The following is a 117,502-nucleotide window of genomic DNA, read 5'->3' on the forward strand; positions in this document are numbered from 1 at the left end:
TGAGTCTAATGGAGTATTTTAACTATTTACTACTACATATAAATAATTAAAGTATAATGTATGTGTATTAGAGTCACAAGAAAAAAAATGATACCTATCGGCCCATCCCTGAGTCGATTGCTAGTCCCACCAGGAGTATTTGCCTCATAATTTGAAGCAAATCGGGCAATTCTAGCTACCGGACCAACGTGCCTGAAGTTTGTATGGGATTTTTCGACAATTTACATGGAGAAAACCCACTAGCTCGCATTTTCGCCGCTAGGTGGCACTATATGCATTGTATTATCACTGTAAGTCAAAATAAGAAAGATAATTTAATTGTCTACAACTTTGTCGAAGACTGCCAGTCAATCTGGCTTTGTTGAAAGAAGAACATTTTAGTTCCAGATGTTGCCTCATAGAGGGCGCCAACACTAACTTTTCAACGGAAAGAGATAGAAATTAGGTGTCTTCAACAAAGTTGTAGAACAGACTTTTTTCAGTAATTCTTCCGAACATTTCAATATTCTATCTCTATTCTATCAAAAGTTAGTGTTGGCGCCCTCTATGCGGTCACAGGTGAAATTAAAATGTTCTAATTAAAAGATAACTTGTATCATGTATTACAATTCCTCTGAACATACTATTCAGCTAAATCTAACCTTTATTTCACAAAAATGTATAGTTCGTTGAAATCGAGTACTAATACACAACCATGCACTGCTACGCCTCATGCAAAACTGACTCAGACATCACTTCGTTAAAAGTTTATTAACTTCTTTCAACAAAGCCGGATTGACTGGCAGTCTACGACAAAGTTGTAGACAATTAAATTATCTTTCTTATTTTGACGTACAGTGATAATACGACGCATATAGTGCCACCTAGCGGCAAAAATGCGAGCTAGTGGGTTTTCTCCTTGTAAATTGTCGAAAAATTCCATATAAACTTCAGGCACGTTGGTCCGGTAGCTAGAATTGCCCGATTAGCTTCAAATTTGGAGCACATACTCCTGGTGGGACTAGGAATCGACTCAGGGGCGGGCCAATTGAGTTTTCAAAAATTCATTATTTTTCTGGGCCGTCTAATGTGTATTCATCCAATTCTTCGCACGCAATTGACTAGTTTGAGAGGAGAGTCTTTTTCGGGGCGGTTGAACATTTTCAGCATCGCTTAATAACGCCTGGTTCAGTCCGTTTTCTTGGTTGTCGTTTTTATCCATACTGTCATTACTGTTGTTCGATTACTGCTCTTGCAGATTGTTAATATGGTTAAAATTAATGTAGAATAAATTTACCACCTTTCTTTTAAGTAAATTTAATACGATGGTCCATTCGCTAATGTTTCATAGCATACGATTGCAAACAACTTAGACGAAGACGCAAAGTTTTTCTCTTTAATACTTCTAACTGCACTGTTATAGGTTATATATTATATATGGTGGATGATCTCTCAATAGCCAGTTAAATTTTTTAGGGGTAATCCAAATGAAGGCTTAGGTCATGGTTCTCGGCAGGGCTTTGTCAGGATCACTCACTATCATTGCAGACGAGACGGGAAATATCACCCACTCAAACACTGATTATGGCCAACTGCAGTGACTGTGGTTCTAATGATTAATTTTGAGTGTACGCTTTGCGATCGCGTTTAAAAATTCGGATCTTCCGGGTGCGGTATATTTATGGTCGCATTGGAACATTGTTCGCGCTTGAGACAGCGTTTATAAATTCGTAAGTGCTAATACATCGACTTGACTACCGGGACGTTTTGTGTTTGTGTGATCTTGGGCGTAGGTATGCGTGGATGATCGCAATAGTATGTTCGCGTTTGTGACCAGGTTTGAAGAGTGTACTGAATTAACTTGCATCACAAGAATAAGTTTGTCGAAATTGATTCATTCAACCTATATTTTTTTAAATTTTCAGGAAATAATATAGACCATAGGTATTATTAAACTTTTTCCATGGCCGTTATATTCAATTCCATATAAAGCCATATAAAAATGTACCTCACTCTTAACACTGCTAATAAAGCTTGTGCAGCGTTTGGGTTAGCTTGTTTTTGGGTGTTAATTATTTTTCCCTATTTCTGCTTCCGCTTTCACTTTCGTAGGATGCTTTTGGAGTGCCTGCTTTATGATGGCCTCGTATTTTTCTATTGACCGCTATTCTGGTGCGATTTAGGGATTAAGATCCCTTGACATGAAATTGACTTCCTTAGTCTTGTAACGCACCAGAACATCGTTCGAGTAATGACACGAAGCTAAATCTGGACAGAAAAGCGTAGGACCGTCGTGAGACCTCAGAAGTGAAAGTAGACCCTTTGAGGGATTCCATGAGAAACCGGCCGACCACAAAATATGACCATCGTCGATTCGAACGAAACTTTGAAGTTGTGTTCTATGTATGAATCTCTTTGATTTTCTCTGACAATTGCAATATTTTGATACAAAAGCAATTTCTCAAAAAGGCGTAAGCATTTCTACGTGCCCTAATTTCAAAAAAAAAGTTCGATTACTCTATTTCATACAGCATAACTTTCTGAGAACAAGTTTCAGGGAATAAATATTTATGTACGAAAAAATATACACTGAAAAAAATGTTGTGCCATTTTTCACAAAAACAGAAATTTGTGTTAAAAATCGAAATTTCGGAACAAACCCAAAGAGAAAAGAAGAATTTTGAATGTGATTGTATGATGGAAAACTTATCGGTAAAAAAGTTATCTTGTGTCGTTTAGCTCCTGTTTCTCTGCGCTACTTATCTCCTAGCTATATCGCAGTCTACTCTAATAGTACCTGGCGATTGGGCTAATTTACTCAGTAGGCACACCAGTAGGTCTGGATAGAGCGAGCTACCACTGGCCCTTCGACGCGACCTACCGGATTCAGTCCCCGGCGGTGGATCTAGCCTGCTCCACAGAGCGAACGAAGGGTTATTCAAACTGTCAGCTGCACTAGTATCTGCGCGACAACTGTGCTGACTGTGTTCCACGTCCTTTTGACGCTGCATATCTCTTCTACGACATTCCCAGAGCTTAAAGTCAGCATCTCGTTTCGCCTTTCCTCGAAACAGGAACAGTCGAAGAGGGATTCCATGAGAAACCGGCCGACCACAAAATAGGATCATCGCCCATTCGAACGAAACTTTTCAGTTGTGTTCGGTTTATGAGTCTCTATGATTTTCTCCGGCAATTGCAATATTTTCCAAAAGTGCGTAGACGTTTCTGTGTGCATTAGTTTTAGAATGTTTTTGTTCCATTACTGTATTTTAAACAGCAAAAGTATCTGAGAACGAGCTACCAGGAATTAATATTTCTGGAAGAAAAAAATACACACAAAAAAAATTGCGTTCAAAATTTTATTTGCAAAAAAACCATGTTTCTCAACCATTTTGTCAAAAATAGATACAAAGAAAGGAAACATTTTGAATGATTGAATGATGGAGAACTTATCGATAAAAAAGTTTTTCTAACGATAATTTCATACAAGTTTTTAAATTTCATATTAGTATGACATACGAAATTGTAATATTATTATTCTAAATACACTGAAACCTCCATTTACGAACCAAACCGGGGGTTCGTAAATTGAATTAGTTCGTAAAAAAAGTGTTCGTTATTTGGGGTTTAGCTCGTAAAAAAACACACACTTCACATTCTTATTAATATTCGTTGGTTGAGCAATATTCTCGATAACCCTGAGAATATGGGTATTTTTGGAACGGGCTTGAAAAGTAGATACTGAAAATGGACAATTGGAACCTTTTCGAAATCCAAGATGGCGACTTCCGGTTGAGCAATATTCTCGATAATCCTAACAATATGGGTATTTTTAGAATGGGCTTGCCAAGTAGATGCTGAAAATGGACAATTGGAAACTTTTCCAAGTTCAATATGACGATTGCCGGTTGAGCATTATTTTTGATAACGAACAATATGGGTTCTATTTCCGTCATGCTCTCGTCAACCCTATCCCGAAAGTACCCATATTGTTGAGGTTATAGAGAATTGGATTCCAAAATAGTTCAATACATCGATTTCCGTTTTGCACTCGTCAACCCCATTCCTAAAATACCCATGTTGCTGAGGTTATAGAGAATTTATCTAAACCGGAAGTCGCCATCTTGGATTTCAAAATGGCTCAAGACATCGATTTCCGTCATGAACTTGTCCACTCCATTCCTAAAATACCCATATTGTTGAGGTTGTAGAGAATTTATCTAAACCGGAAGTCGCCATCTTGGATTCCAAAATGACTCAAGACATGGATTTCCGTCATACACTCGTCAACCCCATTCCTAAAATACCCATTTTGTTGAGTTTATAGAGAATTTATCTAAACCGGAAGTCGCCATCTTGGATTCCAAAATGGCTCAAAATGGCTTCGTAAATGGAGGTTTCAGTGTATCATTTCAAATAAAAATGCATTTAACAGAAATCTTCTAGAATGCAATGGTTTTCGAGATATTTGGAATTTTGCTCCAACAAAAAACAATTAATTCGTGCACTTTTTAAAAGTCATTCGAGTTTTTTATCACAAAATGTCAACAATATAATATTTATCATTTTAAATACGTAAAAAAACTTGATTATCGAACAGCTTTCAATAATAAACTTTTCCTAACATTGTTGTTTTGACATTTATAATATTTCATACTATTTGCAGTCAAAAATACAATTTTTTTTATTGAATATTATTCTAAACGCCATTTCAAATCAAAATGCTCTTAACCAAAATTTTCTGAGATGTGGTAGCTCTCGAGATATTTTAGATTTTATCTTAACAACACAATTATTTTGTTTTATTACGACCTCTTCTTAAGTTCTTCGTGTTTCCCCATAAACAACAATAAGTTTTTCAAAATGCGCATAAAATTTCCTTTCCCTTTGACATCAGTACAATATTGTAAACCATATGAAAGTTACATGTAAACAACCATAGGCCCTGATGATTAAACTATACAGTGGAATCATGTTTTGGTTGTTTACATGTAGCTTTCAAATGGTTTACGATATTGCCTTGATGTTAAAGGAAAAGTTACAGGAAATTTTATGGGTCTTTTGAAAAACCTTGTTGTTGATGGAGAAACGCGAATAACTTGTGAAAAAGTCGTCATAAAACAAAATAATTATTTTGTTAAAAAAATTTCATTTCAGAAATTTTTTGTTTCGAACCTTTTGATAGTAAATGACGTTTAGAATCATACACAAAAAGAAAATTGTATTTTTAACTGGTAATACTATGTATTATATAGGGGAACCCGGGGCTATTCGGACCTACTTAAGCAAATCGCCCTTTTAGGCGGATAGATGTGAGAAAATTTACCGGTCAAAGGTCTTAATTGTTATTTTAAAACCTCAGTTACATTTTGGTGCCATAAAATGTTCATTTACACCACTCAATGGCAGCGCTAGGCGACGATTTGCAAACCTCTACGTTTTTCCATCCTTTTACAATGTATGGGTAATTCGGACCTCTCTATGGGGCAATTCAGACCGTCATTTTTCTTTAATTTTTTACAATGGAATTATGGTTACCTATGAAATATTTATAAGGGACACTTCTTAAGAAGCAAAAAAAATAAATTGCTTTACAAAAACTTAATCTGGTAAGTCACAGCTGTCGATTGGCAGCCCATGTATTTTCTTTGCTGTGGCGTGTGCAATGATGTGCGCAGCCGCAAGCCGCTGAACGGTGGTTGACGGAATAGGGGGTCCGAATAGCCCCGCACGCTCATATCGCACAAAAGTGGTGAGCGTCTCGAAAATATCTGTGTTTTCACCCGAACAAAAATCATTCCATAAAATAGGAGCCTCAAGCTTCCTAAAACACTTACCTTGTATTTTTTCACTTTTATTTGTTGATTTAATCACGGTTTTTCATTATAATGATTTTTGCTTTGGCAAAAAAAACGAAACACGTTGTATCTTTCTACAAAAAACAATGAATCAAATGCAGCTCTCAAAATTAATGTTTCAGAATAGCGGTTCCACGAATATGTACGATAGTCAGAAAGTTTTGGTATTTTCTGAGAAATCGAGGGAGTTCGAATTACCCCCACTGTCTTAATAGCCCCGGGTTCCCCCAAATATTTTTAAAGTTCATGCTAGGAATTTTTCTATTGAAAGTTTCTCCATGATCTAATTACATTTAAAAAGTTTTGCTGACATCTCTAAAATGACAATCTTTTGATTATTGATAGTTTATGACGGAAAAAAGTAAATAACTCTAAAAAAGTGAATAATTTCACGAATTAGTTATTATTTGGACCGAATTCTTAAATATCTCTACAACTATCGCATTTTGGAAGATTTTTGTTAAATTCAGTTTGATTTGAAATGATACTTAGAATCATATTCTGTAATGAAATTACAATTTTGTTTTTCAATTAGTCTGAAATTTAAAACACTTATAAAGCTATCGTTAGGAAAACTTTTTATCGATAATTTCTCCATCATGCAATCACATTCAAAATGTTTCCTTTCTCTTTAGGTTTTTGTCGACTAAATATAAAAAGTTAAGAAATGTTCTTTTAGCTATTTATATTTTTAAATTTTTAACATAATTTTTTGTTTTTGTGAAAAATTACGCAACATTATTTTCAGTATATATTTTTTTTCGCACAGAAGTATTCATTCCCTGTAACTCGTTCTCAGATAGTTTTGCTGTATAAAATACGGTAATCCAACAATTTTTTTTCGAAAATTTTTCCTATAGAAACTTTCACGCCCTTTTAAAAAATTGCTCTTGAGTCAAAATAATCCTTATGACTGTGACAAATGTTTAGTCTCTCATGCTGGTGAAACGTGTAGTATTTCATCGGAATCTAAAATGGTTGGTCACGATTTCAACGATTTTCGGATGGATCTTCGTGGGATTCCTCAGCAGCGTCATTGTATATGGTGGTAGAAGTTCGTACTAATACATTCAATTTGTTTCCTCATAGACTATGGTGCATTGGTATAATGCCGAAGCTATATTTGGTCTACAATGCGAAGAAGGCATGATTCTAATTCAGACTATGCATGATGCATGGTTTCGCGCTGGAAGGTGTAATAAGAAGAGCAGGGATCGACACGAGTGGTACGATTTTCACAAAGTCCGTTCAGCTACTTGGCTTCGCCGATGACGTTGATATTATTGCACGAAACTTTGAGAAGATGGAGGAAGCCTACATCAGACTGAAAAGAGAAGCCAAGCGCGTCGGACTTGCCATCAACACGTCGAAGACAAAGTACATGATAGGAAGAGGTTCACGAGAAGAGAATGAGAACCGCCCGCTTCGAGTTTGCATCGGTGGTGACGAAATCGAGGTGGTTGAAGAGTTCGTGTACTTGGGCTCACTGGTGACTGCCGACAATGATACCAGCAGAGAGATTCGTAGACGCATCGTGGCAAGAAATCGTGCTTACTTTGGCCTCCGCAAGACACTTCGGTCGAACAGAATTCGCCGTCGTACGAAGTTGACCATCTACAAGACGCTGATTAGACCGGTAGTTCTCTACGGGCACGAGACCTGGACCATGCTCGTGGAGGACCAACGCGCACTTGGTGTCTTCGAACGGAAAGTGCTGCGTACCATCTACGGTGGAGTGCAGATGGAAGACGGCACATGGAGACGGCGAATGAACCATGAGTTGCATCAGCTGTTGGGGGAGCCGCCCATCTGTCATACCGCGAAAATAGGACGACTACGGTGGACCGGGCACGTAGCCAGAATGTCGGACAATAGCCCGGTGAAAACGGTTCTCAATTGCAATCCGACCGGTACAAGAAGACGTGGCGCGCAGCGAGCACGATGGATCGACCAGGTGGAAGACGATTTGCGGACCCTTCGCAGACTGCGTGGCTGGCGACGCGCGGCCATGGACCGAGTGGAATGGAGGAATCTTTTGTATACGGCACAGGCCACTTCGGCCTTAATCTGTTAATAAATTAAAAAAATGATGCATGGTGATGTAATTGGGTGTAGCTATATGCAATTGTAAATTAATTTTATAGTTTTTTGCAGACTTATCTTATAAAATAAGCGTACATGTGTAACGCGACAGATAAAATACTTGGCCATATATAAGCGCACGACTAACACGAACCTGACGCTGACACACTTGAAACAATATAGTATATAATATATAATTAGTTCATTCAGCATGAGTTCAATGTTGCCTTCATGTTAACAAATTAAGGAATGCGGTTTCGGAAGGACGGAGGGTTAATCCAAAGGCCTTAGCATAAAGGTACGCAAAGAGTGTGCAGAAAGTGAAGCCGAAAAAAGTCTACCTATCGAGCAAAATTAGAATCCAACTTTGCTGCAGAGGTATCAGAGATGGATTCCAATTGTGCTCGATAGGTTGGCTTTTTTGACTTCACTCTTTGCACAACTGTTCTCTATAGACTGTGGGTTAATCCTCTAACGGTGTGCGGGGTTGATGAAGGGACTGCGGATGCGAGGGTGATCTAAGGAAGTGGGAGGATGGTGATGGAGGGGTTTGAGAGGAAGGGGGGGGGGATGGTATGCAACTCCGGAACCTGAGGTATAATCAACTAAAAATTCAATAGCAGATTATGGGAGCACTATGCCGTTCATTTGAAACTAAGTTTGTGCAAATCAGTTCAGTCGTCTCTGAGAAAAATGAGTGCCATTATAAATTACATACGCACACACAAACACAGACATGTTACAATTTCGTTGAACTGAGATGAATGGTATAATCGTATATGGGACTCGGCCCCGTGGGTCTCCGTTGACGAGTGATTGCATATCCTTTTTTAATGAGAAAAAACAAAAGCCTTTTAACAATTTCATGTGTGACCACACTCCTTAACTCATGACTCCGGAACCATAACTCTGATCCAAATCAAATTTGACAGTTGATAGGAATACTATACCGTTCGTTGCAAGCTATGTTTGGAAAACCGATTAAGCCGCTCCAGAGAAAAAGGTATGTATCTAAATGGTGACCTTTGTCACTTTCTCGAGGCTTCCATTTTCATCGTACGTGGCCAAAATAGTCAAAAATAAAATGGTTTTATTGGACGTCAGTGAGCAAAAATCACAAATCCAAACAATCTAGGAAAAAATATTAATTTTTTCGTCATTTAAATAGCAATGTGATACTGGTTTATAAGAGAATTTGATGTGCGACCACCCACTTCAATCCGTATCTCCAGAACTAGATCTCTGATCCAAATAAAATTCAATATTAATCTTTGGCGATATTACACCTTTCATTTGAATATAATATTTTTGAAATTTGCCAAGCCATAAATGGGTGAGATTATTTAATACATACACACACACATACATACATACATACGCACTGACGATCTCAAATGACTGAATCGAATGGTAGAGATTCGGCCCTATGGCCCTATGTTGAAAAAAATTAATTGCGAGTTATTTTTATATGAGAAAGGTAAAAGGTATAAACCACACGAAGGAAAATATTTGAGGCAACAATAAGTGTTAAAACAAAAATACAATTTTAGTTTCAACAATAACATTTCAAGTTACAATATTTTCATTTGATTCTAATAAAATGGTTCTTAAAATATAATATGGTAATTTGCATTATTAATTCCCAAAAAGGAAAATTTGGTTAAACTAATGTGCGCATTAAGGGCACAAAACCTAATCTAAATTAAGTTTGATTTTTGTGTGTTTCTAATTCATCTCGTCAGTAACTAGCACCAACTGGGTGTCTAGTTAGACGATAGTTATCTAATCTAGTACCCAAATTAACACTAGTTAGACACAATTCCAAACAATTCACACGACGTATGTGAACGTCTAAATCAATTGATTTGCGCCAAGTGATGTCCAGTGCTAGTTACTGACGAGATGAATTCGAAACAGAACAAATCAAACCTAATTTAAATATGGTAATATTTTCACTGAAACAATGTATAAATTTTAATGTCTACCAATTCATAATTTTATTTATTCAATTTACCTCATTATTTTGTTGAATATGAAAATCCTTAGTCTGCGTGTATAATAGAATAAAAACGTCAATCCAAGTAAGCAGGGGCAAAAATTGTTCAAATTTTGTCTAATTTGGTATTCGGGTTTACTTTAGAAGTAGTTAATATATCATGTGGACAAAACATTTTTGACTCCCTCCTCCCCCTCCGAAAATAAGCGTGAACACATACTTTTACCTCCTTTATCAGAATATTCACTCGGATTTTCCCATTTTGTTTTGTGATTATTTTATCCAGGGTTTCCAATTCCATAAAAAATAGGAATTTTCCCCGATGTTTTAGATTGTTTTGAAGCTTGGTATCATCTGAATGACAGGAAGAAAATCACCGATATTTACAATTTTTTATAAAAATTTCTATTTTCTGGATATAACAACGAACTTGTGAAATTTGTGGGTCGCTATTTTCCATTCATCATAATACCAAGAATTTAAGGAAACCTATGCATTTTTTTAGTTTAATCGGCTCATCCAGCCTTAAAATCTAAAAAAGTGGGGTTTGCAACGTAACAAATATTTTTGGAATCAAATTTAGTTCAGTATTTTGTTCGCATAACTTCCACCGGTTTTGCGATGACTGTTGCGAAAGAAGTTGTTATGAGCTCTTCAGCTGGATTCTTCCGTACTCTTCTATCGTCCCATAGATTGCCAACGTGGTATATGGATAGCTTCTTAACATTTGTCTTCAATGTTGACAAATGTTAGAGGCCGTCCATATACCACGCAGAAGGGAATTGGATTCTGTTTCGGTTCCCAAATGTGTACCGACCTTCCCTCAGCTAGTTAATCTTAAACTTTACTCCAATCTTTCGTAAGCTATGGTAGTCGTATACACTTCAGAACTTATTATTTGTGAGAGAGTTCTTCGATAATTGTGTCAGTGATGTTTCCAATCACTTCTGTACAAACTAAGTCTAGATATTTAACTTTCTCTTAAAATAATACGAAACACGTTTTAAAATAATACGAAATGTCGGACCAACACTATTGTTCCTTCTGCAATCTATGTCCGAATTTACAGAGGTGGCAAAAGCTCCCATGTCATGTTGTTACGACCAATACAAAACTGGTGACGGTATTGACCAATAAACATACCGAAACTGCCAAAAGTAGGGAGCAATGATTGTCAACTTTCAGGTTATCAGTAGTCTCTGAGGTAGGTCTATTAATCTTTAAGCTGCGGCCTTATTAGAGAGCAATCTGTCCACTGATATAGTCTAGTCTAGATTAAAAGAATTAAATAATTTAACCCGCTCTCCTAGAAACACAACACTGTCATGAAATTGTTTAATTTTTCTATGTGGCTTTCCTAAAAAAAGCTTTTCACCTGTTTGACAATTGCTGCTATTGCCCGGTGAAAGAGGTTGAACCCGCATGTGTAGGAGGTCATAGTGCAGTTGGTAAATTCAAAACTCCGCGTATAGGGTTAGAGATTTTTTAAACCCGAAAAGCCGAGGTGAATGACCCAAAGATTAACTCCTCTATAATCGAAATAATAAAGAAACCGCATAGGGATCATCCATAAATGACGTAGCATTATATGGGGGAGGGGGGAGTATTGTATTTTGTGATGATGTGTGACGACAGGGGGTAGGGGGTCATGTCATGCTACGTAGCTTTTTAAAAGAGGAATAACTAACATCGTTTTTTTATATTTTTCGGGAACAAGGGGGGGGGGGGGAGAATTACCGTCAAGCTACGTAATAACCAGGGGTTTGTGACGAAATGCTACGATGGGGGAGGGGGGTGTTAAAAATCACCCAAACAATGCTACGTCATTTATGGATCGTCCCATATATAATAAAAGAGTTAGGGTTAAAACGATGAAAGACCGGGGGAGGGAGTAGGGGTAGGTCTAAAAGAGCTGGAAAATCCGAAAAAATGACTTCGTGTATGAATTAAATTTGCAACCACTGTGCGATTTGAATTTGTTTTATCTTAAATGTGCTTTAGAATCTTGAAAATAATATACTCAAAAATGAAAGGCTACAATAATAGTTAAATCTACAAATTTTCAATCATGCCGCATCGCCTCTTATGTATACCCCGAGCAAATTGAAAAGTTAAAACGCGTTTTTCTCGAAACCACTTGTTTCGAGCTGACTGGAAACGTAAATCGAACAAATGATTTTAGATCATTCTGAAAATTTTACAGTGTATTCAGAATCGAAATCAATCCATCGAAAAAATCTTACGTGCGTCGCTTTCTACTAAAATAAGGAATCGAAAAACTTTTGTTTTGAGGCCTATGCAAAAATACGGGAGAAAGGTCATTTACCCTTTCAAAAAAAACGTGCTAGTATTATAAATTCCATTTTACAAAATATCAATTCACCTCTTTATTACGTCGGGAAAAATCCCAGACATATGTTTATTTTCGTGTTCTAAAGTGGCTATTTTGTGTACACAAATACATTTTAAAACATGGTTAAATAGAAGGTGATTTATGTAACTCCCTTCTTGTTGTCACCTTACATTCAGCGAGACATAGTTTTCAATTTTCTTTTCTCATACATGTAAGGTCTTATTACTGTAGAATGAAATACGATCTCTGCTTTCCCAGGAATTTAGCTACTATCTTGTATTAATCATGCAATCAGCATTTAGCAAGAGCGATGAATTTTATTAAATATGTTTGACAATTTTATGAAATATTTGGACACGTTCAATAAATACCAGAAGTTAAGATAGATTAAAATCAAGCGCTTGTTCTCAGCTAACTTTGATGAATGTAGCCGACACGGCTGCAACATTAACGGCACAATGATTCAACTTGTAGCAAGACCAATCGACGTCACATCACGATTCTACTCGACAAGCGCGCAACAAAACAAAATCTCTGCGCAGCCGCTAAACATGCGTAACCACTGACCGCGCCAAATGCTCTCGGTGCTGCATGCTGCCGTTCATCGTCGCGCAGCTGAGTCGCACCAGAATGGTTGATGAAAATTTTATTAAAAGAGACGACGAGCAGAAAGCCGCGCACAGACATAGTAACGAACCCGTACCCTGCGGACATCTCCCTCTCGATCGGAAGGTAAATTTGTGCAGTTAGTGAAGCTCCCTCCGGACCGGAAGATCCAATCAGCGTAGTTTGGGTTTGCGACTAGTAAACAAAATTAAGTGCGGTCTGGCTGTGCCCTTTCGAAAGCAAAAGTGTCCACAAATCGGTTTCGGTGCGTCCGTGTGTACTTTTTGGTGAGTGAACTGTCATTTACCGGTGGTCGTGTTGTTGAAATTGAAGCAAGTCTGTTGCGCAAGGTTCTATCCATTTCGACTGTGATTACGGTACGAGATCGGACTTCCGCGAGTACCGCTCAGTGAGTACGTGATAACGGCCGAATAGTTTGGCTAGACGTAATCGGTGTTTTTTGTGTAATTCTCCAATCGAATCGGGTGTTTGGTGTACGAAAGCAACAACAGCAAAAGCAGCCATACCATGTGGAAGTCCATTGTCAGCGTGCTTATGCTAACCGTGCTGGTTGCGGCGCAGGATGGTCGTAAGTAAAGTTTATAGGATTTTTTTTTTTGGTTCCGTTTTCCGATTTTCCGGTTATTGTATCATTGGTTGCAATGTAGTTCAAGGCGGTCAGGTAGTGAAGGTTAATGGCAGGAATTGTGCTCGAATGCCGGTTGCTGCTACTGGCTGACACCCATTACTCCAAATAAGGAAGTGAGGAAGTATTGAATCGATTTGTGAAGTTGTAAATGTGACCATCGAGTGATAATCAAGGGCTTGTTGTAGTGATTGTAGATCGACAGGAGCTATTATGGTATATTATTAGGTCGTTCAGTGGATTCAGTAGTTTCTATTACTAGTTCATTTCGCATCCCACAACTGCAAAGCGCTTGCCATATAAGGTATTACAATAAGTATTTCGATATTTTCTTATTTTTGAAACTATTATTCACATTGATCTTAACATTCTCTAATGTAAACTACTGTCCTGATATTTGTTGAATGTCAACTTGCCGCATATATGATTTTTGAAGGGAGTTTACAAAAAAATTTCATCCATCTCCATTCCACTCATTTTCATTTTGGCCGCAACTAAACACACAATTATTAAATTCAGCTAATCTAAATATACACTTGAAAGAGAACTGGGCAAAATATAGTTAATTTCTTGTCAGTGAGAAAATAGGTACAGTTAATTATAAATGTTGCCAAAATTTCGTGTTCATCGACATTTTGTTAGATACTTATTCATTGCCTATGTATTGATCGTTTACTTTTCACATTTTAACAGCTAAAATGGCATTGATTATTTGCACTACATAATAACCTCTTTCTTTAGCGTTGGCGTAATCTCAGCAGTAGCATTTTTATGTTGTCGCTGAAGAGTTTATACAGAGTATGATCCAGGTACTCTTTTAATTCGATAGATAGTCGTCTACTATTACTTCTTGTGACATGAATATAAAGATAAAGAAAACAAAATGTGCAGAGTTCTTTCCGTCAATTGTCAAAGCAAGAGCTACGTTTCGTATGTGATACTGAAATTAAAAAGGCCGCAACGTTTATCGTGTCTGGAAATGCAAAATTCGAAATCGTTCTCGGTATTACTATTTCAGATCCCTCAGAAGTTTGTTAGTGAAATGAATCTGGAGGTCTGAGAGATGAAGTAGTAACCACGCACATTTTGTGAGTTGTAATAAGTGTGATTATTTAATAAAGCAGAACTAAGTTTTATATTTCTGTGAGTCATGTAGGAATTTTGGTAAACATACGAACTCATTCAAGTTTTTACGGAGAATCAGAATTTTTTTTAAGAAATTCTATGAACCGAAATCTGTTGTCGTAGTCTATTTTGATTAAATAGAATTGGATTTCGCGTTTTGAGTTCATCTCTTCAGTAACTGGTGCCGTTTGGACTTTATCCCTTTAGGGAGAATTTTCGCATAATATTTTAATTTATTTTCAAAAAAATTGCAAATTGTATCTAAGAATTGACAAACCCATTTTATTGCGAGCAGTTAAAATAGTGTTCAATCAGTGAGTTTATCTCCAAAATTGTTTGTAAACGGTTTTGAATATTCCTAATTATATAAATGAAAATAAATACGATTGTTTTTGAATACAAATCTTATAAATATTTTGCTATGACATTATGTGGTACTTTATGATGATATGTAGAAATAACACGATAATGATGTTTTTCATTTGATTCTAACTAGTCAGAATTTTCTAAGTATTTAAATATTTTAAATTCTTGCTTTAAAAATTGGTGGACGGGGGCCTGCATATAATAAAGGGCATGTTCTTAGTAAGAGTTTCACCGCTTCGTAATACATTGTTTTTGGATTTATTTCGGTTTAGCATTCATTCGGTATCCAACGTTTCGGTTCTAAATTGTACCATCTTCAAGGAGAAATAACACAGTACGTTCACAATTTTTAAACTTTCCTAATATTAACTTGTCGTTAGGATTCAACAAATAGTTTTTCATTAAAATTTGTCATTTCTGTGTATGACAATAATCTGTGCTGAAAAATAGTGAATGAGCCGAAAAGTCCGAAATAAACCCAAAAGTGAAAATAAGGAAGATGGCAATGTATAGTATATAGTTTTTGCCTAATTGAATAGTAAAATTTTATGGATACAGTCTCGTATTTAAGTTATGAGCTTTTAAAGTGAAGGAAAGCACATATTTTTTTCGTTGAAAAGCAAATAACTTAAGTTTAGCTTTTAATTTTGAAGGCCTTCAAGATGAATGTGAGAACAATTTCCTCTTCCAGCAAATTTAGCTAAGACTCGGTGTCTGCGGCAAAGTTGTTAGCGCTTCTATTCTCATCAATCATTTGCTGAAGACGTGAAAGTTTGATATTTAGATACCGAAAATAAAATATTTGCAATAGGCCCTTAAATTTTTTTCGCCTCTGTCTTTGTTGAGAATACCGCCTCCAACTTAGAAGCTGAAGCTGCTTCGATGGATGTTCCTGAAAACTTTGTGGATTTGAGCACATTTTTTATCACTCCCGACATGATTGTTGCCGCTGCGAACAGGTTGAAAAAATCGTACTCTGCGGGACCGGATGGCATACCAGCTGTCGTTTATGGTCGTTGTGCTACTGCCTTAGCCGAGCCTTTATGCAGTATTTTCAACAAATCGTTTGAGCAAGGAACTTTTCCAGTGATTTGGAAGGAATCGTTTATGATCCCGGTTTACAAAAGCGGTGACCGTCGAAATGTAAGGAACTACCGTGGTATAACTAGCTTATCAGCAGCATCCAAGATATTTGAAATAGTTGTGAGCACCGTTGTACTTTCGCGCTCCAAAAGCTACATCTCTACCGACCAACATGGATTTATGCCAGGACGATCCGTAAGTACCAACCTTTTGGACTTCACGTCAACTTACATTTTGCAGATGGAGGAAAAGGCACAAATTGATGCAGTATACACCGACTTAAAAGCAGCATTTGACCGAATCGACCATCGAATACTTTTAAAGAAAATGTCCCGGTTGGATGCGTCGCGCAATTTCGTTAAATGGCTGAGTTCTTACTTGCTTGATAGAGTTCTACGTGTGCAGCTTGGCTATTGTGTCTCTTCTCAGTTTACGAACAAATCTGGGGTCCCACAGGGCAGCAACATGGGGCCACTACTGTTTGTGCTATTCTTCAACGACGTAACTTTGCTTGTTGGTTTTGGATGCAAATTGGTTTACGCTGATGACCTGAAGTTGTACCTCGTAGTCCGCAATATCGACGAATGCGTTCGGCTTCAAGAGCTCCTGGATACATTCGTCGGCTGGTGTCGTAGAAATTGGCTCATTGTTAACATCGCTAAATGTCAGATAATAACTTTCCACCGGGGGTGGGCGTGGCGTAGTTGGTAAATCGATTGCCTTGTACGCAGCGCACCTGGGTTCGAGACCCGACCCCGCACATAGGGTTAGAAATTTTTCCTAAGAGATTTTTCTAACCCGAAGAGGCGAATGACCTTAATGTTAAAACCTCTATAATTGAAATAAAAAAAAAAAAAAAAAAAAACTTTCCACCGCATAGTCAATCCAATACTTTACAACTACCAGATCGAGGGGCAAAGGCTCAATAGAGTTGATCACGTCAGCGACCTTGGTGTCTTATTGGATGCTAAGCTAACCTTCAATCTGCACCGCTCAGCTTTAATCTCGACTCAACAACTCGGGTTTATTTCCAAAATCGGCCGGGACTTTAAGGATCCGCACTGCTTGAAGGCGTTATACTGTTCGTTGGTTCACCCACTATTCGAAAATGCCACTCTGATTGGGAGTTCTCATCAGCTTGTTTGGAATCTACGAATTGAACGTGTGCAGAAAAGATTTGTTCGGCTCGCTCTACGAGACCTTCCTTGGCGTAGTCTTTTGGATCTACTACCGTACCCAGATCGATGCCGCCTGATCGGACTCGACCCATTAGAGCGACGCAGGAAAATTCAACAAGCAGTGTTTGTGGCGAAGGTGATCAACGCCGAATTCGACTCTCCAAAGATTCTATCCCTTATTAACTTCCGCACTTCGCTACGACCTGTACGCTACACTTGCTTGCTTTAACCAAGGTTTCATCGCACGGTGTTTGGATTCCACGAACCTATATCAGCATGTACGAAATTTCGCCACAGTTGAGGATCTGTTCGCCTTTGGAGAACCGTCGCACAAATTCGCGCAGAAATATCGCGATCTTCGTTATTATAATTAGATTTTCGTTTATTCATTAAGATTGTGTTGTCAGATGAATTAATTAAATAAATAAATAAATAAATCAATAAAAACTAATAAGCTACTTATTCTAACAATACTCTATATTTTGAAACTCATTTCACACTCGGCCAAGTTGTTAAATACATACCGATTGCAGGATCCAATTTTTGGTAATTCTAATTAGATTACTTAGACGCATATCTTCGATAAACAAGTTTTAAACATGTTTGCAAGAAGTTAAATTCAATTTTAGAACACAGAGTTTGATTAGTTTACATATTTTTATCGATTCCTAGATGTTCTGCATGACAACACAAACTCGCGGTTATATTCTTAGAAATATTATGGACAATAATCTCATATAACTCATTTATGAAGGGACTTGTTGGCTTCGTCAAAAAAGTCGAATTTAAATATCTTTCTTGAAGGCATGCAAGATATTTAGGTCGGTTTTCAGGAGTATCATAACTTATCTTAAAAACCTGTTAATTACACCTAGTGGTGCTAGTATGCCTTTCTCATTGTTCAATAAAGTTGGGGAAATGTCTATTTCATTATTAGTACGCTTTGCACCTATAAACAATGGCTTGTCTGCCTTGAAATGGATGAGCTATGTGTCGATGCTGAATCACTTGAAACACAAAATATATTATCTTATTTTTTCCCTTTTTTATTTCGATTAATATGTTGTCACATTTGCTTTTTCACTTTTAAACGATATTCAATGAGCTAGAGGTTTTTTTTGTTTATTTGACGAGTTAGTATCACTAGCCGTGGGTTTTAAAAAAAAAATTCAATATGTAGAAATTAAAATAAACTCTCAACTGTCCATAGGGTCTTGTTGACGCATCTTGCTGCTGCATGTACTGAATGCACCCCTTGGGGGTCATTCAGTGTTATTAGACCGGTTCCAATTTGAAACTAATGCAATGAAGTTAGTACATGTTCTGCTAAGTTTTATTTTATATAGATGTTTCAATGTTTAACTAGAACTGAAACAATTTCATTCCCAGTATAGCGGTTTGTTTTACAATTTTAAACAGTTTTATTTTAAAACTGAAATTAGTATACTCCACTGTTCTATTTGTTGCTTAAAGCGTTGCTAAAGCGAAGAACAGATGCTCAGACTGGATAAAGTGGAGAAGCAAAATTTTAAGCCCAGCATCACTTAAGACATGGCATGAATTTTAAACATGAATTTTAAACTAAAAAACCAATCTGTGCTTTCTCTTGGGCAGATGGCATTACTTTTGGGCTGACTACCAAGAATCGCGATAGATTATCTCACAACTTTTTAAAATAAATCAAAAGTAAAACTGCTCCAACTCCTCCTTGCTTATTGCTTTGAAAATTAGATTTTTGATGCACTTCGCTATCACACTTTTTTTCACGGTTGCCAAATGAAATGAATCGACAAAAAATTAACTTTTTCCACCAAATTTATTGTAAAAACCGGGATACTGGCAGCCATGCCAACTTTCTAGCTACTAAAAGTAAGAAGAACTTTGTTTTTGACACTTTTCTATGCCAATAATTTGTCAGGTCGAAGGAGTTGCACTTTTGATCACACTTTTGATTCATCACACTTTCATACTGTGCAGTTCGATTTGGTGGGAACTATGCAATAACTCAGTCCCTTCGCCCAGCATAATCTCCAACTAACCCCCGAACTTATGTAGGCGCAAATCCAGCTGAGTCTACCCGTGCTTTTGAAATAACTACAGAAGCATGTAGTCAGATGGCTTAGAGATAAAAATCGAAACACATATATGAGGAATTCCATGAAGATCCGTCCGATAATATTTAAAATCGTGACCGACCATCTTAGATTCTTTTGAAACTTTACACGTTTCATCGGCATGGAAGACTAACCATTTTCCACAATCAGTAAGCAGAGCTTGGAGAACGAATCAGCTGAAAAAGAACGAACACTCTTCATTTGTTCTTCGCTTCACGAATATACCACCCATTGAACCATTCGCTGCGGAGTTGACGGCTTTGGTTCACCACCACCGAGGCTGGTGAACCATTACTGTTCTATAGTGTAGGTATATGAGCATAGTGTAATAATACCCGTTGCTCATTCTCTCTCCCATTCGAAGAGATATCAACCGCTGAGCACCATTCGTTCTCCATAACAAACTGTACATAGGCACCCAGATTCTCTTTGCTTGCTGGGTGCGAATGTAGGTGCGAAAAATGATGCCGCCCAGCTGCCTCGGACAGCAACGCTCATAACGAGAATGTGTTTGTTGTGTTTAAATTATTTTTATTCGTGGTAGGTACATGTTCTGTACGCTTTTCATATGCCCTACTTTTTAGTTTTGTCTTCAACCTATTGAATCTGTCGAATTGTGAAAATACAAGCAGGGTTAGGGGAACATGGGGAGACTTGACCAAGCATAACCTGACATATACGAGCATCATATATGTTTTAGATTTAATTTTAATTTCACATGACGATGAATTTCGTAAATCATGTTTGATTTATATGTCGATGAATGCAATTGGTAAATTGTGTCAAGTTTTTATTAACCAGTTGACAAATTTTGAATGATAGGTTAGCAATGTTGATGGAATAGAAAAAAAATTGTGTGATTTTTTCCATTTAGCAAAATTTGAAAACATTTTTGGTTGCATGGTTGCAAAAAAATCTCGACTAACTTAGAATAAAGGCATTAAAGTCAACTGTCAAGATTCATTTGGAGGATATTATTCGCCAAGCTCAAAATAATTGCAGCGAACTAATTTGTCCAGATCATTAAAGCATTAAAGCGGGATACTAATTTCTTCCCAAAAATTGAAAGGCATGTGTAATTAATTTTACTATTCCTGATCAATTTTAGACAAAGTTTGAAGTAATTTTCTGATTAATAAATATTCCACAATATGCCGTACATTTTAAACACTCCGTTAGCAGGTATTATCAAATTTAATCAGGAGTCATAAATCTTGTTCATCAAATTTGTGGTTAACATTTAACCAATCTGCACAATATTTAGGAAAAGAATGTAGTACATCATAGTTTGAAACATATATTGTCCTTGTTAAATGCGAATAACTTATAACCAAGCTTATAACGACTACATAGTAGATGTACAATGTTAGAAAAAACTTAACCTATATGTTTTGGGCTGAATCATCTGAGGAACCAACATCTAAAAAACTGATAAAATGCATATCGATGTTTGAATATCCACGATTTCCCTAAATTTATAAAGCATCGTGAACGCATGTTCAAATTTTTTCCCCTCAAACCTGAACAGAATCAAATTAGCGGTATCTGTTGCCTAATTCTGCTCCAGAAACCATATGTTCTTAACTGACGTAGTGAAATAGGCTGAAAACCGCTAATATGGCTAGATGAATGTTTTATTCAGATTCAGCATTACACAATGAATCTGAATGATTCAACAGCTTGTATGTTCGTGAACCAAATCCACCAAATAATCAACCAAGCAACAAGGGACCAATATTCAAGAGAGAAGAGAATACTGATATACTCTCTCAATGATAATCGCAACTGTTCATCATTATAATGATACGTGCTTATGCAAGCATGTGTGGATATATTCGTTCCTGGTTCTGTTTCCTCATGTTATTGCTTCGGTATCCATAGCAGCAATTCGTTCGGCTGGGGTGAAGGCAAGCGTTTTACTGAACTGTATTGTGGTTCGTTCGAGTTGAATTTGAATGAATGGTGAAAGCTCTGTCAGTAAGATTATTTTGACTCAAGAGCATTTTTTTAAAAGGGCGTAAACATTTCTACGTGCATTAATTTTAACATTTTTTTGTTCAATTACTGTATTTTATACAGCAAAACTTTCGGGGAACGAGTTTTAGGGAATGAATTTTTATGTACGAAAAAAAATGTACTCTGAAAAAAATGTTGTGTCATTTTTCACAAAAACAAAAATGTGTGTTAAAAATTTAAATTGCAAAAAACCCATTTTTCTATTTTTTTATATTTTGTCGACAAAAACCTAAACGGAAAAGAAACATTTTGAATATAATCGTATGATGGAGAACTTATCGGTAAAAAAGTTTTTCTAACAATAACTTTATACATGTTTTAAAATTTAATACTAATTGACATACAAAACTGTATTTTTTTATTGAATGTAATTCTAAGTATCATTTTAAATCAAAATGCATTTAACAAAAATCTTCCAAAATGCGATAGTTTTCGAGATATTTGGAATTTTGTTCCAGCGAAACGGTTAATTCGTGTGATTATACACTTATTATAAGTTATTCGCGTTACCCCATCATAAAATATCAAAAATCAATTTTTTTATCGTTTTATAGACGTAAAATAAACTATTTCAGTGTTTTGGATTATGGAGAAACTTTCTATAAAAAGTTTTCTTAACAACAACTTTTGACATATTTTTATAATTCGTACTATTTGCAGTCAAAAACACAATTTTCTTTTTGAATATGAATCTAAACGCCATTTTAAATCAAAATGTCAATTACAAAAATTTTCTGAATTGCAGTGGTTCTCGAGATATTTTAAATTGTTTCAACAACACAATTCTTTTGTTCTATTATGACCTTTTCAGAAGGTATTCGCGTTTCTCCATCAACAACAATAGGTTTTTCAAAACGCCCATAACATTTACTGAAACTTTTTTTTTATTTCGTTTATTTGACACGGCTCATAGCGGTAGCTTAACGGAGCCGTGGATCTTTTATTTCTGTACAATATGTAAAAAGTAAAAATAAAAACAAATATTATTGTTTGTCCGTTGGATCTCGTGCGCGCAACTTTTTATTGCGAGCGGAGACCTTCTTTCGCGGTTCGCCTACTGCGTCATGGGGACTGTTTAATTTTCTCCTGTCCTCCGTATCAAGGTCATCATCGTTAAAAGTGCCTTGGTGCTCGCGACCAGATGTTCTTTCCTGCTTCTTGCACTTACGGGTGACCAATGTAAATCCGTCGTCATTCTTATTATCTTCATCACCGATGTTACTTACAGTTGTTTCAGGGGTACTGGATGCTGCTTTGGCAGTTGTCAATATGGACTGAACAGCTGCCACAAATTTGGCAACCGTTTGTGGTTCAGGTATTGGTATTGAAAATTCTTTTTTGGGTTGGTTTTCTGTGGATTCGTTGGCAATCGGTAGCGATACATTCTCCTCTGTATCTTCCGCGCAAGGTTTTCCGTGGTGTGCTGTCTGATTACAATACTTGCACGTAGGAGTTTGCCCCTCATGGGTGCATAACGTAGTTTGATGAATAGTAGCTTCGTGGGTTTTAAGTTTTATAGTCAAGTGGGAGGGGATAGGTCTTTCGATCCGCATCCTCACCACAAGAACACCGTTAGGTGTACCCGGGAAGAAATTTCTCCACATATCACGTGTAACGGATTCTACTTCTCCGTATTGCGACATGTATTTTGCGATTAGATCAGGAGGGGTACGTGGTGATAGGTCATGTAATTTTACATCTACATAGTCTTTTTCTATATATGTACACGGGAATCTTAATTCCAACTTTATCACTTTTAGCCACGTGCTTCAAGTTGTTCTGCAAAACGAAACGTTCGGCTTGTGCTAACGTGTTGAATGATATGAGCACTACATTGCGAAGATGATGATACTGTAGATATATAACCTCCTTGAGCATTAGCTGCATCTTCACCTTCAGCAGGTATTCCACTTCACGAAAACTCAATCTTATTGAACAGAATTTAAAGTCAACGACCGCTGTGTTGGGTCGGAGCAGAGATTTTTCGTCAACTTTACTCATAATGGCAAGAATAAATTAAAAGTTTCCTTTGTTCTCAAGACAATGCACACTAGATCGAGAGGTTGCTAGTTGTTGTTCACTTGGTTCGATTGTACGTCTGACTTGGGCAGAAGTAGAAAGTAGACTGAAACTTCTCTTTTGATATCAAGGCGATATTATAACCCATTTGAAAGCTACATGAAAACAACCAAAATATGATCGAACTATTTAGTTTAATCATAAGACCCTATGGTTGAATAGTATTTTGATTGTTTTCTTATTGGCATATTTACGCAAAACAAAATATATAGGGGGCGCTACATCCTTGAAAATACCTCTCCATGTCTAAGATGAGGACATGCTTGTAAAGTTTTTCCAAAGAATGGTGTTCTCCAAGTTTGTTTAGGATGGATTCCACACGCGCGTTCAGAGCTGCTAATTTTTGAGAGGTGGGAACTTGAATGAGGGACAAATCATGCCCTACTGTGTTCACACTGCAGTTGTTAGTTACATCATTCATTAAAATATCCCAGCCTCTCAATCTTCATTCATTTTCAATTGCATTGGCTCAGTGAATATCTCTCTATTAGGTCACTGGCTATGTATTCAAGTCAAACCATTCATTTTGAAATGTAGGCGTTCGGTTTTGCAATGAAAATCCCGCCATCTTGAAAATGAATGATTTTTCTTCTACTTCTTAGTTATGATTATTTTCCGTCGGCCTATTTCCACTACGAGGCCAAACACCGACGCCAGAGAGGTGACGACTCCCACTATCTGGACTAGATATCGACCCATCAACTCATCGACCGGGGACCAACGGCTTTACTTCCCTTCCGAAGGAAGACGTGACCTCAGATTTTTTTGATCTCAGCGACCTCGACTTTGGAAACGAAGAATTTTAACAGTACATAAAAGAGAGCAAACGAAAGCCAAATACACAGCACATTGGAACCATCACAAAAACGTACGTACGTCGTAAATATTTGTGAAGAACTTACCTCCGATACAGTCCTTATCAATCATAATCTGAAACAGAAATATTATTTCAATTTAATGCTAACATCAAAATATAATTTCAATTTGCTATAATTTTGATGTTTGACTTTGCTCGGGAAGGCAGCCAATGACCGACCAAATGGCTTAGAACTGCACATATCACGTTAGCTTATATTAAAGAACGACTGAACGAGACTACAAAATGATCGGGGACAAATAATGTGAATCTAAAGATTCGAGGCACGTTCCTAAACTTCCCAACCAGACTCTGATTAACAATCGGCGCGGGCATCGATGGGTAATGACAAGTGTAACAATATCAATGCAAAAGAAGGGGGTGAGGAATGTATGTGGACTGAGTATTAAGTTTTTTTTTATTCGAGTGCTCCAATACATCATTTACGTCATTGATTCGGGTTAAGCACGTCGCCTGAACTTCAGCTAGAGAAATAAGAAAACGTGAACTGGATGACAGACTGTCTTAAAAATATTCCATTGGGTAGATTCCAAATTCTTTTTGCTGCTGCTTCGACATTTATGCAGCACTCTGTACTCTCTGAAATTGCCTATTTTTCATATATAGTGAGCTAATTGAACAGCTCATAACCCACAGTTTCCCACCACGTTTTATACTTCTTTTAAATTTAGCTTACTTTCCATACAAAGAACTCCTTCGTCGTGCACGAGCTATTGTAATAGAAGCCAACTAGGCTTTTCTCCTTATTGCATTATACCGACGCTCTGGTGCCGCTCGTGTCGTTAAGGTACTGCCACCTTTTTGCCCTTTTCTGCGGAAACAATAAATAGCGTATGGAAAACATTTTTCGCTTCCAAGCCTCCATCAGTGGCTATAATGGCGGTACGTCCTATCTGTAGCTAAAGGTTCAAGTGAATTAACCCTGCACAAGACTAGACATTACGGGGTGAGAAATCACAACTCTTTTACCTTATTTTTGTACTAGATACTTCCACGTTGAAGTATATTGCATAATGTTTTCCATATTTGAATTGTGGCAAGGGTCCAGAAATCAATGACTCGTATCGCGATGAGACCTTTAGCTGTAGGGAAAATATTTCTTAAACTAACTACGAGTTGTGATCAAATTAACTGATTGAAACAGATGGGGATTCCAATATTGGAAATCAGCAAACATGTGTGGAATGAATCAATAATAATGGTCGCAATAGTACTAGATGTCAATTACCATAATAATAATAAGTTTACATACAATTGCCCAGGCAAATCGATCCTACATCCATCAATTACAGGTCAACTATCGTTGTTAACGATAATTGTGTAGCTAGTTCAGATGAAACTGTATTTATCGACTTGAGTCCGGCATGTGACTAGGATGTACAACGGTTTGGGGATTTACTATCAGTGATTCAGGAATCGTACTAATCAATTCAGAGCAGTGAGAGACATCGACCGAACACTCCGGCCGATAGGGGAAACTGGCTAGCTGAGACAGGGAGAAGCGCTTTTTATCATATAGCAACTATAAAGTGTATTAGCAGCAGTTTTGTTTGTATGTAGCTTATAAATATATAAAAATTTTGTGTCGTTTTATTACAAGAGGAAATTTTATTGTAAAAGTATTTACTTTTCGAAGATTTTTATACCCATTTTGAAAAAGTGTGCACCATTAACAACATTAGGTTTTTTCTGCCTCAGAAAAAACTTATATATTTTTACGAATCTTAATGTACTAATATTTTATTAAAATTGTGAAAATACTTTTAATCATTATAATAAAGTTTCGTATAATTTAGCTTTTCCATTATCTCTAAAGTTCATCAATACTAAAACGTGTCCTACCATTACCCAGTCTCCCCTAAATTTCATTATTTATAATTGGAATTGCAAATCACTTCTCGCGGAACAACTGATATATTCAATGGTGCTTTTTAGTACTGATCAGCTGAGCAACAGAGCACCAATATCAATTTTCTACTTAGCGTAGCGTACTAATGAGAGAACAATGGTGAGAACAATTCTAGGTGACCCAGACGACTACAGCAAATGCGGTTATGGCACCGACGCATTATTCACGCCGTTTCACTACGTCGGAGAGATCCGGTGTAAAGTGTGCCACTGGCCTAACATGCTCATTAATTGTATGTTCGGACGGTTGGGGAAATCGAACTTAGATTTGAATAAAAAGAAGCTTCAACAAGTAGGTTTTTTTTAAAACTTCAACGATTTCACTGATCACATATGTCAGCTAGATAATAATTAACCCACTATTTATTTAGTTGCACTATTGAAACTTTGAACAGTGGTGGTATCGTTACCAATGAGGTACAACCGAGGTACGATTATTGCTAGTTGGAAACTAGTTGCATTATTGAAGGAATTACATACCTTAACACTAAGTAAATTGTAGTGTAGTGTTCCGCATGATTTTTGAACTATATTGTAAAAATCTTTATTCTAAGAAATAACTTCTGTAGAAATCAGACCAAATGGATATTTCACCGTTACCGCATATAAAATGGAGCTATTGCGTCAATTTTCATTAGCTTCAGATGATTTTTCTTTAATAGGCACACGAAAACATGTTTTACTGCATATATTACTAGGCTGATTGAAAATTTATCTATGTACACTGCTGGTCAATAAAATAGGTGTGAGATAAAAATACATGAAATTTTGAGTTTTTTCTAAAAATATTTTTATATTCAAATATTTTATAGTTAGGCACAGTCATGATAATGAAAAAGAACACTTTTATTTGTAAATTAAATGTTATGCTTTATCGTAACTCTTTCTTTTCCATGAAATCCAAAAAAGTACCTGGTCAATGAAATAGGTGTATTGTAATCCATTGCAATAAAATTTTTCCAATCCAATGATTTTTAGACTTCAACATTTTTAACAACTAGTAACCTGTGTAAACTCCCTTATTCAACCAAATTTTATCCATTTGTCTTGGCATTGAGTCATTCAAACGCTGATAAGTTTCCATTGGTATAGGGTAGCATTCCTTTTAAGCTACTTCCTACAAACGATCCCTATTTGTGAAATTTCGATCGAATAACTTCTTTTTAAGTACATTCCGTAAATTTTCTACGGGATTGATGACAGGAGATTGGCATGGTCCGAAATTATAGTCACTTTACTATCCCGAAATCATTCCTTTACACACTTCGATGTGTGTTTTTGGTCAATATCTTGCTGAAACTGTCATGTAAAGGCACGTTATCTTTGGCATAGGGCTGCATGACATCCTTTAGGATGTCCATACTTTAGCCTTGCATTCGAATCTTGTCATTATAGTGGCGTTGCGAAGAATAGGACCTGCGCAATTCCACGAGAAGCAAGCTCCAAACCTCATTGTTCTCGCCTCCGTGCTTTACCATATTTTGCGTGTGTCGCAGATCAAACTGTTTGCACTTTTTACGTTTAACGTTTCGTTGTGCATCGGAGGAAAACAGGTTTACCTTTGATTCGTCCCTCCGAAGGATATGTCGCCATTTTATCATTCCTTCTGAACCAGGCCCATTAACGCTGTTGAAAAGCAAATTGCATTTTTCTTCAAAGGCTTTGGCTTCGAAATAGTGGAACCTTCTTAGCAATTCTTTCTGGAAGATTGGAATTTTACGGCCTACAGCGAACTGTTCTCGGACCTGCCACTTTTCCAATTTGTGCTGAATTGGTTTTGGATGACGCGAATGGATCAGATTTCGCTAAAATTGCAATACGATGGTCAGCTGCTGTAGATGTTTTCTTGGGTTTTTTTTCGTGTTTCCTTTTGTCAAAGGTTTTAAGGCCTTTGTAACGAAGTTTTCGGAACGCCGCAGTGTATTCGCGATTTATTTATACGTCTTATCTTCTTGAACAAAATTTCTTAGCAAAACTCGTTCCACTTTAGTACAGTGAGATGCTCGACCCATTCTATAACAAATCTTTGACTTATTCAACATTTGAATACATTTATTAACACACAGAATTCAAACTTCACCAAATAAAACGTATAATGGAATTATGCAAAGTAATAACACGTTAATATATTTCACACACCTATTATATTGACCACACGAAAAAGCCTGCGGTAGTCTTGTTTTGCATCTTGACAAAGATTGCAAATATAATCTGTGCCAACAACCCACTAGTAACTTGACAGATCCCAAGGCTTCTGTGTGCGGTAGGTGTGATTGAGACTGCTGCAACTTGGTATGCGTAATTGAGAGAAAAACAAAATAATCTACCACACACCTATTTTATTGGCCAGCAGTGTATCACGAAAATGCATCAAATATTTCAAGGCTATCCAAACGATATAGAAATTTACCTATTTTAATAACGTGTGTTACTAAAAAATGTTAACATATTAAATTTAAGAAATCGTGTAGAATGTTTTGCACTATTAATCAAAATTAGCTATGATCATTGCTTGGGATGCACTTCACCCCTGCCCTCTCTTTACGGGGTTAATCACTACAGAACTCAATTTGAATTCTTCCTAATCGCAACGCAGTATTGCGTAATGGTTATTAGTTGCATTATACTTTAGTATAATGTTATGGTTCTAGTTCTGGTCAGACGCGGAACTATGCGTCATCGGCGAATGCCTTACATTGTAGTAGTAAACAATTGATTGATTGATTGGAATTATCGATAGTGGTATTATTGTAACCGATTATTCGACGATTAGGAAATGAATAGCCAACATAGTGCGGAAAAGCTGGCTGACATGTGATATAACCAGCCATTCTGTCGGTGTTTAACTAGAATAGAATCTAGTGGCGTAGCCAGGGGGGTTTTGGGGGTCAACCCCCCCCCCCCCCCCCCAAAACAAAATAATTGAATTGAAAAAAAAAGATTGGTGGTGACCAATTTAATATAAAAAATATTTAATTTTTTATTTTTAAATAATAATTTCGGAAGTACTACGATGGGATGCATATGAAAGACGGAATGCGGAGACGGCGTATGAACAACGAATTGCAACAGTAGCTTGGAGAACCACCCATTGTTCGCTCAGCGAAATTTGGGCGGCTGCATGTTTTCAGAATGATGGCTCTAGAAACTAATCGTTCTCAACACGTTGCATTCAAAATCACTAAGTACGCGTTGATCTCCCGCCAGCATGCTCCAGGTTTCTTGACCGTAGAAGACGACCGGTCCAATGAGCGATTTGTAGAAGATTAACTTCATTCGGTGTCGTACCTTCGTCGATCGAAGGGTTTTTCGAAGCCCAAAATAACAACGTTCACCTGCTAGAATACTTTTCTAAATTTCTTTGTTGGTGTCATTATTGGCGGTCATTAGTGAGTCCAAATATACGAGTTCACCCAGCAAACGAAATGGCAACTAAAAAAACATGCCGACGAGTGGTAGGCTATTGAAACATTGTTCTAGGCTACGCGCTGTAACTCGCCAACAATCTGCCCTAATCGTGTGGGTATCAACCAACTCGATTTCATCGTCATCACTTCAACCGTCACACAGAGGAGTAACTAGAACAAATTCTTGGCCTATAACCAAAATATTTTTTTTTTCGATTTTTTTGTTTCGTTATATTTTTTACATGCCTAAGAACCTATTGTATAACGTGGCAAAATTAGGAGTATATCAAAAATTGTTAAAGAATTTTTGCATGTATGCCCAATGGTGATATTTTAATCGTTTTCGTTATATATTCAGCAAAATCTAGTGATGATGGCTGTATTAAATAAGACAATATTATTTCAAACGTATTTCAATACAACCGTTTGTTTAACTTCAGCTTAAAACTAACTAAAAAAAGTAGACTTGCTGTGTATTGCACCAACTTTAAAAAATACCTTTTTTTTAAACATTTTATTCCAAATTTGAATGTCCCTTATCTTCTCCCTTACCCACTGATCAAATGTTTGTGCAACAGGAAAAACAAATGTATTCACAAAGATCACCTAGAAATTACTAGTATTCGAGAGGATATAGAAAATTGGCCTTTGCACTGGTAGGTGGGTAGATGCCAAATTGTTCCAAAAACTAGTAATTGTCTATTTTTAGTTCTTATTAAGGCATAATAACAACAATTGCAGCAGCAAATAAATTTGGCCAGGATTCGACCCCAATTACTCCTCTGTGCGTCAGTCGGATGTACACGGTAAAAAATCCTCACGTTGATGGAAAGTGATTTGCAGTTGATTTCGCACTACTTGCCCAACATTTCAATGCGATGTGTCAATCTGTTGAAATGGACCATTTCAAAGCACTACGAAATCAACAGCAAATCACTTCCATTTGAAATGTGTTGCACATCGCTTCTAATAGATCTTGCATTTAACTATATACGTATTCCTTACGGTATATCCCATTATGAATTACCTGAGAACAAATAATTACAAAATAAATTAACCACAAGTAAAATATACAATACTCACGTTCTACATTACTTTGGAAATGCAAGTTTTCCATTTTTGCTCCTATTTCCGAGCATACGTTTGTAGTCGATTAAAGACTTTAGTGTTTTGACACTTTTGACACTTGTAATTAATGATGGAACCACTCAAATTCAATAGATTAGTACAGTGGTGCGAATTCAACGGATATTCATTTCAATTTAAATATCATTTCTATTAAATAGATTTCAAAGACCAGGTCATTCTGATACGAGTTATAAATCCTTAGAAAATCAATGCTAAATCACTTCAATTGTTAGTGATGCATGATAAACTGATTCAAGTGCAACATCATTTGAATTTGACGTGACAATTTTTTACCGTGTACGTTCCCACCATCGTCTCAAGATTGTGTGGCACAATGTTGACGTTACCGGCGAAGCTAAAAAGCTGAGCAGTCTTCCGGAAAACCGTGTCAATCTTAGCTCTCATTATCACACCTTACCGTAGCCCTTTCCGAGTTTCAAAAGAACTCAAAAGTATTTCTAATACTCATTACATATCATTCGATCTATTTTCGCTGGTCCGGAATTCCGCATTTGGGCGTTATATGCTAGTTTTCTAAACGATCTCGCTTGCTAACGGTGATTCAGCAATAACTTTTTGCAGCAAACCCGCTTAACACCCTTTTCAAAGATGGGACATACTATTTCCTCCATCCAATCTTCCAGTAAAATCTGTTTCTCCCAGATCTTTAAAACCACCCAGTGAAGTGCTCTACACAACGCCTCTCTTCCGTGTTTTAGTAGCTCACATGGCAGTTGATCATTGCCAGCGGCTTTATCAGTCCTCAACCCGCCGATCACCTCATGAATCTTCGGTAGATCTGGGAATCTGTCGTCGGTTGCGTGTGTCCCCAGACTGATTCTTGCGATGCTCTCGTCGTCTGCTGCTATTTCGATGTTTGTCATAATACACTTATCGATCAGCTCGCACTCGGTCGTGAGAAGGTCTCCATTAGTACCTCTTCATATGTCAGCCTGTGGCACATAGCCTTTGCTTGAGCGATTTACCTACTCGTAGAATTTTCATAACTCTATACAGATGCTCCATCGCCTATCTTCCTGTAAGCGATTTCGAATCTATATTCGCACTGTGAAAGGTGCGCACATTTGTGATATTGGAGAAAAATTTTCCGTTCATTAGAACGTGGTCGATTTGGTTCTAAATTTGTTAATCAGGTGATCTCAGGGGTGAGGTTCATGTCGCTGATGAGGAGCTTCACATTCTACCGCGGGCTCCAAATGCGCGTAAAAGGTATCTTTCTCGTTCTCGGGTTACGCTTCGTGAGGGCAGTGCACGTTAACGATGCTGTAGTTGTAGAAAAGGCCTTTGATCCACACACCTCCTTTCTCTGATCGTCTGGTACTTGATTACGTGTTGGTGCATCTTGCCCAACACTACAAAGCTGATTCCCTACTTGTTTGTTGTGCCGTCGCTCTAGTAGAATGTAACCGCGTGATGCCCGCTTTTCCACACATTCTGTCCTACCAAGCAAAGTTCCTTTTTGTCTTTCTCAATAGAAAGGTATTGCAATTGCTCTGAAAACCGACTTTTTAACGGAGGCCCGGAGGGCCGAGTGACATATACCATTCGATTCAGTTCGTCGAGTTCGGCAAATGTCTGTGTGTGTATGTATGTGTGTATGTATGTATGTGTGTATGTGACCAAAAATGTCACTCATTTTTCTCAGAGATGGCTGAACCGATTTTGACAAACTTAGTCTCAAATGAAAGGTGCAACGTTCCCATAGGCTGCTATTGAATTTCTAATGGATCCGACTTCCGGTTCCGGAATTACAGGGTGATAAGTACGAACACGCAGAAAATGTCGATTTTAATAAATTCTGCAATGAATGTATAAAGGTGAAAATTTTTCCAAAATATGACCACAACTGCTTCGATTTGTAGTATTAGGTCATTAACATCCATTCAAAGTCTATTTGGCCACATCGGCCACCATCCTCGGTTCCGGAAGCCCCGGCGGAAGTATCTAAATTCAGAATAACAGTCACATCGGTTTCTCGGAGATGGCTAGACCGATTCGACTATACTTGGCCTCAAATGAAAGGTATTGCGTCCCCGTAAATGGCTATTTAATTTCATCCCGATCCGACTTCCGCTTCCAGAGTTACAGGTTGTGGCGTGCGATCACATAGCAAATTGTGATTCAAACCGATACTCCGATGAAAGCAAAAAAGGTAAAAATTTCGCTAAAATGTCTCTCAAACAACTTAAATTTGCTGTTCTAGGTCACCGACGGCCAACCAAACTTTCGTTGACTACATTGACCACCATAGACGGTTCCGGAAGTGACCGGGAAAAGCGGCCATCTTTCAAAATTTACGAACTCACATCAGTTTCCCGGAAATGGTTGGGCCGATTTTCACAAACTTAGTCCCAAATGATAGCTATAATATCCCCATAGATGTCTATAAAATTTCGTACGGATCGCTTATATGGTTCCGGAAATATAGACAAAACCGTCCGGTCACATATGAAATACCCATATAAGCCGGAACTCACATTTTTTTTTCAAAGGGCATGAAACGTCGAGATTTTATGTTATCTCGAAAAAATTTTTTTTATAAAAATTGACTTTTTGGGACTTTGCCGATGTTGCACCTTTTTTCAGTTCAATATTACCGTGGCTGTTTTTTCATTTTCAAAATTTTAGAACTCGAATAATGATTTATTTTCCTGTATATAGTTGTCATGTGATGTATAATAATAAAATGTAATATATGCATTTAAAAGCTTTTAATGAATATAAAGAACGCACACATTCTCGTGATTCATGATTGAGAAAGGCACAATTGCACCGCTAGGTGGATTAAAATGGTTTTTTTGGTCGTCTTTGAAGTTGCGAGTTTTCAGCTCATTGTGTAGGATTCGTTCGAATCCATGGAAGCAAAAAGACTTACAGTTCGATGTGCCAAGTTTCCAATCGCAGTCCTTTTTTCGTTAAGTGGGCTTTGATCGATTATGCCGATCCGCCGTCCTCCTGATTCTTCGTAACGTGGTGTTTTCCGGGTTTGACACAACCTCCTGTCTCCTCGGACAGCCGCGCGGGGTTTCTTTGCCACCTCACGTATTCAGTTCTGTCTACGGTAGGGTTATAGCGCACATGCCCACTCGCACCTTCTCATTTCGCTTCTACTGCATAAGACGGTAGTACCCAGTCGATGCCGGAATACAAATTAAATGTCATCAAAAGACGCATGAAATAGAGCATGAAATAGTAGCTTGTGAACACTGGGAAGTATTCACCATTTGATGACCAACCTTCGAAGTTTCTATTTCGAAATTTTGTGATGTTAACCGTAAGATATATTCCATTTTAAAACTCTATGAAGATATTGAAGATATTCTTTATTTTTTTCTTATTTTTAGAATGGAATGGTAACCGCTGAACTGTTTTTGTTTGTGAACTTTCAAGATTTTATCAAATTTACATTATATTGAAGCATTTTCGAAAAATCAACAATTTTCATCAAACCCCCCCCCCCCCCCAAACCAAAATTCCTGGCTACGCCACTGATTGAATCATATATACATTAGGGTGAGACAAAAAATAGATTCCAGCTCCGAGCAACTTTTTGGGTACCATTTGGGTCCTAGAACATCTGGGCAAATTTTTAGCTTGATCCCCGAAACTATATTTTTGCGCCCGTCGTTTAAAGTTTACATGGGATTTTATATGGAAAATTAACTTTCACAAAAAAATTCCTCCAGGAGTCGCCCATTGCATCCTAAAAATAAACCGTTATGTGGCTTTTGTAGGAAATTTAACAAAGAAACAAAGTCTCGAAAACTACGAAACGATCTGACGCTTGAGAAAAAAGTTATTAAGCTGAAACCAATTGATGGTCTGACGATTGATAAAATATTCATTTTTTCTAGCACCACTGTTGTTGGTTGTCCAATTATATGCAATTTTGTTTTGGTCTTCTCTTAATGTGTCTAAATCAATTATCTATACTGTTTGGCCACTTCGTAAGGGTTTTGAGGGATAAATTGAGGCTTTTTTGTATATAATTAGAAAAAGTAAAAAACTTTGTATATAATTCGATAGTCAGCAGCAGTGATGCTATGAAAAGTGAAATTTTCATCAATCATCAGGGCATCAATCGGTTTTTCTTAATAACTTTTTCCACAAGCATCAGATCGTTTCATGGTCTTCTAGACATTATTTCCTTGACAAAATTCCTATAAAAATCAGACATCTATTTATTTTTAGGAGGTAACGGGCGACTCTTGGAAGAATTAATTTGCAAAAGACGTTTTCCCCATACGAAATCCCATATAAACTTTAAACCGTGGGCGCAAAAATATAGTTTCACCGATCGAACTAAAAATTTGCAGAGTTGTTCTGGGAGCTAAATGGGACCCAAAAAGTTACTCGGAGCGAAATTTAATTTTTTTCATATAACCATGTCCCACTCTAATATACATACTTCTGCGTTCCAGATATTTTTGACAGGTAGGGTAGACACTTCCTAATCTATCTCCGTCGCTCATTTTATGATGACTTAAAGCTACTAGTAGAATCATCTAATCTTCAGATTGAAATATGTCACTGGCAAGACATGCTAATATAGGAATAAGTGGAGTCACCCAAACGTCGATGCGACTTTTTAAAAGTTGTGGAGAAAATCCGCCGTGTCCAGGATTGAAAGGCGATTTAAACCAAGAAGAAGCTCAGCTATTAATCGTTTCATCAACATCAATAGCGCCCAGATTTTGGTCCACGTCCAGAACCGGGTCGATTTGTTTCCGTTCAGATCAGAATGAATCAAACGAAGAATTATTTTTGCCTTGGAAGAGAAAAACCAGGACAAATCATCAAGCATTTCCCTCCTAGGACCAGGACACCAGGACAGTCTATCAAAAACCAGGACATGTCCTGGGAAACCAAGACGTCAAGTCATCCTATGCTTGGGGCAGGATAGGTGAGCCGTTTGGGGGCACTATACTGCCCATGTAAGCATAAGAGTCCCATATGGATTTTTATCGAAAATGAGATATCTCTTGGATTGTATACTGTAACACCACTGAATCATAATTCACGAATAAGATTACCAGGTTTGTTCAGAAAATATCGATAAAAATACCACAACATGGTTGTCCCATCCATAAGGCTCAATGGAAAATGTAAATCTTGAACAGCGTTTTTCTCGGCTTGCTGTTTTTCAATATGGGACTCTTATGCATATATGGGCAATATAGGTCACTACTATAAATGTAAAGTGTCAGGCAATCAAATTCAATTGAAGACTTTAAGCCATTTCCCAAAGATCCACTACGCAAACCAACGAAATGATGGGGGGAGTGGCTTCATGGGGGGACTTGAGAGGAGGGAGGTTTCGCGAAGGGCTGAGTATAACGCGGAGGGAGGGGGCAACTCCTCACCGCATACCCCTAGCTACGCCCCTGGTAAAATTCCGAAAACTTATATAAGTCAAAAAAAATTAGGTTGACGATTTTTAGAGTGATTGCATAACCATTCTATATGAGAGAGGCAAAAATGTGGCAAGTCCAAAAAAGTCAATTTTCGTCACAATTTTTTTTTTCTATATTTCATCAAATCTCAACGTTTTATGCATTTTAAAGCCAGCTTTCCGACTGCCATGCAGGAATTGGCAGTCTGTGTGGATGATGGAGAGCTGGTGGTGTGTCGAGGAGTGGTGCTGTAACCCTGCTGAAGGAACGAATTACTAAATAGTTCAATTAGAGTGGGTGCTATGCATATAAAAACCCCTCCCCGAAGTAATGCCGTTAGGTAGTGCTGGGGAGGAATCAGGTTCTGGGTAGAGCTTCCATTTCCCGACGGTTTATAGCTTCCCGGGATTCGGGAAATAAAGAATAAATTTCCCGGGAAATCCCGGGATCTCGGAAATACAGAAGGAAAATGAAAAGATGAATGATTTTCTTGAAAACAAAAGAATAAATTGAAAAGTTTTCAAACCCGTTTGATTGCATGTATATCTGTCCTAAAAGCAGTTGTCAGAAGATGGTGATTTGGTGGCCTACACATCATTCAATCATTCGATAACTCGTCAATAAGTTTACGCAACATGAACTTCTTTGATGATTTTTCTAGGCCATATGTATAACCTAAATTTTGGTAATTACGATTACGATTGGGACTAAACGCAGCTGCTGGAGTTACTGTCCAAAATTGGAATTCGTTGTTCTGATACGATGGACTGTGATCAATTCAATGCAAAGCACCTTCTTTGGTAATCTTGAATGATAATATTGAGCTGCTTCAGAGTAGTGTGCAGTTATTTCCAATCAAATGAAGAAATGTGATATATGGTATCCATTTCAGTCACAGTAGGATCATCGGTTGCAGAGATATCGTGCGCATTACTAACGCTACAAACTGCATTCACTGCTCACTCCAAATGTTTTCCGGTAAAAATGTTTTCTACTGAATTTCTTTCGCAGAACCTAAGCCTTTTGGAATAAATTAAAAAAAAAATTTCCGGGGTTCCTGAATCCCGGGAATGAGAAAACACAATTTCCCGGGAATCGGGAGTCCCGGAAAATCCAAAATTCCCGGAATGGAAGCTCTAGTTCTGGGCAAGAGCAGTGGATTTTATCGGGTCGGGTGATTGCAGCCCAAACCCGTTCCTGAGACATTGGGGTTTTTGTACATTTTTTCCCGTCTTATACACACACAGACATTTTCCGATCTCCACGAACTGATTCGAATGGCATATGACACACGGCCGGGATTAGGTTGCCGATTTTCAGAGTGAAAATGAGAAAGGCAAAAAACGAACAATCGCCGCAGCCAGAATTTTTTTTAAATATCTGCAGTATTCATACTCTTCGAAAAAAGTAGAACTGCTGTTTTTCTAGGCTTGTCCATCGTTTTGTTTAAATTGGAAGAAAGTGATCTATCGTACCCCCAGATTTTAAACGCGCCGAAAAAAGTACCTTCGCCTTAATAGATTTAGCTAGAAGAATATTGAGCCAAGCATAAAACCATTATTGCCAAAACGTTGCCTTTCCAACGAGTGCTCGTTCGTCAAAATCAAAAAAAAATACCATCGCACGAGCTCGCCAAAGAAAACTGGCCTACTTGACCCCACTCTACTCTACTGTGTGCCTACATTAAAATGCGCGTAAATGTTCATTGAAGTAAATCAACTCTGTTATGCCCATGTTGTTCCTATATGATATGTTTAATCAGTTATAATTTTTTTTTTAAGTGGGATCTTCCCACAAAAATAAATGAGGATTGTAATTGGGACTATTACTTTTCATTTGAGCCTTTACAGTTATAGAGCAAGGTGGAGCAAATCCGACCATGTAGGTAAACACGACCCCATTCTGTTGCCTGTTATTGGTGACATGACAGTATTTTACTAGTCTACACCCAAAACGTACCCGGTAAGAATCGCTTACATTGATGCAATAAATACGAACGAAAATTGCAAGCGTAGTGTACGTTAGGGACCATTCATAAATTACGTAACGCGTTTAGGAGGAGAGGGGGTACAACAAGTTGTGACATGTTGTGACATATGGGAGAGAATGCTAGATCTACATGTTTTTACTGAACAAAAAATTGTTTTCGAAGAATTTGTTACGTAATAGGGGAGGGAAGGATAGAGAAATTTGTGAAATTTTGTTACATGGGGGGAGGGGCAGTCAATTTTGGGCAATTTTCGCGTTACGTAATTTATAAATGGTCCTTAGGCATAATGGACGATTGGTATAATCCAACTAAAGCACAGCGGACGTTAGGCATAATTTAAAAATAGAGATTTTAGCCTCAGGCTCGTTTTTCGGGTATGAAAAATCAACACTACATTAACATAACATTAACTAGAGACTGCAAAACAAAAAAACACAATGAAAGCTTTTTTACCCTGATTAGCATAAAATTACATGCTATTTTTTGTAATGTAAAGGGTAGGTTGGCTTTCTTTATTTAAGTGAATAGTTTTTGTTCAAACATATATCAAGCCTACATTATTGAATTACGTGTTACTATGTTTTTAATTGCCACAAGGTTCTACTGTATCGATTTTGTTGGCTATTTTCGGCAAATTTGAGACTAAGAGAAACGAAAGCAATGGAATTGAAAGACGGATAGGTATTCTAGAGCGAATCAGTTATAAACTTAGAACGCAAAACTAGGACTAGGCAGGCTCATATGGACATGGTCGAAAGGAAATGTGAAGAATTCTTTGCCTTCTGCTAAGTAGAAGTTGGGCGTTGCACCCAAGTCTACCGCATAGTCTATGGTAGAACATAATTCATCATCATCGCCGGCAGCCGGCGTCGGCGGTAAAACATGATGATGAGTTATGTTCTACCATAGATTATGCGGTAGACTTGGGTGCAACACCCAACTCCTACTTAGCAGAAGGCAAAGAATTCTTCACATTTCCTTTCGACCATGTCCATATGACCCTGCCTAGTCCTAGTTTTCCGTTCTAAGTTTATAACTGATTCGCTCTAGAATACCTATCCGTCTTTCAATTCCATTGCTTTCGTTTCTCTTAGTTTCAAATTTGCCGAAAATAGCCAACAAAATCGATACATTATTGAATTACGCGGCGAATTGAACTACCGAGACAATTGTAACCTAATTCTGAGGAATAGTATACAATAATGAACGAGAACTATTTTTTAAAACCCACGAGAACTTGCAATGACCACTTTTTAATTAAATTGACTAAAGTAGTTAGTGGTTGACGATGTTCCATCGTTTTTGAAACAGGTAGCAAAGAATGACCTTAGCATCAAGACGATTCCCCGAAATATAGATTTACTCGTCTCTAAAACCGCCAAAAATTTAGGGAACCTGGGAAAAATTTAGATCTATGAGCATGTTTATTCATTTTTATATTGTTTTTGTTGATATTTTTGACAGTTGCCATATCAGATAAGTGATGTTTGTTTCATTGTATTAAAATAATGCTTAATACTAAAAATTTGCAATTGATATTTAATTATAAGTACTTCCCCTACATGCCTTTGTAGCGAGTAGTTGCAAACTTGAACTATACGAACTGAAAACTAACTTTATCGTATAGTATTACTCTTTAATGGGACATGTTACCACCCGATCCAACTCTTTAATATAGGTGCCCATCGACGAACGATTGAAAAATATGCTGATTTCCATGCTATCAAAATTCGCGTGTGTAGTTATGATAATTGGAGCGCATTAAATTAAACAATACATAAGTGCCTGACACGATCGACCTTGTGTATCAAGCATACAACAGACGAACCATGAATAGTTTTTTATGCTAACTACTAGAAATAAAAGCAAGTCTGCAAACAAGAACGGAAAGAAGCAAATTACTGAGTGTGTACGAAATCTAAATAATGAAAACAACTAATATAATGAACCTGATTCAATGGATTAAAAGCAAACTAATAAATATGACAATAAGTCATTTATTTTTTGTACTGTTATGACTTTCGCAAATTGGTTACTGGCTTTCGAATTATCAATTGTCTTTATACATGATTCAACAGCCATTATTCCGCTGCGACAAGACCATGCGCATCTACCACGTAAATTAAACACCTTATTGATGTGGTCCGTAGTTGATCAAACAAGCACTAAATAATCAAGAAAATTGGTCACCCGGCAGATGCGTCTTTTCCTTCAAGCCCATCAAATAAATGAACATTCAAAATTACATGCGTCAAAACATTTACATTTTTGAAGATAATAAAATGTAGACTACTGTTATTTGCAATAGAATAAGATCAGATAAAAATTAATCACATAACCAAGGTAATATTCATAGATAGCGCTGTTGACGAATTTCTATATAAAAATTGGTGACAAGGGACGCGTACGAATATAGCTGACCACGACCCGAAAGCTAATCGGTCATGATGAAGTAAGAACTCAGAAATACCAAGGGTAAGATAAAGAATGTACATAATATGCTTATAAAGTAAATAAAAATTAAGAATAGAATAACTGATACGACTGTACAATCTCTTATGAGAGGATGAAGAGAAAGTGTTGAGAATTTCACCAAACAACGTCCAATAATTGATGTGATTCGTGCAAGCTGTGCTTAGGACATGTTCAAAAATTCGCCGCAGATTTTATTTTTATAGGATCAACTGAAGAAACTTGGTAGTACATGCACTGTGCTGCAATAAGGTCGTACTCGGCCGTAAAAATGAGAAAATGTAAAAAATACATTGACCTAATTTGATCAGAATTTGACCCCAACTATATCACTACTAAACGTGGTAATTGTTGATTAGGTGCAATGAGTAAAGGTCATGTCGATCAGCTTTCAAGTATCAAATTCAAGTGCAGGAACAAAGTTTCACTCGGATAACAATTATAGAAATGCTGCATGTACTGCCATATTGAGTGACCGTCAAACAGCGCTTTTACCTGACCTGATCTAACCCGACTGTAACCATAAATCATGCATTGCAATAAACCAACAGAAAGCGTGGTTTACCGTCCCGAAACGGTCTATTGTTGAAATAAACCCAACGAGCTTCACTCATTAACAAGGCTCACAAAATCACTTAACCAAGTGCAATAATAAGCATGATAATTGCGCAATACAAACATATGCTCAGTTTCACAATCTGTCATCACCAAGAACCGCAACCGAAAAGCGCGTATTACCAGCAACTTACGGTCAAGGAACTGCTGCTCATGCGAGAACAAACGTACCGGGTAGGTACTCATTCCGTTGTTTCTCTAATTGGTTATTCTATGCCGGTTCCGTTTCGCGTTAGTGCACCACAGCCACACACGCATACCTGCTGACCGCATGTCAGTTTATGAAAACATGCTTAAAATATGCCGTGTTATGCCGTTTTGTTTTCTGGTGGCACTAAGCTGCTCGCTAAGTCGCTGAATGTACGAAAAGTCATGAAGAGAGATATAAACTGCTAATTGTGCAAATGATATTAATGATACAGTTTCGAGAGAAAGGCCAAGTTCATGGCCAGGTGGGGAAGAAGAATTAAATTTATGTAGCCTTTTATTTTTTTTAAATCTTGTATCCAAAATGTCTCGTGAAAGACTCTGCTATAGGCCTATTTGCACAACTTGTGTAAGACTGATAACCTTTTCGTAAGTATTCATAACCTGGCTCATATTAGAAGTCGAAAAAGACATCCTGAAAATCAAAATACATTGGCTCAATTTGCAAATTCCCCACGTAGTTCGAAGATTAAACGGCACGAATCAAAACTTATATGGATGTTTTGTACAATAATAATGAACTGTATGGTTATTCGGATTCAATGCGGGACATTTTCCGGGACGTTTACCATGCGGGACAAGACCTTGAAATCCGTGACTGTCCCATTTAATCCGGGACGTCTGGTCACTTTAAGTTGAACGAAGTTTGTGGCACCGTGCGAGTGAGTTCCCTGTGGGAACACTCCATGCTTTAGTATCGCATACGAGCACTTTATCACGGCTCTCGTTGATCTCGAGATTGACGCAAAATGCACAGAGTTTCAAATTCCTCTAATCTCCCTTACGCGCATGGTTACGAAATTTGAAACTCTTTTATATGCATTAAGTTGGTTTAAATACAAACCCAAATGTATTTTAGAAGTATATCCAGAATCGTAGTAATAAAAAACTATCTAAAAACGCAATAAATATAAAGACTGCTGTAAAAATCACGATTGCGTCAACTGAACGATATACGAAAATAGTGACCAACTTATTGAAATAATACATAATAAATAAAATAAATAATAATATTAAATACGCCTAAAACATTAAATTTGGGTCAATAATATCTTCGGAGGACTTTGTCGACATTACAAACCCTTTCATATGGTGTTATTATTTTAATGATTAAGGTATATTTACCAACTTTCTTGTAAATGCATATATTAAAATTATTAAGTTGTAGAGCAAGCTTTTGTTAACAACTTTGCTAAAGACACAATGCCTTCATCTTTAATATCTTCAACATTATTGCCGGTTGTTTGTGTATTGATCCAATTTATTAATATAACTTTTGAAATTTCATTTTGACAAATTTGTTATGTTCAGTAAAAAGCTTTCAATTATCAAAATAGAAAAGTTTCTATATTACAATAATTGCTTATCTCGTGTATTTTCAAAGTAATCTGGCAATTTTGGAAAAATACAGTGTTTTAAATGGCGATAACGTTAACGGGAAAATGGCTGAGTTTACGTCAATAGTGTTTTCGGACTACTCATCAAAAATAGAAAGGTTTGTCATTTGCTGCTATGATTTTCGTAATTAATCCTCCTATAAGTGAGATTTTTCAACTAATTTTTTTTTGGTGAAAAAAGTTATCTAACGTCTTTAAAAAAGTTGTGGAAATTGCTTTCAAGAATATCATTGCTGAATACACGAAGTTATAGCTCGTTGTATTTGGATGGCCCTCAAAAATATTTTTTTAAATATCTTTCTAAATATTTTTCCTACGGGTTTAATATATTCTACGAATTTATTTTGAACGTCAAAACATACAATTTTTAATTACGCATATTTTTTCTTATCTCGCGTATTTTCGAAGATATTGGACATTTAAAAAGAAACAATAGTTTTTTCAAAACATCTATTGGAGACAACGAGAGACAAGTGAACTATATTGAGTTTTATAGTGTTGATGTAGCGTATCTAATTGCAATCCGTGCAAATGATATTGCTTTTAAAACTATTACTTATTTTACCAAAAAATACCCAATAACTTCTAAGTCGCAAGAGATTGACCGATAATCTCTTCTGGAAAAATATGTATCTTAATAAGATGAGCAACTTTCTGAAGTATGCTGATGTTTTGTTTATGATATTTAAGACGTTTTGTCGAATAAAAACTTTTAAGGGGTCAGTCACAAACAACGGTTAATAACTTCGAGCTTACTAAAAATAGAAATTTTTGGTGTTCAGTAAAGATGTTCGCAAAACAAGTTCTTTGACTTTTCTGAAGACTTCTTCTTGTATGTATATTTTGACAAAAATTGTAGCAATTATCTAACTTCAAGAGGGAATAATCAATATAACTATAGCATCAAAATAAAGGTCTTGGATAATTATAAAACATCCCAGGAGACACAATTGCTGTAAGCTTTACCGTTTTCGCGTGAATAATTTTTAGCACGGTTTTGGCGAAAAAAACACTGTAGAGTGGTGCGATCTGTGTTGATGATTTTCGGATCTTAGTCACGATTTTAGTATTTTTTCACGCTATCGTGATATTTCAGTCACAAGTAAAGCGATTTGTGTTCATGATTTCAGAATCTTAGTCACGATTTTTGATATTTTAGTCATGAGAATTGTGATGTTTTATTCTTAAGTTTACTTTCAAACTTGACACATAGAGTAATGTAACTCATGATCATTATATCAACAATTTTAAAACGGGGTATCACCGAGGTAAGTTTGATCAAATGAGACTTTTTTCAGTAATATACGAAAAGATGGTTTCCTCCAACAAAATCATCGAAATAAAAAAAAAACAAAACCATATTCTAAACATGTTCGGCATCTATCAGTAAGGATTATTTTGTCTTTTCATGTACTATTTATGAGCACAAATTTAAATTGAGAATGATACAATTCTCATGTATCATTTCAATCTGTTCAAACAATACCTTGTATATTAATGAAATCAGTCAACTTCAACTAAACCGATAATTTTTATAGAAATCGTAAATATTTTTGTCCAATAATTCAGTTGAAAAATCCGAGATTTTTTATGTTAACTATTTTATTTCGAATATTTTTCTAAAAAAGTTCGATAAAAGCCAACTGTATCCTTCTAGGCAATTTTGTTCTCGTTCGAGACGTCACAATATCGGGCCATGAACTTACTTACACAAAATTTCAAGCGTTACCTCTCAATTCGATAGACATATTTTATTGATCAAAGTTACCCCAAAAAGATCGAATGAATAACAATTTTTTTTATTTTTATAGTAAAACAAAATGAAATGCCCAACTATTTGAACATTATCCAATGTAAAATTCAAACAGTTCCATCTATTGAAGTTAAGATAGTTATTCAAAAATCTTTCGAAAAAGTGATTATTGTTCCCCCGTTCGTCTTATCATATGCTATTTTTTAATTACTAGCTGATTTTTTACTCGGAGTAACGTGACATTATGAACTGGATCATAAAACGGTGACTAATGTGCGGTATCCTGTTTTGTGAACTATATCACAGATACGATTTGTGGCTATATTTTGTATATTTGGTTCTCAGCGCAGGATACCGCTATTCGTATTCTTGGGTGATTTTTCAAGATAACTGAGTCTTATCAACAAAACGTAATTATTAGGCCTAACACAGTGGCGATTGACTTCAGGTCTTTTCGCATAAGGCCAAGTAATCGTGATGTGGAACAGCTGCTGAAGGTGAAAATGCAGCTTCGGTTTTCGGAAGTCACCTCCATACAGTTTGAACACGTCAGGCATGCGGTGCTGATAACCTTCAACAAATTAACCCAGGCGAAAAGATTTATTTCGCAGAACAACTTAAAACATGTGCTTGTTTGTGACAACGCTGAAATCAAGATCCCTATATACATGGATAATGGGAATATTGAAGTTAAATTACATGATTTATCTCCACTTACTTGCAAAGTGGCAATTAAAAAAATCATTTCGAATTTCGGAGCAGTGGAATCTATTACGAAGGACACATGGAGAAACTACTTCCCAGGTATTTCAAATTGTGTCCTTGTCGTGAGAATGTGGGTAGACCTACCCATTCCTCCCTACCTTACCCTCCAGTACAACACAGAAGGGGGTGATACCATTACACAGCGAACTCTTTGTACATATCAAGAACAAACGAATACGTGCCAATTCTGTGAACAAACGACACACTATGGACACTACGGAAACCGCTGAGGAAGGCTCACCTGCAGAAAGAAATGCCAACATCCAAGCTCCAATATCTTCACCTAAACCTCAAACGGTTGCCAAATTTGTGGCTGCTGTTCAGGCAATAATGACAACTGTAAAAGCAGCGTCAAGTACTTCAAACTTAACAACTAATACCACCAGTGAAGAAACTACCACCAAGGATGGAGTGTTTACATTCGTGACCCGCAAGGGCAAGAAGCCAGGAAGAACATCTGATCGCGAGTATCAATGCAGTAATCATGATGCTGATACGGGTGTAAACGACAACGAGAGAGACATCGATAACCCCGAAATTGGCGAGAGTAGGAACATCTTCCCGAGGCGAAAAAAGATCTCCGCTCGCAATTGGAAGTTGCGTGCACGGGATTATTTTTATTTTTACATCTTGTAAATATATAAAAGACACATGTCTCCTCTAAGCTAACGCATTCAGTCGTGTCAAATAAACGAATTAAAAAAATGCTGCTAAATCTATGAATAAAATCAGGAGTCAACTTTTGGATTAATAAATAATGTTAATAAAGTTTGAAACTAGTTCACGTACAGAAATCAATTTGGTAATGAACAGGAATGCCATTATGCCAGATTTTTTTGGCACAGCTGGAGTTTTTTGGCAAACTTCCAGAAAAAATATAAACTTCTCATTCTGCCAGATTTTTAAATTGTAGAATTTGCTACAAATAAACTTTTTAGAAATTTAAGTCATTTTTCCCCAAATTTAACAAAAATCGTTTGTTAAACGTTATATGAAGACTAAAATGTATGTCAAATTTCGATGACATTGAGGTCGCTGTCAAGCGATAGCCATTTTTAGTTGATCTGACAGATTTTCTTTGAAAAATGGTGGCAACCCTGGTAACATGGAAACAATTTTGTACGGATAATGTTTCATCTTTGATCGATTTTTACGTACGATTTTTACGTGATCTTTGGACCAATTAACCAATTTTCTAGGGAAAACTTTCAAAGAAATTCCAACAATGCACAGTGGGCAAAAAGCGACCCCCAGAGGCACTTAATTAGTCGCCGCGGGATTCCTATCATAATTTATATATGAAAAGTTGCGGAATTTGATAAGAAATCAAACGCAACTGGTTTGTTTTACTGCTTGCATCTGTGGCCAGAGTCACGGGGGTTTGAGTACCCGGAGTATTCCGGTATTAGACAAAAAGTGATTCCCAGAGGCACTCAATTAGTCGCCGCGGGATTTCTATCATAATTTATATATAAAAAGTTGCGGAATTTGATAAGAAATCAAACGCAATTGGTTTGGTCTACTGCACGCATCTGTGGCCAGAGTCACGAGGGATTGAGTACCCGGAGTATTCCGGTATTAGATAAAAAGTGATTCCCAGAGGCACTTAATTAGTCGTCGCGGGATTCCTATCATACATTATAAATGAAAAGTTGCGGAATTTAATAAGAAATCAAACGCAATTGGTTTGGTCCACTGCACGCATCTGTGGCCAAAGTTACGAGTGTTTGAGTACCCGGAGTATTCCGGTATTAGACAAAAAGTGATTCCCAGAGGCACTCAATTAGTTGCCGCGGGATTCCTATTATGATTTATATATGAAAAGTTGCGGAATTTGATAAGAAATCTAACGCAACTGATCCACTGCACGCATCTGTGACCAGAGTCAAAGGGGTTTTAGTATCTGAAGAATTCCTGGTATTAGGGTAAAGTAGTAAAACTGCCAAAATATTCGACTTTATTCGTTTTCATTTTAGTTTTGGGGATGTTATTTATGGAATTTAAGGGAGTGTGGTAATAGGAGAGTGTAGTGTATTTGGGTATCTTCGTGAGGAATGAACTAAATTTGGAGTAAGTTGATTTCTTTTCCGATAGAATTCAATAAAAAAGTATTTTTTCGCTGCTATTTTCCATGAGGGCAGTAGTATGGTTTTTACACATAAAGGTGTCTCAGAAAAAAATTTTTGGCTATTTTTTTTCTGAAAATGAAGCCATATTATATTATAGACATCACGCTTCGGTAATTATAATAACGTGACATTGATCGTCGGGGTGATTTTGATCACTCGAAACTTTTTTCGTAGATTACATATTTAGCTAGAATAGTCTACCTAATCATTCAAATTTGTAATGAGTTTTACTATAAAGTAGTGATTTATTATACTTTTTGAGTACATTATTCGATTTATTAGTACAAAGTATGCAAAAATCTTAACTTTTACTTTATCTTATTTTGACGAAGTTTCTAAAAGCATCTATTTTTTATACAACAAATAAATCTTAGATTTTAGCTAGAATAGTAAATTCCAAACGAGTTTTTATTTTTCTTTGGTATCGCCATGTGCCAAATCGATTTTTGAGAGCTTGCTTAATTTTAGAAAAATGTTTTGTAAAACTAGTTAGCAACTATTTCAAATTATTTCAAGCTAAAATTCTCAAATTTTTTTATGTGCAATACTCCAATATGTTAAAATGGATGAAAATCTTTGTTAATTGATAAACCGCTGAAATAAAACAAATTTAGCAGTTAAATAAGTTTTTAGATACTTTTATTCTAGTTAGACCCGATTTACACGATTTTTGGTCATTTGAATTTTACAGTATAGTGAAATGCTGTATACAATGCCAATTAACATCTATTTAACAATGGGTATCGATTTAAAATTAGTTTAAACAAACATTTGAATGAAAAACATTGACATCAAGAACTTAATGTGGGTGAATATACAGGTTATCAAAGCCACCCCGGAATATGAAAACGGACTTCAAATTTTAAGGTTTTTTGAAAAAATAGTAGTAAGCAGAGAATTTCAGGTGAAACCATCCAATCATGTACTTCGTACATAAGTACATGGTTTAAAAATATTAAACTTGAAAAAATGTATATGTAATGATTACTTCGAAAAGTGATCAATGTCACCCCGGGTTACGGTACTATCGGAAAAGAAATTAAATTACTCAAAATTTAGATTGTTTTTCACCAAGATTGTTAACACCTAGAAACTGAAATAAAAACGAACAAAGTCGTATATTTTGGCAGTTTTACTACTTTACTCTAATACCAGAAATTCTTCGGACACTAAAATTCCCGTGACTCTGGCCACAGATGTGTGCAGTAGACCAAACCAGTTGCGTTAGATTTCTTATCAAATTCCGCAACTTTTCATATATAAATCATGATATAAATCCCGCGGCGACAAATTGAGTGCCTCTGGGAATCACATTTTGTCTAATACCGGAATACTCCGGGTACTCAAACACTCGTGACTTTGGCCACAGATGCGTGCAATGAACCGAACCAATTGCGTTTGATTTCTTATCAAATTTCGCAACTTTTCATATATAAATTATGATAGAAATCCCGCGGCGACTAATTGAGTGCCTCTAGGAATCACTTTTGGTCTAATACCGGAATACTCTGATTACAAAAATCCCCGTGACTCTGGTCGCAGATGCGTGCAATGAACCGAACCAATTGCGTTTGATTTTTTATCAAATTCCGCAACTTTTCATGTATAAATTATGATAGGAATATCGCGGTGACTAATTAAGTGCCTCTGGGAATCACATTTTGTCTAATACCGGAATACTCCGGGTACTCAAACCCCCGTGACTCTGGCCACAGATGCGTGCAGTGGACCAAACTAGGTGCGTTTGATTTCTTATCAAATTCCGCAACTTTTCATATATAAATTATTATAGAAATCCCGCGGCAACTAATTTAGTGCCTCTGGAAATCACTTTTTGCCTAATACCGGGAGTTCTCCGGGTACTCAAACCCCCCTAGCTCTGGCCAAAGATGCGTGCAGTGGACCAAACTAGGTGCGTTTGATTTCTTATCAAATTATGCAACTTTTCATATATAAATTATGATAGGAATCCCGCGGCGACTAATTGAGTGCCTCTGGGAATCACTTTTTGTCTAATACCAGAATACTCCGGGTACTCAAACCCCCGTGACTCTGGCCACAGATGCGTGCAGTGGACCCACTGTGCAATGGCTCGAAGTTTTCAGCTGATTTCAATGTTCGAATAATACTACAGGGGTTGCACAAAACAAGATTTTTTTTCCAATTTTTTGAATTGAATTGATACTGTTGTTTCTCTCTAGAGTGGGTTTATCATCAGTATCTAACTGAAGTTGACTCACTTGTTGCTATATTTAAAAACATCTTTCACAGTCTTTCTATGAATCATATGAAACATTCAAATATTCATCATTTCTCAGCGTTTTGCCGAAACAACAATGCTTGCGATTGAAGTACTCCGAATGACAAGGTCTTTGATATCTGCTATTCAAAACACTTCGTTTGAAGATCGGTGATTCTTTTTTACTTTTAGCGATTACGTCATATGATCTCACGACAATACAAACTGGATCCACTGCCAACTGTGAATTTCTACCCGGTAATTCCCAGCTGCCTTCTAAACTTCATTCTAATTAACCTCAGTGAAGACATGCTTAAACCGAGGCGTAAAAAAGCATCGCCTCTAAAGCTCTATAAAAATTAAAACCTCTTCTCACCACTTCTATTGGTAAGGAACTTGAAGCAAAAACATCCGATCATTTTCCTTTCTCGTAAGTTCCATATACCTCGAGAATAGTGAGACGTTGGGCCTCTGAGACCTCTTGCCGTTTTGAGGTTTAAATCTAAGCAAGTCCGAGCAAGAAAAAATACCGTCTTCTCCATGTGCACGGGTTAGCAAACTCGAGTTAGGCAATCATATCAAATAAGTCAACTGGATGCTCTTGAGATGTGTAGTCGGTTGCGCGATGTTTAGTCCATATCGTGACGGATCAATTCGTATGTCATGCACACGCAAACAGTCCATTCCGGCAGACCTTCGCGGTGTTCATATCTGTGCGGGGCGCTCTAAAAGCTTGGAACAGGCTTTCGCCAAACCGACCATATGCAATTGAAGTTCTCTAACCTAAGTGGCCTTGCCTGTGTTTGCTGGGCAAATGAAGGTTGGGCTTAGATTTTTTTCTGTTCGTACCAACTAGCAACGGCGGTTTGGGATCTCCCTCGCAGCTGATCGTCGTTGGCAGTGTGGATTCTAAATAAATACAATGTAGCGAGGTAATGATCTACCTGAGAGACAGCTGATTGAAACTGTTTACAGAGTTTGAAGTGTGTTACGGAAGCGATCAACGACCGGAACGTTGAAGATTTCCGTAGGTATTATAGGGGTGTTAAGTTTTTAGTTCTATTTATGCGTGATTTGCGTGATTTAGCCAACCTGATTAAAATTCTGTTATTTTACCTCTCGTTTCAGCTCCTTCATATGTCATGCAGTGCAAACGATCGGATCCGGAGCTAATCTCATGTCTGAAAGGTTCTCTGCATCATTTGCGGCCATACCTTGCGATGGGAATACCTGACATCAAGGTAAGTTGATGGTTGAGTATAGCAGTGACATAAAAAACGAATAAGAGCCAAATTTTTACTGAGCGATTAAATTTTATAAAATAAACCTTTTGTACATTTCAATACGTTTCCAATTTCTAAGTACTGCCACGCGCGACTCAAAAAAGTCTTCATGGAAGTGTCAATTGTATGCACAAGAATCAAAAAACATACAATCAACTAATTTTTAATGATCGAGACAATTCCAAAGTCAATCCGATCAGAATAAAAAAACTTTGTTATGAAAGAATGTAATTTTCGTCACAAATTGTGTTTCGTTGTTAGTTAAAATAACGGAAACTATACCAAGTGCAGACGGAAGATGTGGTTCCGATAGTGTTTGTTATAATCTGCTGCTCAGGTCACGGTCGTATAAGCACATTTTCACATATGAAAACTGAACAGTGCTCGAATTTAGCTGGTTGACTACTATCAAACAATAGCGCCACTTGCATTTTGACCCCGAGGCTATTTAATGTTTCCACAAGTCTGATATCGCCGGGCCCCGCACTAACTCTTCAAACTCTAACAGAAAACCCTATGATCAACCACGCCACCGGTGACATTGACAATGAACTTAGACTATATTTCGGCTGAATGGCTTGTAGTAGCACCTACTACACACGGTGGATAGCTTTTGAGACAAGGAGTTTCACCTTCTTTTCACTCACTCGCTACCGAAACCAGTTAGCCGCCACATGGCACTTGTACCGGACGACCCTGTCTGCACTTCGCGCATAAGCCATCATCAACAACTCACCGGCTGGAAAGAAAATCTCGTGCCTGACACCCAGCTGAGGAGGCTTAGCCGGCAAGCAGAATAAAAAAAGTCATACCAAACAATAACTTAAGCTGGAACCTTGGCGCGCGGGAGAGTGATTTTTGATTACCATTTTATTACTTGTACCTATACATATACGCACGTCAATACAGTGCTGATCGGATGCAAATCATGGTGAAGTCAGGAGGCCGGCTGACCGTGACCTTGGGCCAGGTTCAGGTGAAAACGTTACAAAAAGCCACATGGAATGGGTAGTAAATGTCAAAGTCACCAGAAAACAACAGTGAATCAGCACCGCGAACCGGTTGCGCGTCGACGATGATTAGTGATATTCTTCAAAGTCGTTGCTTCCCACACCGGTTCATTCCTGTTTAGCATCTTGTGACTTCAGCTTATGCCAATTGGTTGAACACTACCCAGTGATTTGAACTTCATTTTGGTTTAGTTAGTACCACTTAGGGTTGCCACTCCTCCGGGTTTGACCCAGAGACTGCGGTTTTTGGGGGCGATCTCCGAACCTCCGGGTTTTATGTTAATTTCTCCGGGGTAGGGGGGACGAATGATCGTTTATTTTTTAAAGGGACTCCCTCCATGAAAGGTTCGTCCTTTCTTACTCCATTTCGCTTAACGTTTTGTTGTAAGTAGAGTTAGTTTTTCTCATAAATGCAATAGAAAACATGCAACATAAAATACATTCTGAGTTTCTTTTTTGATGGGTTATTTATCAAAGTATAACACAAATGATCTGCTCCTGCTAGTTGTTGAGGAGCGGTATACTCTTTCGGCTATGTAAGAGTTGCTGCTTTTGGATTCTTTGGGGTGCGAGATTTTATACTTAACTAAACCAACAAATGTAAACAATTTATAGCCAAATGACACAAAACAATGGTAAGCATTATGCTTTGCCAAAATATGTGCTAAACTGTTACCCTGACTACTGGAGTACTGAAAAAACGGTATATCGTCGCTGTTGTGCTATCTTATGACAAACGCCATTTTGGGGTAAACTGAGTTAGATATGCCACATTACTTGTTTGAAAAATTTCTACAAAGTGGCGTTTTCAGAATTTAGAAATTCTACTTGGTTACTTAGATATAGCTAGAAACATGTTGAGAAATTGTGAGTTTTTTGCTTCAAATCACTATATCTAGGGATTGGCTCAAGTTATATTGAAGTTTTAGACGGTTTTATGTGTGAAAATGTCTGAGGAACACAATGGCATAAACATTTTTGAAAGAAAATTATACGAGTTGTGAGCAAAAAAAAACAGTTTTAGTTTTGAACTGGAAATAAAAGATATTTGGCAACACTGTAATCAAGAATAACAATTTTTTCTAGATTCCCTGACTCATTTCCTTTAAAATGCATTTCACCGAATGTTCATAGACCATATGAATCCAAAGATATGAATAAAAGTTAAAAAGTGATGATTTTTTCTATGGAAAATTTTCCATGCACGATTCTGACACGTCATACAAATTTTGTCATCAATACACGCCTATGACACGTGTGAGTGCGACTTTTGTTTACATTCATAGTAAAAACTCGCAACATAGTCAACCGATCTTCGTAATATTTGAGAGATTAATGCAGAATAGATAGAAGCATCAATTGACTTCTTTGGATTGTTTATACCATTTATAAGTTTCAAGATATTCAATCTCAAACTTTCAAAATCGTTTCTCAAGTATCGTGAAGTCGTTGCTGGGGGTCCGCGAAGAACAAGATATTTTCCACGTGCATATTGAAATTTCAAGTCTTGTTTCCCAACAAACTGAAAATAACATATTGCTATGCATACAAAATCGATGTTTATCTGTGGGAGTCCGCCCCCACCCAGGGTGATTTCTAAGGGGTCCGTGGTACGAAAAAGATTGAGAACCGCTGCATTAGATAATAAAAAACAAGGAAGTTATATTTTAATGGAAACGGATCGGGATCACTAAACGGTTTTACTTAGAAACTTATTTTATATATTTTTATAGCACGTTATAATTACTTTTATTACTTTTAATAAGAATTTGGGATAAAAATTTGTATTCCTTGCAGCATTATTTTTCTGCACTAAGTTTGTGAAAATCGAATTAGTCTATTCTGGGGAATCGATGACATTTTAATCCTGGATTAATTCACAAAAATATTAAAGCAATCGTACGTTGATTTGAAAATTTATAGTTTTTTTTCCTTTTAATCATATCACTCCTATTTCAGATCATCTTTCGCTAACGCATTCCAAAATCTTCTACCAGTCCGAAATCTTTTAGTTTTATTCTCTTCGTCGCATTCTAAACATTTTTTTTTTCAATCTGTTTAAAATCTTTTCCCTCGATTTGTTCAAATCAATCTGCTTTTTGTACAAATCTGCTATGCTCTTGATTTATGTTTTTCATTTACAAAAATTCTATTAGAGTCTTTAGTTTTAAGTCCCGCCGACTGCCAGCAACCGGTGCGATGTTTGCTCGATGTCTCGTACGTTGTCCTAACTAGAGATGGGCGGGTATGGGTTTTTTCGTTCCCGGACCCGACCCGAACTCGGATATTATTTTTGTAAGCTTAGTCGAACCCGACCCGTACCCGGATTTTACAGAAACACAAAACCCGAACCCAACCCGTACCCGGGCATGAAAAAGAATCCGAACCCGAACCTGACTCGTACCCGACCCGAACCCAACCCGCACCCGCAATAAAAAAAATTTAAAAACCGTGCCCGACTCGAACCCGATTGTCGATAAATTTAACCTGTTTTATTCGAAAGAGTAGGGGAGCTGGGGGCTAGTTGGCGGTGTTTTCGGATAAAAATATCCGTACCCGCCCATCTCTAGTCCTAACAAGGGGGATGCTTGTAGTCGGTTGTACTTCGGCGCTGCCTACGCAGCCCCTCCCCGTAACTCTGTTGAAGTCTTAATGGCCAAAGCAGAGTTACGATCCTGCACTTCAATCACCGCAAGCTTCGTATCTGACCGCATAAACTCACCTTTCGACGTCATCTCCAGGGCTTGCTTGATTCTACCGTCCGCTGCGCTGTAGACTTCGAGGATATACACAAACGAAATAATTCGGCGTCATTGCTTCTTCTAACGGGTTTCCAATAAAAAATGAAAATGATTTCAATACCTTTCTGAAATTAAAGTAAAGAGCCTAGAGAATTGTTCTCTAGTCTCCCTAGAAATGGGTGGCACGTTTCTTTTTGCTCGGGTACACGGACAAGCAAATAGCGATCGTGAAATCGCATTGCCGGTAGATGACGAAGAACTACCGCGGGGCGTCGTTTGTGCTGGACGACAAAAATTACTTTCCGCTCTCGAAGACCCACATTCCAGGAAATGACAACTAGTATTCCAGCGATAAGTCTGCCACACTCCCCGAAGTAAAATATAAGTTTTTGCATAAATTTAAAAAAAAAGTTATGCTGTACATCGCCATATCGGACAGAGGGATTTCAAAACCGTGATTCAAGCCGAACGGTCTGGGCATCAAACAACCAAAAGGCGTTCAAAGTGTCCCAGGAGGAATTTCTTGAGAAAATTCTTCTGCCGTTCTTAAAGGAGCATCATGCGGATGGGAAGTACGTCTTCTGGCTGGACAAGGCGTCTTACCATTACACCAAGAAGACGCTGGAGTATCTTGAGCAAAAAAAATACCGTACGTGCCGAAAGAAAGGAACCCGTCCAACTTGGCCCACTGCCATCTCTTTTAGGATTTTTTCGGCTCCCTCCGTGCTCTAGTATGCAAAAATAATAATAGTGCTCTAGTGTACAAACATCGCGCCAAGGATACGAAGCAATTAACCACCAGGATCCGGAATTGTATCCGGAAGATGGACGTCAGTGCCATCCAGCGCTCTTGTGAGAGCATCGCGACTAAGTTGCGCCGTACGGCTGACCAGGACCCCTTCTCCAATATTCATTGACTTTATTTTTAAGAACAAGCATTATGTTTTTAATAAAAAAAATACTGAATTCGTTGAAAAAACACTTTTTGTTTTTTAACTACATGACTGAAAAAATTCTCATTTTTTATTGAACACCCGTTACTTCTGGTTTCAGCAATCTGTACCTCAGAGAGCGCGAACTGCCTAAATCATCAGCTTCTACGAGTACAGTCAGCAGTACTTTATAGTTCATCGTTGATCACGGTCAACACTGTTTTGAAAGAACGTTCCAGCCTCTTCCAAGCTACAACGATGTGCGGTGCGCTGGGCGGATTAAAGTTTCATTGCGTTATTGAGTTCGTGATTTGTCTTATGACCTCTTCGAAAAAAAAACTCCAGCGATTTGCATCTGCTGCACACGAAACGGCGTTGGGCCATCAAACAAGCTTGAGCCTTCAAGCTAAGGTCGACTTCAAGGTGTCCGGCTCTCGTTGTCAATCAGGTGAACAAAAAGATATGCCTCTTCTCTGATCTACGCCAAATGGTTACGGTAAACTGAACGGCGACTGGTAGTGGTACCATTCTAGGGTTCTGCGACTTGCATCTTTTTACTTTGTATCGAATACACGATTTCGCTATCCTTCTTGGTTCTTCTTCAGCACCTTTATCTCGTCAGCAAATCTGTCCGCTTGTGCTGATCTCCAGAGATACGTCTTCGCGGCCCGATACTCCTCTCGAGTCAACGACGATGTCTTTGCCAGTGCGCTCCCCTTCACGTGCCTCTTCACTTTCGCAGTCATCGGAACCGCTTCGATCTTTAGACCCTCTCGCTTTCTTTTACAGCTTGAAACAAAAGTCTAGACGCACTACAACTTTCTATCAAGAAAATCGCTGAGAATCCACGATTTGCTCCGTTATTCTGATGTAGTGTAAAGGAAGCATGCCCGCAATTCTTCTTGGTCGTTCGGCGTAATATACCTTGCTCTAGCTATTTCTCTTCCGAAAAATACAGGAAACCCTGGCCTCAAAACCATGGCCCATCAGAGCACATAGAGAGCTTTTTGTTCAATTTCGTCATAACGTCTGCTATGTTAAGCATAGTCGGAACCAATCGCCACTCCCTCATAAGGATTATAACGCTAGGGATTTCTCTAATTCGGAAGGCTACGAATTGCTTATACCGTCGGTGGTCCAAATGAATCCCCGACAACAGAGTCTTCGACTCACTCCAAAAGTACAACACTTCGACGACAGAACTTGCAAGTCTATCTCCCAACACTGCTGCTTCCAGCTACAGACGAGGAATTGAGAGCTGCTTCAGTGGTGCCTCCTGCCGTCACTAGCGAGCACATCGGGCCATCAACTCAATCCGAAGAAACGTTGCAGCCCCGTATGCGTCTTCGCTGACAACGACGAAGATGTGAAGTTGAATACTACTGAAGTCCAAGTTACGCCCGCCGCGGAAGTAGTACCGAGGAATGCGGACATTTTCATCCTCCAGAAATATTGCAATCCACTGATTCCATTTACCAGCACCCCCTCCAACTATTAGTTGATCCCAATTGCACCCACGGCACCACAGCTCCTTGATTAATGTTTCCCGCAAAAGCAGAAAACTGACAGTAGTCCGAGTGGAACGAAAAAACTCGTGACGCTGTTCATCACTTTTCTCTTTGTTGACAGCCGCTAACCTGACATTTACAATGCAAGATTATCCCTCAGTTCGATGAAAAGTGAGAATTCGTCGCTGGTGGGGCTCCAGGCAATATCTAGTACTCACTCAAGGCCCGTTTCCTTGTCCTCAGGCCCGACGAGAGGGGGGAGGGTCAGACGGGGGGGGGGGGCAACTACCCTGGGGTCCGGGTCTGTTTTGGGGGCCCGCTTTTTTAACTGAATTTAATTTATTTTAATTTAATTGTTGAAGTTTATTGTTTCTGTTGGCACTCCAAATATACCACAATCAACTACGTTCCAGTCGTTCCAATGGTTTTCTAAAGTACGTGAACCTTATTAGATTAATTTAACAGTGCAATTGAACCATTCTTGTTTCATTTATCGCAAGTGTTTTTAAAAGTATTCGTAAAAAAAGTTTGAATACGCACAGTACAGTATGAAGTTGTATACAATTTAACATATTCTTAGCTAACTGTTACTAATAAAAGTTGGATATTTTCGGAATGGGGTTGACGAGTAGATGACGAAAATCAATGTACGAAGCCATTTTGAAAACCAAGATGGCGAATTCCGGTTAAGATATCTGCGCAGCTAGAAAAAATAGTGTAAATTTACGTCTCCTGACCCTGACATATACGAGAATCAGAAATGACTTAGTTTTACGTTTGATTTTAATTTCACATGACGTTTGATTTCGTAAATCATGTAATTTTACTCCACATACAGCGTTTGTTCTGAATAGTAGAAAGCGTAATTTTATGTTATTGCGCATGTAAAGTATACGTTTCGTGTAAAATTAAACGGAACACGGTAATGTTCCGTCATATCGTAAATTACGGTTTGTTGAATTGTGTCATGTTTGCAATTACGTCAACGATAAAATTCAGATTTTTTTGGTGTGTGTATAACCTAAAATATTGACATCTTCGAAATAAAATAATCATAGAATAGATATAGATATAGTGATTCCGCATCGGATGACATGATTATAGAATACTTTTCTCAACCAGAAGACACTATCTTGGCCTCCAAAAGGGCATCGCTCATTTACTCGTAAACCCCGTTTAAAAATACCCTCATAGTTTATACAGAAATAGCTCCAAGCTGAGTAAAGCCATGTCAAGTGATCCTCAAATTTTTCGCAAAATCACCGATTTTCATGAGATATGTTTTATTGTATAGGGATTATGGTAAATAGCTTTTGGTATAAATATTTCGTTAAAACTCCTTTTTTCCTTTGAGATATTAACCCTTAAACTTTATTGCATGATAAAATTGTAAAATTTATATCTCAAAACCTACTGAAGATAATTGAATGAATTTTTGTACACTTATGGAATGATATTTACACTATCTCATAAAAATAATTTTACAATATAATTATGTGAATAACGGTACTTTTCATCTACTTAAAAATTTCAATTGTATTTTTTCTTATGTTCTTCACGCTAAAAAATTTCAAAAGGTATGTCAAATTACGCGTCAATCTCTCACCTTCAATAATCTGTATTAATAATTTTTCATTTTTGTTTCTATCGAGAGTTATGGATGATTTTGTAACGGTGCGTACCTTCAACGCACGGCCCACTTTGATGCAGCCCGCGAGAACTTACATATTGGCAACGCCGCATGTAGCAACGTCCTACTGCGTATCGCTTTGGCAGAGCATACCTTATGTCCAAAATTGCCATCTTCGATATTAGAGCAAAAAGATAAGCTTTTCTGTGCGGATGTTTAAAGGTGAACATATTCCGAGTAATTTGCATGGTTTTTAGTGTTATATTTTTCAGGAATTATTTAATTTTCTGTCATTCAAACTCTCAAACCGGCGCGCTCGGATGTTGGCAATTGCTGTGCAAACTTGAGCAATGGGCATGTTTGAATCTGCATGTGTATGACTTTTTTTGCAAATTGACATATTTTACCACTTTTTATCGTCAGTTGGTTCTGTCTAGGTGTTAGCACAGTATATTTGCTCAAAAACATTCGTTTGTTTTTATGTTATAAATATGGTTCGACCAACCGAATACTGTATTTCGTTAAAAAAGTAATGAAGATTTTGAATTATAAATCGTTGATGATTTACTGAAATTTGATGAAGTAAATAATATCTTACTAGAACTTGGAGAACCACTAATTAACAGAATTGATAGAAGCAATAGCGAAGAAAACACGCCAATGCGATTGAAAACAGATTCAAAGTAATTTTTTTTCGCAAGACACTTCGTTGTTTATAAGTAAGATCACTCAGTGGACATAAACAAGCGAAGTAAAATGCTGTTTCAATAAAATGTTCCATTTTCCTGCATAATGTTGTAGACTAGTAATGAATTTGGATGAAACATCGACTAATAACGTTTTCGTTTTTAACCTGGTATACACCGGTATAGTGAAAAAAAGAGATAGACTGAAGTTTGAATGAGTATAGCCCCGACAATACTGGTGTACACTGTCAAAAACAAAAATGCCATAACAAAAGTGTCTTCGAATATGGCAATAACATAAGCGTATTATATGAGTTATGTTTCGGTTCTTTGCGATACAGTTTAATTCCTAGGAACGTTAAATTATAATAAAAAAGTATTCATTAAACAAAATTGTTTTTGTTGTGCACCTCGGTCAAAAAAATCTAAAAGTATCTCAAAATATCCAGAAAACCTTAGCCTTTGATAATCCGTATATAAAAGTTTGTTCTTTTGCACCAATCTAGAGATGTGGTTTCATTTACTCATGCGATGCACGTTTCCTACGCGATGCGCAGTAGGACGTTGGGACATGCGGCGTTGCCAATATGTAAGTTCTCGCGGGCTGCATCAAAGTGGGCCGTGCGTTGAAGGTACGCACCGTTACAAAATCATCCATAACTCTCGATAGAAACAAAAATGAAAAATTATCAATACAGATTATTGAAGGTGAGTGATTGACGCGTAATTTGACATACCTTTTGAATTTTTTTAGCGTGAAGAACATAAGAAAAAATACAATTAAAATTTTTAAGTAGATGCAAAGTACCGTTATTCACATAACTATATTATAAAATTATTTTTATGAGATAGTGTAAATATCATTCCATAAGTGTACAAAAATTCATCCATTTATCTTCAGTAGGTTTTGAGATATAAATTTTACAATTTTATCATGCAATAAAGTTTAAGGGTTAATATCTCAAAGGAAAAAAGGAGTTTTAACGAAATATTTATACCAAAAGCTATTTACCATAATCCCTATACAATAAAACATATTTCATGAAAATCGGTGATTTTGCGAAAAATTCGAGGATCACTTGACATGGCTTTACTCAGTGGTTATTAGTTTTAAAATATTTGAAGACAACGAAGACATCAAAATTTCATTTTTCACCGTTTATTGAAACTGTTCCTGGCAGCACTGCTCCTACGGAATCCAAACAGACTAACTAACTTTAATTCTACGGATAATAGCCATAACTGTTTTTGACCTCTAACAGTTATAGGTATTATCCGTAGAATTGAAGTTAGTTAATATGATTGGATTCCGTAGGAACAGTGCTGCCAGGAACAGTTTCAATAAACGAAACATAATAGACGAACCTTATACGCACGTGTGTTCATGTTTCCTGTTTGTTGAAACTAGTTTGTATCTACAATAACAATCCACCGCAATTATCATAAAATCGAGTTGAAGACTTGCTAACTTCAATTAACAGCCCGAATTGTTTACTTTTAGTAAGATACAAATGAAGATCTAAAAATAATCACCTTGAAACAGTTTCCTGTGTGAACATCGTATCTAATTCTTTTCAACTAATCAAATTCTATCTTTTTTGCCAATTCCAGCTCCCACCCGTCGAGCCATTTGTTATGGACCAGTTGTCTCTTCAGCTGACCGGAGGACCCCAAGGTTACAGGATAAACTTGAAAAACATGGAAGTGTTCGGCGCCAGTAATTTCACCGTCAAAACAATCAAGTAGGGAACCGAAACGAATTTGCTTCGCTAATTGTACACAGGAGTGTGGCTAATGTTTGCTTCTGTTTTCCAGACTGAGCGAAGGCGACAAGCCGTTCGAGGCGAGACTAAGTATTCCGAAGCTAGTGATCCATGCAAAGTACACCTCCAGTGGAGTGCTGATTATCATTCCAGCCAGCGGTTCGGGCGATTTCGATGCCGTTTTCGGTGAGAATTTATGTTCTTTGTTAAACAAAGCTCATCAATGTCTAAAGTATAATTCTACACCCGGACGGGATGTCATTAGTGTTGGCGTATAGATTGGCGATTGATTGCCACACTTGTAGAATGTACTTGCCCCACGGCTTACCCTGTGTTTTTTCCTAATATAACTAAATTCACAAATTGAGACGGATGTCGCAGTCCATCATAGTTTACTCGGAAATCTTTACATGCTTTTTAGCTATATGGTTCTTTGCGATTAATTGAATTAGTATGCCTTCAAAGATAGCTGATAGTCAAATAGTCACCTTTCCATCAAAATCGTCACTGGGCACTTGTTTATTGTTCGGATCATTTTAAGTGTATTATACAGTTAAGCTACATTAATTGGTATAACAAAATTCCGACTTTTCCTCCATCCCCAGACGGAGTCACCGCCGATGTCAAGGGCCGTGTGTCATTCAACGAGAAGCCAACCGGTACCCACATGCGGGTGGAAACTCTTGACCTGAACCTGGCAATCAAGAAGCCCCGGCTGAGCGTTTCGAAGATCTTCAACAACAACAGAATCCTGAGTATATAGAAAAGCCAAACCCAGAGTGTGGCGAGAACTCAATTTTTTCTATTGGTTCTCTCTATTCTAACCTTAGATGCCGATACTGACATATTGTTTTGTTTTTTTTTTGCAATTTCAGCGGAAGCCACCAATTTGTTTCTGAAGGAAAATGGTAACGAAGTGCTGCGAGCTCTGCAACCCCAGCTGCAGAAGAAACTATCGGCCGAATTCGCTGGAATCTCCAACCAGCTGATGGAGAACGTTCCCCTCAACTATTTCCTCGTTGATTAGATGCTTTGTGATGTCCAATTTGGCTATATATTTTCTATTTGATTCTTGTTAGTTAATTGTATCTTGCCTGTACCTAAACTTACCTGTGAAATTTGTGTAACAGTTAAGGGAAACTCGTTGATGGAATTTTTTCCTTATGGGAAACTAATTGAATGAAGCGTACATTGTTAAATAAATGTAAATGAAATACTTGTTAGGAATACAGAAGTATCATGATGAGGGAACCTGCTCTTTGGTAGTATCTAGTAAGAACAAAATGGGAATTGTGCATTGTAGATAATCGCATGAAAGTTTACAAGAATAAGTTGTTAAAAATTAACGTCGTGCATCAAACAATATTTCGTACTAGTAATTTGAAGAATTTTTATGCACCTCGAATTGTGATCATATGCAATGATAAAGAAAAACATAGTTGACAAAAAACAATCAAAATCCGCCGTGATGGTAACATGTGTGTACGAGTTATTACGGGTACACCTTTTATTGTATAAATAAATAATTTGTGATATAAACAACTTTGTTAAAAGTGGCCTCCATGGTGATTTATCACATCCGAAATAGCTGATGTACTGATTTTCTTTGAAGGGATGGATATGTGGAAAAATTCTCCGGTATCTTTAAAAAAATAAAACGTGTAACTGCTTATATTAACACTTTAGGCTCTTGTGATCGAAATCTTAGATAAAGCTGCAGTTTTGATTAATTGAAAATGACACACACTTCTTGTCGACGTCTTGTTTAAATATAGCTCCGCTATATGTATAACAAATTTCCTTCTCAACTCAAACAGCATGCTAATTTCAAATTCACCAGAATATTTGACAGTTATTGACGAAAATAAATTTTCTAAGCAATTGAGAATTTTTTGTATGTTTAATTATGGCATTTTATAAGAATGTGCCTTTTGCAGTATAGCACTCCACATACTTTTTTGCAGTACCAAATGTTTGTACAAATTTTTGAAATGATTAGTTGCTCCCTGGCCTTCCACATCACGCTTTAAATTTGTTGTGTGGAAAAACTTACCTTTGGATGTTTTCAAATAAATGTAATTTAATTCAATTTTAAAAACAAGCATAATAAATTTAGTGTCTAGAATGGGATTAACAACTTTATCAAAAGTAGTAACTGTGGTAGTAATTATTAGATTAGATTAGATTAGATCTTATTACGATTTTAAGACAGAAGGTTTAAATAAATTGTTCTCTTTTACGTCCAGGCATAATTAATATCGCTTTGTTCGTCATTCACTAGTATTCGTTTGCGTAGAAAATGAAGCAAAGCAACCTGGTACCGCGAAGGCAAATCAGTTTTCTATCAGAAAAACCAAAAAAGCATTCATGTTCAGAAAAAATACGAATTTTTGAAAATATAATCGGTCCATTGCTAATTCGATTCGAGTCCCACCAGGAGTCTCTGTTGGAAATTTGAGTCAAATCGGGCAAGTCTAGTTACCGTACCAACCTGTTCGAGGTGTGTATGGGATTTTTCGACAATTTACATGCTGAAAGCGCTGTAAGTTGTATTTTCACTGCTAGCTGACAGTGTATGTTTCAGTCTATTACTGCATGCGAAAAAAAAATATTACCTACAATTTTGTCAAAGATTACAATTCAATCCAACTTCCTTGAAGAAATTATGAAAATTTTAATTAAGTGATGTTTGAGTCAGTTTAGAATGGGGCCTAACTTCCTTGAAGAAATTATGAAAATTTTAATTAAGTGATGTTTGAGTCAGTTTAGAATGGGGCCTAACAGCACGTAGTCAATTCCCACTTACCATATTTTGTTGCGAAATTATGGTTGGATTTAACGGAATAGTACGTTTAGAACCACTTTAATACATGATATGAGTCATTTTTACTACAAAATTTTAGTTCATGATTTTATCGCATGGAGGGAGATAACACTAACTTTTAAAGGAAGAGAGATTCGTTTTCCAACCCCGCACATAGGGTTCTAAAGTTTAAAAAAGAAATTATCCGAAAGAGGCGAATGACCGTAAGGTTAAAACTTCTATAATAAAAACACAAAAAAAATCCTAGTCGAGCTTTGTGAATCAATCCGCAATGCGCCAAATTGAAAAAAAAAAATTCCGTTATTTCTAAATCTACAAGCATTTGGATTCACTCTCGAGTGAAGATGCTACTTCGCACTTAGAACACAGGGAACAGACATATAAGCTAGAACAAACTTTTTCGAGAAACCTGTGTAAACATTTAAATGACAATACGTTGAAAATCACCATTGCATACAGCTTCGCATGCGTTAATCACCATTGAATCCAAGTTTGCATACAAGTTCCGTATAGAGTACTTGACAATCTGTAATTGTATTAGTGTGTTCAACGATTTGTTTTCCTCCACCTGTCATAAGTGGAGAAAAACAAATCGAAAATAGCTTTTCGGTCGGAATATTTTTATGATGGATCCTAACTAATCAGTATTGTACGTATCCGGAATGAGTTTTACGGCGGCATAGATCATTACAACACCATTATAAATACTTTAGGCGAGCTACTTCAAATCTTGAGCGTTTTTTCAAAACGTCATATCTGCAATGAGTTACTCGCTTTGTTTACTTTCTCTTTCGATTTTTACGGTGTCACTATAACACTTTTCACTTATTTTACAGTACAGATCGAAAGACGGTGGTTTTAACTAGCATATTATGCAAAGAGTTGAGGGATAAATGTTAAAGTGACCGAATTATTAACAGAAGAGAAAGTAAACAAAGAGAGTAACTCATTGCAGATATGACGTTTTGAAAAAACGCTCCAGAAATGTTTAAATTGACTGGCAGTTTTATATATGACAGCTGGAGGAAAACAAACCCCCAATTACTGTGTGTGAAATGATTTGCATAGCACTCTATAGCGATTGCTGGCCGATCGAAACACCGACCAGTGGCAAGTTTCTACTTGCTGTTGTCATTTTAAAGAGACAGTTTAATTTCTTACACAAGTTGAAAACATTACTTGTATGTCAGTTCTCAGTGCTTAGAAGTTTCCAGTTCATCGATCGTTCACAGTTGCCGAGTATGGTAACTCAGTCGGAAAAATGGTTTTCCTTAGCATACTTGAAACAATTATTAGGTATTATTCCCGCTTTCAGTTTAGTTGTCGGTTTTCGGTTTTCGATTTTCGGTTTTCTGTTTTCTGTTTTCGGTTTTCGGTTTTCGGTAGTCGGTATTCGGTTTTCGTCTGTCGTCTGTCGTCTTTTTACATTTCTTATAAAAGAAATGTATAGAATTCGCTCAAACTTTCAAGATTTTTTCCGAGGCCCGGAGGGCCGAGTCTTATATACCAATCGACTCAGCTCGACGATTTGGGACAATGTCTGTGTGTGTGTGTGTGTCTGTGTGTGTGTGTATGTAACGGACAAATTCTCATTCGTGTTTCTCAGCAATGGCTGAACCGATCTTATCCATACCAATTTTAAATGAAAGAACTAAAAAACAGTATGAACGCTATTAATTTGTTTTTGATTCTGATGTTTAGTTTCCAAGATATGAATGTTTGAATGCGTAAAAATGGCGTTTTTGCAGTTTTTTTTTAATTATCTGCCGAAATTGACAATATAGATTACCAATTTATATGTTTTTAGACAGCTTTAACGAATACCTTTCGAACAAGCTGTAGATTGTCGAAATCGGACTATTATCAAAAGAGATATTTAACATTAAATGCGGACGATAGATTTTTATCATTTCCCATTGCCAGAAATATGACCAAAAACATGTAATCTATTTTTAACGCCAAAACGGTTTATTTTAGGTCAATAGTATCTTCGGTGAATTTAATGGAGGAAATATGCCCTTTCTTTTGGTATTGTGCTTTTGCTGATTAATCCCCCTATGAGTGAGATATTTTCACAAATTTTCTTGGACGTGATTATATCGAAATGATGCCTTCAGCAAATTTGTAGCTCTTACTTTTGCGAATAACTTTACTGAAGACTTCAAATATCTATTTTGAATACTTTAAAAGTTATGGCTTGATTACTCTTTGTCGCCCATTTATTGTTCCATATAGCAATAATCCATTGAAATAAGCCAAACATTATTTCGATAAAACGAATTTTGCATTTCATTTTTCTATCTACAACCGCTAGAAATAATCACCGAATACTTCCAAGTTGTCTGGAAGGAACTTGATAACTTATCAGTGCAAAAATGTTCATTTGTGCGAACCTTCTGACTGCAATGTTTCTAACTCATGATCATCGGATCGATCTGAAACATATCGGAAAATGAAAAGCGAAATAAATAACTCCAAGCGCAGGCGTTGCCAAGAGAAGGTTTTGGGGTTTAACACCATACAACGCTCCCCCCCCCCCTCCACACCCACAAAAAATTGTATTGAAGTTGAAAATTTATTGATGCAGACTTATTTAATTCAATATTACAATAACAATTATCTGATCCGTACATTGATATCCTGTTGTTGTAAACGTCATGAGGACTTTTGATAAATTGTCGGAATGGGGTCCTGATATGTAACTGATCTATTGGTCTTGATTTCACAGTTGTCTAATTGCATCAATATCAAAATCCTGAAAACATTCCAATAGAAAATTCCAGAATTCTGTAATCAATCATAATCCTCAGATTTCTTTTCAAATTGAGCTCGTTTTTGTAGAGATGTACTGTAATAAGGGTCTTTATTTAATAGGAAGCGAAGTTAAAATTGATTTAATGTCTATGAAACATAGAACTGCGCACCAAAAAAATGCATAACTTTCAACATTTGCTAAACATGTTTTTGCCTTTCTCATTCACTCTAAAATTCGTCAATCTAATCCCGACCGGGAGGGCCGAGTGTCATGTCTATTGATTCAGTTCGTCGAGATCGGAAAATGTCTGTGTGTGTATGTGGAAAAAAATGTGACCTCTGTTAATCAGAGATGGCTGGATCGATTTGCACAAAGTTAGTCTCAAATGAAAGGTACATCGGCTGCTATTGAGTTTTTTTTATTGATTGGACTTCCGGTTCCGGAGTTACGAGTTGAAGAGTGCAATCACACAGAAAATTCCCATATAAACTGGAATAAAAATTTTCAAAATCAAATTTGTATTTTTGATGCCAAATGACTTTATAATGCATGAAACATCGAGATTTGATGTAAACTCGAAAAAAATAATGATTGACAAAAATTGATTTTTTTGGACTTTGGTACATTTTTGCCTTTCTCATATAGAAAGGTTATGCAATCACTCTAAAAATCGTCAATCATACCGGCCCGGAGGGAGTATGCAGTGAGGGGTTGCTACTTTAAAATTAAAACTAGTTTAAAATTTCTTAACAAGTTGAAAATTTTTGGCAGGACCTGGATCTCCCGGATCTTACTATGTGATAGTGAAACATCGCTTGAAACCAGCGCCGGTCAAGCAATGTTTCAGTATCACATAGTATCTCAAGATCGTGGCTGTCGATCCATTGTACGTATGTGCAAATCGTACTGAACATGTAATATTCATTTCCACCATTGTATTGAACATAACCCGCCATGGAATCGTAGTCTGGACAAATGAGAAAAGCACAATTGCACCACTAGGTGGATTAAAACAGGTTTTTATTTTGGGAATGCGTCGAGTTGAGACGAAAACGTAATATGATTAATATCGAGGATAACACTTTCCAGAGAGAAATTTATGAGAAATGACGATTTCCATTCGACTCTAGCAAGTCCTGATCGATTTTGATGAGAATTTGATTTTTGTTGTATGACCAATTATATGTATAGGTCAAATGTTCAAAAACAGTAATTTAAGGTCAAGATAACATCATTTTGAAATCGCCAATTTCGGAGGTTTAGTATCTTCGATGAGTTTTACAAACGTTAAACAGCGCATCATTTGATAAAGTAATTTTGGCGGTATATCGTCCACGAACTCTGAACTATTTGCTGAAAAATTAATTCTGCATAATTTTAAAACTTCAAAAATTACGGTTTCGGAATTATGCCGTTTGGACAGTAAGATCGATTTTCACCAAACCCTCACCAATTGTAAAATTGGTATTGTAAAAAAACGTAAGGGCGATACTTCAATGCTGATAAGTGGCACGGAAAAGTAAACAATCGTCAAAGGGGCGATACTATCATTTTGTCAATTTCAATGGCAAACACAAATTATAATTTTATAATTTCAAATACTTCATTCAAGTTTTGGGTTTCGATCACTGAATCATGCAATCTAGGATGTAAAAAACACAATAGTTCTTAAATAGGAAATAAAACCAAGTCTGGAAATATTCACTGTTGATTTTCTTTGAATGGTGTCACTGCTAGTATCGCGTTTTTTTCAGAAAAAGCGTTGATTTTTAGGTCTCAGTCGCGTTGGAAATTTGAGTAAAGTATAAACTTCGATTTTTTGGCTCAGTACAATATACATAACCCCTTTAGGAAAATTCAGTTTTCCCACCACAATGCATTGATTGAGGAATTTAGATATTTTATTAACAGAGCATTAGCAATAATTCGTTTGTATGTCTATTTTATGGGGCATTTTTTCGCTTTCCCATTGATTTGGTTTGAGATTTCTAGCACTGATGTTGTCCTATGGCTATGCTGAGTCCTGCCACAATCCCATGTAGTATGTGTTATCAAAAACATCGCGAAGCATCAAGTTCTAAATGTTCTCAAACGATATAATATCCGAAGAGAGTGATAAGAGTTATAAGAAATGTCTCATCACACTGTTAGGTGGATTAAAGCCGTTTTTACAATGGAAAATACATTAACGTACTAGCCCAGTACACGTGCTATTAGTAGATGCCAAGCTACCACACGGGGTGTACTGGGGGCGTGTCGGGCTCGAATGGTGACGCTGCCATTAATACCGACTAAACTCCATTGTGCCATCGTTCCCCCCAGGAACTACCTCTCGGTATTACTTCTCGGGGGATGGCTGTACTTAATGTACTCATTCACTCTCGCTCACGCGTTCATACATCCTGTATGAGGCTTACTTGGGTGCTCTCTCTGTCGCACCTTGATTCACTCTCTAACACTCCACATGAGGCTGACATTTGTGCTCACCTTTTTCGTTCCTTGTGAGGCTGACTTGTGTGCTCATCTTTTTCATTCCTTGCTAGGCTTACTTTTGTGCTCGCCTTTAACATACCATGTGAGGCTGACTTAGATGCTCACCCTATCACCTGGTTCACTCTCCATCGTACCACTCTATTATATCCCTGTCGCTCCCCTGGCATTCCATGTAGGACATTTTTCTTAGGCCCCACTTCTGACATACCATGCGAGGCTTACTTGGGTGCTTACCGTTTTCATACCTTGTGAGGCTGACTTTTGTGCACTCCTCTACCATGCCATGTGAGGCTGACTTTTGTGCTCACCCTTAACATACCGTGTGAGACTGACTTGGATGCTCACCCTTTCACTCCTCTGCCACGCCACGAGGCATCGATAGCTAAGTCCCAAAGTACTACGCTACGACCCCCCCCCCCCCCCCATCTTGGCATGAGGCAGTCCACATATACGCCTATATACTCGCTCTTCTGCCTTGCTTCGGGGTGGCTGGGTTTACCCCTTACGCGGTTGCCAGTCGCTGCGCAAAACCTGCCTCAGCATGAACAGACCATTCACTCACTTTTCTGCGTTCGGCCTTTTTCGCTCCAACTAACCAATCACTAGTTAGTCGTGTCCGTCGTCTGTTGCTCGGTTCGCCAAATTCCCTGTAGCCTACAGGCAATCTGGGTGGTTGCAGTCGAGACTGCGATCCACTTCTCCACCGATTGACACATCCGCTGAATAAGGGTATCAGGGGTTGTGTCCCAGCCGCAGACGTCAAGCATTGCTCTTCTTTCGACGTCGAAACGAGGACATACGAACAGTATGTGTTCGGCAGTTTCGTCTACACCTGGGCAGTCAGGGCAGGCGGGGACCTCCGCTTGCCCGAACCTGTGGAGGTACTGTCGGAAGCAGCCATGGCCTGACAGGAATTGTGTCAGATGGAAGTGAACTTCCCCATGGGGTCTGCCAACCCAGCTCGATATGTTAGGTATCAGCCAGTGGGTCCAGCTACCTTTCGAAGAGTTATCCCACTCACGCTGCCATCTGGTGACCGAGGTCACCCTGATGCGCTCGCGTGCTCCTCTATTTCCACGTAGCTCGAAGCACTCCACATCTTCCCGGATGACCAGCCCGACTGGCATCATGCTCGCTATCACGCAGGATGCATCGTGTGATACCGTGCGGTAGGCAGATATCACTCTGAGGCACATCACGCGGTAGGTGCTCTCCAATTCCCGTAGGTAACTGGTTACCCTCAGTGCTCTTGACCATGACGGGCCGCCGTACCTGAGGATAGATACTGCAACGCCTGCCAGTAACCTACGTCTACTGGCGCACACCTTTGAGCTGTTGGATATCATCCTCGATAAAGCCACAACAGCAGTCGACGCTCTCTTGCATGTATAGTCGACGTGGCTGCCGAAGGTCAGCTTGTCGTCTATAATGACTTCGAGAGACTTCAGACTCCGCTGTGAGGTGATCACGACTTCTCCCACATGGATAACTGCATGTTGTGCCGACTTGCGGTTGTTGACGATAACTACCTCCGTCTTATGCTGAGCGAGCTCCAGGCCTCTCGCGCTCATCCATTCCTCCACCGTGTTGATCGCGTGTTCTGCAGTTAGTTCTACCTCAGGGATTGACAGGGACGCCTTTTTCGTTGGATCGCTATCTCGGCAGTCTGTATCACTTAGTTGATAGTGTCCACTGTGGACTTACCCTTCCGAAAGCCAAACTGGTTGCTTAACAGGCCGTCCGTACCTTCTGCGTACGGGGTTAGCCTGTTGAGGATGATCCTCTCAAGCAATTTGCCAGTCGTGTCTATTGGTCTGTGCGCCGATGGGTCGCCTGGCGGCTTCCCGGGCTTCGGCAACAACACTAATTTCTGCCTTTTCCATCTATCGGAAAAACGGCACTCGTCAAGGCATCTCTGCATAGCTAGCCTGAACATGTTCGGGTTCGCTATGATCGCTGCCTTAAGAGCGCTGTTTGGAACTCCATCCGGCCCTAGAGCTTTGTTCATTGCTAGGGAATTAGCCACTGCGAGTAGTTCTTCATTCGTCACTGGAGCCACCATTTCAGCCGTGCCCGCACTGTCTCGTAGTGCAGGTGGCCAGGGGATTGTGACTCGAGACGGGAAGAGTACTTCGATAATCCTCGCCAACCGGTCCGGAGACCGTTCTGGGGGAGAAGAGCCCCCTTTGGTCTTGGCCATCACGATTCTGTAGCCGTCGCCCCACGGATTCGCGTTGGCACTCTCAGGTTGTCGAAAAACGCTATCTTGCTGCTTTTAATAGCCTTGTTAAGGGCCAATTTCGCTGCTCGAAACATTTCACGGCGGTTCCCTCTTGCATCCTCGGTGCTGGCTCTTTTGTCGTCTGTCGTCCGTCATCTGTCGTCTGTCGTCTGTCGTCTGTCGTCTGTCGTCTGTCGTCTGTCGTCTGTCGTCTGTCGTCTGTCGTCTGTCGTCTGTCGTCTGTCGTCTGTCGTCTGTCGACTGTCGTCTGTCGTCTGTCGTCTTTCGTCTTTCGTTAGTCGTCTTTCGTTCTCGTTTTCGTGTTCATAGTCGTTGTCGGTTTCGGTTTCAGTTTCGGTTTCGGTTTCGATTTCTGTTTCGATTTCGTTTTTATTTTCATTTTGTACGTTAACTTTAAAACAAATTTTTTGAATTATTTGAAAGAAAGCTTGTATGCGAACTTGAGCAATAACTTGTACGTAAATTTCTCTTTAAACTTGAACGCAAACTTGCGCTGGAAATCTCTAGTTCTCTGTTAGCATAGATAGGGCTTCGTGACCGTAGATGACAACTGTTCAAATTAGTGTCGTGTGGTAACGTACTTTGTTCGACCGAAGAGTCTATCGAAGCCTAAAGTAGGTACGGTTACCTTCTAGAAAATGAGTCCGACTTTCTCTTATAGTGTCATTATCGGCAGCCACTCGTGAACGCTGGTACACGACCTCGTAAACCACCTCGATGTCGTTGCTAGCAATCGTTATAGTGGATGGGAAATGTAATGTTTTTTCCTTCGAGTCTCTTAAGGGTAACACCAAAGGCATAGCATTAGGCTCAATTTGAAAGGCTAAAAGGTTAACGTGACAACAATACGTCGTTTAATTCAGAAAGAAATCTATGTTTTTACAGGCTTTTCGATGCAATCCGCTTTGCCTTCAGTTGAATAGATGTCTCCGCCATCATCGCAAACTCTACAGAATAAAAGCTGTTAAAAGTATTTACTGATGTTTTCGTGTTTGGTTGTCTTCGGTAAAGTTTCATAAAACCTGATGAAATATCTGAAATGGAATTATTTTCTTTCATTTAACAATAAAAAATATTGTTTTTTCTTTGATACTATTTGACCATTTATTTATTGCGGGTACGGGTTCCATAAAATTAGTTTTTTGACTTTTTATCCATACATTGAATTTCTATCACATAGATATTTTCTGCAAAGTTTTAGACACTAGTAAATTATATTTTATTGAATATGATTATATAATTTATTTAGATGGCAAATTGCAGAATTAAGCAAATTTTTATGCGGAATACAGTGAAAACCCTTTTTTATCAGCCCCTTGTTGAATTTTAGGCTGAAAAACAGGGACATTGATAAAATCGGGACATATAATTTTGTTTCTTTTTAAGAAACCGAAGCTCTTAAAGTATTCTTCTTTAGTCCCTAGATATAGCCTCATAATGATTCCTGATTATTTTGATTAAATTTTCCTTAAGGGTTAGAACCCCAGTGCAAAATTTATAAAAAATTAAAATTTTTAGAATGTAGAAAACGACCGGTTGGGTTTTTTGTGGATTTTCGGCTTTCACGGTCTAGAAATTAGAACGGCTATTGTATACTGTAAAATTTTTATTTTTGCATATTTCGGATCTCTAATATGCTCAAGAAAGGATTTACTCGAATTGAAGTTAGTTCGCCTGCTAGAGCACATCAAACTACCAACTATCAATTTTCATACGAAGCTGATAAAATCGGGTCAAAAAGCTGATAAAATCGGGGGTAGATTAAAAATCGGAAGCTGATAAAATCTGGTCTTCACTGTATTGAGAACACAAAGAAGATTTAGTGTCAAAAAAGTCCCGATCGTTTTTTACACCTACCTATACAACACATTACAATAAATTTAATCGCGTTTATTATTGGTTCACAAAATTACACAATTTTGCAAAGGGTCATGAAATTTTCGCTTCATCCCAAAATTGACATTTGGTTTTGTTTTTATTTATCGCGCATATTGTACCTAATCGTCCAAACTTCCTACATCGTGTTAAACTTGATCCGAAAGCTTTCATACTACTGCTCGTCATGAATTGCTTCCACTACTTGCTACCCGGATCTTTAGTCACCTTGCAGGAGTTATCGAGCTAATACTGAGCGAGAAAAGCACAGCTTAAAAAACCATACAACCTTGACCGGCATCGACGTTTGCGCGCTCATAAAAAGCTTCCCATGGCTCCATCATTCCTTGTATCGCTCAGCCCGCGAAGAAAGCCTTTCACGTTGCATGAACGATCTGGTAGATAATTGAGAAGTGAAAAATATAAAACCATCGTCTCTCGTCCATTTCTCCAGCATTCGGTAGCCAGAGCCCGGTTCGGTTGGATCTTTCACTCGGAACGACCAAGAGGAAAAAGGTAGAGCTTTCTCGCGATAACGTGGATTAACTCATCGAGAACAACATCCCCGGTTGGAAAGGAAGTGTAAGTGCTACTAATTAAAGCTTGCGTAAATGTTGATCATGATAATACAGCTGTGTGGTATTGTTGATATTCATGACGCTGCTGGTAATGATGATGAACAGAAATTCGCCCGCAATCAAAGTGCCGTTGAGTGCCGCGAAAAAGTACCGTTTGTTCGAGACGGTTCAGTGAATGGGTTTCCGATCGTGCAGTGAATCCGCGATTTGATGTGACGGTGTTGGCCGAGAAGTTGGATGTTTTGGTTTTGTTTGCCAACCAGCGTGCGGTGCAACGGGAGATAACTAGGTATATTGCAGAAAAGCAAACCGGACGGACGGAAGGAAGTAAACAACAAAAGTGAAATGTGAAATCTCGACAGCATTAATTTTCGCAACCATTTCGGAGCGGCAATGGCAGTGAAAAGTAATTATTGGCAGAAAGCAGGTGGAAGCAAGGGCCGGCGTTAATTGATCGTGCCACCAAGGCGGATTGGTAACGGAATGGTTTGGAGCTGTAGATACAGTCAACGCAGGAAAGGCTGTCGCTGTTGGTTGACGTGTGATTGATTGACGGACGACGAATGTTTCGGGTGTTTGTTTTGAGTGCTTTGAGTATTTAGTTGGATGCTGATACCACTTGTGGTACTGGAAACCAAGTTTACAATTTCCTGAATTTAAGTCGTTAATTGGAATTACGTACGCTCTAGAGTAGTTTGGAAAATAAGCAGTGTGTGCATGAGCATAAAAATCTTTTTTCATCGTTTTGATGTACGTGTATATATAATCAGATAAACGTTCAGGTGAACAATATACCCTCCACTGCGCCAACGCGTTGCTGACGAGTATCAGAATTTGATTGGCCAGGATTGTGCCGCTCAGTACTCGGAGTTGAATTGACTTTGGACGTTTTGTCGTGTGTATGGTTTGTTTTCTAATCTTATTTGGGTTAGGGAGTTTTTTAAAGTTTCGTTACAAACCGGAGTTAACTAAACTTTGGACTGATCATTTGAATGCTGCAATTTTCATATGCTTCTGAAAGATTTGAATAAAATCACTTCTTTATGGTGTTCATACAAGTCTACAAATAGCGGAATTTACAATGTATAAACCAAAACCACGTAAGGTGTGATTCTAACGCGAATTCTGTATAAGAACCGGTATAATGAATATAAGTCATTGCTGGTTCGGAACACAAATCGTCGCTGTTGTGCTATCTTATGACAAGCGCCATTTAGCACTTTTCGAGAAAACGATTTTTAAAGTTTGAGATTGAATATCTTAAAATTTATATATGCTAGAAGCTTTTCGGAGAAGACGTTCGATACTTCTATCTTTTCTGAAGTAATCTCTCGATTTTTGTGAGGATCGGTTGACTACACTTACAGTTTTTGCTTAAAATGTAAACCAAAGTCGCTCGCATACGTGTCATAAGTGTGTATTCATGATAAAATATGTATGACGTGTCACAAATGTGCACAGAAGATTTCATATAAAAATGAATTATAACTGATTCGTAAAATTATGCGTTATAGATCACTATGTCCAATATTATACTTTTCCATGCGATAGCAGCAATATCAGGTTGAAAAATGATAGTACTGGAACACAAAGTTTTCCCAATTTTCCTCCTTTATTCAGGAAAAACAATAAACAAAAGTTGGTTTCATTGACAATTTAGAGACAATGTCTATCAAACAATGTTATTGTTGACAGGTGACTAGACGAAACAAATATTCTACTTGCATAATCCATCACTACATTTCGGTATACTTTCCAAAACAAGTGGAAATCTCAAAACGAAATTTGTTCAATAATCTTGAATATATAAGCCAACCATTCCCAGAAAAAAACTATGGTAGGAAAAGCTTTGCTCCCGTGACAAGAACCTAGCTAATGCTTATGGTTGATCTGCATAGGAATTACCTATGTCATCAGAAACATCTGTTGGCTTGCTATAAGCTTTTCGGCTTATAGCAAGCGAACAAACTAAGAATGTTGTCTCTTTTTTCTTTGTCATAAGATAGCACAACTCGATCACTCGAGAAATTGGCGCTTGTCATAATCGTGTTTCGCTATATCTCAGTAACCCAGCAGAATTTCAAAATTCTGAAAACGCAACTTTATGGAGATTTTAAAATTTAGTAACATGGCATATCTAACTCAGTTCACTCCAAAATGGCGTTTGTCATAAGATAGCACAACAGCGACGAAATGCATTACGCATCGACTTCGCTACAAAAACACAATCACGCATTTGGAAATGTATTATTAAAGTCAGCGTTGTGAGAGTATTTGTTCTCGAAAGAACTCTAAACCAATGTTCAGCAACGTGTATTCGTATGTATACGTGATACAGACTTCGATAATCATGATCAAGAAACAATGTCACCTCACCCATGAAAATAATCACGATTCTGATGCAGTTTTTGCCTAATTACTGGTATAATGTAAATAAAGCGATATTGATCCTGGACACAAATACCGTACAAACTAACACTACCCCACAATTGGGAATGTATTGGTGGATTCACCGTTAGTAGCGTATTAGTTCACCAAGCAAAACCCACTAATACTTTTACAAGTCTACCTACACTATAATAGTACTATGCGTCACTTTTTATGAACATAACGTAACGTAACTAAATTTGTTCTATAATGCAAGAAAGTCATGATTGAAATTCGAAATAACAACAAAAGAATGTAATGCACTTTTTGCATTGAGGAATTGTTTTGTGTGTATCAAGCAATAAAAGAAAATCTCAGGTTCCGGTATGTTCACGAATCATTCCGTTCTGTCATTTTCTCCATCGCTCAAGTACGAATACAATTTTGTTTTCGAACAATCTAATTTAGTGTAAATAATTGCGTAAATATAGTTCACTGTAGTGACAGAAAAGCATTACACAGATAACAAGTTTTCGATCGAATGTTTGCTTTTAAATAATCTTAGTTTATTTGACTCGGCTCAATTTCAACTAAAGGAAAAAAGACATTTCATTGTAACTACGTTGTCTTAAAACTTTGAACACTGATAAAACATATCAATTCCGACTGTGTTCGACAATTTGTGATATTGGATTATTTTAAATAAGTGTATGATAATAAGCATCGGAAGATAAACATTGAGTATTTTGTGTTTCGTGATCCATACGGTTTTAAGAAAATGTAAACATGAAATCTTATATCGTCGCTGTTGTGCTATCTTATGACAAACGCCATTTTGGGGTAAACTGAGTTAGATATGCCATATTACTCATCTAACGAATCTCTGCAAGATAGCTATTTTTTCTAGATTCCCTGACTCATTTCCTTCGAAATGCGTCTGACCGATTGTTTATAGACCAAATGAAGCCAATGATATGAATATAAGTTCATAATTGGTGATTTTTTTCTATGGAAAATTTTCCATGCACGATTATGACACGTCATACAATTTTTTTCATCAATACACACCTATGACACGTGTGAGTGCGACTTTTGTTTACATTTTTAGTGAAAACTCGCAACATAGTCAACCGATGTTCGTAACATTTGAGAGATTAGTACAGAATAGGTAGAAGCATCAATTGTCTTCTCTGAATTGTTTCTACCATTTATAAGTTTCATGATATTCAATCTCAAACTTTAAAAATCGCTTTTCTCGAAATGTGCAAACTGGCGCTTGTCATAAGATAGCACAACAGCGACGATATGTTCTAGAAGGAAAATGAACAAGAAAGGATTAACGTATTCAGTTCAGGTGGGGTGAAAATAATCACGCTGTAAGGCTCTGGCGCGAGGCGGCACCAAGACGAGTTAGTAATATGACGTTGACATTGATTTATATGATGCAACTAATTATTTCGTCTTGAGTTCACTCCAAACCACCGGCAGTACGCATTACAGTGACAAATTACTTTGGAATGATCCCATACAAACAAGCGGACAAAAACATTTTTGTCTCTTTATCATCATCGTCATCGTCGTGTTCGAATAAATCAGGTATTCCGAATCATGATACAGCGAAGACCCGTTTTTATCAGCCCCTTTGGTGTATTTTTGGTTGACAAAATTGGAACAATGACAAAATAATTTCAGTTATTTTCTCTACTAAACCGAAGCTGTTCAAATATATAACATCAATCCGTGGACATAGCCCTTATAATTCCTGACTGGCTGGCGAAATCGGGTCGAAAAACTGACGAAATTGGGGGCTGATAAAAACGGGTTTTCAATGTATTAAGCAAAAACCGATTGATGCCCTGAAGATAGATGAAAATTTTACTTACTAAAATGGCGCAATTTTTCGTGAAAGTTAGCAATTTTTGTTTCAAATGGGTAAAAGTCCCCCTAATTGATTTTTTTTCACAAAAGCTCAACGTAGGAGTTAGGTATTTTTTACATACAATGTGCATGCAAAATTTGAAAAGAATCGGTTGAGTAGTTTTTGATTGGCAGTTAACACGGCAAATCGTGTTTTTCAGAGATGTTCTACAAAAAACTTCGAATCGCTCGTTGATATTTTTGCATGAAAAATTACAGAATGTTATTGAAATGATGCAATATAATACACAAAAGTTTTAATTAATTCGCTACACCCGAATCTATAAAAAATAGCAAAAAAGGATTTTTTTTCCTTGCTGAAACCCTTACCTCCCTTAACATCGGCAAATTAAATTTTGGATGGGATAGGTGTCGTGTATTTGATGGTCTGGAGGTGATACGATGTTATAAGTGTTGTGACTGTAATCATAAAATTGCTGAATGTTAGTCCAATTTGTAGTGGCAATCATCCGGTGACTGTAAATCGGTAGAAAATAAATGCGTAAACTGCCAGAAAGTTAGAAGTGAACAAAAATTGAATTTTGAAATAAACCACATAGCATGGAGCAACGAACGCCCAGTGTATTACGGCTGCATAAGCAACGAACTGAGCGCCGCATGATTGACATGCAAATAAGTATGATTCTCATGCGAAATATGCATTAAAACTGGTATAATGCATATAAAGCGTTATCTCCCCCTGACAAAAATGCATTATGCTACTATTACACCGTAGAGACTTACACAATCCCACAATTGGAAATGTATTGATGAATCCAACATTATAAGAGTATTGGTATAAAAATAACCCTGCAAAAATACACAAACACCTTCACTCGTATATATGTGCATTCGTATGTATAAGTGGCTCGTGCTCTAAAAAGATCACTGATAGCACAGCATACTGCATACTACAGAGAGCAGCTGGGGTGATGTTGATACAGTCGGGTTTCCTACTACGCGGATTCCTACTACCCGGCTTCCTACTGCGCGGATTCCTATTGCGCGGTACCCGCGTTGTAGGATACCCATAGTTTATGGGATTTTGACTAATTGGGGCTGTGGCCGATTATTTCGCCCGTGTCAACATGTGGCGCCATACTTTCTTTGGCAAAGTTGTTGTACTCACTTGGGCCTACAACTCAGAGTTATAGAGTATCCAATTAGTTGAGAACTATGCCGCCAGGGTGCTGTGAAGAAAGAGTAAATTAATTGAACCTCTCGTCGTAAATTCGACTATCATTGAATGGATTCATTGTCAAATATATTAAGACTCTGATTATTTTGAAAGGAGGTGTCTTCGAGGAATTTGTAAAAGAAGTCCAGAGCTTCTGGATGGTAGAAAGTATAACTCGCAATTGCCACACCAGGCGGCGCTAGTACTAATGCAAATATTCAACACATGTTAAAATAATTCTATATCTGTCTTCAGCAAAGTTGCTCGAGAGGTCACGGACTACCCAACGGTAACAGATTAGTTTGGAATACTCTCACTATGCGGCGCTAGTGATCGTAGAAGCTTTCAGCATGTGGTAGATGATGATATATCCCAAAAGTCTACTAACTTAGAAAGATGGTTTTTTTTCGGCAAAGTTCCTGAGGAGGTCAAATGATACTCGATAATGGATAGATTAAATTGGAATGGACCCGCCAGGTGGCGCAAGTGAGCAATATTTTTTATATCATGTATCTCGAGAATATGATTATATGGATGGGTGGTGTCTATGGCAATATTCACTAGGCGTCGCTAATGAGAATGAAACTTTATTAACATTGTAGATCTATTTCTAAAGTCTGACAATTTAGGAAAGCGCTGTTTTCGGTAAATTTCTCCAGGAGGACAAGTGCTGTTTAACAACGTAAAGAATATTTTGGATTTACCCGCTAGGTGACACTAGTGAGCCATTTTTCCTTTCAATTTCTGCTGATAAACTGCGAACAGTTGTTAATGAATCGCTCCGGCAAGCTGTTTTCCGGATGTGTGAAAAAATACAGTCGTAATTCTAGTTCCAAAAGTTCCAAATGCATCACAAGCAGAGGATCACATGCCGCTAAATATGCTACCGATTTACGAGAAAGTTTTAGAGACGGTCAATAAAGAAAAATTGATGGGCTTTATAGATAGTGCTGGTATACTGTTGTGTAAGAGGCAATACTGTTGAGTGGTTTCGCAGTTACTTAGAAAGACGTACGCAAGTTACAAGGTACAACCGCGCTACATCATTGGAAGCCGAAATTAACATTGGTATACCACAGGGTAATGTACTAGGACCACTTTTGTTTATACTATACATTAACGACATGAGAACATTTTGGAAAATGCGGAAGTAAACCTGTTTGCCGATGACAGTTTTTTTATCAGCGGTAATAGTTTCGATGAATGCATCAGGCTAATGAACCTTGAGCTGACGAAGTTTAGTGATTGGTTGAAGTGGAAAAAAACTCAAACTGAACATTTCCAAGAACTAATATATGATTGTAACTCCGCGGCAGATGAATGAAAGTACTGCAACAGTTGAAATAGATGGAGAGATAGTTGAACCAGTAGCAATTATCCAACATCTTGGACGAAAAACTAAGTTTTAATGAGCACGTGAACTATACAATCCGAACAGCTGCCAGAAAGTTTGGCATTTTTTGTATGATGAATAGGTTTCTCACATTTGACTCAAATATAACTGTTTACAAGACTATGATAGTTCCCCATTTTGATTACTGTGCTTCTATTCCGTTCTTAGCACCCAAGAAACAGTGTAAGCGAATGCAGATCTCACAAAACAAGGTAATGCGACTGTTATTACAATGTGACAGACTAACTCCGCGACATTTGATGCTCAATTGTTTACAATGGATGTCAGTTCAGCACCGTATTGAATATAACACACTTTTTTTTTTATTCATTTCGTTTATTTGATAGGCACAAATGCGTTAGCTTGGCGGTGCCAAATTCTTTTGTTTTTACATTTTGTATATTTTAAAACTAGGAGGTTACAATGTTGAAATATTTTTTTAAAAAAGAAAAATTTTACAGCTATCTTAAGACTAGAAATAAGATTCTATATACAAGAGAGGGGGCGAAAGATTTTTTTTATGAAAAAATTTTAAAACAAGGAATTCAATAGTAATAATTTTTAGGAAATATTTACACTTATCTTAAAACTAACAATATAGTTTGGTACACAAAAGGGGGAACAAATATTTATGAGAAAATTCGCATGTGTTTTAAGACTAGGGATACAATTCTATTTACAAGATGGGGGACAATAGTTTTAACAAAGAGGTAAAATTACAACTATCTTAAAACTAGGAATACAGAATACAAATTTGAACTTTTTTAGCGGAGACTTATGCTTGGTCAAGATATTCAGAGGGGGGCTGTAGAAGCAGTTGTATCAAGGACAGGGGAGAGAAAGCGTAGATGGTGACCGGGAGAGAAGAGCAAAACTTGCAACTTTCGCTCAAACGGGAGATCAGCGAAAGATTACCGCCTCAGTCTAGTAGGTCGGATTGGCGGATGGTATTCTTCGGACCCGCGGGGAATCCTTCAAAAGTCATCGGACCTTGAGTCGCTCTCGCTTCAGTTTCCGTAGTGGTAAGTGCGACGGCGGTTACATAGTTGCAGTCTGGAGCTGATCGGTCCCACAAGGCAAGAGAAAGCTTCTAAAACGAGAAATAAAAAGAGAGGGGCTAAATTGGGATATTTGTCGTTTTTATGAAAGTATAAATAAGGGACATATAGGGGAAATCACGATTTGCCAGTATATCTCGGACTGGGACATTGGGTGGTCTACCTCGGGCCCGAAGGGAATCCTTTAACTGAGACCTGGCGTCCAAGTACCCGGCGCATACCCAGACAACGTGCTCGATGTCGTGATAGCCCTCGTCACAAGCGCACAGACTACTCTCCGCAAGCCCAATACGCCGCAGATGCGCATCCAAGGTGTAGTGGTTGGACATAAGTCGGGACATTACACGAATAAAATCCCGACCCACATCCATCCCCCTGAACCAAGGCTTCGTTGATACCTTTGGGATAATGGAATGTAGCCATCGTCCAAGTTCACCATTGCTCCACGAGGTTTGCCAACTGTTGAGTGTCCTCTGACGACAAATACTAAAAAATTCGTTGAAGCAGATTGGTCTTTCGTATATGTCACCATTTAATGCGCCCACCTTTGCTAATGAGTCGGCCTTTTCATTGCCCGGGATAGAACAATGAGAGGGGACCCAAACAAAGGTAATTTGATAAGATTTTTCAGATAACGTACACAAGGACTCCCGTATCTTCCCCAGGAAATATGGGAATTGCTTTTTGGGCTTCATCGCACGAAGAGCCTCGATGGAGCTGAGGCTGTCCGAAATGATGAAGTAGTGATCTGTGGGCAGAGTGTCGATGATCCCAAGGGTGTACTGAATTGCAGCTAACTCTGCGACGTAAACTGAAGCGGGATCATTGAGCTTGAATGAAGCGGTGATAGTATTGTTGAAGATACCGAAGCCAGTGGACCCATCGAGATTTGATCCGTCAGTGTAGAACATTTTGTCACAGTCGACTTCTCGGAATTTATTATAAAATATATTGGGGATCACTTGCGGGCGTATATGGTCCGGGATTCCACGAATCTCTTCCTTCATGGATGTGTCGAAGAATACAGTAGAATCAGAAGTATCTAGGAAACGAACACGGCTGGGAGTATATGAAGAAGGATTAATGCTCTGTGCCATGTAGTCGAAGTACAAGGCCATAAATCGGGTTTGAGAATTAAGCTCGACGAGCCTCTCGAAGTTTTCAATCACCAACGGGTTCAGAATGTCGCATCGGATGAGCAATCGATATGAGAGTTCCCAAAATCGATTTTTTAGCGGAAGAACGCCCGCCAGCACTTCGAGACTCATCGTATGGGTCGAGTGCATGCAACCCAAGGCAACGCGCAAGCAACGATACTGGATTCTCTCCAGTTTGATGAAGTGTATGTTCGCAGCGGAGCGGAAACAGAAGCACCCGTACTCCATCACCGACAATATCGTTGTTTGGTATAACCTGATCAGGTCTCCTGGGTGAGCACCCCACCATGTTCCAGTTATTGTTCGGAGAAAATTGATCCTTTGTTGGCATTTCTGTTTCAGATACCTAATGTGACATCCCCAGGTACCTTTAGAGTCGAACCAGACCCCGAGATATTTAAATGTGAAAACCTGGTTGATCGTTGCACCCATTAATAGAAGCTGGAGTTGCGCCGGCTCACGCTTCCTAGAAAAAACAACCAACTCAGTTTTCTCCGTGGAGAACTCAATACCCAGCTGAAGAGCCCAAGCAGACAAATTGTCCAAGGTATTTTGTAATGGTCCTTGCAAGTCGGCAGCTTTGGGCCCTGTAACAGAGACCACGCCGTCGTCTGCAAGTTGCCTTAGCGTGCATGAATTGGCAAGACAATCGTCAATGTCATTCACGTAGAAATTGTAGAGCAGGGGACTTAGACATGAGCCCTGGGGAAGACCCATGTAGCTAAATCGCGATGTTGTTAAATCGCCATGCGAAAAGTGCATGTGCTTTTCAGACAACAGGTTTAGCAAAAAGTTATTTAAAATTGGCGAAAGACCATGCTGGTGCAGCTTCTCTGACAGAATGTTGATAGAAACTGAGTCAAAAGCCCCCTTAATATCCAAGAAGACTGATGCCATCTGCTCTTTGTTAGCATAGGCTATTTGGATTTCTGTAGAAAGCAACGCAAGGCAATCGTTCGTCCCTTTGCCTTTGCGGAAGCCAAATTGTGTATCTGACAGTAAGCCATTTGCTTCAACCCAATTGTCGAGGCGAAACAAGATCATTTTCTCGAACAACTTCCGAATACAGGACAGCATTGCAATCGGCCGATATGAGTTGTGGTCGGAGGCTGGTTTTCCTGGTTTTTGGATGGCGATGACCTTCACTTGCCTCCAGTCATGAGGGACAATGTTACCCTCAAGAAACTTGTTAAATAAATTCAACAAGCGCCTTTTTGCAGTGTCAGGTAGATTCTTCAGCAAGTTGAATTTGATTCTGTCTAACCCTGGGGCGTTATTGTTGCATGATAAGAGAGCAAGTGAAAACTCCACCATCGAAAACGGTGTTTCGTTCGCGGTATCGTGAGGAGACGCGGCGCGGTACGTTTTCTGTACCGGGACAGAGTCCGGACAGATCTTCTTGGCGAAAGCAAATATCCAACGGTTTGAATATTCCACGTTCTCGTTGGTACTATTACGGTTACGCATACGTCGAGCCGTACCCCAAAGAGTGCTCATCGCTGTTTCTCTCGTTAACCCGTCGACGAACCGGCGCCAATAACTACGTTTTTTGGCTTTCATTAGACTCTTCATTCGCCTTTCTAACGACGCGTACTGTAGATAGCTAGCGGGTAACCCGTCTTCCCGGAAGGCCTTATATGCAGTGGACTTTTCCGCGTACAGCTCTGAGCACTCTTTATCCCACCACAGGGTGGGAGACCGTCCATGGGTATTCGCGCTGGGTACTGGTTTAGTCTGAGCTTGATTCGCACTGTCGAGAATCAAGCCAGCCAAAAACCTGTACTCTTCCTCCGGAGGAAGTTCTTGAGTGGATTCGATTTTAACGGATATCGCGGTCGCGTAACGCTTCCAATCAATGTTCCGTGTGAGGTCATACGATACATTGATTGTTTCCGATGGTCTTGAACCGTTAGCAATTGAAATCACGATAGGCAAATGGTCGCTACCGTGGGGATCAGGGATCACCTTCCACATGCAATCTAACTGTAGCGAAGTCGAGCATAGAGATAAATCCAACGCGCTTGCGCGTGCTGGTGGTGTAGGAATCCGCGTCATTTCTCCCGTGTTTAAGATTGTCATGTTGAAATTATCGCAAAGATCTTGGATTAATGTTGATCTATTATCATCATGAAGGCAGCCCCATACCGTACCGTGCGAGTTAAAGTCTCCCAGAACTAGCCGCGGTGCCGGTAAGGATTCCGTGATATTACAAAGCGTTCGGTGCCCTATCGAGGCTCTAGGAGGAATGTAGATGGAAGCAATGCAAAGGTCTTTACCTTTGATTAAAACTTGACAAGCGACAATTTCAATGCCTGGTGTCGAAAGGAGGTTAATTCGGTTGAAAGAATAGCACTTTTTGATCCCCAAAAGTACTCCTCCATAGGGGTTTTCTCGATCCAGACGAATTATATTAAAGTCGTGGAAGTTGAGATTTATATCGGAAGTTAACCAAGTTTCACATAATGCGAAAGCATCACATTTTAAACTATTTAGTAAAAATTTAAAGGAATCGATTTTCGGGAGGATACTTCTGCTGTTCCACTGTAGAACAGTGATCGAATCGGTGACCTCGTTCGATGACTTAGCCATCGAAGGATACGATCGCTGCAAGGAGGGGCCATTTAGTAGTCAACTGCTTCAAAAATGTTTGCACTATAGGGAGAAAACGTATCAGAAGGCTTTTAAGAGGATCAGTAACATTGAAAGCTGTGAAAATTAAGTCCACTATGTCAGAAAATTTCATTAGTCCGCTACTGGACTGAGTATCTGTTTGAAAAAAGGGGACACTTGGGGTTTTTGGTGTCCCTGGAAGTGGTGGGTACTCCTTGTTAGAATTAATATTTCCAAGTCCTGGAGCAAATTGCTTCGGCTTTTGTGCATCACTTCCGTTGGATTTATTGATTGCGGTTGGCGCACTCTGAGTGGACGACACCTTGGCACCCTTACGAGGCAATGTAGGGGAGGCTGGATTTCTCCTCTTCCTGGATTCCCCTGGGTTAACCAATGATGTTCCCTCTTGTGGGTCGTCAGATTCTTGCTCAACGCCAGCCAAAAGAGCAAAGGAATTTTCGGAAGCGACAGATGGCGAAGCATTCTTTAGCATTTCTGCATAAGAGTGCCTCGAGCGATCCTTAAGGGAGCGCTTAATTTTATCCCCGCGCTGCTTGTACGCCGGGCATGACTTAAGAGCATGCGGAGGGCCCCCGCAGTAAATACACTTCTCAGTTTCTCCACCGCAAGCGTCATCCTCATGCTCTCCCTCGCATTTGCCGCACCGTTTTTTATTGCCACAATAAGTGGCTGTGTGGCCCAGTTGCTTGCAATTGCTGCAGTTCATTACCCGCGGTACAAATAGGCGAACAGGTAGGCGAACCTTATCCAGGAGGACATAGTTGGGAAGAGCAGATCCGGAGAAAGTCACCCGAATCGAGTCTGACGGAGAATAAGTTGTCTTATCATCTTCAGTTTTTGCGGAATACAATTGCTTGCATTCCAGAATTTTCACCTTTTGAAGTGAAGGGTCCTTAAAGCAGCCAACCCCGTACTTCAACAGGTCTTCGCACTTTAGACCCGGTTCGGCGACGACCCCATCGATCTCCACAACTCTACAAGGCACATACACTTTGAATTGCTTCGTAAAACGCTCGCTGCGAGCAATCTGGTTTGCCTGGTCGAGGTCATTTACTATAACGCGTATCTTATTAGCTCGAACACGTGTTATCTGAGCCACGGACGGGTAGTTGGCAGTCAGCTCCCGTGAGATTTCTAGAATATTGGGCGATTTCGTGTTGGGCCGGAAATACACCACCCAGGGTCCAGTCGAACTGGCTGGGTATGTTTTAATACGGGGAGGACTGGGGGAATCAGGGGAGGGAGTAATTTCGGGTTTATCCGGTATATCCATGGGAATATCATTCCCATCCAATGTTACTTCGCCCTCGGCCATTTAGGCACGAGGATAACACGTGGTGTAAACGAGAGATGAAACTTATATTCAGGGGAAAGGGCAGAAGTAGAGACCGATCGGGGAAAGGGAAATGAAAGAAAAAAAATACTTAGCTTATATAGCGGCGATTCCGGCTATTCTGGTATTCACTTCACCAGCCTGGGCACCGGCGAACAAAGACTGCCTCGAACAATGGTTGACCTTCACTGACAATTTATTCTTGTTCACTTTATGCACAGCACCAGAAAACGAACTGCTTCGATCGAGAGCTCGGAGAGTTATGAGCATATAACACACTTGTTTTCATCTTCAGAGTAATAAATGGAATGGCGCCGCAGTACCTGTGTAGCACTGTTGTGTACGGAAGAGATGTGCACCGGTATGAAACCAGACAAGCCGGTAATCTGAGATTGTTGGACGCTAAGAAATTTTGTACGCAGAACTCCTTATTTTATAAAGGCTACAATTTGTTCAACGCATTACCAGAATACGCCAAGCGGACTAATAACCTAAGAGAATTTAAACAGGTCTGCAAGATATTTGTGAAGCAGAGGCCTTTGGATTTATAAGAGAGAAGGAAATGAAGTAAGATGGAAGGAATCTCTCATGAGTGAAAACTATTATCGAAAGGTATCTGATTGTAAACCCCACGAACGAATCACTCCATAGCTTAATTTGGTACGCCTTGTGATAAAGTAGTGGTACAAAGATAATGGGGTTGGTGTAAAGGTAATGAGGGAGAGGGTATGAGCAGGGCCGTATATAGCAAATACGGGCCCGGGGGGTCCAACGTACGGGCCCCCACCACTGTGTATTGTCTGAGTACAATAATGTTAATGTTTGAAATCCATTGGAGTTCACTGATATTATGTATAGTACACTGATATTTTATATTTATGTACCAGTTTTGGTGACTTTGAAAAGCGCCATTGTTTTTAATAGTATTTGTAAAAATAAGAAAATGGAAAGATTAAAAATGTAGAATTACAAAAATTAAAGATATCTAAACGGCGATCAACGGCAAAAGATTAAAAAACAATAGGAAAACTAAATATTAAAAGAATGTACAAAAGAGATAGAAACAACAAAATCAACCAAATAAACAAATTAATGTCAATTGTCAAAAAATGATAAATCGAGAAAAACCAAAACAAAAGCTATAAAAAGTTGATAAAAGAAAACAGGAAACTAGAAAAACATATTGCGAAGATTAAAAAAGTCGAACATTATTGAACAAATGGTGAAAATAATGAAAAATTGATAGGAAAGTAGGAGAAATTTTATGAATCAATGAAAATGAAAAAAAACTACTAAAAATAATACAAACAATATAAAAAATGCATAAAACTGAAAAACTCGATAAATCAAGAATAATTAAATTTATTTAAGATTAAAAACAAGACATATTTAAAGCAATGGAAAAACTAAATAAAACGTTAAGAATGCAAAAAAATTAGAGGAGTATATATAAAAGACAAGAATATAATAACCATAGAGAAATTAAAAAAATGGACGAGCAAGAAAATTTTGAAAAGCTGAAAGATTGGAATGATGAAAAGACGAATAAGTAAAGAAAATTGGAAGTATTGAACAAAAACGGAGCAAACAGACAAAATGGAAAACAAAAAATAGTATAAAAAAGCCAACATGGTATACTATATAAACACAAAAAATGGAGAAATTAACGCGAAGAAAATGAATAAAATGGATTAAATTATTTAAAGAATAAAAAAACACTAGAAATGAAATTTGAAATAAATTTCAAACAACGAACTAAACGTAAAATTAAGAAGAAGTGCGCAAATTTAGAAAATAAGGAAAAAAATAGGAGAGAGGTAAAAAATTAAACAATAAGACAAATTGGAATGAATTTGAATAAGTAAAATTGCTTTTGGAAATGTAAAAAATATGAAAAAAAGGAAATAGAAAAAGGCTTTGATAAAAATAAATGTAGCAAATAGACAAATTCTAAAAATTAGATGGAATGACAAAAGAAACAAATAAAAAAGCAGTGTATTAAAATATGAAACAATAAGAAAAATAAAATAAAGAAAGGAGAATTTTTCGAAAAATTGCGAATAAAATGAAATAACAGAGAAAAAACTATAAATTAAAGTAAGTGATAGTGAAAACAAAAAAAAACAAAAGTAAGGAACGTAGAAAGATGGATAAAATAAAAGTATGGAAATATATAAAAAGGCAGAATCTTAAAATTGTACAAATACAAATACAATCCACAACTTGAAAAAAATAGATCAATGAAATTTTAACAAAATAAAAAAAAATCCACTTAGGAATAAAAAAAGAGAAACATGGATCAAATTTCAAGTAAGGGTTGTCGTTGGATTTTACGCTATGCTGGTTTCGAAAACATTCATAATCCTATAAAAACATGAATTATTCTTTTATTTGTGTTGGTGTGTTAGCACACCTTAAAATATTTTACAAGAATGTTGTAACTGATTTCTAGTAAATAGTTCAAAAATAAAAATAAAAAAAAATAAAAAAGTTGATATTTTTTGTGCATCTCTGGCCGCTTTGCAAGGGGGGATTGGTAGTCGAAAATCGCCGAAAAAAGCATTGGAGTATGACCCCTTGACAAAAAAGTTTCGGTATCATCTCGTATCTGAATAAGATTTTTTTATGGATTTTGTAACAATGGACGGCAAAGCAAATATATTGAATTTTAAATTTAAATTTTTGGATGAATTTCGAATGCTTTTGGCATATCGAGAATTTTTGATGACTCATTTGACCAATTGAGCTCGCAAATAGAGGTAGGGTTACCGCCTGAGGGATGGATGGGGTGGTGGTCTAGCTACGCCCTGTCAAAATACAAAAATTCTACTTCAGTTGAAAAAAAAATTCGGCCCTCTTGGTCAGGATTAGGTTGACTATTTTCAGAGTGAATTCATAATCTTTCTATATGAGAAAGGCAGAAAAATAAAAATTAACTGAAAATGACAATTCTTTTCATATAAATTTATAAATTGCAACTAAACTATAATTGTGACCAAACAATCTTATATGAATTATTGATGTGTAATTTAATTACCTACCGACAATTTGAAATGAAGTTTTCAAAATCGACAAAGTAAAGTATATTAGCAATGAAGTGGAGACACATATTTTTTTAAAAACGAAAGTTGGTTTTAACACTTTATTGCAAACTCTGTGCGTACTAGAAATTTTCGACTCCAGCGAGTCATTTTTTTACGGAACTTTTTTGGAATATTCAGGATACAATCTACTGTAAAATAGTGATATCTGCGCTCAAATAATTTATCCAGCATCATTTCAATTTTCTTGCATCTATTATTATAACCTCATTAATTACTTCCAGCAGTTTGGTGTAAATTCGCATAAAAAACTAAGGCCGATTACGCAACTCTACCGGCCACAACAAATCAGCTGATAATTTGTAACCCCCAGCTTGTCGAGAGAGATCAAGACAAACCCCACACATCACCTCACAGACTCTCGTAAAATCGAACGAACCGGCGGAAGAGTGCCAAGGATTGACAGTAGAGCCACGAGAATGCGTTCGTTGACCCCGATGTTGCTGCTGCTCACGGTTGGCAGTTTGTTTCAGCTGGCGCTCGCACAAGATCTGCGTAAGTATCCTCGTGCCCTTGTGAAGTAGGTTGGTAACTTATGTATATGAATAGTGATAATGCAAATCATTAGAATGATTGAACCGCGTGATCAGCTCGCCGGAGTTTGCCATAGATAGTGAATGACGGTAACCGAAGATTGCCGGCGCGGTTCGAGATTCCGATTCGTGGTTGTCTGCAAATCTTGGCGGTCGAGTTTATTTCTGCTCAGCGGAACCACTTGAGCTGCTTGGTAATTTGAGTAAACATTACAAGGCGGACGGCTTTTCGAAACGGTCCGTGGAAAATTGAACCGCATTTTCCATGAACCTAAGAATGTGTTTATTAGTCATCCATTGTCAATTGCGGTGAATAAGGAACCACGAAGATATTTCAATTTTTTTTTCTTCAGCATACTACATGCATCGCTGCAGCCGAGATGATCCCGAGGTGAACGAGTGTCTGAGGTATTCCGCAAACAAACTGGCACGACATCTAAGAGACGGCGGCATTCCAGAGATTGGAATTGTTGATGTAAGTTGAATGCAGCATTATTTCTAATTAAGAGTACTAGCTTTTCTAACAGCAAGTTTAACCTCGATTTGGTCGCGGAGAATTTTTTTGGTGGCTATACAAATATCCCACAAAACCAGATAGCATGTGTAACATGAGTCCACACTTTTCCCATGTCTTTTTCGAGAAGCTTTGGTTCATTTCTTGATTTCTCACCGTCAATCGTGAACGGAACAATTGAAAACTGACATACTTTTAGTCGAACTGCGATAAAACGTGACCGATCGAAAAGTGTTTTATTCCAAACATGCTATTAAAATGTTTTCATTCAATGCCAACTGAACAGTAGGAGAATACTAATTAAGCTTTGTAAAGAATACCTGGAACCGACGAAGCAGCTGAGGTTACGTTCAAATAACGGGTCACCCAGTATATCTCCTATGTGCTAATCGAACGGAAAGTTTCCACTAATTCGGTATTTTATGCACTTACTATCCTGCACAGGTGGAACCGGTTATTGTGGATGAGATCAGCATTGCACTCGGCAGCGGTCCCGACGGATATCGAGCCACCTTCAAGAACATCGAAGCCTTCGGAGTCAGCAATCTGACGGTGGTGAACGTTCGTTCGGATATCGACACCTATCAGTTCCAGATGACCTTTGAAATCCCGAAGATCAAGGCCAGAGCGCAGTACAAATCCTCCGGAGTGTTGCTGCTACTTCAAGCATCCGGCTCTGGGGATTACTGGGGAGAATATGGTTAGGTTACCTCCTTTCAATTCCTTGCACAAGTTATATCTAATACTTCCATTTGCAGACGGTGTCAAAGCTAAGGTGTACTTCAAGACTTCACCCTACCAAGGGAACGACGAACTTACCTATCTGAACGTGGACCAAGCCAAAATGGACTTCAGTGTAAAGGAAATCAAAATGGGAGTGGAAAACGACTCCAACCAGAATCCAATCATTCGTAAGTTTTCCACTATAGCCCGTAGACTGGCGCAAATATTTATTTCTTTCGGAGCACTGTTTATTCCAACGGTAATTGGCTCCACAAATCATATTCCAAATATGAGCTTTTCAAAAACTATTTTTTTTAATAACAGCTTTGTTAAAGTTTGAAAATTGTTACAGCAAGAAGCTAAAAATTCTAAAAGTAATCAGAAAAATATTTTGTTCTGACGCAAAGCAACGGACTGAGATCATATTTGACATAGAATTAGTGAAGCCAATCACCATTCGATTCATCGGAATTCCGAAAACAAGTCAATTTTTGTGCCGATCTAATACCCAAACGGAATAACAGCGGGGCCGTGTGCCGAGGGGAGGGTTCGTCACTTGCGTCAGTCGTTCAAGTCACTTCAATCGGCGCTATCGTATTTGCAGATGCCGCAATGAACTTGTTCATCAACTCGAACGCACAAGAGCTACTGAAGGAGATGAAACCACAGCTGCGGGTAAAACTAACCGAACATTTGCACTCCTTCATGCAACAACTTTTCGACAGAATACCGGTGGAGCACTGGCTGGACTGAGCGACTCTCGGTGGCTCTTAAAAGCGCAGTTGGTTGCCCATTTTTTTGCTATCAAACATGTCATATTGGACTAGCGTAGATACGATTGTTTGGTATTCAGGTATTCCTTAAGTTGAATCTCATCTGTTTATTTATAGTCGTGATATATTTGGCATTTATGTACTCGTCGTTGAACGCGGAAATACGCGAAGAAGAGATTGTTTGTCTTATTAATTTGCGGTGCAATCGGTGCACTACTTCAAGTACCAATTGACGCAAATATCTGCGAATTTTACAGGATAATAAGAGAAGAAATATAACTATTGACACCACATTCGTGAGCCTCTACTTATTTGTACTTCCTGATATCACATGCTTCCTTATGGTAAGTTATTCCTTTTCAATCTAGTAGTACCACTTTTCGGCATTGTTGGACTCTTAGCAGGATATAGACGTTCTGCTCATCGTGACAATGCAATAAATATTACTGATGGACCAAGTCAGTTGCTCGTTTCGCCAATTGAATTGTAGTGCTTTATGTTAAGCCCTCATTAATATTCAATCACGACTTGTTTGCTGTTAATCTATAATTTTTTTATTGAACACTCGATGCATTAATGGCAATACAACCAGCTCAGTTGCCCAGGGTAAGTTAGTGGACATGCGACGTAGTAACACAAACTATGGCTTAAAAAGGAACATATGTGTGTTGTAACGAAACTTTGACATGTTTCGATTTTCTTTTCATTTTTCTAGTTTGGAAATTAGAATAGCACATCATGTGAGGCTTAAAGGTACACTACCTTTAAACCAAAACCTAAAAAAATCTGTTCATAAATTCACGAAAAAAGAGCACGATTTCGTGAATTGAATGATTTGCAAAAAAACATGACTAATTTCATGAAGTTAGGAAAAACTCATATATCTCTGTAACGATCAGAGATAGAAAAATATGATGTCATACAAAGTTGTAAAGGAATAAAAGGACTTTTTGTTTTCAATTGAAAGTTTCCAAATTTTTCCGCATGGTAGCGGTAGTGAGCCAAACATTTTAAAGTGAATACTCTTATTTGTACAACGGTAAGAGATGGAGCATTTTGATTTTCTACGAAGTTGTAGATTACTAAAAAAACTTTCATTTCTCTTTCGGAAAATGTTAATTTTGGTCGCATGGTGACACAAGTGAAATTAATTCAAACAGGGTTGCTATGGTTACTAATAAAATCCACTTGTTTTGAAGTCATACTGCTTCTTTAGTTAATAACTTTTCTCAACGAATTTTCAAAAACTAGCAATGTTCCCCGAATGTGTTCAGTAGAAGACTACCTTTAGAAATATATAGTTTACTGATTAGTTGATTGATGAGGTGATTTTTTATGAATTTATTTTCAATGTAAACCGATTTTCCATACAAACTCCCATATAAACTTTAAAATTTTTGGAGGGTCCGTAGACACAACCGATCAGTACCAAAATTTGCACAATTACTAAGGGCCATAAAATGAATCAGTAAAGCCTGGTGGAGCTAAAAGTATATATATTAGGGTGGGACAAAAATTAGATTCCAGCTCCGAGCAACTTTTTAGGTACCATTTGGGTCCTAGAACAACTGTGCAAATTCTTAGCTCGATTGGTGAAACTATATTTTCGCGCCCACTGTTTAAAGTTTACATGGGATTTTGTATGGGAAAATTAACTTTTACAAAATAATTCCTCCAGGAGTCGCCCATTACTTCCTAAAAATAAATCGCTAAATGACTTTTAAAGGAAATTTAACAAAGAAACAAAGTCTCGAAAACCACAAAACGATCTGACGCTTGAGAAAAAAGTTATTAAGCAGAAACTGATTGATGCTCTGACGATTGATAAAATATTCATTTTTTCTAGCACCACTGCTGTTGGTTGTCCAATTATACGCAATTTTGTTTTAATCCACCCTTAATGTGTCTAAATCGTTTATCTACACTATTTGGCCACATCGCAAGGTTTGGAGGGATAAATTGAGGCTTCTTTTGTACATAAGAAGAGAAAGTTGAAACTTTTTGTATATAATTAGACTGTCAGAAGCAGTGATGCTATGAAAAGTGAAATTTTCATCAATCTTCAAAACATCAATCGGTTTTTGTTTAATAACTTTTTCCACAAGCATCAAAACGTTTTGCAGTCTTCTAGACTTTGTTTCCTGGACAAATTTCCTATAAAAATCAGACTTCTATTTATTTTTAAGAGGTAAGCGGCAACTCTTGGAAGAATTAATTTGCAGAAGACAATTTCCCCATACGAAATCCCATGTAAACTTTAAACCGCGGGCGCAAAAATATAGTTTCACCGATCGAGCTGAAAATTTGTAGAGTTGTTCTGGGAGCTAAATGGGACTCAAAAAGTTACTCGGAGCCAAATTTTATTTTTTTCATATAACCATGTCCCACTCTAATATATATATATATATATATATATATATATATATATATATATATATATATATATATATATATATATATATATATATATATATATATATATATATATATATATATATATATATATATATATATATATATATATATATATATATATATATATATATATATATATATATATATATATATATATATATATATATATATATATATAAATTATGATCTGTCGATATAGTGCTTTGAACCCGAGTATTCTGAGTTTGATGAGGAAATTTTCTGCATGAACCAACGACTTTGTTTTCGACTGATGTTGAATGTTAGTTAGGGTGTCCATATCAGACTAGTAAAAAACCAGAACAGTCGAAATGGTACTGCTTCCCCCCGTTACCTCTCAATCGACATTGCCTTTTCCGCATGTTTTCGGCAGTTAAAAAGTTCTGGGGTCTTGCAGGCAAAGCTGCGACAGTAAAAAATTCTGGGAGTCTGGGAGGAAGAGCTCTCCCAGAAAGTCTGTCATCGGAATTCGACCACCAAGAACTTTTACGGATTTACACAAAGTCAGTTCTTGCTACAACGTCGTCAGCAAACGTTTCATGCTGAGATGGTCTGTGCAGGACCGTTGAGGAGTTTTCAGTACTAAAAACACGACATTGATGTAAATCAGAAACATCAGCGATCCCAAGTAGCTTCCCTGCGCTATGTCTGGCAATCTCCAATGGCAACCATTATCTCTCGATTTGAGAGCTGCAAAACCTACCGTTATTACCAAAAATTTCTCCGTTTAATCAATTGTTATATGAAAACTGGCGGATAGCTTGGTTTAAATAATATCAGTTTTAGCCTGAGCTTGAAAAAATTGACATCCCTGCGTGAACTTGAAAGAAAACAAAATTCAATTCATGCCCGTCGCGATGAATGAAATGTTTGGTTCGTTTCTCTCGTCATTAGTTCTCCCGACACAGCGCATTCAGGTTCGGACATGTTCGGTTTCAGAAGCAAACTTAATTTTGTTTCCATTCTACCTATGAGAGGGATTATTGAGCAAAAGTGCACTAGATATAGATTATGCAGTTCACTTATGCTCGAAAATGTAGAAGATGTCTGCTTCTGCCTTCAAACTGTCCATATAAAACAAATAAATGTTTTGGTTGGTGAAGGAATTTATATTTCTTATGCACTCAAGCATTCCATTCTGCATGAAGTTTCAGTCAGTTGGGAAGTTAATTAATAAGGGAGACGGTGAATCTGAATTTTGGTTTCGGTGAATACAAGCAGAAATAAGTAACTGATTTTGAAATTTCGCAGCAGTGGTTTGAGCGCGACATTCCATACTCCCTGTTATGTAGCATGCTAGACTCGGCGGTTAGTCGCTGTTCAGCGTTCAGGCGTTAATGCATGTCCATAAGCTATTTAATTTAGTTGACACGCCTCAATGCATTACCTGAGCAGTGGATCTTTTAATATTATCAATGTGTAAATAAAAATAAATAAATCGAATTTTATTGTATATCCTTCAGATCTTGTGTACGCGATTTGTTACTTTGCGTAAAGATCTTATTTTTTGTTGAAGATCTATTTACTTCATTGCCTATTGTTGCTTGTGGATCGCTTAGTCCGCTTTCTCTCGCTTTATCGTTTTCGTTAATGCTATCCTCGCTATTAATGTTGTATGGGCTTTCACGATTACTTGAGTTGTTTGTGGGGCATACGGGTCACGATCGCGTATCCGACTTCTTTGTTATTTACTTTATTATCGGTGGTGCTGGCAGTTGATTGGGAAGTAGTAGGCGCATCACAATGATCGTTCACGCTGTGTGTAGGTTCTGTTGTTCCAGAATTCGTTGGTGCCTGAGCTGCAACTCCGGTGGTTTGTGATTTAGTTGATGTTAATGAAGGGCTGTGTGATGGGTATGCTTGCAGTTGATATTGCTTCGTTGGTGGTTTGTGTACATGGTTTCTCATAGTGTGTCTTCTTGTGTAACAACGCAGGGGTCTGCCCTTCATACGTGCACAGCGTGATTTGAAATTTGGTCACGCGTTTTGCTTTGAATTAAAAGTTCAGATATGAAGGAATAGGTTCCGTCACTCGCATTCTCACAAAACAAACACCGTTGGAAATACCTAGAAAATTTTTCTCCTGGTTTCAAACATAAAGGATTCCACCGATACGTATTCCGACATGATGGTTGTAATAAATTTACTATAAGTACCCAGGTGTAGATCGTGTAGACGCATATCAATCTTATCATTGTCAATATAAACGGGTATCTTGGTCCTAACATTACCATGCTCAACGACGTATTGCATGTTGTCTTCCATAGTGTAGCTTTCCGTTATGGCCAAAGTTTTAAACGTTATTAGTAACGAGTGTGGTGGGCTTGTATAACGACGACTTCCGTTAGTCTAAACTGCATTTGCAAATTTGATGTTGAGTTTCAAACATCTTGAAATGAATGATCAATATCACACCGATAAAAGTAACTTTTTTTTTATTTCAATTATAGAGGTTTTAACCTTAAGGTCATTCGCCTCTTCGGGTTAGAAAAATCTCTTAGGAAAAATTTCTAACCCTATGTGCGGGGTCGGGACTCGAACCCAGGTGCGCTGCGTACAAGGCAATTGATTTACCAATACGCTACGCCCACTCCCAATGATGAAAGTAACGGTGTTTTATTGTTCACACTGGCTTAGGACGAATTTTATTATTCGATTGCTTTGCTTGTTTATAGTACTGGCACGGTACATACATACAGCAGGCTATAGGTAGAAACGTTCGTTTGATTCACTGCACTGTTAACAAGCGGAACGACTGATTAGGTACTGATATCGACCCTATAGTAATTCGATGATCCCCAGCTCGAGAGAGCGCTCATTGAAATTATTCCACGATAGTTGCTATTTTCCTTTTTATGGAATGGATTTCCAGTAAGACGAAAAAAAAGCCACCAGCAAGAGGACTCAAGTAGAAGCAGAAGCACCAAAACGCCGATGTGTCTTTTCAGAGGTACCAAAGGGAATTCCTCGGGTCCCGGATTGATCGGCTTTAAGTCGGGAGGAAGCGCTGGTAACCATTGTTTCATCGATATTGACGAGGCACTCTTGAGAGATTAAAAAAAACCATCGCATGGTACAATTGGGAGATTCGACTGTATTAAATTTTGTTTGTCGCATTCCGATTGAGGATGAGTATACGCTGCAGTTATGGTTGCGGTCGGTCGCAACTGCGATCTGGAGCATAGTGAAAAGCGAAGACTGAATAAATAAAAATATATTAGGCTTACAAGAGAAAAAAACAGGACAAATCAAGTATTTTCCTCGACTTCCCAGGACAGTCAATGCAAAACCAGGACATGTCCTGGGAAACCAGGGCGTATGGTCACCCTACACTCGACTAAACCATAAAAAGTGTAAAAAATGCTTATTTATTTCAATTAGCGTTTCTTTATTTCATCTGGAGTGTTTGATACTTCGTGCATCTTCGAAATAAGTTTTATAGGAAAACTAGTTTCTTTAGAAAAGCTTTTTGATAACGTTTCCAAAAATTTTTATGAATAAAGGTTTTAACATTGTAATCATACGACCCATATTCGAAGTTGTGTGTCGGACGAGTGTCTCAGAAACTAAATAATGCCATCTCTTAATCAACCAAGTAACTCAAACAAATACATTACTGACAAGTTTTTCGACCATAGGCATCCAAACCTTGTCTGTACTCAAAATTATGGAACTTTGAATACCCATGTAGAAAGCGCAAATATTAGAAAATCATCAAAAAAAAAATCGAAAATTCGCATAAAAAGAGACATCTGCCCTAGTAGCAATTCAAGTTTTATGGTACTCTTGAAGACCTTCTTAAAACTTAGAATGCACTTGTAGTGTGCTATAAAAGTAGAATTGCTACTTGGGTGTGTATTAGCAAATAGACGGTCATTTGTGTAATGTGTAACGATCAATCAAATTTTACTGTTAGCGTTCAAAGCTAATTTTACTAATATCAAATAACTTTTTAATCATTCTAGCTAGGGCCAAACGACCTTTAGCGAAGCTGTAAAACGACGAATTTTTAAAAAGTTTGCTGAAGGCATGTAAGCTCTATATGTCATTCTTTTTATTTTAAAATATATGTCATTCTTTTTATTTTAAAACAAAATGAAAATCGGTGGTTACGATGTTATTTATTGTTTCTTAGAAAAACCGTTTTATTCAAATAACTTGCGGTATTGATTTAAAACTGAAGTAGTCTACAGTTATCCAACTATTCTATTTCCAACTATTTTCGCTGAAAAGTTATAAACACTTTTTCGCCAAAATTGGGGTTCTTTGGAACAACAATATCACACAATGATGGAAACAAAAGATAATTCTTTTTCGAATATAAATAAGGTCGTGATTAAAGTTATAATTGAGCAAAAAATGGCCAATAACATGTTTTTTTTTAAATTTCCTAAAATTGATTTCAAAAAATCTATTTTTGATATATTATGTGCTTATATCTCTTGAATAATAGAAGCTAGAGTTTTGATGTGTTAGAAGAAAATGTTTGTCTTCAAAAACTCTGACAAACATCTGAGGGATAGGTCGAAAAAAAATGAAAACTGAAAAAGATATATTGAAAATGTGGTTTTTCATGAATTGACCCTTTGTAATATGTTTGAATTGCTTTCACAGTGGACAATATAAAAAAATATAGTTTCGTTTTCATGATAAAATTTTGCCCTTTACAAAACCACCCTACCTACTATTATTTTAAATAGTAGGTAGGGTGGTTTTATTTTTTTTGAATCGGAATATTAACTTTTGTAATGGTTCAAGATAGAGTTTCTCTAAAATAAAAAATTTGAAAAAAATTTGTCAAACTGGAACTCTATGTCGCGTACTTTTTATTTTCCAAGAAAGAAATTTTTTTCTTTAGATAATTTTTGAAATTTTGCTTTTTCATTAAGATCACTTTACTTTCTGTTATTTTGAAGGAGAACAATTTGTCTTAATGTAGCGACCTCTAGCTTCTAATGGTTAGAAAATTATATATAATTTTTACTTAAAATAATGTATTTTTTAAGTAAATATTGCAAGATCTAAAAAAATATCCTATGCCATATTTTGGTGATCCATACTACAAAGCATGCTATTTCATATGACAATATTTCAGCAGGTTCGAAAAATGATACGAAAATCGAAAACGAAAAAAGCATTTTTTTTCCACACCGTATGTTAAATCTTCATAAAAATCAATCAGCTTATGCAGAATGTTGTTACAGTAGGGGGCAACATGGGGAGACTTAACCAAGCGCAAAATTCTATTATTAGCTATGATGTGTTCTATTGGGCTTTTAAATTTTTTTCAAAAATATTTTTATACTTGTTTCGACCCCTTAAGGTAATTTTAAAAATTTGGAATGAAAAATACTTTCCTTATAGAAAATATTCCGTAATTAATAAATTTGTGTTAAATGATGTAATTTCTTATCAAACTTTGTATGAACATGTCTACTCGACTAATAATTACTTTTTAATTACTTATATATAATCTTGTTCCTTATGAAGTGGTGAAATGGCTTTAAATAAATCGGAACATTGGGGAAACTTGACCAAGTGGAAATAAGCTGCAGAAAGATTCAAAGTTTCTGATATTTACTATGATGTGGTACCTACTGTTAATGTTAAACAGACATTGACAAAAATCCCACCTCAAAAATCGGTCTATTTCTTTTAGTACTTGTAAACAAAGTTAGCAGTAATATGGCTGTTTTCGTGACGTGTGAACAATGATCATGCAATGTAAACAAAACAATTAATCCTTAAAAAGAAATGCATAAAAAATCGAAATTTATTAAATGCAATCCTTTTATATTTTTTACTGGTACTTGAGGATCTCTATAATATGTAAAAATATGAAGACAGCATGTTTTATGTCTTAATTAATTGTTTTGATTTTCCAAAATTCTCTTGATCAATTCTCCCCGTGGTGGGGAGACTTGACCAAAAAAATTCATCTCTGAGAACCTTTAATAACTTTGGGAAAAGTAAACCAAAAATTCTGCAAAGAAATATGAATGAAATATGCACAATACTGCTGCGCATTATGTTTACATGAGTTTCGAAGGATTGAAAACGTTTTTAGACATTTACGTAGGTTTAACTGAAAACCTGGTCAAGTCTCCCAATGTTTCTCTAATGTTGATTGATTTTTATGAAGATCTAACATACGGTGTGGACAAATCTTCTTTCTTCGTTTCCGATTTTTGCCCCATACTCTGTTCAACCTTAATGTTAAGTGCCACAATCGAAGTTATATATTTTTATATAAATGTTCTCATAACTTTGAAACGCGCCCTTTTATGAACCCAGAAATAATCTTCAAGTTGTCCGAAGGGTACTTTAGTGTGAAATAAAAACTACAAAACTTATAGAAATAAAATCGTTTTTTTAAGGAACACCCTGAAGCTTACATTTGGATTCCTCGCGCAATGGAAAGTATTAAAGCTAGAGCTTGCGTGTCTTCAGTAATTTTTTCTAAAATATGTTGCTCTATAAATTCATCGAAGACAGTCAAGCTCTATCTCGAACAGTTAAAGCTATCTTCTGTTTTAACAAAAAGAAAGGCCTTGCAAAGTACAACAACTTTGATAAATATATTGTAAGGCTAACGGCCGATATCTTCACCCTCGCTTAACTTTTAAACCAGGTTCATCAGTACATTTAAATCTGACTTAAGCGTCAAGCGAGGGTGAAGAAATTGGCCCTAAGTCCTCTAATTTTAGCAAAATGTTAAAATTCCTGCTAAATTCACATTCTGGACCACTGTGCAATGGCGCTAGCGAATCAAGCTAGTTTAAAGTTAAAAGAGGAATTTCGCGCCAACTCGAACAAATGTTGACAACACCCTCTCAGATTTTAATGAAACTGGCTGGCTGTAGTCTAAAAATGACAAAACCTGCAAAAAAAATGTTGTAGGAGTGATTTTCACAAAATTAGTCAAATTTTTGAATAAAAATATTGAAAAAAGTCTTCATCGACTCCTACACTGAAAAAAATTGATTTTAAAAATTTAAAGTCGATTTACAAAAAACCGATCTTAGATTTGGGTGAAATTTTGTTCCAAGATAGACTAATTAGTCTATTATCAATGAAAAATCGCGTCGCAAAGGGTTAAGTATAATGGATTTTGTTATCTTCGTCCGGGACATTTGGAGCCGGTGGAATAGGCCAATATTTAGAAAGATACATTAATAGGCAGCAAGTGACCTAGATCTACAAATTCAAGCAATTGCAACCCATTTTAATCACCATTTAATGTATTCTCAATATAAGATTTCAATATAGGGGTTACGTTTTATAATATTGGTTGTGGCAGCCGCTTCACTTTTTCAACGTTTTCGAGTTAAAATTATCGACCATTTAAAACATGGTTTTGACAAGCACGCAGATTTTTTTTTACAAAAGAAGCATGAGAAAATTTATTTTTTAGTCTAATCAATATCGTGAAACTTCTTGTTTTTTTAATCAGCGCCCAAACACCACCTTTACAAATGAAGCTCTCTGAAATAATCAATAATCAGCCAGCGTTTAACTATGAAACTGCCCCCCGACTGAACGAATGCGTTATGCATCAAATACAAAAACAACTCTTTTATTATTAAATTCCATCCACTTCGGCATGTAAAGTGGACTAAATACATGATAGTGCTGTACTACGCATATCAATCGCGTTGCCATTGCAAATGCTATAATTTGTTATTAGTGCGGTGTGGCTTTAAATTAACTACGACTTGACCTTCGGATTGGTTCTTGGATTCAGAATTCTCTCCACTCATGTTTATGCAGATCACCGGAATTCAATTCTTCATAAATAATTTCGAAAATATGTTCAGAGCTTCCTGGTAGTCTGTTGTACCAATATGTCACATATGAGAGGCTCGTTTCCGTGGCGCCGTTTGTCTGTTCGATTGGATTATATTCAAAATATTCTTGCGTACGTATAATTTCTGCATAATTCACAATTTAATTAACATTTATGAGGCGAAGTACAGGTTTCTACGGCGTAGTGAAGTTGGATGCCGATGGAACTATTCTAGATAGTCGTGGTTGAATGAGTTTAAAACTAGAGTTTTCCAGTTGATTCTTGTACTGTGTAGCATGAGCAAATGGAGCAGCTTAGCTTAGCTAAGGCAGACTGCCCAAAGTTACAGTTCGTTATTAATGAGATGAGCGAAAAATAACAGCATAAGCAAATCTAACACTTTCTACGTGTGATTCCTTTAATATTGAATAACAATTATTTCACACTAATGTATAAGGGAGACCGGGGCTAGTTGTCGGTGTTTTCAGTTTTCATTTTTTATCACTTTGATTTATGTACATCTTTCAAAATTGAACACTTTGCGTGAAAGGGCGGACTGTTGACAACATCTCTGAATTTTATTGAAATGTTTGATACATTGTCTCCATTTTTAGAGACTAAAATTTGTGACGCGGAAAACCCGCTAACTTACCCCAGCCCCGGGGTAAATTGGCGGTATGTATGGGGTAAGTTTGCGGAATGCCAGAAAATAAACAATCGAATGAACATCAGTGGTCTTTATGAAATGTGCTGATTGTCTTTTCAATCAAACTGTATATTATTTGACACTTGCTATCATATTTCAGTCGCAATACCCCAGCATTTTAACTTCGACGCATACTCCATATTCAAAAGCAAATTTTCGAAATTCAGGAGATTGGTCGCAATAAATGTCCCCTGCATTGACGAGAGACAATATCAAATGCTTATCGTACTTTGGAGTGAGTTCCGGAAATGAAAATATTTGATGACTTTTTTATACTGTAAATAGTATCACAAACTTGCCCCGCGTGCGTCACCGCCAACTTACCCCGTTGTACAAAAAACTTCGTCACCGAGCCGTTTGTCAATATTTTTGCATAGAAAAATTATAGTATGCTATTGAAATGTTATACTATAATGTGCAAAATTTTATTGAAATTGTACATTACGATGTATAAAAGTTTTTATCAATTCGCTTCATTCAAAGTTCTATAAGAAATTCTCAAAAAAGCGTTTTTTTTTTCTCCCTGAAACCGTTACACCCCCCTCCCATCCCTTTACTCAAAACACGTTGAAAACTGTGCTACTACTTCTGATTTCACTACTAAGAAAAAAATTGAAACTGCTCTAACAAAACTCGCCCACCAAAATATTCAACTAACCCCCGCGTTTCAGTAGACATAAATCCAATGGAGTCCGCCCGTACTTTCGAAATACCTACAGAAGCATCTTGCAGAAATCATACTCTATCATGCCTTAGTGATATAAAAAAGCTCATCACGTAAAGCCGAAATGTGAATCGTGTGTGTTAAAATACGCATTACCTACAAAATCGTACACGATCTTAAACGGTGAAAGAATCGGCCACTTTCGGAAGTTTCTATCCTTGGTATCAGCAGACTAGGTCCATGCCATCAATTGGACCAATTAAAAAAGAAAGCTCTCATATCAACAGTTTTTTCGGCATTTAATTAGCAAGGGACTGGAAGGTGAAGTATATTTTTCAATATTTAGAGCCATAGTACTCAAGGGAGAGCAAGGTGTTGAAAGGAGAAAGTTTAGAAAAGCGTGGAAGGATCATATATGCAAGCTTAGAGCTCACCGGCGACTTAACCCTTTGTCTGCTACCGTAGTGGTCAAGGTCTTTTGGCATTAGAAATGCGAATCACCTGAGTCTACGGCATGTCCGAACAAGCGCAAAGTAACTTGTTACTTCATGCTGTCGGAACCGACAAAAAGTTAAGTCACGGTAAACTTCCACACTAAGCATTTGCGACGTTGAAACTCATTGAATGAGCCAGTTTTGTTTGTTCCCTCACCAATTGCCTGCCTGAGTGATTTTATTTTATCGACTATTGTGACTGTCTCAGCGTGTGTGACAATATGGTCACATGTGTTGCTGATTTGCACGGTGTCGGCAGCTTTCACCCAACGCTGCAACGATGAATCCCCATCACGGTAAGTTCTATTTTTACCATTTTTTTGTTAACCATTTTTGTTAACGACCTATTGAGTTAATTTGTCAACAGTTTTTTCGGCATTTAATTAGCAAGGGACTGGAAGGTGAAGTATATTTTTCAATATTTAGAGCCATAGTACTCAAGGGAGAGCAAGGTGTTGAAAGGAGAAAGTTTAGAAAAGCGTGGAAGGATCATATATGCAAGCTTAGAGCTCACCGGCGACTTAACCCTTTGTCTGCTACCGTAGTGGTCAAGGTCTTTTGGCATTAGAAATGCGAATCACCTGAGTCTACGGCATGTCCGAACAAGCGCAAAGTAACTTGTTACTTCATGCTGTCGGAACCGACAAAAAGTTAAGTCACGGTAAACTTCCACACTAAGCATTTGCGACGTTGAAACTCATTGAATGAGCCAGTTTTGTTTGTTCCCTCACCAATTGCCTGCCTGAGTGATTTTATTTTATCGACTATTGTGACTGTCTCAGCGTGTGTGACAATATGGTCACATGTGTTGCTGATTTGCACGGTGTCGGCAGCTTTCACCCAACGCTGCAACGATGAATCCCCATCACGGTAAGTTCTATTTTTACCATTTTTTTGTTAACCATTTTTGTTAACGACCTATTGAGTTAATTTGTCAACAGTTTTTTCGGCATTTAATTAGCAAGGGACTGGAAGGTGAAGTATATTTTTCAATATTTAGAGCCATAGTACTCAAGGGAGAGCAAGGTGTTGAAAGGAGAAAGTTTAGAAAAGCGTGGAAGGATCATATATGCAAGCTTAGAGCTCACCGGCGACTTAACCCTTTGTCTGCTACCGTGACTTAACTTTTTGTCGGTTCCGACAGCATGAAGTAACAAGTTACTTTGCGCTTGTTCGGACATGCCGTAGACTCAGGTGATTCGCATTTCTAATGCCAAAAGACCTTGACCACTACGGTAGCAGACAAAGGGTTAAGTCGCCGGTGAGCTCTAAGCTTGCATATATGATCCTTCCACGCTTTTCTAAACTTTCTCCTTTCAACACCTTGCTCTCCCTTGAGTACTATGGCTCTAAATATTGAAAAATATACTTCACCTTCCAGTCCCTTGCTAATTAAATGCCGAAAAAACTGTTGACAAATTAACTCAATAGGTCGTTAACAAAAATGGTTAACAAAAAAATGGTAAAAATAGAACTTACCGTGATGGGGATTCATCGTTGCAGCGTTGGGTGAAAGCTGCCGACACCGTGCAAATCAGCAACACATGTGACCATATTGTCACACACGCTGAGACAGTCACAATAGTCGATAAAATAAAATCACTCAGGCAGGCAATTGGTGAGGGAACAAACAAAACTGGCTCATTCAATGAGTTTCAACGTCGCAAATGCTTAGTGTGGAAGTTTACCGTGACTTAACTTTTTGTCGGTTCCGACAGCATGAAGTAACAAGTTACTTTGCGCTTGTTCGGACATGCCGTAGACTCAGGTGATTCGCATTTCTAATGCCAAAAGACCTTGACCACTACGGTAGCAGACAAAGGGTTAAGTCGCCGGTGAGCTCTAAGCTTGCATATATGATCCTTCCACGCTTTTCTAAACTTTCTCCTTTCAACACCTTGCTCTCCCTTGAGTACTATGGCTCTAAATATTGAAAAATATACTTCACCTTCCAGTCCCTTGCTAATTAAATGCCGAAAAAACTGTTGACAAATTAACTCAATAGGTCGTTAACAAAAATGGTTAACAAAAAAATGGTAAAAATAGCTCTCATATCCACTGGACAACACGTTCCATGGTGACATGACCTGGAACTCTAGGGATATGGAAGATCTCGCTTCCCCTAGCATCTGAGCCGTACACAAAAAATTAAGTATTAGATTCACGGTCCGCCTGCGATCATCCAAGAACACACGCGAATATGTGAACGGACCACGATTATAAAATAAAATTTATACACGCTACGTTACTTACACGCTAGCACAAGCGACATACAAACGCACACGCGATTGAACACGTTAACGTACCAATGCTCTAGCCCTTCGCGATGATAGACGCGATCGCGAAGTCTCTATGCCCGCACATATCTGAACCGTACAATGAATATCATATTTAGAATCACGGCCCGCTGCAATTGACCTTAACCCTGCGGAAGTTGCGCAAATGGTCCACTGAACGAGCAGCCGCTGATGCACTAAGACGATTTCGGTAGATTTTCAGAGCAGCGTGCACAGAGTGCACTTCGGGAAGGTTTATCAGTGTTTAGTGGGCGACATTGTCTGTCTCGTCTGCAATTTTAGTGTGTGATTCTGACGGGGAACGCTTCCGAGAAGCTAGCTCTACAGCTTCAGTAGGACAACTCTTTAAAAACAAAACGAACTTCAGTCACGGTTTCTGCCATTTTATTACCAAATTGATTTTCTGTACGTGAACTAGTCCACAACTTTATGAACATTATTCATAAAACCAAAGGTTGCCTCGTGATTTTTTTCATATATTTAGGAACATTATTTAGATGCCAACTATACAACGTTAACGTGATCTATTACATCTTGAATATGATCTGATTTTCGTGGTGTGAATTAGTTGACAAAAACAAACATATTTTCTCGAGAATTATTTCACAAAACTTCATTAATTCTTTCAATCATCGTGAGTTAGTTCATGTATCCTATTAGTCACGATTCAAAGTCCGTGCTCGTGAAACAGTAAACAAATCCATAAAATATAATTAAAAGAATACATGAACTGAATCAAGATTCCTACTCGTGGAATAGTTCATAAAATGTTATACATGTGTTCGTGAGCAAGTTCATGATTAGTGGTATATTAGCCCAAATTCAATCTTCGTTCTCGTTGAATATTTCGAAAAATCATGAAATCGTTTTCATGTATTCGTGAACTATTTCATGATTCCTAGTGAAATAGTCACAACTAACGTGAAGTACTTCAGAAAATCGGCACTCAGGTTTTTTTACGCGGGTGATACATGACGCGTAAAAGAAAACCGCGTAAATGAAAACCGCGTAAATTTCAAAATCCACGTAAATGAAAATCGCGTAAATTACAAAATCCGCGTAAATGATAACCGCGTAAATTTCGAAATCCGCGTAAATGAAGACCGTGTAAATTTAAGAATTCGCGTTGATGGGAACCTCGTTAATGAATACCACATAAATTAAAAATCCGCGTAAATGAAAACCGCGTAAATTTCAAAAAAGGCGTAAATAAAAACCGCGTAAATTTCAAAATCCGCGTAAATGAAAACCACGTAAATTTCAAAATCCGCGTAAATGAAAACCGCGTAAATTTCAAAATCCACGTAAAAAACCGCGTAAAAAACCCCGGAAAAAACTGAGTGTATTACTAATGTATACGTAAACTGATTCATGAATGCTAACGAATTAGTCACGACTGATCATTCCTACTTGTAAAATGGGCCATAACATAAAATATTACTCATTTATGCTAGAATTGGTTCATGATTTCTAGTATATTAGTCACAACCTATAATTCGTGCTCGTGAAATAGTTCACAAAATCGTAAAATATTTGTCATGGACTCGTGAACTGATTTATGATTCCTACTACGCGATTCGCGCTCTATCTTAAGTGCATGCAAATCTGCACATGACCATGACTTTTTCACGTGAACTCTCACAAAATTTGGTATTTTTCATAAAATATAGAATTATGGCTGCTGGCGACTAGTAATAGGTGCTAGTAACAAGCGCAATAAAACTATTAAGACCTCGAATGTAGTTGTTCATTTTGTAAGGTTCAATGTGATGTCCGAACAGAAAATGAAAAATGCGCTGAGCACCAAATATACGTTATGGAGACATTAATCATGTACGCGATATAGTTTACAAAACAAGCTTCCGTTATTCAGTCACATTTAACTTCGAGTAAAAAATCCGACGGTAGTTGACAAAAAAGCATATTACGATCACACGAAGAGAAATTACGAACATCATGATAAAACTGCTGTTATACTGAATATGAGTTACATTACTCCACGTCTCAAATTCGAAAGTGAGAAGAATAAAATATCACGATAACGGGCTTACAAATCACAAAAATCGTTACCAAGATCTTGAAATGGTGAACATAAATCACACTACTCGTGAGTAAGATCCTGAAATCAAAAACACAAATCACTGTACGGTCTAAAATATCACGATAACCTAAATAGTAATTATGGAAATCGTGACTAAGATCCTGAAGTGAAGAGCATAAATCACACAACTCTGCCAGGAAAATCCGATGCGAAGTTCGTGGCTATGGTTCTGACATCTTGAACATAAATAACGCAAAAATAACGGGAATGTCCGAAACTCATGAATAAAATATCACGGTAACATAATAAAAAAATTCGAAGATCGCTCCAAAGCTCCTGAAATCATGAACATCGTTCAAATGTCGGTTCGGTATCCCCAAATTATGAACAAGAATCACAACAAAAACAAAACATGTCCAGCGAACAACCACAGTAATCCAAGCAAACGTTGGAATGTAACCATGCATATTTTTTGGGCGAATTAGATTTTTGGAAACACGAATAATTTCATTAATATCCATAATTTCGGGAACTTGGTCACGATTTTCGTAAATCGTTCAGTTGATTTCATCCGTGTTTGATTGAGCCACTTAGGTGCTTCCTATTGACGGCTCTACCTAAAAGGTGCTTCATGAATGGTAATTTTCCATTTTTTGTGAACTTTTCAATTTTACCGAATTTTAATAGACTACTTTTAAAGAGTATCCCACCTCGAATTGCATCACGGAAAAATTGCTTTTATATTTTCAGACAGTAAAATATAATCCATTAGTAAGCTTTTTGTATATTTATTTATTTCAACTTCAGTACCATAACCGTACGCTCGCACCTTACTCTTAGCTCCACTATGTAGGTTCTGTGCAACCTCTGACTGCAGCTTCATCTGTACGGAAACCCACTTTTTCTTCATGTCTTTCTCAGATTGGACCTCTCTGGGCTGCTTCCATAGTGCCTGCTTCATAATTGCGCAGTATTTTTCGACGGGCCTTAGTTCCGGTGCGTTGGGGAGAGTACATGTTCTAGGGGTACGAAAGTGTCCCCATTGGATTCATACCACTCCAGGATAACATTTGAATAGTACCCCGAAGCTAGATCCAGCCAGAAGATCGTAGGGTTCTCGTGTTACTTCAACAGAGGAAGCAGACGCTTCTGTAGACATTCTTTGAGGTCGATCTCCCCGTTTACAGTCCCGGTTGTCACGAATGGCGCACTCCGTTTGTCATATGAGAAGGTCGCTTGCCAAATCATATATTTATTGGCAAACTTTGAAAGTCTCTGCTTCCTTACTTGCTCCGGAACATAAAACTTGTTCTGGGCGCTGAAGAATAGTAGCCCCGGAAACTGCCGGAAGTCCGCCTCCACGTAAGTCTCATCATCCATGATGAGACAATGAGACTTTGTCAGAATCTCGGTGTCCAGTTTCCGAGTCCGTAACTTCCCTATCATATTTTTCCGTTCGTCACGATTTGGAGCCTTCTACACATTATGCGTATGTAATCCCATCCGGTCCTTGGCTCTCTGAACGAAAGACTTGGACAGATTTAACTTTTTGGCCACATCTCTGACCGAAGCATTGGGATTACGCTTACACGCTTGTGATCCTGATCACTAATAACAGATCCATTCTGACGGCATTTCTCTTTTCGTTCGATACTCAGAGTTTGGTAGTAACGCTTAATCACACGACTCACCGTAGACTACACGATTCCGAGTGGTTTTCCGATGTCCCGATTAGAATTGAGGTTTTTCCAGGTGCTTACGCAAAATCAATTCGCGACGCTGCTTGCTGGTGATGCCATTTTTTCCAATTTTCGAAAAAGTGACTACGATTAAAATACAGTGTAAACAATACACTCTAAACTACTCCTACCCAAATTTTCAAGATAAAATCTAAGACAAGACGTGACAATAGGGGAGGGGGCCTTTTTGTTCCAATTTTACGTCAGAATGGTCCAGCTCCTGATTGGTTGATTCTGACTTTTTGCACCGTGCGTAGTGTTGCAGGGATAGTGAAATGATGGTTGGCAGTGTTGCTATATTTATAGGAAAAGATTGTCATTATTTTTGACAAATAAAATTATTATCATTAAAAAAGTAAAAATGACTAAATTGAACATACATTATTTGGCAAACTGAAACAAGTATTTATCATGCATTTACCGTAGTCGTGGTTGATTAACTTTAACAAAAATAAGACAGAAACCACACCATAATCTAAACTTTTTCAGAAAATGGTTTCATCAAACCTTACTAAACACCCATGACATGGAAAAACGGTGCCCTTCATCAATATAGTGGAATATAGATACAAAATATTGCCGACATAATATAAATTAACAAGACTCCATTTTCATAAAAAAATAGCAACACTGCTCGGAAGATTTCGGCAAGGTAAAAATGTGCGAAAAGAAGAATGTCGAACAAAAAATAAGAAGCCGATTGTCACGTCTTGTATTAGGATAAAATACTCAATGGGTTATTTTCTATTGCGTTTTTCATTGATGCATTTTGAAGTAGGACTTCCTTTATTGCACAGATAATAAATTATTATAAATACACTCACGTTTTTTACGCGGTTTTTAGCGGTTTTTACGAGGCTTTTTTACGCGGATTTTCCAATTAACGTGGTTTTTGCAAAAATATTCTTTTGAATGCAAAACACGTAGAAGATTTTCAGAAAGATGGAAGAGACGGGTCTGGAAGACTTCTTATGGCTCGCACCTCAACAATATGGGTATTTTCGGAATGGTCTTGAAGAATAGGTGCCAGAAATTGATTTTTGACGCCATTTTGAAACCCAAGATGGCGACTTCCGGTTTAGCGAAATTCGCTATAACCCAATCAATATGGATATTTCTAAAAGTTGAAGTTGTAGTACAAATAGTTTTAATTAAACAGTTGAATTTACTTGAATTGAAGCAATGTGTTTTATTTGAATTAACTCAAACCCCCAACTCACACCACATACGTCTCTTTATTCTCTCACTTCCATTCTCACTGCACTCTTCTGGAATTTCGCTAAACCGGAAGTCGCCATTTTGGATTTTAAAATGGTGTCAAAAATCAATTTCTGGCACCTACTCGTCAAGACCATTCCGTAAAAACCCATTTTGTTGAGGTGCGGGCCATAAGGAGTCCAGACCCGTCTTCTCCATCGTTCTGAAAATCTTCTAAGTCTTTTGCATTCAAAAGTACTTAGAATATTTTTGCAAAACCGTGTTAATTGCGAAATCCGCGCAAAAAAAAACTTCCAAAAATATTCATTTGCAAGTCATTTGCTGAGAGTTTTTTACGCGGATTTTCGAAACAACGCGGTTTTTTACGCGGTACGTATCCCCGCGTAAAAAACCTGGCTGTATTTAAGTTTGTCGTTTTTGAACCGGCTGGTGTATGAATGATCAAAATCCATCTAGTAATAGCGGAGTTATAACCGTGCAAATCTTACATAGTTTCGTTATATAGAAGATATTTTAGATTTTAGAATGACACCTAGCCCCATGATTTGTCCTTCAGATCTATGCTAGAAAAAATCGGCTCAGTCTTCTCTGAGAAAGAAAGGAAAAAAATAATTGAAATATTTTGACGCATACAGGTATTTAACGCAATTTCATTAAACTGACATCCAATTATCGACACCCGTTACTACTAGGATAAAACTAATTACTCGTCGATCAAAGTCATCCAATGAAGAGTTCAGGCATTGGAACATTGATCTATTTTAAATTTTAACGAAAACAGTTCTATACGCCGTTATACCTGTGAAATTTCTATTTCTACTACATGCCATTCCCCCTGTGACCTTTTAGCCACTGCTAATATTTTGCGCAAAGGTTACCATGATGATTCAACCCGATAATAGCAAACGAACGACTTTCTAGAAAAGCCAGCTACGTGTTAGATTCAGGTACCCAAAATTGTACACAAACCACACACCGGAACAACTTCTGTTCCAGTGCCAGTGTCTCCATTGTACCTACGCTAATACATACTAGCGATCAAATCGGACCGAACGATCAACCGGCCGCCTAGCATTAGTGTATAACACCGGTTCGGCTAAAATGTGCACGCGCTCGAGCCTTCGATGCCACTCGGTTGATGCATAGCGCCGCACCTGCCCTTGTTAATGTATATAAACTTATGTTTCAGGATTGCAACATTCAGTTGATTTTTGAAATTCTCTCCACTTATTTTCGATGTCATTTGCGAAAACGACACCGGCCTGATCGAACGATCCGATGTGCGGGCCTGAGATTTAGTCAAATATATACAATACGAAACTGCGGTTGGCTAAAGACGTGTCGGGTCCCGTGTGATTGAAAGAGAGGAAGACAGGAGAGAGAGAGCGAGAGGTTGCTCCGTGTGACATTCTACTCGAAGCCCCCGGTGGCACTTATTTATGTACAACTACTACTACTACTAGGGTAGAAACCACTAAACGCCAGAAGAAAATCTCGACCGGCTAGAGCCGCAAATCAGGCGTGAGGAAATCTACACCCCAATCCGTTCTGCTTAGTCTGTTCTGATCGGTCGAGAAGTACGGGCCGTGGATCGCGCGTGAGTCTCGTCTTGATCTGCGAAAGTGTGAAACCGCTAGTGACAGTATTCGAAGAGTAATCGAAAAGGTGAGACACCCACTGGTTAATTGGGATATTACAGGAAGTAGATCCAGTCCTATAGTGAGCCAATGTCAAGTTCGGTGCTCTAGCAGAAAGAAAGGAATAGGCGGAACTGGTTAGCCCGGCAGTGAAATCCTTGAGGAAGAGTAGAGAAGTAATTTACAGCTGCCCTGAAACGTGAGTGAATAATTGCAAACGATCGTTGGTGAAAGGATTATTCCGGCTGCTGTGAAAAGGCTTATCTATTGGAACGCTGGAACCTTGAAAAGCTAAACGAGCTGCATTCCATTATTTGGGCAGTGTAATGTGGAAATAATTAGCCAGCGTCCTTCTCTAGAAATGATGACTGATGGAGAACGGGTGTGATTTTAGTTGCACCGGATGATTTTAAGTGAACATGAGTGTTTTTTGCAGTTTTCATTTCGGCGAAGGAACACAAAAGAGATGAAAAGATCACCACTTACATGAGAACAATTTCTGATGAAATAATTCGATATATTGACTGATTGAAAATAGTTTATTGAATTCAAGATGCAATCAACCCGTTTTTCAGGATACTTTTTTTTCTTTTGAATCCAATTGCAGAAATTATTTTGAATGCACTATATGGTTGAATTCACAAGATTCACCAAAATTTCGTTGGATTATTTGTATAGTTCTTAGGACCAAAATTATTGGTTCAATATATCGTAAATATTCAATTTATTGAAGTACATAGAGATTTTATTCACGAATAACTAGTACTCACCACCCGTATTGCGTTACATTGTCATAAACATTGCTATTCACCATACCTAAAGCTTTTTTTCAGTTGAAATCATATATATTTCTGACCAATTGACTTTATTGAGATTGTTCGATGAGTTATTCGTCAACGATCTCTATAGTAATTTCTGTAAAATTGCTCCACGTGGTTTTCAAATACAACCATTCCAAAAAATTTCGGTGCTTCAATGCCATTAAAAAACTGATAAAAAACTCTTAAGGACTTAACTTCTCATAAAAGTATAAGAGCTCCACATGGATTTTTGTTGAAAATAAGTTATCTGTTGGATTGTTTTTTGTATCACCACTGAATCACAATACACAAATAAGATTATCATCTTTGGAAAATATCGAAAAAATACCAAAACTTGGTTGTCCCATCCACAAGTTTAACTAAAAATGTAAATCTTCAACATAATTTTTCTTGGTCTACTGTTTTTCAATATGGGACTCTTATGCTTTTTATCGGCAGTTAAGGACGTGCATAAATATTCTTTTTTGCACATATTGTTCAAATATCATCAAAACAATATTTCTGGAGTATTCTGCTATTATTTTTGTTTTGAAGCTGTAATTCTCGGAAGAGCTTCTTGTCTGAATCACTCACTACAAGTGTTTAAACGCTCACTTGATCACGATGATATTTTTATGTTTGCGAGATGGTGGGCATAGATGATCGCAATTGCACGTTCGCGTTTGTGATCAGGGTTGTATTATCGTGCAGGATTCGAATGTTTGTATGTTAACGGGATTGGTAGCGTGGGAGTGTGTTACGCGTGCATAAAGTCGTTTGTAGAAGCGTGTACCCTATCGGAGCGATTTTGGGTGTACGCTTCTGATTTAGAAAGGAGCGAGTTACCCCATATCACTAGAGAATCCGGCCATGGCGTCCTGTATCTTCTAGTGCAGTGATTCTCAACCTGGGGTCCGCGGACCCCTAAGGGGGCCGTGAAGTCATTTCTGGGGGTCTGCGAAGAAAAATATATTTTCCGAGTGCATATTGTAATGCCAAGTACTGTTTCCTGATAAACTGAAAATAACATATTGATAGCATACAAAATCGATGTCTATCAGTGGGGTCCGCAGCAACCCAGGGTGATTTCTAAGGGGTACAAAAAAGGTTGAGAACCGCTGTTCTATTGTGTATTCGCCTTCCGGACGTGACCGATGCATGATCGCGCGGGAACGGCCATTGGTATAATCGCACTACAGACCGCGTTTATACATTCGTAAGTGCTAACATATTGACTTGATCGCCGGAGCATTTTCATCTACGAGGAATTGCACGAAGATCCGGCCAATAATCTTTAAAATCGTGACCGACGTTAGATTTCGATGAAACTTTACACGTTTCACTGGCATGGAAGACTAAACATTTTCCACAATCAATAAGATTATTTTTATTCAAGAGCAATCTTCCAATCTTCTAAAAGGGTGTTAAAGTTTCTACACGCAGCATTTTCAAAAAAATTGTTCGATTATCGTATTTTATACAACAACTATCTGAGAACTTCTGCACGAAAAATATATGCACTGAAAAAAATGTGTCATTTTTCATTTTGCAGAACTCATGCGAAGTAGGAATAAAACAGTATCAAATCCTGCACGAATAAAACCTCAAACAAACTGAATAAATTAAAGAATATCAATAAAACGAACAAAGTAAAACAATAAAGCGAAACGTGAAAAAAAATGATTCATAAAATGAATAGAATGAATAATATAAATTAAATGAACAAAATACATAAATCAAATTTGATTAGTTCATTAAATGGAATATTAGGCAATATTTAAAAATAGTTATAAATTTAATAGAATAAATTAAATTGACTAAAAACTAACAAATTGAATAAATAAATATGTGGAATGACTGATCAAGAAATGAACAAAATTAAATAAATGAATCAAATGAATCAAATGAATTAAATGAACCAAATGAATCAAATGAATCAAATGAATCTAATGAATCCAATGAATCCAATGAATCCAATGAATCCAATGAATCCAATGAATCCAATGAATCCAATGAATCCAATGAATCCAATGAATCCAATGAATCCAATGAATCCAATGAATCCAATGAATCCAATGAATCCAATGAATCCAATGAATCCAATGAATCCAATGAATCCAATGAATCCAATGAATCCAATGAATCCAATGAATCCAATGAATCCAATGAATCCAATGAATCCAATGAATCCAATGAATCCAATGAATCCAATGAATCCAATGAATCCAATGAATCCAATGAATCCAATGAATCCAATGAATCCAATGAATCCAATGAATCCAATGAATCCAATGAATCCAATGAATCCAATGAATCCAATGAATCCAATGAATCCAATGAATCCAATGAATCCAATGAATCCAATGAATCCAATGAATCCAATGAATCCAATGAATTCAATGAATCCAATGAATCCAATGAATCCAATGAATCCAATGAATCCAATGAATCCAATGAATCCAATGAATCCAATGAATCCAATGAATCCAATGAATCCAATGAATCCAATGAATCGAATGAATCCAATGAATCCAATGAATCCAATGAATCCAATGAATCCAATGAATCCAATGAATCCAATGGATCCAATGAATCCAATGAATCCAATGAATCCAATGAATCCAATGAATCCAATGAATCCAATGAATCCAATGAATCCAATGAATCCAATGAATCCAATGAATCCAATGAATCCAATGAATCCAATGAATCCAATGAATCCAATGAATCCAATGAATCCAATGAATCCAATGAATCCAATGAATCCAATGAATCCAATGAATCCAATGAATCTAATGAATCCAATGAATCCAATGAATCGAATGAATCCAATGAATCGAATGAATCGAATGAATCGAATGAATCGAATGAATCGAATGAATCGAATGAATCGAATGAATCGAATGAA

At 37.7% G+C, this 117,502-nt stretch overlaps 2 protein-coding genes and 1 pseudogene across 5 annotated transcripts; all 3 read left to right on the top strand.

The window, feature by feature from the left end:
• Window positions 1-12,938: 12,938 nt before the first annotated feature.
• Window positions 12,939-62,877, top strand: LOC131684691 (uncharacterized). The gene is made up of 6 exons (XM_058967783.1): window positions 12,939-13,463; window positions 50,911-51,023; window positions 61,184-61,314; window positions 61,388-61,521; window positions 61,941-62,090; window positions 62,211-62,877. Exons 1-6 carry the CDS (start codon window positions 13,403-13,405, stop codon window positions 62,360-62,362), a joined length of 741 nt encoding a protein of 246 aa, XP_058823766.1. The 5' UTR covers window positions 12,939-13,402; the 3' UTR covers window positions 62,363-62,877.
• Window positions 26,650-26,807, top strand: LOC131686455 (U4 spliceosomal RNA; annotated as a pseudogene).
• Window positions 62,878-73,951: 11,074 nt separating the features above from the next.
• LOC131684689 (uncharacterized) lies at window positions 73,952-93,065 on the top strand. Of its 4 annotated transcripts, XM_058967781.1 has the most exons (7): window positions 73,952-74,106; window positions 74,403-74,508; window positions 90,464-90,731; window positions 91,123-91,244; window positions 91,728-91,983; window positions 92,042-92,194; window positions 92,611-93,065. In XM_058967781.1, the coding sequence occupies exons 3-7, from the start codon at window positions 90,656-90,658 to the stop codon at window positions 92,757-92,759; spliced, it is 756 nt and encodes a 251-aa protein (XP_058823764.1). In that variant the 5' UTR covers window positions 73,952-74,106; window positions 74,403-74,508; window positions 90,464-90,655; the 3' UTR covers window positions 92,760-93,065. The 4 variants fall into 4 exon arrangements, with proteins under 4 accessions (XP_058823764.1, XP_058823763.1, XP_058823762.1 ...); XM_058967780.1 differs by lacking the exon at window positions 74,403-74,508 and having other exon boundaries at window positions 90,461-90,731; XM_058967779.1 differs by lacking the exon at window positions 74,403-74,508.
• Window positions 93,066-117,502: the final 24,437 nt, after the last annotated feature.

The sequence above is a fragment of the Topomyia yanbarensis genome, chromosome 2 (genome assembly GCF_030247195.1).
Source record: "Topomyia yanbarensis strain Yona2022 chromosome 2, ASM3024719v1, whole genome shotgun sequence".
Lineage (NCBI taxonomy): Eukaryota > Metazoa > Arthropoda > Insecta > Diptera > Culicidae > Topomyia > Topomyia yanbarensis.

Coding starts and splice junctions, on each gene's coding strand:
- LOC131684691 (XM_058967783.1), top strand. CDS start 13,403: ATGTGGAAGTCCATTGTCAGCGTGCTTATGCTAACCGTGCTGGTTGCG. Junction 13,464..50,910: donor GGTTGCGGCGCAGGATGGTC/GTAAGTAAAGTT, acceptor CTCTCGTTTCAG/CTCCTTCATATGTCATGCAG. Junction 62,091..62,210: donor CAACAACAACAGAATCCTGA/GTATATAGAAAA, acceptor TTGCAATTTCAG/CGGAAGCCACCAATTTGTTT.
- LOC131684689 (XM_058967781.1), top strand. CDS start 90,656: ATGCGTTCGTTGACCCCGATGTTGCTGCTGCTCACGGTTGGCAGTTTG. Junction 90,732..91,122: donor GGCGCTCGCACAAGATCTGC/GTAAGTATCCTC, acceptor TTTTTTCTTCAG/CATACTACATGCATCGCTGC. Junction 91,984..92,041: donor GGATTACTGGGGAGAATATG/GTTAGGTTACCT, acceptor TTCCATTTGCAG/ACGGTGTCAAAGCTAAGGTG.